At 34.4% G+C, this 116,588-nt stretch overlaps 9 protein-coding genes across 11 annotated transcripts; 5 read left to right on the top strand and 4 right to left on the bottom strand.

Moving 5' to 3' along the window:
* Positions 1-16,996: 16,996 nt before the first annotated feature.
* Positions 16,997-23,560, top strand: LOC128986818 (RNA-binding protein 7-like). Its single transcript, XM_054407356.1, has 2 exons — positions 16,997-17,227; positions 22,578-23,560. The coding sequence occupies exons 1-2, from the start codon at positions 17,126-17,128 to the stop codon at positions 23,412-23,414; spliced, it is 939 nt and encodes a 312-aa protein (XP_054263331.1). The 5' UTR covers positions 16,997-17,125; the 3' UTR covers positions 23,415-23,560.
* Positions 23,561-27,123: 3,563 nt separating this feature from the next.
* LOC128985223 (sodium channel protein Nach-like) lies at positions 27,124-35,550 on the bottom strand. The gene is made up of 10 exons (XM_054404611.1): positions 35,420-35,550; positions 34,921-35,127; positions 34,199-34,376; positions 32,916-33,067; positions 32,245-32,389; positions 31,192-31,468; positions 30,451-30,504; positions 29,702-29,849; positions 28,283-28,392; positions 27,124-27,359 (listed from the first exon to the last, which is right to left on the bottom strand). The coding sequence occupies exons 1-10, from the start codon at positions 35,548-35,550 to the stop codon at positions 27,124-27,126; spliced, it is 1,638 nt and encodes a 545-aa protein (XP_054260586.1).
* A 5,733-nt stretch (positions 35,551-41,283) lies between these two features.
* LOC128986237 (alpha-crystallin A chain-like) lies at positions 41,284-45,877 on the top strand. The gene is made up of 2 exons (XM_054406476.1): positions 41,284-41,418; positions 45,109-45,877. Exon 2 carries the CDS (start codon positions 45,109-45,111, stop codon positions 45,673-45,675), a length of 567 nt encoding a protein of 188 aa, XP_054262451.1. The 5' UTR covers positions 41,284-41,418; the 3' UTR covers positions 45,676-45,877.
* A 4,842-nt stretch (positions 45,878-50,719) lies between these two features.
* LOC128985222 (pickpocket protein 28-like) lies at positions 50,720-57,434 on the top strand. The gene is made up of 10 exons (XM_054404610.1): positions 50,720-50,839; positions 51,282-51,417; positions 53,155-53,319; positions 53,599-53,710; positions 54,217-54,270; positions 55,131-55,247; positions 55,333-55,539; positions 55,625-55,892; positions 56,356-56,468; positions 57,252-57,434. The coding sequence occupies exons 1-10, from the start codon at positions 50,766-50,768 to the stop codon at positions 57,389-57,391; spliced, it is 1,386 nt and encodes a 461-aa protein (XP_054260585.1). The 5' UTR covers positions 50,720-50,765; the 3' UTR covers positions 57,392-57,434.
* A 1,501-nt stretch (positions 57,435-58,935) lies between these two features.
* Positions 58,936-64,061, bottom strand: LOC128987215 (facilitated trehalose transporter Tret1-like). 2 transcript variants are annotated; one of them, XM_054407963.1, is made up of 3 exons: positions 63,793-64,061; positions 59,684-60,344; positions 58,990-59,132 (listed from the first exon to the last, which is right to left on the bottom strand). In XM_054407963.1, the coding sequence occupies exons 1-3, from the start codon at positions 63,830-63,832 to the stop codon at positions 59,087-59,089; spliced, it is 747 nt and encodes a 248-aa protein (XP_054263938.1). In that variant the 5' UTR covers positions 63,833-64,061; the 3' UTR covers positions 58,990-59,086. The 2 variants fall into 2 exon arrangements, with proteins under 2 accessions (XP_054263936.1, XP_054263938.1); XM_054407961.1 differs by having other exon boundaries at positions 58,936-60,344.
* A 3,620-nt stretch (positions 64,062-67,681) lies between these two features.
* LOC128986151 (splicing factor U2af 38 kDa subunit-like) lies at positions 67,682-85,786 on the bottom strand. The gene is made up of 9 exons (XM_054406321.1): positions 85,609-85,786; positions 81,728-81,815; positions 77,907-77,973; positions 74,284-74,366; positions 72,832-72,903; positions 71,384-71,517; positions 70,140-70,241; positions 68,725-68,837; positions 67,682-67,860 (listed from the first exon to the last, which is right to left on the bottom strand). The coding sequence occupies exons 1-8, from the start codon at positions 85,650-85,652 to the stop codon at positions 68,726-68,728; spliced, it is 702 nt and encodes a 233-aa protein (XP_054262296.1). The 5' UTR covers positions 85,653-85,786; the 3' UTR covers positions 67,682-67,860; position 68,725.
* On the top strand, positions 71,151-72,676 carry LOC128986152 (dynein light chain 1, cytoplasmic-like). Its single transcript, XM_054406322.1, has 2 exons — positions 71,151-71,215; positions 72,101-72,676. Exon 2 carries the CDS (start codon positions 72,149-72,151, stop codon positions 72,422-72,424), a length of 276 nt encoding a protein of 91 aa, XP_054262297.1. The 5' UTR covers positions 71,151-71,215; positions 72,101-72,148; the 3' UTR covers positions 72,425-72,676.
* Positions 85,787-86,457: 671 nt separating the features above from the next.
* Positions 86,458-98,520, top strand: LOC128987331 (transforming growth factor beta regulator 1-like). Of its 2 annotated transcripts, none has more exons than XM_054408121.1 (7): positions 86,458-86,952; positions 91,086-91,197; positions 92,690-92,791; positions 94,240-94,385; positions 95,884-96,029; positions 96,800-97,005; positions 97,858-98,520. In XM_054408121.1, the coding sequence occupies exons 1-7, from the start codon at positions 86,824-86,826 to the stop codon at positions 98,049-98,051; spliced, it is 1,035 nt and encodes a 344-aa protein (XP_054264096.1). In that variant the 5' UTR covers positions 86,458-86,823; the 3' UTR covers positions 98,052-98,520. The 2 variants fall into 2 exon arrangements, with proteins under 2 accessions (XP_054264096.1, XP_054264094.1); XM_054408119.1 differs by having other exon boundaries at positions 92,687-92,791.
* A 7,818-nt stretch (positions 98,521-106,338) lies between these two features.
* On the bottom strand, positions 106,339-116,062 carry LOC128986647 (etoposide-induced protein 2.4 homolog). Its single transcript, XM_054407118.1, has 7 exons — positions 115,678-116,062; positions 113,602-113,780; positions 111,845-112,100; positions 111,159-111,278; positions 109,047-109,270; positions 107,584-107,658; positions 106,339-106,607 (listed from the first exon to the last, which is right to left on the bottom strand). Exons 1-7 carry the CDS (start codon positions 115,705-115,707, stop codon positions 106,517-106,519), a joined length of 975 nt encoding a protein of 324 aa, XP_054263093.1. The 5' UTR covers positions 115,708-116,062; the 3' UTR covers positions 106,339-106,516.
* Positions 116,063-116,588: the final 526 nt, after the last annotated feature.

The raw sequence follows: 116,588 nt of genomic DNA, 5'->3' as shown, positions 1-116,588 counted from the left end.
CTTTGACAATTCATCTTTGAAGGTCAAAAGACTCGATTTCAAATATCGGAAATGTAATTTTGTTTAGCCTTTGACATTCAACACCTTTTACAGCAGTTTTCAATGTTGTATTCCGTTTGAACGAATTCCCCTTTGATTTTAAGGTCTGGAAACCACAATTAGCCAAACGTAACCTTTGTTAGACATTTTTTCATATAAGGGATTCGCTATTACCGTTGGTCTCATGGTAAGAGCTGGACCCGCACCGATTTACTTTTTCGTTTTTATGTCCCCAGAGGCCAAAAACACCATCCGTTCTAAAGTTTCCTAGTATATTTTCCGGTTAGCACGATAACTCAAACATAAACCATCAGATTTTGATTAAATTTAGTACACACTTGTAAACCTACATGTATTTGAACGAGTTCGTAAACCAGCATGATTGGACCATGGGAACGGTGTTTTATGGGAGGTTATTGGGTTTTCTCATTTTGACCCTCAAAACAAAAAAAATCCAATATCTCTCCAAACTACTTTGAAGAGCTTAAAAATAATTTAGTATATTGAAGTGTTTTTATGCAGTTATTGGTTTCGGAGAAAATCCAAGAAAACCAAAAATTGTAAATCCCCATAATATTCTGCTTTTGCTTGTTTATGGATATATGTTGATCAAACTTGTCTAATTTCTTTATTTTATACTAAGCTAATAATGTTTTACTAAAAAACATACTTTATTACTCTCCCTGTAGCAGCAAACCTAGATACTCTGTAAGCTTAATTTTATTTTATAAGATTTAAGTGAGAATCAAATTAGGCAAATGGAAACTCGCTTAATCAGCAAGTTTACGGCATTCGAGTTTTGACAACACCAAGAAAATGTTTTAATCAATATGAAGAGCTGTACATTTTGAAAGTCTTTATTTGCCATACATTGGTTGAAAGGGGGAGTTGAGTAAATTTATGACACAAAATAAAATAGTACAATCAATAGAAATACAAATTTGTTTTATTACATTACTAACACATACCAGGCCCAGTTCGGAATATAAATAAAAACGATCTTTTTCTCTTATATGATTATAGTAGTATTCTTATTACTTGAAAGGGCAGCAAAAACTAGTAGTAGATAAAGTTCAGGGTTTAGAAAGTCAATATACTATATGTTTCTCTAACCTTATCTAAGTAAACTGTTCGACTAATTACGGAAAACTTAAGTCGTTGCATACAAGACAAGAGCCAAATCATATTTTGTCTCCAATATGTTCATTATGTATTCGGGGAATAAGTTTAAGTGAACAGAATGGTTAATTTCTTCTTGTTTAACATATTCTATGTAAAATAGCTAGTGCTAAACACCACAACTGTATCTCAAAAGTAGTACTACACAATTGTGTTTTATTGTATTTTAAATTTAAATATAATAGTTTTATTGATAAAAGTAACCTTTAAACATGTTTTTATATACAAATTCATAGCTTAATCAAAACTTGTTTTACTTTTAATTTACCCATTGTATTTCAACCTTAAATTCTAGGCCCATTCATTAAATCTGTCTCAAAAGATATTTTCAACTATCTACAGTATCATTCACAAAGCATCGATGGTACTTGTAAGTTCCTGAGTCCAAAACTGAATTACAGTTCCAATAACTATGGTTCCATTGAAGATAAGAACGCTTTGTCAGCTTTCAAGCTGGAATGTGGTACTTAGTAGAGGATTATATCCAGGATTAGTGAATATATTGCTGAGCTTCGTCAAAGGAATTATCATCCATCAAACATTCTCCTGTACAGATCATGTTTTCCAAGGATATTTGATATAAAACGTGATTTGCTTGAAGTGCTACTTTTTGGTGTCTTTTTTTAGGATAATGCTAGAATCCTAACAAGGATAATGGCATCCTAGGTTGATAATGGTAGGATGTTCTTTTAGTGATCGCTAAAAGAGAAAAATAACATCTCGGATGAAAGTTTTTTTCTAAATAAATCAAAATAGGGTATAATGTAAATATATCTTGTTTTTAGTTTAAAAAGGACGATTATTCTAAAAATACAACGTCTATAAGGACAACATATAGGCCTATAGGTAATGACTATGAAAAGCTGATTGAAAAATTATTTAGGTTAACTACAATGCTACAATAGTACATAAGAAATAGCCTAGTTTGTGCGTAATATCTTTACCAGCGTGCTTAACTTGAGACAATCATTCAAAATTTAATATTAATATTTTGATAGTTTCGTATATTGGTGGGTTGACAGTTTCCACTTCTTGGCTTCGATAAAAGTATGATGAAACCTTGATAAAGATTTAATTTCCAAAAGTGGGTGAATATTTGGTGCAATGATAGTGAGCTCATTTTATTTAGACCGTTTTAAATTTTTATAGGTAATAAATAAACTTGAACTGCTATAGTGCAAACTAAACTCTGTCGTACATAAAAATGCAATTTCATTTCTCTCCTGGAGAGTGCCAGTGTTTTGAGAGCCAAATGGTGGTATTATTTAGTAAGATGTTCTTGATGCTTGAAATCATCAAGACAAGTTAATTGCGATTCATTCATTCTTTCATTCATTCGACATTCTTATTTGTTCAACACGTGCCTTGCATTAAGAGATCTTCAGGATCAGGAAGAGATCTTCAGGAGTGAAACAAAAAGAATGAATTGAATCAGTGTAAATTCACTGAAAAATACGAGTAACTTCGCCTCTTAGAATGACAACGCAGATTGTATTTTGTAAGAGACTGATTTCCTGCCAACTTCATGGTGTTCAGGGTATATAACACCATTGCCTAGTGGATACTAAAGATATTGGACATGAAGACTATTGCATCGATATTCAAAGATAACACCTTTGACTATTAATACAACAACTTCTGTATCCAATAGTCAATGATAACACACTGTTATGTTTTCCTAAAACGTGTGAAGGAGTGTGGATTTTTTTTTTTGTCCCAAAGATTACCTTGGCGTATTTTTTGGGTATTCGAGTGATTATAGTGCTCGCCTTTAAATCTGAAAGTCGCTAGTTTGATTCCAAACGAGATCGTTTTAACCCAGATGCTATTTATTATTGAGGTATAAATCAATGGTGATACTTACAAAGGTTGACGATGTATAGTAACAAGAACAGGGGTATGAACGTTCCCTTAAAATTTTTTTTTTTTTTTTATATCAAAGTCAATGTTATTTTTTATGAACTATAAGAAACTCTTTTCCTCCGTTTTCTCTTCACTATAACTCTGTTTCCTGTGGCCTTATAAATATAAAATACCGGTTCTGAATTGGATAGGAATTTAGTATACAGAATATTTTGAAAAGGTATACCATAAAATATAGATTCAATATTCATTAGGAATACTGTAATTTGTTTCTACAGTTAAGAATTAATTACTTTTGTTTATCGCCGAATACACAGCAAGTAGTTGGTTTCTGTTCTCTTTGTAGACATAAGTCGTTTTTTACAGCCATATCACCGAAACCAATTGCCTGATTCAGAGGAGAATATATTAGCAAGAAATTTAGTGGCTTAAAAATAATTTCAATTTGATATTAGGAGCTTCATATAGATGATTTATATTCTACTTTATATTTTCATTATGTTTTTGTATAGTAAGTAATATTGTTAGAATCTTTCACTTATGAGGAAATTTATTGGCGAGAAAGAATAATATAACTTGGACTACTTCCAATGATTTAGTTTTAACCAATAATTCGCGTTTACAAGGATGGCCTAAGTTCCTTGGACTATAGCCAAGAGGTTTAGCCAATCTTGTGGTAAAAAGTTGGAAACTTGATTAAAAGAGTAAACCCAAGGAAAAGTGTTTCCTGGATTTCTACATGTGTTAGTTGTTCTTACAATGCAGTTGCATGACAAATTACCAACAGGGTTATCAATGCATTATTTTTACCTAACAGTACTTTGATTGAAGGTACAGTCTACAAACTTATTTTTATGTTTCAGGTTACCAAATTATGGATAGGAATCGGGCTTCAAAAGAAGACTGTGTATTGACATTCACATATGTACATATAAGCTCCTGTGTGCTATACATTATTAATTCACTTATCTGTTTTTTTACAATACAACATTTTGCTTGTTTCAACCAATCAAGGTTAAGTTTATTTGTGTTCGTAGAACCAAATACTGTAGACCCATGACACATATCGGCGATTGTCAGGGAGAAGAAATCTAGTTGAACATTTGTGTTATATTATTTTATTCATTACAGTAAAGTCTATAAAGTTTTCTCAGTTAGATATTTCTATCATAAATTCACAACATGCTGCAGTATAATTTTAATTTCATCATATATCATTTAAACGCCATTTTTTTCTTATTATTGGACAATTTAACTATCACGTCAGCTCAGTTATTATACCAGAATGTATACCAAAATTATAATATGTACCAAAATTATCAAACTCTAATTCTGAATTAAAAACAAATCACGTCCATTGAACATTTAAATAAAATGCATGGCTATTCTCATAGGCAACTGGTTTCTTTTTAGGGACTAGTTGAGAATAATATCCGTCCATTGTTGTTTTTGTGTTATAAAGTATTTTAGCAAACGAATGATAACGTAGATGTTCACTCTGGAATATCCTGTCTCGTATGTCAAAAAACAGGACGCTTGCATGCGATTTTCATTTTTTGTTTTTTATTCGTTCTACAGATATGATGTTGAACAATATGGACATTTCTGCGACAAATATAAATAAAACTCTTTTCCCAGTTGAATATATATTAATGTATTTACAAAAGATGCAAACAGAGTGAGTGTTACACATTCTATATGGTTTGGTTTGAAATGCATAACATATTTAGACGATTTCAACTTTTTCAGTAAACAAACCAGAGGAAAGTTCCTGCAGATCATAATTAATCGGATTTATACCACCTTACCAATATTACCAACACCGTGCCAAAAATATTAAATTTAAATGCTCAAACAAATCATTTCACCAGTGAAAAATATTTTAATACTCAACAAAATTGAATACCGGGACCTTGATATATTTTTTAGATCAGGTTTAGTCTACTAATACAAGAGTATTATCATATTCCATATGTATATACACGAGCTTATAGAGCCTACTCGTGCCTATGGAAGCAAAACGAATATCACTAACTGTGCGAGTTTGTAATTAGGATCACCAAAATCCACACGAAGAGGAAAATGAGCCGAGTCAATTTCAATTTAGACAAATTCGTGGGTTGCATCGGCATTTAATTTCGAACGTTCGCGATCCTTAAGCTGTTTCTAGTCGATGTTCAATATGATTTCCCTCGAGTGTTAATCAATTGACGTTTTAACTCACCTTATTGTCTAGTGATACAAAAATGTCATTCGCCGGATATGATTTCCCCGAGGATTAATTTTAAAGTTATTGTAAACTTAAAATATTTATAACTAGCTGTAACCCGCGGGCTTTGCGCCGTTTAACTTCTTAATTTTCAAGATTATCTCGTTTTATGGCTCAATCACGTCCTGGTTGAAGTTTGTTCGCTAGCTCACTCACCTTTAGGTTGGAGCTCGTTCGCTGCGCTCACTTGCCTTCAGGTTAGCACGTTCGCTACGCTCACTCGCCTCCAAGTTGAAGTTCGTTCGCTACGCTCACTCACCTTTTGGTTGCAAATTAGCTGTTGTCATAAATGTAAAAGAAATAATAGTGCTGCACCCTGTTGGTAATCCTTGTAACTTTAATGCTATTGAACATCATAGAACAGAACCAACTTGTTTAATTGAAACAGCTGTTAAGATTCAATAATAATTCTATTTCTCATAAGGTTAACATGGGAAACTCCAGAGCCACTAGGGCGGAGCCCGAAAGGATTTTTGAAATAAGAATATGCCTATATGTTAATCGGGAATGTGAGCTATCATCATGCCAAATTTCAGCCCAATCCGACCAGTATTTTTCGCGTTCACTTGTCACAAACATCCAAACTTTCTCATTTATAATATTAGTAGGATAGATTAGGAGATTCACTTTTTAATTTAAAAAGCTGTTTTTTTTTGTTTTCTCTTGTTTTTCTTATGCATAAACTCCATTTCGTCTTACAAAGATTTTGTTTGATGTTTGGTTTTCATCTTCTAACGCAGCATTTTCTGTAGTAGGCTCCTAATTTTAGTTATATTTAATGAGTAATAATATTATTCAATAAAATAAATTACATTTAGAGAATTTTTTTTTAAATTGAGCATGTTAATACATTTGCCTACCTTGTGCCATAGCTGTATAGTGAAATTGTCTAGTTCATGTCAAAAACACTTGGCGTTGGATAGGCCCATTGAACTAAAATTAAAATATTAAGTGCGTCCATGATAGTTCATTTAAGCATTTGTTATGTATACACAAATAGTAGTTTACGCAACGACGAGTAGAAAATTTAAGGTACGAACCTTGGCGAGTGCCTTAAAAACTTCTACGAGTGTCGTTAACGCTATTTACGCGAGTTGCGTACACTACTTTACCTACGACGGTGTTTTAATTACTAAAAATCACTACTCAACTCAAAAATCACAACTTCTAAGAGAGAACTTCTAATTGCCACTGACAGTGATGCAACGAAACATTGTATCAAAATACTAATTGCACCAATCAACAATTAAATTGGCCTGAACAGCTGATTAGTTGAATTTCGAATCATAAAAATTTTGTTTCTCCTCTCTCAATCCTTGAACCTCATTGGTCCGTTACCCGTGTTGTTATGAGTAAAACTATGCTGTTATGAAAGTAAACAATGCTGTTATGAGATACTTTTCAATTCTAAGAACTGTACTGAAACGGCTACTTTAAAAAAGGGTCGTAGGTAAACATCTTATAGGTCTAGTAATACAATAAATATTTGGTTTTTATCTCATCAAATGTGAGTTCTAGCCTCAACAGCACGCAAAGCTTTATAAGGGACTTGTTACACAGTTCCTGAGGGCAACATGTTCTTGTCTGTGTTTAATGTATCCCTTAAGCATTGTAGTGTTGCTGTGGTAGGTTTTATTTACAGTGCAAAAAATTATTGGTTGTCTTTTTTTCCTTTTGAAAGTATCTTTGTTTAAAAGTAACTAAATTTTGAATAAGAAGTATATACTGAGCTAGAAGTTAAATGTTAATTATACCTAAACGGTTGTATTTTTTAAGCTGGTGAAAATTGAAACTTTTTTCTGCACAGGATCCATTTAAATGTAAATTGAATCAACTCAATCAGATTAAATTATAGTTTTAGGAAAACATTTGTATCGCCGTTGAGGTACGAGTGCATTCCAAACAACAGAGACAAACTTTGCCAACAATATGCCATTTCAAAGAACGAGATCCAGTCTGAAAGCAGTAAATGTAAATGAGACTTGTTGGAATAAATTACGCCTAAAGCCTACTCTTATTCTGGTCATCAGGGTTTTGCATATTTCCGCTTTATTTCCATTGCATTTACCTTTAAAGATTTGTTCAGACGTAAATTTTTTTGAAGACTCCGTATATGCATACGTTTTCTGTAACAGGCCTGATTCAAAATTGAACAAAAACATATCAACCGTCCAAAAATCCAAAAACTGTATACCATAACTGTATTGTGTGTCTGTGTCGTTGTGACTAAAATTGCATTTAAGTTGAGGAAACATTCCGTAAAACTGGTTGAGTAAAATGTTGTCTTTTATTCCTATGTAATATGTTACCTCTAGGGTTTAAAATACGAAACTAGAAACTATAACCATTTTTAATTAGCTTTTACAACTCATTAATATGAATTTTAAGTTTTTGTCTATCGCGTTGGATGAAATACTATTGATACAAAACTACGAAAGCTAAATATGTAGAAATTACGTAACTGTTTAACCTACTCTGCAAATGTATTTAGTCTTTCAAAAATATACGATTAGAGTATGCTGGTAAATTTCACAACCAATTTAGCACTATGAAACACTTAGCATATGCATTGCACAATTTTACCAAATATTAGTTTGTTATTTCGGTATGCTATGTATACAAAAGTTTCCCTTGATTAATTTTATTTTATGTTGTTTGGTAAAAAAATATAGAACAGTTTGATCACAACACGACATTGTCTTGATAAGTAGAAGAGTCCATAAGCGTATAGTAGTTTACGCAACGATTGCGTTAAGTTAGTCTTTACGACACGAGTAGAAAATTTAAGGCACGAGCCTTGGCGAGTGCCTTAAAAACTTCTACGAGTGTCGTAAAGACTAATAACGCGAGTTGCGTACACTACTTAACCTACGACCGTTTTTTAATTACTGGTTTTCAATTACTACCAATCACTACTCATAACTTCTTTAGAGAGGTTATGTTGTCGTTTATTGTCATTGCCACTGAAAGTGATGCAACGACTTATTGTATAATCATTCATAGATCATCATTCATATAGATTCAGCTAGCATCATTATTTCCATAAATACTGTATCAGGTACAATTAGATAAATATTGTATATTTTTTTTACAACTGAATAATATAGTGAAATAGTTAATTTACAGTTAGATCTCAGCATCGAATATAGGGTCCACAACGAGTTGGGTGAAAAAGCGGTTAAGAGGTTTTAAAAATAAACCAGAAGCACAATTATCAATTCAACCTTATTTTGTTTTGTCGATTTAATGAATCGCTTGTATGTTATTTCATAACTTTGTTTCGATTTTGGTGACAAAACATTAGCACAAACAGTTTGAGCTTTTATTTCCATCTCGTCAACTTCACTTTCACTAAATGACATTTTTAAATCAGTTTAATCTACCTTCCTTTAACTTACACTAACTTAAGTTAACAATACGCGAGTATCAACAGGAACAAGTCGGATCAACAATTAAAATTGTCAACTGATCAGCTGATCAGCTGATTAGTTGACATTCGAAGCATTGCAATTTTACTTCCTTTCTCTCAATCCTTGAACTTCATTGGTCCGTTGCCCGTGTTGTTATGAGAAAAACTATGCTGTTATGAAATGAAACTATGTTAAGTGAAACTTTTCAATTCTAAAAACTAAACTGAAATGACTACTTTAAAAAACGGTCGTAGGTAAAAGCAATTTTCATCTCAAACATTTTACTTTAAAGTTTTCAATTCTTCTTCATCATACAACGTATTAACCTCAACCATCATTATTTTTTTAAATACTGTCAAGTTTAATAATATGTACATATTTTATGCGTGTGTGTAAACTTAGCCTATGTTTGTTACCTCGGAGTTTTATGATTTGTCATTACGAACACTACATCCTAAATAATAATGGGTGCTTTAATAAATGATCTAGGGTTTAATATCGTCAAAAAGTTATTGCCGTTCACAACCTCTATTGTGCTGTAAAAAAAAGGTACTATTAAGAATAAATATATATCCTCATCATAAAAGTTCCCATATTGTTACTTTAAAAATTAACTTGTTGTATTTTAAAATGGCTTAATTATATAAATAGAATTCTATTTACCCATATTTAACTAAAGTCGATATTGTATCAATGTAGGCCTACGTCAAATCGTAACTAATTAGCTTTCTGTTAACCATTATAAGTGGAAGCTCCATAAAAATGTATTTTTGGTTATGTGTTTACATTTTTTCCATGTACAAGAGTTGTAAAGGACATATTTTAATAAACAAAATAATATTTTGATTATGTATTATTCCTGAAGAGTTTTGTCACACACACATTTCTTACTATGGATATTATTTTGTTTATTAAAATATGTCCTTTACAACACTTGTACATGGAAAAAATGTAAACACATAACCAAAAATACATTTTTAAGGAGCTTACACTTAAAATGGTTAATATGAAGCTAATTAGTTACGATTAGTATAGTCTTCTTGGAACCTATGTAATTCAAGAAACCAATTTTATTATCTCAATCTTGCTATCCAAAGTCACGTATTTTATTAAGAGATATCATCATTCAAACTACCCCGACCCTCATATAATTGTGTAGAGATAAAACCTATTACTTGTTTTAATAATAAAAATACCAAAATATGATCAAATGTTTGTACAGAGTCTGTAAACTGAACTCAAGTGTCCTTTATCATAACTGTATAATATGATTCACTACTTATGATTACTAAATAATTATTTAACGTATAACCGTTGAACCACTCGAGGCCCTACATGATTGTTTAAAACAGCTCAAGAGAGAGCTTAATGTTACAGCAAGGGCGGAGGGTAGAATGGACTCAAGGGTCTTCCGTCATTGTATCTGTCACAAGCAAGACCTCGGAGAAATTTAGTGTTAGTGTTATCCTATAAAATCTGGTGTCTGTGTGACCAACCAGCCACACACGGTTCAGCCACAAACCCCTAGTTTGATTTAGTTTACTTATTATTTTTTTCCATAATAGTTCATTGTTATCTTATTATTATGTTTGTGTTAACAATGTTAAAGAATTGGCCTTTACACGCGACAGTATTGTATCATTTTTTGTTGCTTTAACTTTCTGGACTACGTCATACCTTTAGTGATTTCATTGATTTATTTAATACTGGATCTGTGTTGTAGCATTGACTATATATACCTACAGTCAATGTTGGTAGGTAATTACATGTTTGAGCTTGTCGACGTTTACAATATTAACCAACCATAAAACCATACGCGTCAACCATAAAACGAATTTGGGGCCTGATATAAGTATATTACTTTTTTTCATTGATAGATCATTTCATTCCCTCAAGTATCGTCTTAAATACTATTTATGCGTATTTAGTTTTTGTTTTTAAATGTGCATGAAATTGGACGTCCTTCAAAAGAAGTGATGCTACCATCCTTGTGATGCCTGATGAAAGCTATGATGCGAACCGAAACTAGTTGCCACCTCAACCAATTAAGACTATTAACAATAAAGATATTAAAACCACTTACATAAAGATTAATGATTTATGCCCACGAATTTTTCTAGTATTCGTGTTTATGCCTAAAATCAAATCGTCTCAAACTGTACAGCATTTATCTAAACATAGTTAGAAAATAACTTAACCACTCTGCAATACCACGGTCGTAAAAAGATAACTCCCATTATCATACTGTATAACAAATAGTGCTACTGTATTCTGCTTTTCATTTTTAGGAAAAAATAAATAAAATCAGAAAGTCGTTGAATGGTGTTTTAGTAATTTAGAACGTAAAGTTAATTTAATTATCACAAACATGAATCATATATTTTAAAAAATATCTACCAAAAGCACTTTTAATCCTGAGCAGACTTTAGTTTCACTAGTTTGAGTTCGATTAGATTGTAAATCAATTTGAGTGCTGAATTGGAAAGCCTCCAACTGTAAAAGTCAATATTTGCAGTAAAGAAAATGTTTTCCCGTGAGGTTTCAGCAGTTCGGCGCTGTTGAAGCCCCGCGGGAGTTTAGAATAAGCTTCGCAATGTCGAGTATGAGACAAAGTCACCAACTTTGGTAATAATTGATAAGCAACTAAGCGCTACAGCGAGTTTTATTGGTTTTCTGAATTGGTAACGTTATGTAACATTAGGAATGTTTGTTGATTGATGGACAAGTTTTAGGAGTTCGACTTGTGTTTTAGCAATATTTTATGGGTGTTTATATGCATGAAGATTATAAACGTGCAATATAATTTTTTTTTTCTTACCGACAAATGTGATAATTGTTTTCTTTCCAGCGTCTTTATGCATGCTACATGATCTGAAGACAAACGATAGTCAAGGATTTTGCTGCTAAATACACAAGAATTGTTGTAACGTGATAATAAACTAGAACACTAAATGGAAAAAATAGCATAACTTCGAAATACTAATTACTCGTAAACACATTCTAAATAAAGCCTACCAGTGATGTTTTCGAGTAAAAATAAAAACTAAAATTGTGTCCAAAACAAGTATTAAGTGTATTATCCAAGTATTGTAATCAGCTTTTATTCCATATTTTAGATACAACACTAACAGGATGTAACTGAGCTAACTTAGTTCTTGGCCAGTTGGGTAGTTTGCAACAAAACCAAGCTGGTAAAGTTAGGCTAAACTAAGAAACACTCGAGCTGAAGCCACGCCAAGGAAGTGTGCACTGAAACGGAAATACCAAGTTTAACAGTAAATATTTATATATTTCTTCTTGTAATTAAATAAGAGGATAATTAATTACCTTCATTTCGTCTTGTGGCTCTTAACGTTGTTGAATTCCAGCATTTCAACAGACTAATTTGAGTCTGTTTTCGTATGTGATTCATCTATTATTTATTATTAAAAGATTTTATTTATTAAAAAAACTTAAAAATCTACAACTGTATAATTTGGTATAGATCAAAACTTAATTAAAAAATCGAGCGAACATCTATTCTCTCGTGATAATCGATGCGGATTTCATATTTAAATAATAATTTCTTATCGTTTATAAACACATTTACGGGGGTTATACTCATATTATTCGTAACGATTAATTTTCCATTGTTATTTTATGTATTACCATTCTATTACTTTAAAATCCTGACATAAGCGCTAAAACATGACTAGTATAAAATGTCATTCCTGTTGAAGACAACAACCCCTTTATTGCGTCTTCCCTCTGTTGGAAGTCTTCCATTTTCTCCTTAACGCGAGCTCATTGTCTCTTGATGACAACTACTAAGAAAATATATTTTATTATATTTATTCCATAATAAAATAGAGTTTGTAAAATATTTGATTTTTCATATAGTCCTCAAGCTTAATTAGTATTTGACCGTTAAAAGAATTGGTTTGTACAACAATCTATCTATATATTAATAGGCAAGCATGTTTCTTTAAAACCTTTTTTCTCAGCTCGCGTGCATCGCAGGGAAAATCTACGCATACTGTTGGAAAGATATTTTCCTGTAGATGTGCAGAATGCTTTTAAAAATTAAAATAGGCTAACAAATAAGAACAAAAAATGGATTTGAAAACTTCAAAAAATTAACATGGACCATATGGGTTGCCATGATGGTGACGAAATAACAACAAAATGTAAACAGAAAATCAAAACAAATGGAAGAAATTCCAATCACATGTTTTATTTACAGTGTGGGGAGAAAATAGAGAAGTCTGTACATTAAATATTTTTGGTCGAGTTTCGACCACAGGACGACCACTAGTCATTATAAATGCACAACAATAAAAGTATTTAATTAATTTGACAAATGATTAAAATATCAGAGTGTATTTTCATTGCTTTTATAATTATCATGTCAAACTTATGATCATTAGTAAGTAAGTTCAAATACAGAGCCTAGTAAATACTATAAATTACACTACAATTGTTATTTGATTATATGTTTATTCACCTCTTCATAGTCATCTATTTTAAACGTGATAGTTTATCCTGCAAACAAGATTTCACAACATTTTTGAGCTAGGCACTTTCTAGTGAGATATTTTATCTGTCCATTTGACGTGGTTGTGTTGAAATTACATTTAGCACACATTAAATTAACACAAAACACGGTCAAAAATAAATTAAACCTTTACCAATATTTCACATAGACTGCATAGACGCACATGCATGAGTTTGGCCGTCAATCCAAGCAACAATTAAGATTAAAGCCTGACATCGTTCTAGCTCAAAACCACACATGGTGATACTGAGTCCTTTTTAACTTAGATCCCATCGCAAATTTGTCTAAAACAGTACGTAGTTGTCTAAAAATGTTGTAGTCATAGTCATATTTGTTTTATTTAAAACTACTATGTGTCCATTCATTAAAGCATGGCCTCCTCTAACCGACCGCAAGGCCGTGACGAGACAAAAGTGGCAACATCGCAGACCCGGCCTACCGAAACAGCTGTAACACTAATTCGTATTACAAGGAGCGTATTGTGCGATTCTAATGTTTATAATTTTGTTATTACTGTTTTACCATGTCTATGGGTCAGGAAATGATAGGTTGGTGGCTGTACTTGCTACAATATCCGTTGCGGCATTATGTTAGAAAAAGCTATGCTGAAAAGCGTCATTTAATTAAATATTGTGTACTAAATGTATCAAAAACAATCAATTCACTTTTTCTATATAAATGAATATTGTCTGTATAAATAAACAAACACCAAAATCAACCATAACCAGAGAATACTGAAAACCTACTGCATTTCAATTTAATTAAACTTATTAGTGTATTTAATATTAATCATCAGTAGCAATTTTAACAGATTAGTGGTACAACATCTTTAAAAGCTGTTAATTTTAAAGATAGATGTTGTCTTTAAAATATGTTTATGGTATAATTATATTAATAGCAATCCTGTTTTGGCCTATTATATTACTAACAAAACGTTAAATATTCTTGAGTATGATAAATGTTTGACTATAGCTACGTCGCAAACATATTTTACGCTCAAGTGATAGTGAAGAAATATGAGTTAGGAAAGCACACTTGAGGCTTACTTTTAATAAAATCCTGTTCAGTGCAAGAGAGCAGAGAGTGTAGAGATATATGAATTTCATATCTTTATTTTGAAGGAGTTTTGGGTTTTTCTCGTGAATTTTGTTTAAAGTTTAAACAGAGTTTTTCTTGCATTCGAGGAAAAATAAATCACCTCATTGTGAACATGTTCGACGGTTTTCTAAATACATTGATATCCATTGATGGTATAATTGATTGAATTATAGCCGTGACATCTAGATCATAGGATATAGATCCTATCCTCTAATACGAGCTAAGTATATTTTTCTGTCACCCTGAAAATACAGTTTCCCTCATATCGCCTATGTAAAATGTGGTAAAACTTCATGACTACCACTAATTTTTCATGTTATCTTTTGCATTGTGAAAAAATCATTCACTTAATAACAGTTAGTAGGTATCTGATTATTCAATGGCTATGAAAAAAAATCTGCCAAAACAATCATCTAGTGTATTTAATAAACTTGCCCATTTTCATATAGTGTTTTTTGTTTCAACGTACATTGCCTTCAAAGATCGTCTATTTGCCTTAGCAGGACAAGGCTCAGCTGATAAGCCCTCCTGCCAATCTTGTTAAAGCCTATAACATAACATGGGTCAGCTTATCTTCCTGTCTCAGCTTTTTTGCTCTTATTTTCGTAAATTTTATAGATATGTATAAAGCCTTTATTAGAGGACAGTTTCACTGAGTTTTGTCCTGTTTCGGGTTTCGTGTAGGTGTATATCTTGCCTGGTAAGAAAAAGGTGAAGATTAGTTTTAGTGTAAATTAGAATATGTAGAATAGTTACTATTAAAATTTTCATTTGTCTAAATAAAGGTCGACAGTGGTCCAATCTATTAGCTCTGCCCATGGTTGTAAGAACTTTTTTTCTGAATCAGAAGCACATCTGATACGGCCGTTATGCATGACCCCAAAGAACCAGTCCATAAGGTATATGAGATTGAAATAAACCAAAGTAAGTCATTCTGAGGTATTCGCATCTGATACAGATTCCCTCAGCTTCCAAAAAAGATAGCTGACCCGTGAAATCTTTTTACAAAGGTTGTTTATGTGAGCATGCCAAGACAGCTTGGAATCAATATGAATACCTAATAGCTTTACTGATTGTAGGTTTAGATTTAAGGAGGTGCTATGAATAATATTTTGGGTTTTACTTTGGTTACAGTGAAGATTATTTGTGAAGAACCAGTTTAGGGGTCTAACTTTTTGTCAAGATAGTCTGACAAAAAGTGTACAGGGTTATATTAAAGATTCACTTCTGTACAATAAAAATAACTAACTTTGTAAATCTTAAAAACAAATTTGGGAACAAAAATCGTATGAAAATCTTGTTTGAGATGAACATGAAGTATATTGTCGTCTAAATACTTTTTGTTTTATAGGGGCAACTTCTTATCGATTGATCTTAATAAAACCCGAATGTTGTGTTTTCTCTTACTCGTCCTTTACCTATATTATTATAACTAATGCACGGATCACACTAGGCGGCTCGCGGGCTCGGCTGCTTGCCAGCCACTGGTAAGTATCGGCTAAAACACCATCACCCCCTAAAGCAGGATTCAAAATCCACCCTTAAATCACGTCAGATAAATATTAATTTGACACTAGCACAAATAAACGTAACCGAAAAAAAAACAAATTTCAAAACAGAAATCAGATATCATAAAACATAGAGGATACGCGTCCGGTAACCGGACGTGGATAAGGCGTACGGCAATGACGTCATGGGGTTGCGGGAGCCTGGAACGCCTTTACCACAACAATACAATGACCAGCCATCGGTGTTCGTGGTGTAGTGGATAAGGTGCTCGGCTGATATGCAAGAGGTCCAGGGTTCGAATCCCATTGTTGACTTTAACTTTTTGTCAGAGTTTGCATTGAATACGATTTATTCTTAACTGTACATCTTTTATTAGAATTTTTGGCATTTATAATTTTTTTTATAGAGAAAGAATTTAACCTTAATTCGATTTTTTCATTATCAGCAAGTTTGGTTGGTTAGGTTAGGTTATGACAGTAATTGCCGGACGTCTAATCCACGTCTGGTTACCGGACGTGTATCCTCTGCCTACCATTTTACTATGCACCTAGAACATACTCAATGGTAAAGTTTAGTTTATAGTCAACGTAGTTGGGTAGTTGCCTAGATTTAGATGGCACTGTTACGAGCCAACCTGGAGGTAGCACTGCCATGGCAGAAGTCTGTCAAAAGCGTGTCGCTGATTTTGTTAGGTTGGTATAGCAGTAAGTTTTCTTACCATAGCAATAACATGGCTTCTTATAACTAGGTTGGTATAGCAGTGAGTATTTTTGTCATAATTGAATACTTTTAATACTTTAATAATTTTCTTTGAAATGGCGACCATACAAAGTAGGTATTTTAAGCCAAGTATAATAATAGTTATAGCAATAATATGGCTTCTTATGACACCAGACTCACGCAAACATGGCGGCTGGCGACACGCATCTTTGACATTCAGTGCTACATCCAGTTAGAATTATAGCTCAGTGCAACCACCAAAAAAAGCTTGAAAAACATCAAAAAATGTAAACACTACCACACCACTACTACTACTACTACACTAAATCAAAAACGTCAAAAACACTTAAAAAAACACTACACACCTCCCCTCCTGTCCTGATGATGACATTTATCTAGATAGGTTAGAAATTTATTTGTAATAGTAATGTTTCTAACATTTTAAAACTTAAATAATTAGTAACATTATCTAGTTGCTATTTTATTAGCAAGTGTGAAATAGTCATGATGAGAATGGACAGAGATGAGTCCGACGAGCGTACCCTATGGTGTGGAAATATCTCTGACCAAGTATCTGATGAAGTCTTATATGAACTATTTCTTCAGGTTTGTTGATAAGCTAATGTAATAACATTTCATTTGTTCACACTTCAATGCATGTAAATGCCTGCTAACCCTTCACAGGGTAGGCCTATATTTAAATTTTACGGTTGAAAGTTTATGTGACTAAAAAGTTAGCCCAACTAACATAACTTAGATAGCCTAGGCCTAACAAAGTAACATTGGAGGATTGATAGCCTAGTGGTGGTAATCACCGAATGAAAATAACTGAATCAATCGGTTATTTATGCTAAACAGAACAATTCGGTTATTCTATCCTGGTTCGGTTAAATTACTCTCACCGAGTGATTCGGTGATTTTAACCCTTAGAGTGCCAGGCGAGAAATAAAAGTAACGCTCAAAAAATGCCGATGATTTTTCCCGAAGGTCGCGCTAAAAATGCCGAGCGCGATCTGGCGATTTTTAGGTTAAAATTTTGTAAAAATCGAATTTTCGATATTTCGACCAACGAAAATCTATGTATCGCATCTAGTAACTTTCGACTCAATGTTAATATATGGGTTAAAAGAATCCGAGTATCCATTCGGTTGTTATGACAACTGTTCAATCATTACGAAACGTCCGGTCAGCCGGACATTGGCACTTTTGGCTCGTTCTAAAAACGTCCGGTCGGCCGGACGTCGGCACTTTTGGCTCGTTTTAAAAACGTCCGGTTCCCCGGTTTTTTAAGTAACAAAAAGTTTTGTCAGTTAAATTTAGGCTAGGCCTATTTTACAATTTTTTATTTTGATGTCATATTATACTATATACCTATGTTATTACAAACTTATATTTTTAACCCTAAATTGTTAGACTAAAATATTACTTTTGTAAATAAAGAAGACAAGTCGAAAACAGTTTAAACTTAAAGATGTTGCTGGTGGGCCTACTGGGTAGGCATAAGTATTGACTAACTTAAATGTTAGCCTACTTAACTTATTCAGTCATTGTACAAATGTTAAGAATATTGGCAAATATAGGCTAGGACACTAGAGGAATCGCTAGGGGCTCAAAAGCGCATCCTAAAAATCCGCAACGATGACATCATAGTTTAGTTCAAAATTCCTCCGTTAACAGCGTTGTAGTAGAGCTGTCAGATCTCCTCTTGAGGGAACACCATTACCGCAACGATACGGTATTCAGTCATCGGCCTCGGTGGTGTAGTGGATAGCGTACCGAGCTGATAAACCGAAGATACTGGGTTCGAATCCCGCTGGCAGCACTAACTTTTTGTCATAAATTTTTTTTCATATCAGCAAGTTTGGTTGGTTGGTTAGGTTATAACAGTTTAATTTTATAATTAAAAAATTATAAAATTGAATTTTAGGCGTTTATAATTTTATTTTATGAACAAAACTATTTTTTGGATTAGTAAACCTTCATTCGATTTTTTCATTATCAGCACGTTTGGTTAGGTTATGACAGTTTAATTTAATAATTGAAACACTACCTACATTTTAAAATTACTTTTATAATCTTTCTTAATTTTATAATTAACTAGGCCTAACAGTGAAGTAAAAATTACGCGCTGTGCTCTCTACTACAACGCTGTTAACGGAGGAATTTTGAACTAAACTATGATGTCATCGTTGCGGATTTTTAGAATGCGCTTTTGAGCCCCTAGCGATTCCTAGGACACTACCGGTAGGGCTTAAATAATTTTTTTTTTTTTTTTTTTAGTTATTGAGCAATTCTACTGGTATAGGGCAAAATTCGTTAACTTCAGTTTAGGTAAAAAAAAACATTGGCTGTCATGTCTCCAGGTAAAATCAACATCACTTTGGCATAAGTTATCGCTTCAAAATCAATTTTTCAATGGGCAGATCTTTTGGGGATCAGTAGAATAGAAGTGTGGCTTAAAAATCTCTCTTTATTCTAAGGAATTAAGTTATCGTCAAAGTTCATTTTCCACGAGAAAAAAAAATTCTTTTGAGGCCCCCACCCTGGCTGAAGCCCCTGATTGCTTTACTTGAATACTTTCTTATGAAATGGTGTGTCATTGTAGTGTTTGGTGTGTGTGTGTATGGTGTATTGTGGGTTTGTTTTGAGGCCTGTTTTTATGGTGAGCAGTGTGCTCTTGGAAGAACTCATCTGATTTGAAATATGGTTTTTGGATTAGATATTCTTTGAGTGTTTTGAAAAAAGTTTTTTGTAGATTTTATTAGTTTTATATGTTCTGGGAGAGCAGTAAGAGTCCTTGGAGGCTAGCGGCCATCTTGGATGATTTCAAACCGCTGCTGAAGAGCTAATTATCATCCAAAAATAGTTTTTCAAACACCAAAATGATTAGAATGTAAATAAGTTATTGTGAGATTAGAAATGTTGTTCGTTGTTTGGAATGTATTTCCAAGGGAGTACATGGAAGCCAACGGCCATCTTGGATTTGTCCGCCATTTAAGAGCAATGTTAATTTTGTTATTTTCAAACAGCCACTCAAATACCAAAGTGATTGTAATACAAATATCTAGTATCCTGTGAGATTAGAAATTTGCTTTGTAGTTTTTAAATTGTTTTATGAGTTATGTCTAGGCTCCAAGGACTCTTAAAAACTTTTGATCCCATGATTTGTGGTGTTTTGCTGGTTTTTTACAATCTGCGTTGTTGGATATCGTAGTTTATTTTTTTGCTTCTTAAGTTATATTTGTGAAAGTTTTCCCTAAGCTTTGGGAGGTTTAAATAGCTTCGATCAAGGGTGTAAAGTTCGGTACGGTAAGGATTTTGTTTTTGATGAAGTAGCCTATGGTTTACAATGATCTTGTGGTTGTAGATTTTCGATGATTCTTAACGCCATTTTCATAAGTATTTAGTTTAGTCTATATGGATGTAGCAATCCGCTGCTGTCCCACAGATATTATTCCTAAGTGCAAGTGAGATTTGAAGAGTGTGTAGTACATATGCCTATAAATATCCATGTCAAAACCCCCTAGTAGCTGGATTAGAGGACGATTTAGAGCATTAGTTTACTAAATATCACATCTTATTTAGGTATGTGAGGAAGGCAGGTCGGGCTTTATGCGGATTTAAGGCTGTATTAAGTGTTTTGAAGATAGGTTAGATTTGGATGGTAAAGGGTAGGTTATAGTGAACCGAGTAGTTAATTTCAGGCTATGTTAATGATGATACTTAATGATATGATACTACTTATAAAGATTTATAGGCTAGCATGTAAGCCTATATCTTTGCTTGTGTCATTTATTTATTTTTGTTAAGGGAACAGTCCAAACCCTGGTATTATCTAATGTCGACCTTTTGTTAATGGTATCTTGGTTTGGATATTCTCGCTTGACTAACCAAGACAGATGATTTGTAACAATCGCCAATAATTTATATATCGGCAAAGCTTTCATAAAAGGTGTCCTGTAGGTTTTCTTATGAGAAGATCTTTAAACACATTTAGTGCAGTTAAAATGTCAGTAGGCCTAGGTACACCCGAGGGCCTGAAATTTTGTTTAGGCCTAATGCAAAATCTTATCTTTTGTTTTAAGAAATAAGGATCCAGTTCGCAAACTGTGTTTCCAGCCATTTAAAAAAAATGACGTACAAAATCGCCGGTCACTGGTGACTGGACGCACAAAAATACTTCATTTTTGATCTCACAAAAATACTTTATTTTTGATCTCACAAAAATACTTCATTTTTGATCTCACAAAAATACATTATTTTTGATCTCACAAAAATACTTCATTTTTGATCTCACAAAAATACTTATTTTTTTATCTCTCAAAAACTGTTTTTCACACTAAAAATGTTAAATAGCACTAGTACCGTACTAATATTTATATACAGTCCCCTTTTCCCTCCCAACCATTGTTTATTTCACTTACGGTGGAGTCATGGAACACTGACTTACACCTACTCATATTTGGGTTAAAATACGCACCTAGGTGGCGTCCCCATCTCAATAATTGATGATTGATCAGACTGACTTAAATCATGGTTGGTATCAGCAGGCTACTAAAAGTAGCCTTGTTAGTTTCGTTTGGGTACTGTGGTATTATATGAAGGTCACTCTTATACAGCACGCCTATATATAGAACCCCTAATATCCTGCCTCGGAATTCCTGGTCCTCCGTTTATCCCGTCACTTCCCGGAATCGATACCAAAATATTTCCCATGCTGTACATGTAGTCTCCATAATTTGAGCTATCTCACGGTTTCTCTGTTTCCTGTTCATACATTTTTAGCGGTTTCGGTTTCACTACCCAGTTAAGCTAGTAGATTCTCAAAAGAGACTTAAACACTACTTTTAACCAATCACAAGTTGTAATTAGATACAAATTGTCTTTTTAATAATAGGTTGGTTCATCTGGCCAAAATGTTATTCGGTCAGGAGCTCGGTCCCATGTAGGCCGGATATGAGGGGTTTTACTGTATACACCACCCAAACTTAAGTTTCACGACCAAGATGAAGCTGAGGTCGGAAAATGAGAGAGGGTTAAAAAAGACACTTGCCATTTAGTCAACTATATATTTTTCATCATTTTGCAAAACGAATTAACAAACTATATTAGAAAACAGAAACCAATACTTTTTATGTAAAGGTAACCTCTCAAAACAGCTTCTAACTTATTTTCAATTTTGCTAATGCAAACAAGCAGTATTTTAGTAAGTGATTTAATCATTGTATTATTGTGTACATTATACTATGGTTATGTCAAACTATTAACCAGAGAATGCAACAATAAGCTACAACTGATTAAATCAATCGATGATATGTAATTACGATACATGCAATTGCTTACATTTGAAGTTTACAACTTGAGTTTGACCAAGGGGCTAAAAATTATTAGGGGGTAAAGAACTACTTTACACCTGCAAAACATGTAGGCCCTAGGCTATTAAAAACTGTTGTTTTTGTTACATTACTACCTATATCCTTTTGATAGTTAAAACTGGAACCAGCTGTCTTGATCATTCGATTTTCAATAAATAGTGGTCCTGGCTCATGAAACAGCTGGTCTTAGGCAGTAACAAGGCTCTACGTAAATAAGGCATCTCATTCTAGTCTTCACTAATTATTTATCATTAATATTTGGGTTAGAATACGCACCTAAACAATAATAATACTTTAAAACAGTGCATAGTTGTCAGTTTTTTTTTTTTTTTTTTTTTTTTAGGCTAATACATGCTAAGGAAAAAAGTAGGGAAACATTAAACATGATGCCCAAACCATTTTCTTTACAATAATCTAAAATTTGGAAATTTCTAGAGATAGAATTTTTAGATTGGTGTTCCCCTTCAACCAATATGGCTTAGTCATGTACGAATTTATTATGATTGGGGGGTTACTTTTCACTTTTTTGGGGGTTTTTTTTACAGGGGTTTCTACCTATTTCTAGTTAAAATTTGTTGCAGGCTGGTCCTTTGGAAAGTGTTCGAAGACCAAGAGATCCAAATGGACGACCCAAATCGTTTGCATTTATTGTCTTTAAGCACGAATGCTCTGTGCCTTATGCTTTGGAACTGTTAAGAGGAGAGAAACTGTTTAACAGACCCTTAAACCTGTCTGGTCGTAGCAGACTGCATCACATTCCAGTGCTTGACACTCACATAACAGAGTTCACTGAGCAAGAAGTCCATCCTCCAAGAATAGAAGAAAGGAATCACAGAGATAAAAGACGTTCAGATAAGGAGAAAGATAGCAAGGAACCTTCGTCATGGGCTGAAGTGAACGCATTGCGAGGACAAAGTTCACTCAACGGTCATTCAATGAGGAATGATCTACAAGGACGCTCTAGCCAAAGTAGAGATTCAAGAAACTACTCAGAAACGCAGAATGTTCCAGGTTTTGCCAACTATGAACAGCTGCTCCAATTGGGAAATCAGATGTTACCAATGGGACTGGGAATGCCTTCTTTTGCAGGAGGTTCCATGGGTCCAATGGGCCCAATGAATCTTATGGGTATGATGAATCCTATGGGTATGAATCCTATGGGTATGATGAGCCCTGGTATGTACCCGAGTATGCAGGATATGAGTGGAGGTAGACGTAACTCCCCAGAGAAGGACAGAAGAAATGATCATTACGAAGAGAGAAGAAACAGAAGAGACCACCCCTACCATGATAAACGTCATGAGAGTCAGCTTGATAATAGATATCATGATGATCGCAGTCATAGGCGTCATGATAGAGGTTACTCATCCTCTAAATCATCACACGAACGTGAAAGGAGAGACAGAAGAAGCCGTTGATTTCAAATTTTAATGACTATTGGTAAAAATAGTGTGTAATGTTTTAACATGAAGGATTTAAAACGCATCATTTCCTCTGTTTGTGAATATATTGAAAATTTATGTATTTAGAGATATTAAATTTTTCAGGAATGTAAATAGTAAAACATTGTAAGGTAAATTTATAATTTATCTAATACACTCTATCTTAGGTTTTTTAAGCAAATTTATTTCTAAGAAGTATTTTTTAAATGTGTGTTAATTTTTCCCAAAGTGCTTACTTACCTAGCCTTGGGGAGGTCTTTGGCTTGATGATTAATTCAAAAACCAATTTCTAGTTGAAAACAGGGACTGACAAGAACTCCCAACTGTCACACTGTTTATCTAAATCAGTAGTCATCCTCCCTTTTGGAAATAAAATTTAAGGCTGTTTAGTTTTAGGAAACCCAGCTAAGGTGAGGTTTTGTGTTTTACCATTAGTCTTTTTAACGTCATTGAAGTTAAATATTATTGGACTTATTTTAGCTGCAGGTCATTTGCATTTTTGCTCCTGTCCCTTCATTTTGGTAGTTTTGTCATTATTTAAACAACCCCAAAATTGTCAGACCCCACTCTCGTCAACAAACTAGCCTGCGTACTCTTGACAAAAATAACATCTTTTTCTTAAAAATGTAGGTTCTTGTTGTGTTGTTGTTTGGTGGTAAATTTGCATGTCTGATTTTTTTGTTTTTGTTCAATTGTACTAAAAACTATAAATACTTTTATATAGGTAATTTTTTTTTATTTTGAATATTAACCCATTGGTGCCGACTTACGAGCGTTACTCGTACGGCCGCTGCAGGCCCGGCGGCCGACTTACAAGTGCCGCTCGTGTCACCGCTAGGCAGCGCCATTAGTTATTTAGTTATTATTATTTTTCGTCCTTTTTGTTTCTTCTTACTATTATAATGTTTATAAATATCTTGCTTCTTGATTTGCGTATTTACTCATTTATTTTAGCGAATAACAAACAATTTTGTGTTGCCATGGAAACCACATATCACACGAAAATCAGCTGCGGTAAGGTAAACAAACAATTTTCTTTAAATGTTATTACTTATAAAAGCACACAACTTTTGATTTTTCTACGTAGGGAATCGATTGAACTTTATAATAGTAGTGTTATTTGGTGTCTGGATTAATCTTGGAATTTGTATATCAAGTTTACTTTCAAAATATTGTTTTTAAAATTTTTATTTTTATAATCTTTATATATATATATATATATATATATATTTAGTTTAGAACTTTGACTATCCAATTACCACTTTTCTGTAGACAATTTTACTGTGAACAAAATGGTGAAAGAATTATTAATTTATTACCTAAGGTTTTCTTTCTACAGCAGTTAGAGTAAAAGTCTACAAATTCGGTAAAATTAATTGCCGCCAGTAGGTGCTGCAGGTAGCGCATCAATTCCTTCCCCAATGGGTTAAGCGAGATATAGAGCTTGAAAGTAGTAAATTTTTCATCTTTGGTACCAATTCACAGGGAGAATGGGTAATGCGATTCTCACCAAAATTGGCATTCAGGTGTGGAAAAATAAGATAATAATCACTAACTACTGTCTAAAAATAGCTGTTTGTTTTTGGGAAAAATGTACCTGTATGTTGAAATTTAAAAAAATGTGATATGTAAACTTGTTTGGGTTGTGAATTCGTACCTTTGATGCCTTGCGCTGTCGGAGCACTACTCGTTGAAAGTGTGTACACTAACACCGGGGCTGTAGAGTGCTTTAACATCCCGTAATTATAAACATCTTTTAACATTGAAAGAATACGTTCATCGTTGTATTCTAAAGCCCCGGTGTTACTGTACACACTCTCAACGAGTAGTGCTCCGACAGCACAAGGCATTAAAGGTACGAATTCACAGCCCAAACGAGTTAACATATCTCATTTTTTTAAATTCCAACATACCGGTACAGATAATTTTTTTCCAAAAACAAACAGCTATTTTTTAAATAAAAAAAATTTTAATTTAAATTTTTTATAAAAAACCAAATTTTCAAAAATGTTAAAATTTTATAATTTTAAATAGTTAGTGATTATTATCTTATTTTTACACACCTGAATGTCAATTTTGGTGAGAATCGCATTACCCATTCTCCCTGTGAACTTGTACCAAAGATGAAAAATTTACTACTTTCAAGCTTTATATCTCGCTTAATATTCAAAATAAATAATTTTGTCTTATATATTTGTATCTCTAATTTTTAGTACAACTGAACAATAACAAAAAATACATAACATTTTTTACCAAACACCCTTAAGCTACATTATACCTATTTTAAGTATAAAAACACCTTTTTAATAAATAAACATTGTGTCTTAATTTTTAATTTGTATGTGGATAGGGCATGAGTTCTATTTTTCTGTACGTGTTTCTTTTTGTTCAATGTTTTATATTATACTTACTTCTAATGGTCGCATGCCTTTTTACAGAAGAAATAAACACATTTGCCATCCCAAATTATTAATTTTATATATCCTCATATCTTATAACCATAGTTTTTATTATAATTTTCTTCTGGTCAAGTTGAGGATATGTGGTGGGTTAGGTTGATCCGGCTATATTTGAAAATTTCAAAATGTATAGAAGACTTCACACTTTCCATCAACAGGCGTAGACTTTTTGATTGGTTAACTATTTTAACCTTTTAATCTGTTAACTTATAAAAAAGATTTTTTCTGGTCACTTGTTTGTAAAGTATAAACTCACTGTAAAATAATCTATCTATAACTGTCTGTCCAACCTTGCAGGTCATATTATAGATTAGATTACATTTTTACAATACATCATCATGGTGTGTACCTATTTTAAGGTGAAGGATGAGTGTATGAATGAATTATATGGAAACATTGTTACTGACTAAGATCAGATGGTTCTTAAGTCAAGATCATTTATTAATTTACTTGTTCTCAGGGTTGAACCAGTAACTTTCCGATTACAAGTAGAGCACTATGTCCACTCAGCTATTTATAGCATCAACTGCAATGCAGATCTCACAGCTATTAATGCAAGTACTGTATTGTGAGTTTGGAAAATCCTGACTGAAGAATTAATAAATGAAAATAACATTTCAATCACAATTCACTAAAATTACAACCTGTTTGTAGATTCTAAGATTGGACCAATGGGTGCTTTAGCAAAGGCAAAGAGCTAGCTAGTTTTTAATTCAAATAATGTAGTAGAACTTTTGATTTTTTACATCAACAAAATGAAGCGATTCATTGAGGCTGTCGCTGGATCATCTTCAGCAATCACTAAATATAAATAATTTAAACACAAGAATTCAATATTTGGAACGGTAGTACAAACAATGTAGGTTCTGAATAGCCGAAAACATCCCTTGATGTTGGGAGAGGGAAGTAAAACTACAGTCATTTAAAGCTTTATTAATTTACTTTTCTGCATGGTTGTATTCATTCATATTTTTTATTCAAATGTTATTATCTACCGGAATTACTATGGGCAACACCCATAACCATCTGGTTTTCTTATTCAACATTCATTTTCTTAAAGAGAACCAACAGAACCCTAACAATGAGTAGGTGTTCGGCCCTAGACTGATGAATATTATTTAAAATGTCTCTTTTCTTAACAAAATCCTTGTAAAATTCACAGACCTTTTCATGGTGTTCTTGGTTTTCTGGACACCCTTGGTTAACAATAGTCTCACCACATCACACTACAAGATGAAGTCCGTTGTAGCAGGTACATTGTTTCCTGTTGTGGGTCTGTATGGTCTGACTAATGTAGGAGGTTTCACTATTTTCTGCGGACTCACAGTTTCCTCTAGGGCAGGATGCGGTAGAGTGCTAGAGCGTAGATATTGTAGGAACCTGATGGTGTAGAAATATATCATCTCAATAATACTGATGACGCTGCAACCTAACACCAGTCCGAATATTCCTCCTACCATTGCTGTAAAATGCATAAAAACAAAGTTCGTCAGTAGTTTTCTGTTACATTTATGTTTACTGCTCTGAACTATAATTTTTTTATTATTAGAATATCAGTATTAAGTAATAAATACCCCCGCCGCAGCAAACCTGCAGACTAATTTCCATGCCTGAATTGATATACATTTAAATTTATTTAAATAACATTAGGTTAAACGTGTACCTAGGTTTGCTGCTACAGGGAGGCTAATAAAGTATGTTTTTTATTCAAATATTAATAGCTTAGTATACAATGAATAAATTTGCCAAGTTTGATCAAAATATATCCATAAACAAGCAAACTACAATATTTTACAATATTCTCCATAAGAATAACATAGGAATTTTGAATTTACAATTTTTTAAATTTTCTTCGTTACCAATAACTGCACATAAACACTTCAATATACTAATTTTTTTGGCTCTTTAAAATGGTCTAGAGAGAAATTGGGAAATTTTGTGTTTTGAGGGTCAAAAATGAGAAAAATCTATTTTTTACCCCATAAACCCCCGTTCCCATCGCCCGATCATGCTGGTTCACGAACTCATTCAAGTTTATCCTGCCTTACACCTTAGTATCTAAACTTTCCACCAACATGGAGTAAATTAGGCTATACAGAATCTCATCTAATATGAAATATTTTTTTAATAATAGAAATGGATCAATAATTTTTTTTATTTTTTTTACTGAATATACAACACAAACAACATACTATAGTTCGGCCGCTTAGAAAACGACCTGCGCGCTTATGCTAAACCAATGCTGGAGGAGGTCGCTTTCTAAGCGGCCGAACTATAAAATGTTCTACTATTATTTTATACATAGGAAAGGAAATTAGTGATAGTTGTTATTGCTATAATGTGTAGAACAAGAATTACAAATCATTGAATTATAAAAACACTTACCCAACTGGTGCTGTTGAGCGTAAGATGTTTGCCGTTGATGTCGCGATGTGATGTGGTCGTCGTAGAAAAGATGGACAACCACTTCATTCTTTGAGGCATTTCTTGTGCCACTAAACATAAAAAATAATGTTTAAAAAGCAGTAGCAATGAGTTTAGATATTTTTTTTTTACGTTGACACGTCAAAGTGGTGAGCGATGAATGTTGAATGAATTAGATGACAGCTTTGTTACTGACTAAGATCAGCTGGTTAATTATCTAGGACCATTTATTTTTCAGCCCAAAGATTAATACGTTTGTGGCGGGAGGCGTTTCCGTGTACCTCATGGCCATCCTCCCTGAAAGTTTAACATCACATCTTCCTTATCACTCACATTCTTACTAATAACGTCAGTTTCATCGTCACTTGTCCAATCACCTTCCCCGTCACTAAATACAGAGTCCGGATCATCTGGGTTCGACATTTCGCAAGAGAAACTAACACCAAAACAGTTGCGCAAGTGCTCAACCTTGACACTGATTAGTGACTTAGTTACTGAGAGCACCACGCCTACCGTCGAAGAAGCACTATCCACGTCCTCATAAAATATACAGTATATACTATTGAGCAGTGGGAAGTTTCAGATTTCTAGCTCAAATCCAGGCTTAAAAATAAATCATTGTAGCTTAGGAGCGAGCGCACCCATCAGGATGACATTAGGGTTCAGTGTAGAAGCGGTTGACCCCATGCTGCCACGAATGTGTTAAGAAGAGTTAAACATAAACATTTTTGCTTGCCTTCAAATCTAAAGATTCGTGGTTCTATTCTAAGCAAGATTGTTTGTAGACCCAGATGCCATTTGTCCTTGAGCTATCAATTAATGATGCTATCTAACAAACGGGTGACATTAGATAGTAACGATAGGTACCAGGATTTTGACCGTTCCCTTACAAAAATACTAGAAGAAAATTCAATTGGCGCATAAGCACAATGAAACAGCTGGGACCAGTTTCATACCACCATAAAGCTTCTGTATCTTCTCAGGATCAAAATGGCAACCTTCTGAATACTATTACCATTACAGTACTAGGTGAGCACCAATTGAGGTGTGGGTCAATATGGGCAATGGGGGCAAAGACCCCCTCTATAAGACCCAACAAATTTTTTCACAAATTGAAAATATTATGCAAAAACATCTATAAATATACAGTAGGTACATAAAGGAAAATTTGTTTAACTGACCATTTTGTACATACATTTTTAAAATATTCCAACAGAGGACCCTGAACCCCCCTTTTTATCAAGGATTGTGCCTCAAGTACCCCCATCCCCCCAATGGAACAGTTAGATGGACGCCCATTAATTGAGGTGAGTTCCAATTAACTGCTTAGCTTTAACAGTATTAGTTTAAAGTGTTCAATGCTATGTTATCAAAACAAACCTGGTGATTCCGTTGAACTGAGGTGCCTCTAGATCTCCCGTTGTTGATGAGATATCGTAACTGAAGTAGGTACATTCCTCCAGGCAGTCTATGTGAGAGCCTTGTATCATCACTGTTATGGTACTATCCGACTTATTGTCCCAGTCATCTGATAAAAAGACGATTTGTTATTACTTTTCTTGGTCTCCATACAGTGGTAATCCTAAACTGTATACGGGTCCGCTCATTGGTATCCACAGGGAGCCGAGCAGTTACTTGCCGAATCACAGGGTCAATGGGTGTTTTACTTTGTTACTCAGCGAACGTCAATGCTTGTTGCTTCTTGCTCCATGTCGGTCTTTTGCACACACCAAAGCAACAACAGACTGCTCAGTTAGTGACAAATGTGTGGGCATCTCTGCTCGGAAATTAGCAACTACTATTTAAGTAGCGGCAGCGGTAGTAGACCACTTGTCAAATATTCTTGCTCTGCGAGTGCCTTATGTTAGGAACCTGTCTAATACACTTGGCTCAGTAAAATCATTGACACTAGTGTCAATATAAACACTAGTGTTTTAATAGTCAATAGAAGCATTTATATATCCTTAAAAATATCTACATTAACTCTTGTATATTTTTTACATCCCATTATATTTCTATTCCAATAGATAAAACCCTAACAAAGTGTTGGTGGGTTATGTTTTGTGATGTGACAAATTTACCAGAACATTTGTTCATGAATTTGACTACATACGTTATGTTATACTTACTCGTGAATTTCTTCAAGCAGATGTGGTCTCCAAGTGAACACGTTTTTACATTATCTGAAAGAAAGAATACAGAATTGTATGAAATGTTTGACATGTTTTGATATTACTTTATTTTAACTTCTGTAATCAAAATAATCATCACAGCTTGCCAAGATAGATACTGGAGAGGATCTAGTGCTTGATATTAATCAGAAAGTTGTTGGTTAAACGTAGCATTAGCATTGAGATAAATAGCATGTTTGTAAATACCTACCAAAAAGAGTTAATTAAGAGGGTTCCACCCTCCAGCTGGTTACCACGCAAACATGGTCCTACAAAAAAGAACCTCGTGGCATTATTTAAGTGTTTATCAAGTTGAAATAAACGGTAAAATATTCACAAAGATCCAAACCATGGCCTCGATGAACTGAAACTTCGTAATTGTTTCTTTAAGTGTTTACCAAATATTTTTGAAAATCCGTAAATTAGCCTTTTTCTCATGTGATTTTAGCTTCAAGGGTTAAGCATAAATTTATTCTAATCCGTTGCAAACTCTGATATGTTAAGAGCACAAAAAGCACACAATCATTGGAAACAAATTAGTTTTAGAGTTTTGAGTGCTTGTACCATATACAGTAGAGGCATGTTTAGCCGCCATACTGAAATTCCTGGGTAGAACCCTCTTAAAAAATTACAAAAAAATCTATTCATTGTTTGTTCATTTCAAATGAAGTGTTTAAAAGATTCAAACATTGGTTTTACTCAGTTTTGGATAGTTGAAAGGCAAACAGTTGCAAGTCTCAATAACGGAGTCCATGCGAGCTTCTATCAGACAGTTCTTGAAGCTGTAGTAGGCAAAGTACTTGAGTTTGATCTCGTCGTGGAAGAAGCATTTGCGTAATGTAGGCGACAGCTCTCGTAATTCCTCAAAGCCGAATCGAGATTTTGGTGTGATACTGACAAAAGTCTCTCGACCAACGTCCAGCGTACTACGAACCTCCAGTCCACTGGGGTAGTCTATGTAGTTGTGAACCAAGACCTTGCAACACCACAAAAATATACAGTATAACTAACAATTAATTGTGAAAAACTATACCCTACTAGAGAGCTAATTAATTTAAAATTTTATTTTACTTTTCTTTATTAAAATCTGAGTTTACTGACTTCATCATCACACTAATGTTGATTAAAATTAGTTAAAATTTGCATCTTAGTAATTTTACACGCTTAATTACTTAATTAAGTATATAACTTTTAACTGGAATTATCTCCAAATTTACACCATTACAGCTTTTAAATTAAATTTAAATTTTAAAAACGGAATATTCTCTCCTATATATTTTATGTTGAATCAAGGATGCTATTTTGTTGGTGGTTGAATAAACCGTGGTAAATTTATAAGTATATTACAACAGAAATAGGTGTTTAAAAAATGCTAAATTTACACATCATATTACAGGTTTTAAAAGGTCGAGTTAGATATTACTTGTCAGCTCAAACAATGATGTTTAAAAGGAAGCTTTGTGAAAGCCATCATCCTCTGTAATTTTTGCTCTACTATAAGTTAAGCTAGCACACAACTTAGAGTATCTAATTAATACTTTTCAGGTATGATTTCCAAAGTCAATAATATATAGTCCTTTTTAAAATCCCTAAAAAATAAAAATTTGGGAAAGGGGCTTGGACTCTTCCCCTAAAGTGTTTGAGTGTTTTTCCACACAAAACTGGCATTGGCACTCACGTCTAGACCATTTAAAAAAATTGTCTCATTTAAATGTTATAAACCAGACAATATAAAGTGAAGCATACCAGTACCTTGATCCCTGCGCTGTGGTCTGTGGATGCAAAGTAGTCATTAACAGCTGGTTGCATTGTAACACTAACTCCTCTCTCTGGACCAGCTGAGAACGCATCCAGCTGATTAAAAGCGTTTCGGCGAGCGCGACTGGCTCGCACATGTCTGTACAGTTATGATTATGACCAAGTTTATATAAATAAAAAAATTACATAATCTGCTAAAACAGTAGCAGTAGGGGTTGGGGGGTACGTTTAATCCATTGAACTGATGTCGCGAAACTCAAAAGTTCGCGGACGGAATTTTACCCCCTGGTTTGTGACGTCACGTTTGCCCAGGGGGTAAAATTCCAGAGGGATAAAAATCCGCAACCCCCACTTAACCTGTTGTTTTGTGTTAACATTCTATTTTTGTTCAACGCTTGGATTTAACCTAAAACATGTTGTTTTTGTTTGAAAGACTAATTTTATATATGCTTTCTTGTAACTGTAGGAAAAATATAATGTGTAATAGGAGCGCAAAGTGCACATTGTTACACAAATAACAAATAACTATTGTCTACTTTTAAACCCCTAGACTTTTTTAAACAATATTTTAATTTGTGTTGGATATAATTTAGTCAAACTGCTAACCAACTAAAACTCCAAGATTTTGTTGGTTAATTTTTCTATCAGTGTTTTAGTCTACTTACATGAAAGGGGAGTTGTCCTGTGACGACATCTGATAATTAAAGGAACAACAGAAGCCAAAATGACTCTTTGATGTTTCAAAGATCTGCAGGCAATCTGCAAACTGGCCTCTGATCGTGCAAGAAACCAGCATTTCAGAGCAAGGCTGACTCAACTGCAAGCAAACCATCAACTGATTTCTTCTTTCTGAAAGACTGTGTGCAATTTTCAAAGATAATTGTAAATTCTAAAAGTTTTTCGCAACACTAAACACAGTAAGTAGCCTGCTGTAGCTGATTTGTAGACGAGAAAGTTGTTACAGTACTCACAGAAAAGAATTAAACTAAGCTGGAGTTTAATAAATTTACCGATCACAATCATGAAATTATTACCAGCACATAAAAATTTTTAAAATGGTACCGGTATGGAGTTTCATCAGAGTAGGCTCTCAACAAATCTACACACAGCAAAAATATATAAAAATGTGTAAAAATGTCTGTTAAGTAGAAAAATGGTTGCAAATGTGGTGCCAATGTGTGTCCTCCACGGCAGAAGTCAGGGCAATAACCGCTGCAGGCATGCCTGTGGTGAGATTGAAACCCTTGCACAATGCAATGCACATGCCCTTGGCTTCTGTCTGTTTGGTGAACTTCTAAGAAACACAAGGCACCACAAAATAAGAAATAAGTATGCAAATGCCTTCCGAAAAAGGTATAATTCATGGAAAGTGCATGAATTACACCGTCTTTCTTCTAACGGAAGCACCAGAGAGTAGATATTTTATTGATCGAAAGAGAAACAAACAAAGGGATAATTCTCGATCCAACAATTCGATTTGAAATAAACCTAAATCAACCTAATGAAGTAAATGAGGAAAAGAAAAAAAATTATGAATCTACCTTTGAAAATTTCAAGCAAAATTTCAAAAATGGAGGCGATTGGATTGTTTATTGGTTCTAGAGGAACATATTATCAAAAAGTTTTGTGATCTTTTGGAAACAATATGATTTGGACAGATCCTTTTTGAAAATTATTATCCATGAAACATTAAAAGGTTGAGTGTACCTATATTTTTTTCTGTGTCATTCGCAACCTTATTTTTTAAGGCAGATGTGTTTATTTTTATAAATAAATCCTTTTCTCTGTTGCTGGTAGTGTGGTGGAAAGTTAGTATGCAACACACCAGGAACAGAACGAAACTCCCATGAAATCTCACGCTCGGAAATCCTCGTAGGGAACTGTCATTTACCCTAAACACCTACCGACCTTGTAGCGTAATACTATTTGTACCTTGCTGAACTCTCACCTGATACATAGCTTCCTCAAAAGACTTGTTGTGGATGTCTAGAAGATGTTGTAGACGGAAAAGTCTCTGAGTTGAGATATTCATGGGAGAATCCTTGTTGTAGCCCATCACATAGAGAAACATCTTGGTGTCTTGTACTAAGTCATCAAAGTTTACATCTTCAGGCACTCCACCCAGCCTTCAGAAAGGGTTTATTACAGCCTTAAATAGTTGATAGTCTATAACCTGTCATAGAACGAATAACTAATAAGGGATAAAATAGAAATTTGATCTTAGCACAGTTTTGTGAGTGGACTTTTTATAACAATAAATTGGTGACAGCTGGCTCGTACGATGTCTACTTCAATATCCAAAAGACAATAATGATAACATTCTTCTAGTGATCAGAATGGTTTTTCTTTCTTGAGAAAAGTCAGAATGTTTTCAATGGTTCAAAACTAGACGCAGCTGTTTTTGATGATGATCGGTCTTTTAATAAACAATACTGGCCTAGAAACCTGCTGATCTTAGTCAGTAACAAAGCTGTCGTCTCATTTATTCAACCATTATTCACTTATCTTCGCCATACCATGGCGTGTTTAAGCGACATACACATCTAATTTAATTCAGACCTAAGACTTTGGACGTTGAGTTATAGGATGTTTTTTGTTGACTTGTGATACCTACTTTACCTTTAAATCGACCAATGTGTTTCACAGGACTTTGTCACAGCCGCAACTTACATGGATTTTATGAAGTCCATGGCTTTGGAAAGGAAGATGAGGTTGGAGTTGCAGAATGTTATCGCAGGGAATGGCAGAAGCCACGTTGGGTACTGGTGAGGTAGAATGCTCTCCCTGGTGGGAGTGTTGATGATGTCACCAAAGAAACTGATCATCAAGAGTAAGGCAAACACAAGCACCAGCATGGTCGCTACTATCCAGTAGGTCCTGATAAACGCAATTAATTAGTTGTGTTATATTTAATTTATCACAAAAATATCTAAGGTTAAAATGATTTGATGATTCCATTGCATTTATTTTTAGAAATGCATCCCAAAGCTCGGAAATTTAAAAAAATGTCATGTGAGTTCCTGTAACTCATACCACAGTACAGAGTATGCTTACTAAACGTTTTGGTAGTTAAATCTTTATTTTCCAAAAACAAAAACTGCTAAAAGTGATTTTAGAGAATATATGTTTATTTCAAACTGCATTACTTTTATTTAAATAACAAACTTACCTTTCACCAAAGGTGCGGTTTGGCTCAGTGATGTACTTTAGACCGTGTATTGATGTTTTGTTACAAAACTCCCTAGTAACTCTCGACAAAGCAATGGACACTCTGCTCTTTGATTGTTCACTCACACTCATTTCATTATGCATTTTCTAATTTTAAATACCGTATTTGGTTTTCCTTTACCTAGAAGGGGCCTGTAGTGATGTTGGAGTTGGATAGAAAATTATTTCCATACTCCTTCTACTGTAATATTATTGATTCAGGAGGGAGGGTCCAGTTATTAGTCCTGACAGCTACTCAAACATTTTATAAGCTAACATTAAGGCAAAGCAAACATTTGATAAGCTAAAAGTTAGCTTCACATATACACACCTCATTCCAGAATGGTTAAAAACTTATTTTTCAGCAGGTAGAGAAGTTCTCGTTCTCTAATAGATTTTTACGTGGTGAAAATTTCATTTCTCGGAACAAGCAATAACTTTTAACCAACAAAAGGTTTATATTTACTCTGATACAACTCTCAGAATAATCATTTGAACTTATATCTTATCTCAATATGGACATAGGGCATCCTGTAATCCCTATGTATCAAGATCATTGCATTCATTTGATAAATTATTGACCAAAGGGAAAGCCAACAAATTGTAGAGGGGATGCAAGCCATCGGTCTGGGGGTCAAGGAATAAGAGGGAAGTCTCAGATACATCTTGGTCTCAGGAAAATGTTTGAAAGTATAAGTGTTAAAAAAGAAAATTTTGTATTTTTTACAAATTGTATTTTGCACACAAAATTAGTCAATAAGGCCTCTTATACATTTTTGTTATACTGCAGTAAAAACAGCCCTTTACATGTGTTACTGTCCATACAAGTTGAATTATTGTACAAAATTGAACTCAACAATATTTTTAAAACAGTATAAGGCCTTTATTATATAGTGTTCTGGGCCTACTTTGCATTATAATGAGGATGTTTTCTGTATATTAAAACCAAAGTTATAAATATAGTGGGCTACATATTTTGGATTTTGAAAATATCCAAGGTCAATTCGTAATTTTGCAGCATGTGAAGGTGCATTTGGTCTAACTTGCAATGATTTAAAGATAAAACAACAGAGTATATTTGGGTCATCAAATCAATTTTGTTTACCTACCATTCTTCCAAATATTGGAAGTGGTTAAACACTACACACCCAAGGTTTCCCTCCGTCTCAGTTGGACTTTTAGGGCTTGTATATCCACTACAATTAAGTAACTTAACTCAATTAAACGAATATGTAAAGTATTTACTTTGAAAAAAACTGTTTACTTAAGCTGTTTACTAAATATACGTATTTTTACAAACATAAAATGACTCAAGAATACTACAGGGGTGCACCAAAGGATAAAGGGATTTTATATTTTTTCTGCCCTTACGTAAGTAAAATTAAGATTATGAGTTACTTTTTGTCATAAATTATTTAGCTCATCAGCATGTAAAACAGTTATAAAATACTATAGCTGCATATATAACCGTGTCTTGCAACTGGCTCAAAATGCAGGCAGAATAGACTTTTTTGGTTCCTTGAAAATGTCGTATAATGGTTGTATTTCATCCTCCATTTAATTTAGAAATGAAATTCAACGTACAGTACCACTTAACTTGATAACAACGTGGATTCTTGAATTGTGAATATTTATAGTCATGCACTGTGGATGCGATACTCCCTGGTGTGGATTAACGTCCGCACGAGTGAGTACTACGACTATCCGCAGTACTATCCTGATGCAAAAATGTGGTTCGGATTCCACTATAAACTGTAGTAAATTCAATTTGTATGAATAAGTTAATGATTTGAAAATAATTTGAACTAATGTTAGGGATTTAACTACTGTTGTAAATTGTACACGTTATAAGTGGCTTACATGTTGATAGTCACTTTTCTTTATGTTTAAATCTCTGTCTGTTGATATAAAATGTTGGTTGAAGAAAAACTTTCTCTAAAGCAGGGCAAAAAATAACATGTTAACCCTCGAGGAGGCGCTTCACCAGTAAAACAGGAGCGGGGCATGCAGAGTTTTATTCCGCAACACTAAATAGCACAAATTTTACCCATTTTACTTGTTGTTATACCGAAATAACGAAATATTATATGTAAATGTTGAATAACCTAATCAGAAACCTAATTTCTTTGTTAATAACATTATTTTGTTTAACTTTTATATGAGTAATATTTAAAATATCATATTGAGCAATTTTCTATTATAAAGGTATGTTACGAGGGAGGGCGTGTGTGGAATTTTGTTCCGCAATAATACAATTATACATGTACATATTTGATAATAATTATAAATGAAATAATACATTTAAACATGTTTATAATTTTGTGTGTATAAAATATATACGCAGTTTGACAATAGCGCATAAGAAATAAACTCTGCGCAAAGGAATTACGCGATAGGGCGCATGTGGAGTAAACCTCCGCAAACTGACACCGCACCACTAAATTGCAACTGACAACAAAATGAGGAGGAATTTGGGGGTAAGAATAGCTTAGGGGCATTCCAAGGATGAAGTCCGTGTGAAGTGTAGAGCTGGACACGACTGCCGACACCCATTACGCATTATATTAACAATAGCTTATTCCCTATATGGGAAATTCGCAAAAAACTACAAGTGCGGAGGAAAACTCCACAAGCGCCCGCTCGAAGGTTAACTGAAAAAAAAAAACAGTGCTGAGATTTTCTATCATTTCAGCCTCTGGATTGCTTACATAATCAAATAAATAGTAAACTCTTACCTTAGCAATCCTTATTATGGTTGTCTGATATTAATTTCAAACCCGTAGGTTCATCTTAAACTTCCGACTGAAGATGAACCTACGGGTTCGAAATTAATATCGGACAACCATATTAAGGATTGCTAAGGTAAGAGTTTACTATTTATTTGCTGAGATTTTGTCGCCTAGTGGCTGTGGTGGTGATAATTGGTGGTGGTGCTGTGGATGGTAATTTTTAATGATTCTCAATCATTTTAATTTATCAGAATTTAAAAAGTATTTAAAAAATAACATTGTGTAAATATTAACCTGTCAAAATAAAAAGTGGAAATTTATATTGTCATTTTAGGTTTTACCATTGACTATATAACACTACGTGTAGTGTTATACAGTCAATGGTTTTACGTAGATATTTTAAACATGTTTGTGTACAAAAATTGTTTTATTGTTAACTAACACTTTTGAAATTGAGCTATGATTTTGGCCCAAGAGGTTGTGAAGGGAGCCTTGGCCAGTTACAAGGTTCTAGAATACGTAATTAAGTGAGATATTTATTATATGGACTATTAAAAAGCAAAGATTATTGGAAAGTTTATTAAAAGATATTTAAGACTCCCCTGTTTTACTGGGGGGTATACCCCAGACCCCCGGAAAGTCCGGCGCCACTAGCTGCCACCCAGTGAAAATCCCTTAAAATAATATGCTCTGCTCTAAAGTGTGCAGGTAGTCTCTAAAAATACAGTTGAGAGTCCAAGTGGTTGTAAAGAGAAACCAAAATTAATATTATACACCATAACATAATATCCCAGCAGTCAGCAGCGCCACCGTATGGTTCCAAACCAAAGCCATCAACCCGAAACATATGAGTGAAAATTTAAAAACGTACGTTTTCATTTCCCTGGCCTTTTACTTCGTAGATACTGGATTTATAGTTTATTATTATGTGTTTTAATATTTTTTGGGATGGGGGCAACATGTTACACACATTTATTTGGTTTTAAATAGGTTCTAGGTATTTTTTTCGTATTTTTAAAGTCTCAAAATTCACGACCATGACGTGTCCCTAGGGTACATTTTCCAACTTTCACGCTGTTTTTAGACTAATTATTCATGCCGAAATATATAAAGCCATATTTTTATGTCATCAATGGTTATTAAACTTACAAAAAAAGCATATTATAATTTTATTGTCATTGCAAACTGACTACCATGACAAAATAAGTCTGTCCCTCGATTTGGCGTCACGACCAATTGGGAAAAAATTTCAACTTTGGAGCACGACAGTGGCAAGCCTGGTGTCGATGGAGTCAGTTGGTTTGAGAGACTAGTTCGGGGTGTACGTCAGGATTGTAGTGCCGGTCGTTACGAGTTGAAAGGAGGAATTACAAGATTAATAAAGGAAAGATCGTGTTTTTTTGTAATTTTGGTGTGTCCATGACCGTACGTAGTCATTCGATGAAGTAGACATGGTGTTAATTTTTGTTTATAAGATATTTCAATTGCTAGATTAACCTAGAAGTCCACTTTGTATCCTCGAACATGAGGTGCAGGGCTACCGCCAGAACAGAGCCAAATAACACGTAATTTCACAACCAAAGTTTCACGACCATCGCGGGTTTTTTCACGACCAATCCAGCCTTATGGATTATAGTGTGTTTGGTCGTGACAATAACTTTAATATAATTGTAAATTGAACAGTTTAGTTAAATTGAAACACATGTTTTTATTATAACTAACAGTATAATTGAAGGATTGCTTAGAAAGATTTAAATTATTCCAGACAATTCACGACCGTACCGCTTGTCCCTGACCATCACGTTTATGATTTCTATCATAACAATTTCAAAAATTAAAATATCGTCATATTTCAATGTTTTATACACAAAAGAAGCACACCTCTATACAAACATAACGATTTTTCGGGTCTCAGGTAAGTTTTTTCGTAGTTATACAAACTTAAAAAGATTTTATTGGCTTTTTTTCAATTTTTTGAGTTTTTTTATTTTTTTCTAATAAAGACCAAATATACCAAAAGCTTAGTGACCTTTTTATTGTTTAATGGTCATAAAAGTAATTTAGTTTATAGCAAAACATAGTTATAAAAATAATATTAACCATTTTTAATATTCATTTAAACGTCCGTTATGGTCGTGACAGGATTTTGTGTTTTTCTACTAAAGATGCTCTTTTAAAAAATAACTACCAAAGATATTGCGTTACCATGGACATTTTATGAAACTTCAAATGTTAATGAAATAAAAAAATAATAAAAGTTTTGAAAAAAGGGGAAACAAACTTGCAAAGTGCTTTTCCTGAAAACGTACGTTTTTAAATTTTCTCTCATATACTGTAACTTAATTTGTTTGAGAATAGATTGGTGTAAAAATATATGAATTTGTTCAGTATAACGAAGATTGGAGGATCCCATGGTGGAAGTTCCACCATGGGAGGATCCAAAGAACAGAGATACAGTAGCTAAGGAAAATACATGAACACCCCATCTATAGTGGCGCCTAGAGTGGCACTGACCAAAAAGTATGTGTACATGTGGGCACTTCCCATAAATCTAAGGTAATAGAATTGATGATCTCTTTATGTATACAAACCGTTACATCAAGAGGATCCAAGAGGATTGTCGTTTTGTTAATTTCTGACTTAGCCTATTACTTTATAATGTTGAATGGCGAATGGCCCAATAAAATTTTGATTTTGATTTGATTTGTTTAATGTATAGCCTATACTCAATAATCCTGTTAATCGTTCTAAATTGGTTTACCGAGGAATATCGTCGAACAATACAGTGCTAGAGAGGAGGCTAATGGTGATAGTTTTCAATAAAGACAGTGAGTTCAATATTGTTGATTAAAAAATAAATAAACTTGTCATTATTACATGTATGACCCATGGTGGAAGGTAAGACCATTGACTATATATATTTGTTTGTGCTATGCGGCTATGCTGACATTCTGGCTTTCCCAATCCAGAGGCGTAAAATTACAAGATTCTTCTAGATTGTTCCTCTGTGTTCCTGTTTTTCATTGTGGAGCCTTCCAGAACACTCTTGAACGATCCAGAAGGCTACGCTTGAACACATAAATACGACGATCGGCTGCTAACCGCCATTGAGTTTGAAGTGTTTCACGCGTTGTCACGTCTTGACTGTCAGTGTTGTTACCGGTTTATATATTTTCGACTTGTACTTCAGCGTTCTGCAAGTTCTTCTGATAACTACAACACAGTTGACGAGGTAAGTTTAATAAATTATTCAATCATTCGTACCACTTATTGGCATTACCTACAATATAGGCCTACAGAATTCGGTATCAAACTTATTTCATGTTGAAAGTTGCCACTCTTTTAGACTTCATGCTCTGCCAAGTTAGCCTGTCCTCTTTTTACTATAATTTTTACCTAGCCCCGACCCAACTAACGTTTAATCTAGACTGTTGCATTATTTAATAGGCTTAATTACTTAACTTTAAAATAAAGATGTAAGAATGCGGGGCGTGTGTGGATTGGAGTGATATTTTAGGCTTACACCTGATTTTTGCAAATTACCTGATGCAACAAGTTAACCCATTGGGGAAGGAATTAATGCGCTGCCTGCAGCACCCTCCAACCAAACTTGGTGATGGTGAAAAAATCTCATGAAGATTTAAGTTAGGGCCTACTATTTGAATCGATAGTTTCAATCAATATTAAGTTAGCGTAGCCCTGTTAAGAAACTGTACCTAATTCTAACAACAGATGTAGCCTACAGTTAAGAAGTAGGGTAATGGCATTCAAAGCAAAATCTTTGACAAAAATGTAAAGTTTACGATGGGATTTGAAACTTGTGTGAACCTGGCAATAAGTAGTGCGCGCGCACGATAAAATCTATTGCTGGACGTATTGCGGAAAAATACGTCTGCGAGCAATATTAACGATGATGTCAACAGATAGAGGACACTTCAACGGACCCAACAGTATCAACATCATGTACCTGGGGGATTTTTTATGGGGGGTAAAACCAGCAATAAGTAGTGCGCGCGCCCGATAAAATCTATTGCCAGCCGTATTGCGGAAAAATACGTCCGCGAGCAATATTAACGATAATGCCAACAGATAGAGGACACTTGGCAACACTCCGCGGTCGTATTTTCCCGCAAAACGGCCGGCAATAGATTTTATCGGGCGCGCGCACTACTTATTGCTGGTTTTACCCCCCATAAAAATCCCCCAGGTACATGATGTTGATACTGTTGTGTCCGTTGAAGTGTCCTCTATCTGTTGACATCATCGTCAATATTGCTCGCAGACCTACGTTTCCGCAATACGGCCGGCAATAGATTTTATCGGGCGCGCGCACTACTTATTGCTGGTTTTACCCCCCATAAAAAATCCCCCAGGTACATGATGTTGATACTGTCTTGTCCGTTGAAGTGTCCTCTATCTGTTGGCATCATCGGTAATATTGCTCGCGGACGTATTTTTCCGCAATACGGCCGGCAATAGATTTTATCGGGCGCGCGCACTACTTATTGCTGGTTTTACCCCCCATAAAAATCCCCCAGGTACATGATGTTGATACTGTCGTGTCCGTTGAAGTGTCCTCTATCTGTTGGCATCATCGTTAATATTGCTCGCGGACGTATTTTCCGCAATACGGCTGGGTCATTCCACATCAAATCATCCAGGCCATGTCACCCACCTCAAATTTGATGAAACTTGGAGGTTATGATCTTCCTACTAAGATATGAAAATATTCCAAATTTCAACTCTTTATCTCAAACGGTTTTTGATTTATAGCATTTTAAACTTTTGGAAAAATGGACGTTTTCGCTCTCTCCGAGACTTAGAACGGCGAATATTGTAAAATTTCAAAAAGCTGTAACTTAGGCATTTATAGTTTAAATCTTATGAAAAAAATCAGTATTATCAAGTTAACTATGCTGAATATAGGGGAAAATATGACATTACTCTAGCTACATTCAATTAATAAATAAAATACCCCCGCCGCAGCAAACCTGCAGACTTAGCGAATTTCCATTTGCCTGATTGGATTTAAACTAAAATGTCTCCTTAAAAATATCACATTTAGCCTATTCCAAGTTTAAACAGAATTACTGTAGTTCAATGAGTACTTAGGTTTGCTGCAACAGGGAGGGTAAAATGTTTTTTTTTATGTAAAATGTTAAAAGGTACTGTGGTTTAGTAAGAAATTAATGTATTTTCCAAATTTGATCAAAATATGTTCATAAACAAGCAAACTACAACAGTTGACTTATTCTCCATAACAATAACATGAGAATTTTAAAATTACAATTTTTTTGAATTTTCTCCGTAACAATTAGGCGCATAATAACGCTTCAATATACTAAATTATTTGTTTTTTTAAGCTCTACAAAATGGTTTAAAAAGAAATTGTGAAATTTTGTGTTTTTAGGGTCAAAAATGGAAAAACCCTATTTTTACCCCATAAAACCCCCATAAACCCCCGTTCCCATAGTCCGATCATGCTGGTTCGCGAACTCATTCAAGTTTATCCTGCCTTACACCTTCAAACCAAATTTTATCAAAATCGGACAAAAATTACTCAAGTTATCGTGCGGATGGACACATATATATATATATATATCTCTATATATAGATATATAAAAATTTGAACGAATGGTGTTTTTGGCCTCTGGGGACATCAAAATGAAAAAGTAAATCGGTCCCGGGCTTAGGTCTTACCATGAGACCTACGGTAATAGCTACTTCCCTATAGGGAAATTCGCTAAAATAAAATGAATTTTTGCAATCATAATAATATATATATTTATTTATTAATAAACTTCATCAAATTATTAAATATTTTAACCAAGGTGACACCACGGTAGGTAGGCCTACTCTATGTACCTTTGAGGTATTTATTGCTTAAAACTTAAAACAAAAATTTGAAAGAAAGCATGCTCATTAAAACAAGTTTTGACATAAGAATTTTCACCTGAAAAAGATATTGGACATGTGCCAAAACACATTACAACAAAAACAAATTGACATGAATAATTAAAAAAAAAAACATGAATAATTTAACCTATTTACCATTTTTGATGATCAAATCAACCATTTATATAACCAGATTAAGTGTTCTGTATAGCTCCTTATTAGTTTATTACAATTACTTTGATAAAAATGAATAATTTGCCTCATTTTTGTCTTGCATTTTTTAACTCCTCTTCTTAAACATTTGTAAATTTTAGATTAACTTCCTGTACAACAGTCTCTGGAAAGTAGTAAACTCTTCCTGTGGCCTAAAGTGATAGCCAACCTTAAAATTATTGTTAATTGCTTTGTGCTTGATCATTGAATAATAAATTATTTAAGTTAACTAAATAAAATATAAAGAAATGTGTTTTTTGCTTGAGGTGATTTACACATTAGCAGTACAAAATTAATAAGACATGTTAGGTAGGCTTAAATCAGTCCTAAAAACACCTCATAAGGTTTTCAGCCCACTAGAACTTCTTAGAGACTGCACTGTATTAACTTAACAGTTCCCTTGGGTCACAACTAACTACTATATAGAAGAAAAACATGGTACAGGAACTGTGGTACGGTAATTAATATTCTCAACCCAAGAAAAAGTTAAATCTCATCTTTACACAATCACAATATTGTTGACTTGGGGCACACGGTAACCTGATAAAACGAGTGTCAATTTTAATCGACTAGTAGACCTATAACAAACATTGAGGGAGATTTGTTTGGTAAATAGGAATCTTATTTTACGTCTTAAATATATCTGTTATAATCTATTATTTATTACGTCTCTAACGATACGCTATCCTAACTATCAGTGAGGCAAGAATCATATAAGTTGCGGTTGCCATCCAAGTAATCAATAGTGTTTAAGTGTTGTGCCACTGAACAAAAAAGTTGTAAGTATTTTTAAAATAGAATGAAAATGTTTCAGATGTCGATCCTGCCATACTTGCTGAATGACCTGCTCCAGGAGGCACAGAGGCCCTCGCTCCACGACCAGCACTTCGGTCTCGGATTGCTGCCGAGTGACCTAATCCAGCCCGAGGTTTCTGTGTTGTCCATGCCACTACGATCCGGCTACATGCGGCCCTGGCGCACTGCTAGCGGAGCTCTCAACAGCGGCACATCCTGCATCGCCAGCGACAAGGACACGTTCAGGATCAACCTGGACGTGCAGCAGTTCCGTCCTGAAGAGCTGAGTGTGAAGATAGTCGATGATTTCATTGTCATCGAAGGTAAACATGAGGAACGTAGCGACGAACACGGTTTCGTATCACGCCAGTTCACCCGGCGATACAAGCTCCCAGCTGATGTCAACAGAGAGGCTCTCAAGTCACACTTGTCCTCTGACGGAGTGCTGCAACTCGAGGCTCCTAAGGTGCAGAAGGACACTGCCAAAGGAATCTCCATTCCTATCACCCAGACCAACAAGCCAGCTGTGAAACAGGCTCCCAAGACTCCAACTGCTGAACAGAATGGCGAAAAGATGGAGAGTTAAACTTGTAGCAATCTACTCAAGCAATGAATTCAATAATGTTTTGAACTTTAGTGCTCTCTAACTTTCACGTTTATGTTCCTCCTTTGTATTTTTAGTGTGTTAAGTCCTGATGTGCTATGTCACTTTTTCACTCGACGTTTGTAAGACTGAATGTAAGACTTAATTTTTGTATTTAGTTTAGAAAGTTTTTTTTAGCTTAATAAATTAGTGCTCAAATATCTGTGTGAATTTCAATTATTACCTGAGTTCTTAGTTGCAAAAAATTTTAGTTACAGTCATTTGATGCTTGTTGGGCAATATTCTTAAATTGTTATGGCAGATTTTAAAAATTTGTATTCTAAATGTTAGGGAGGCTGTTGTGAATGTTGCTGAAAGGTGACTGTGCACAAAAACCAAGTGACCAGTAGCCTAAAATTAGTCTTTTATGGTTGTGGTCTGATAAATTATTTGGTTAATATCTGGAAGTGAAAAGTACCATGGACAAAAAGTACTAACTAACTAGTGCTAACACTATCTTCTTTGGGAAAATTATCAAATATCTAGATAGTCCAAACTTATTTATCAAATCATTAGAGCCTCCTTACAAATTATTCATTTTTCAGGTGAAAAAATTCTCAGAGAACACTTCTCTTCATGGATTCAAATATGCTGTTAGCAAGAAAATAACTTCCAAGCAAAGGTGTTTTTCAGATATTCTCTTTTTTAATCACAAATTTTGATATCCCTCCAAAAGATAAGTTTTTATCCATAGAAGGTATTATCTCTGCTACTACTACCTAACCTACTGTTTTTTTTTTTTTTTTACTGTGCTGTTCAAAGTACAACCTTTATTAACATTGATCTACTGAATTTGACTTGGGCTAACCAAAACAAATCACACGAGTGGAATTAAATATGTAATGTATTGTTTTTTTTTATTAGTTGGGATTCAGGTTTTTTTATATGTAAGGTATGATATTCCTCTAGAAGAAAAACATGACACATTTTATTTAGATGTTAACAAAAGCAGTTATGGGAATTATCTGAGAGTAAACTAGCCATATCCATAATTGAATTTCACTCAGCAACAAACAATGGAATCCTTGTAATCATTTCTCCATTAAAAAAAAATATATATCAATTGTGAATGTCTACATCCTACATTTATAGTTAGACTTAGGCTAGGTTTAATAATAAATTGAAGTAGTTCTTGTGTATGATCTTTTATCAGATTCATATGGGTGGTTACAATGACTGTGGCAGTGGGTCTGACAGCCTACTGGCTATGGCAAGCTTTGGACTTCACCGTCAACAATAAAACCGTTGCCAACATTGACACAATGCAATTCCCTATAGGACAAGTACATTTCCCCGCGGTGACCGCTTGCAGTTTCAACTTGGTTAGCCGGAGAGCCGCACTTAGACTTCTTGGTAATTGGTAAGATCAAAAACCTTACCAAGTCAATAGTGAGGACACTATTCAACATTACTGTAATTTGTTTGGGGTACTGTATAATTTACTATCTAGTGTGCTTAAAAGTCTTAGAGTAAAGACTGTGTAAAGTCGCCGACAGAGACATCTTTTCTCAAACTTTTATTGACTATTGAGTGAGTAATTGTAGTAGTTAACGTTTACGAGCTCTGTTTCAAAGCCCGCTAGGAGCTTGTATTCTAGCCTTTATTGAAATTTTATATTCTTAACTTTAATTGTTTAACTAAAATGATTGTAGCATAGGTATTATTATTAAGTCTTAAATACGTGTCTATGTTTAAATTAATCTAATAGTCAATGTTTTAATCTAAAACTTTACTTAATTTAGACCAATAAAGAACCCTGTGATTTATTTTTGTATGTATGTAATGACTACTTTCCATTATGCAAACAATTTGTAAAGGCTCATAGACCAACTGCTTCAACCACAAAAATATACCTTCCTTATTCGGGGCATTATTAATCTCAAATCTATTCTCTGAGCTTAAAATCATGCCGAAATTTGATTTTTACATGAACTGGTGTTTAAATTTTAATTTAAATGTTTTTTTTATCATTACTAGGACATTTCCTCGAAACATAAGCAAGGACCAAGTCTTTGAAGAGATGCGTTTATTACCTATTGCCATGTTTCGAGGCAGAAGTGCATTTTTAGCACCAAACGCTTTGAAAACCACCCTCTTTCTGAATAAAGTGTCAATTGAAACCCTGATGAAGGAAGTAAGTACCGAATTTGTTTGCTTCCAGTACTTAAAACGGTCCCTAGTTTAGTCTTTTTATTGCAAGTATAGTGAAACAATACAGGGTGTCCCGGAACTCTCTACCAATATTTTAGGGCATTGCTCCTGGGTAAGAAACATACCTAAATATCATATTTAAATTGTCCGGAAGTCCTTAGTTACTCACACAGCCGCCATTTTGTTTTTTTTCAGTTATTGATTTTTTTTTTAAGAATGGTTAAACATACGAAATGGAAACTTTGCACAAACATTTATGACAACAAGACAAAGCTACCAAAAAATTATGAAGATTTTTCAAATTCATAAAACAAAATGGCGGCCGTTTAAAATTTTTGTAAAATCAATGGTTTTCAAGTTATTTAAGACACAAAATTTTGACCGGCTGCCATTTTGTTTTATGAATTTGAAAAATCTTCAAAATTTTTTGGTAGCTTTGTCTAGTTGTCATAAATGTTTGTGCAAAGTTTCCATTTCGTATATTTAACCATTCTTTAGAAAAAAATTAATAACTGAAAAAACAAAATGGTGGCTGTGTGAGTAACTAAGGACTTCCGGACAATTTAAATATGATATTTAGGTATGTTTCTTACCCGGGAGCAATGCCCTAAAATATTGGTAGAGAGTTCCGGGACACCCTGGATAATATGAGTAGTCGGTTTTGTATTCATAAACTAAGGATAAAATTCTGATATAGCAAAAAAGAGCTTTAAGAGGGTTCCCTACCCCCGCCGAAAAACGTCAGAAAACCGCTTCGCGCGGTATCATATAGCGATTCTAGTTTTAACATTTAAATTGTGAACCAAACACCATTTTGTACATAAAGAGTGGTTCTACTAAGTTTGCTTTTTAAAAAATGTCTATGCTTACGTAATCAAGGGCAACGACTTGTCAAAGTTAGTGAACTTTACAGTTGAATAATAATATCTTTTTATGAAATTATCGATTTTTAATAAAGCAATATTAGTGCGAAATTTAACTAAAAATATCAAGTCACTTTTAGTTTCAAGAAAAGATTATTTTTTGTATGTGCAAAATGAAACCGCGTAAAACCTTGCACGGCGAAAAGTGCTATGATTCTGACGGACTCTAGCCTGGACTCTAGCGGCCTTTATCGAAACTACTGTCTCGCGGAGGGACCACAATAATGTTAAATGGACCAGCAGACAGCAATCCTAGGGAATATTTTGTCGTCTTGTAGTTCCAACTAAACTCACCAGGGTCGCAGAAAATTGAAAACAGTTCGAGGTAGGGAACCCCCTTAAGAATAATGTTTAATTTAAAATCAAAAGATTCTGTAAAACATATTTTAAAAGATTTAAAAATATTCACAGTTTACAGTTTATACATTTATGAAACAATAAAATTTACATTACTTGGCAATAGGATTTCGATTGGCAATACAACACATTCTTATAATTCATTCTATTTCCATTTCGTTTTGTCATAAGAGCAAGAGACTCCCTGACTGCTAACCCGTTACCTATAATTAAACATACCCGGGCCCCATGATGTAGGCCGAAGCATACGCACCGACCTTTGGTACACCATGGGAGGATGACTTAAGGTCATCAAGCTCACCGGCTGCCGAAGCAACCTTTCGGAAAGAGGGTTGCCCCTCAATCCTAACCAGGGATACCGGCTACTTGTTTAAGCGTCACTTCACCTGGGTTCTAGAGCTCATCGTTTAGTAGAACAACATAATTTGGAATTTTTCAAAAAGAAAACAACATATGTAGGAAATAGATTTTTTGATGGCCTCCCGGGAAATATTAAATTGGAAAAAAAACCAAAATAAGTTTTTGAGACTATTGAAGGCATACTTGATTGAATCAACGTTTTACTCTCTCCAACATTTTTTCTCGTGGTCAAAATTAATATTAAGACATACCTGAAAATTAAAATTAGAAAAATCTTTGCTGGACGTGTTTATTCTAGGATATAGTAATTACTGTATGTATATAATCCTTATTTCAAGTATTGTTTTTATTAATTTTTAAGACTCAGTTGTAGTTATTTTATTTTATTTTTTTCCATAATTTCTTGGAGTGACGTGTGTAACGTATGTTGTATATTATATTATCCTAAGAGCTGAAAACTCAACTGTGGGATGTATTTTTAGATATTACTAATATGTATAATTTAGGTTAGGTGTGACTCTATTCTTTGTAAACAACTTACATGTTACAGAATTAATGAAGAAGTTTTGAATTGAATAAGATTAGTGATTTTAGCTCTTAAAATATGCAATTAGAAGGTTGGTAAAAGTTTTTTAATTGAGTGATGTTTCCCATGGGGAAGAAGCTTAAACTGTTGGTAACACATAATATTCTTTATTCATATTTGTTAGTTCAATCAGCCATTATAGTTTTTTTCATATGCAACCACTGCCTTGATTAAAACAGATTGTCATCTATTTCTCAAATATGTACTCCACTTATAAGCATTTCATACACCAAAACACTTTTCTGCATGTATCTGTCAACTAGCAATAGTAATCAACAGGGCTAGTCCTTTCTACAGGAACCTTATCATAAACGGAAACCTTCATGGCGGAAGCATCAATTTTCTCTTAAATGTTTTAGAATACTACAATGAGACATATTGTCCCCTATGGATGGGAGCCAGCTAAAAGAGTATGTGATGAAGTAAAGAATGTGGCTTTGGTCTCTCAGATTTTAACTAGCTCACTTTGCTGTGTCAGGAACTCGATGGAGACTAATTCACAGGTTGCCCTCATATTTTCTCAAGGGAAATAGGAGATACATCAGAATTTACGTAGACATCAGTAAGTAGATAACTGACCTTGTCAGCTTGCAGTACCTTGTGATGAGCTGATTGTAAGATGTGCTTGGCAAGATAAGACTCAAGATTGTCGCAAAATGTTCCGTATGGTCAAGACATTCGAGGGCTACTGTTGCGCCTTTAACTACATTGGAGACCACAACAGCTCATTGTAAGTTGGAACACTTGTTTGAAATCTCTTTTTAAACTTTAAATATATTTATAAAAGTGTTATATTCAACCGCAATACTTATATTTTATTACTCAAACTCTGTGAGTTGTCAATTTTCCAGTGTGGGAACAATCACTATGAGTCTGAAAAACATATATAATTTATGGAAAAGTAGATTGGGAACGACGTTAATTAGTATGAGACTAGTTACTCATCATACCTCTTAAACATGCATTGTGAATTATCATTAAATATTAATTTTCACCACTCATACTAAACCATAGCACACATGTGTCAAGTTTTCTTATAGTTTTGACTGATACTGCATGTATGCATATATTGAGATGCCCACTGCAATGATATGTAACAAGTAAGTTAGCACACAATAAGATTAATGAAGTTCTTGGTTTCAATTATGGAATTTCGTAACTGATATGAACAGTGAGGAGACAGAGAATGGTCCACATCCTTTGGAAAAAAGTGTCGCAACAACAGGCAGTGATGACGGACTTGTAATCCTCGTGAGAACTGACAAGAATGACTATCACGCCACGATGTTCTCCTCCTATGGTACCAAAGTAAGTTAAAAGTCAATGCTTGCTTCATAATGATGTTATTTGGTCCAGGATCGCTTCTTGAAAATTAATATGGTATAAGATTACCTGTTTTCCGTCTATGATCCTAAAATTTGTAGTAATGAGCTACCGGTTTCGAGGTTATAACCTCATCATCAGGCTCTTGTCACTCTTGCGAGGTCGTCAAGTTTTACAAACACACAAAACAATGACATTTAAATAATTAAAACACAAGACATTGACGGACGAATACGATTTAACATAAAATTCGGGAACTAGTTCCACACACGATGCGGCACAGGCAAACGTTTTGTCACAACGTCATGACAAAACGTTTGCCCAAGTCAGTAAATGTTTGTAGCACACGTTTCCTTAAACTGCAACTAAAAGATTAACACCCATTAAATTATCCAACTGATCATAATTTAAACAAATATGTTCTTATAAAAAAGCCAATGGGGAATAATAACCTCTTTAAGGGTTATTTTAATCCAAATAAAGATTTAAGATGGCTGAGATTCCTGTACAAGTCACCAAGACTGTTAAATTGGAATATAAAGGTTAACATACCTTGTCCGTCTTCAGTATTTTTGAGTACCTAGCCTAGTATCACTTAGTACTTAGTGGAGCGAGCTGATCTAGTGTTAGAGCGTGGGACTTTAATCCCGACTAAAATCCCTCATAACCGACTTATTTTTTCTAGTAATAATTGAGGCCTTTTCCGAAAAAAGGGCACATAGGCCTATGTGCCCTTTTTCCGGAAAGTAGCTCAAACGAACCGCCATATTGTACTGTGTAACCACAGTCAATTTTGTTTAGTTATCTCAACAGTTGGCTCCCTGGAATATTTTTTCCTAACAATGTGTACAGCATATAACACATTTTGTTTATCATATAAAAACATAAATTAACGACAAATTTTGAGTAATTAACATTTTGAATATCAAAAGCTGAATAGTAACACAATTAGATCTAATAATTAGATCTAAATTAAAATTATTTTAAGGTAATGTTAGGAAAAAATGTTGATTATGCAATTACAAGAGGAATACTTTACGTCTCAAATACTCAAAACTGCATTTTGGCCTATGTGCCCTTTTACCGGAATAGGCCTCAATTGTAATAATCTCTAAGTACAATTTATAATTAAATTTTTGCAGTAATGTAATTTTATATTACATTCTAGTGAAGTAATATAAAAAAAAACATCCTGAGCTAAAACCTAGTTAAAGAAAATAAATTCACTTTACACTTTTGCCCAGTCCAATAATCTGAAGCATAATGAATACACTGCTGTTATCATTATGCTTGTGACTGTCAATTATCAATTATCAATTATTTAAGATGGGGACGCCACTATGTGCGTATTTTAACCCAAATATGAGTGAAGGATGAGTGTAGGATGAGTGGCGCGATCTTGTAGTCTTGTTAGTGACTAAGGCCGACATATTCCTTAGACACAGCTGTTAATTAATAGCCCATACAGCTAATGGCAATTAAGGGACCTACAGTTTATAGTGGAATCCGAACCACATTTTTCCTTGTAATTTACGAATTGGTCTAATTATCAGGATAGTACTGCGGATAGTCGTAGTACTCACTAGTGCGGACATTAATCCACACCAGGGAGCACCGCATCCACAGTGCATCCCCATAAATATCCACAATTCGTGACCTCCTAGTAGCTGGATTACAGGACGACGCCACCCGTCCCAGTCTGTATCAGTTCTGTGTTGACAGTTACTGATCAGTCGCCCTCGCAGCTACATCTCAGAGACAGCTCGTCTAGTCGTGGTCGCTCCTTCTACTCTCATCATGGTGTCATACACTCCTGCGCTCACCACCACCAGTGCAGAGGTGAAGGCTCTCGACACCAGCTTGAGAGATTGTGTCATTGAAAACGAGGTGAGACACATTTTCTTCTAAAATTTACCTGTTAGCAAATTTCCCCACTAGAACTTCCATGTAAGAAGTTTCTAAAAGTACAACTGGATTCAAAATTTACTTGTTCATTAATTTCTTTAGTTTACTTGTATTGTTATTGGAACTTTCAGTAACCAATAGTATAAAATAGTAGGGGTACCATCGAGGTTGTTATTCGCCTATTGGATCTGATGATGATTGGAGTTTCCAATCAAAATCGATCGCCACATACCATCTCATATGATTCATCTTCAATTACAGGTGAGTTTGGCCTACTTCAAGTTGTACACCTATCACAATTGTCTGGAGGAATGCAAGATCAACATCACGGAGAGATACTGCGGATGTGTTCTTACTACATACTACACAACCAGTTAGTGTCGTTTGCATCATGTATTACAACAATTTAACATATTGCAGCAGTCTAAAGTCAATAGAGTAGAACACCAACTGGGAGTAGAAACGTCTGTCTCGTTTGGACATTGGTATAAGTATTTTAATTATCTTAAATTTATTTGAACAAAAAGGTCAAACAATAAATATTTATAGAGGTACAAACTCCCACTTCCCTTGCCAGATCGGGCTGATTCACCAACTATTTTAAATATAGATCTTTGTTGATACATTTTATCAAAATGTCGTCATAGAATTTTATAATGAATCGTACAGACATATAACAGTTAACATAAACACAAATAAAGGAATAGAGTAAAAAAAAAAACTGTATCATAATACTGCAATAACCATTCGGATGTAGGCCTGTCCTACTGAGAAAACACCTATTTTCATGAACAGGTTTGCTTAGAATAAGTGTCACATTATGTATTCATTAAACTTTTAAAATTTATCGTCTCATCTACAATGATTTTAATTTTCCAGATATGGATAGGGTGTGTGACTTAAATGACTTGCCGTGCTTAGCTTCTCATCAAGGTAATTAAAAAGTGAATTACTTATTTTATCTATCAATAAGTCATTACAAACATAATCAGTTCAATACTTTTTTTCAGTTATGTTTCCTTTACAATCCCTTAAAAAAAATTGTATATCAGTAGTAAAATTATATAAACAGTTGTCATCTTCCCCTGGTATTCCGAGTTATTGTAACTACCACAAAAATTTGAGATACATCTTGCTGTATTTAAAAGAGTCCCTGATCAAAAATGTTGGAATTCCACTTTTTAAAATAACAAATGATGAGATAAGGGTGTAGCATAGAGCACAAGGGCCTAGATTTTTTTAGGATTTTTTGAGAGGATAGCAGGCTTACCTGAATGGGAAAGAGTCCAAACTGGCACAGGAACACAAAACTTTACACTATATACACAAAACATTAGAATATTTCACTGTCACTGACAGCATTTTCAACTAAGGAAGAGAGTTTTGGGAGTTAAACTCTCTCTTCCGTAGTTGAAAATGCTGTCAGTGACAGTGAAATATTCTAATGTTTTGTGTATATAGTGTAAAGTTTTGTGTTCCTGTGCCAGTTTGGACTCTTTCCCATTCAGATAAGCCTGCTATCCTCTCAAAAAATCCTAAAAAATGATGAGGTATGTTTGACAGATATATATGTTCGTAATGAGTTAAAAAAAAACCGTTTGCAATGACAAAACTCGCCAAGCAAATAACAGATGAATGGCTTATGATATTTTGTTTGTCTTTCAATATTAAGTCTCCAAATGTAACTACTTCATTTTCTGTTCATTAAGAAATTTGAATACCAAATTGAAAAAAATAGTTTCAAACAAAACGTCAATCAGTACAGTCTACAGTAACTGCTGTTTGTTTGACAGCCCTGATCAACTCGTACATGCTGAGTGATGAGTTCACACATGTTGACGTTCAGCAGCTAAGGACCAAGTGGCCGACACCGTGTGGTTGCAAGCCGAGGTGCTACTACACTCAGTACAGTCTACAGTAACTGCTGTTTGTTTGGCAGCCCTGATCAACTCGTACATGCTGAGTGATGAGTTCACACATGTTGACGTTCAGCAGCTAAGGACCAAGTGGCCGACACCGAGTGGTTGCAAGCCGAGGTGCTACTACACTCAGTACAGTCTACAGTAACTGTTGTTTGTTTGACAGCCCTGATCAACTCGTACATGCTGAGTGATGAGTTCACACATGTTGACGTTCAGCAGCTAAGGACCAAGTGGCCGACACCGTGTGGTTGCAAGCCGAGGTGCTACTACACTCAGTACAGTCTACAGTAACTGTTGTTTGTTTGACAGCCCTGATCAACTCGTACATGCTGAGTGATGAGTTCACACATGTTGACGTTCAGCAGCTAAGGACCAAGTGGCCGACACCGTGTGGTTGCAAGCCGAGGTGCTACTACACTCAGTACAGTCTACAGTAACTGTTGTTTGTTTGACAGCCCTGATCAACTCGTACATGCTGAGTGATGAGTTCACACATGTTGACGTTCAGCAGCTAAGGACCAAGTGGCCGACACCGTGTGGTTGCAAGCCGAGGTGCTACTACACCCAGTACTCAGCTGACACTAGCCGCAGCCAACTCAACTTCACTCATTACGACACCTCCACTTACTTTTAGTAAGTCTAACACATTACTGCAGACATTTTCCATTAGGATTAGTGAAAAACCATTTTAAAAAGTTTCGGGATCTGGAACCCGATCCTGTTCTCAGGACACCCCTCCTCAAGTCCGAAGGCTGTTTTTTTTACTAATAGCAATGTAAAATGTCAGCAATAATCTACTAGATAACATAAACTCACCGTCACCAAAAATTAACTTCAAACCAAGAATACAATACTTAGAATACTTTTAGCCGAAAGTTGTACTTAATTATTTTAGTTATAGTACCTTTTACCTTTGATTTGTAATTGTAAAATATTAATGGTGATGATAATTGATAACATTGATAACAAGGTATCTGTACCTGGTTTAATATTTATACCTCAAGTTTTCAAACAAAATTAAAATACTGTAGTAACATTTTTGTGGGCTTAAAAACTTTTAACCCTGTTAAAATGTGAGGCACAATTTTGTTGACAGTCGAGGCCTCAACCTGTCCAATGGAGAGTACAGTTTGATGTACGTATTCCCTCGGAATCTGATCGCTACTCGTCTGAGAAGGGATGTGTACACATCCTTTACTTCACTGCTTGGTAAATTAGAATGTTATTATATAAGCCACTTACTATTATGAATCTTTTTTAAGTTATAAAAATGTGATTTATATCATTTACATATTAAGTCCACAGACACACTTTTTCACCCGGGCTTTTATCCCCCTCATTGTCCGTCGCCCTTCAACTACTTCTATAGTTTTGGCCGTAAAGATTGAAAATAAATAGTGTAGTATTAGTGTAATTTGCTTCTGATGATGTCACTAAAGTAGATACATATTCACCAGGCTAAAACAATAATTCATTCATCAAAAATTCATCAGACAAAACTTCAAGAACCTGGCAACCATAAGGTAAACCTATATCGTTATTTGAGGTTTAGGATTAAGAGGTTTGTAGTACAAGGTGCAATTACCTGGGAATACTACACAAATTTTAAAAAAATTTTAAAAATGTTGAGGTTATTGCAAAAAAGATTATGTTTTCTTCATTTGTCCTTACAGCATAGTGGATTTTATAAGACAATATAAACTCAAAAGCAATAATTAATTTTACAATTCTTCTTTGGCCATATAAATATTTTTAATATAATAGTTGTTAATCTATTCTCAAATTCTGGGTTGGTACTGTATCAAAGTTTCGACTCGTTATGGAATACTGCACCAATTGATAACTGATAGGCATGTTTTTCTACATTCCTATTTCATGTACTGGTACTATATAACTTAACAATTGAAATATGTAACAATTTTATTTCTCAAATGATAATTCAATCATGATTGTCATTGCACAATTTTTAAGCTATACATTTCTTTATTTCAGGGTCTTTTGGGTCCCTATTGTCGTTCTTTCTTGGCTTCAGTGTCGTGAGTCTACTTGAGCTCTTCTACTTTCTGCTGATCAAACCGTGCTTACACATATACCATGATCGCTACATCATTTACCAATATCTTTTCAAATAAATTTAATGCAATTGTTTGAAAAAAAGTGATCCAAAGGAAGCTGTCTCCCATCATAAAAAATCCTTATTTGTATTAATAAAATGAAAGTTTGAACAGTTTTCACATCACATCTTCATTTATTAACAAAATAATAGGGCTTCTTAGAGATGAAACCTGCATTAATCAAATTGTAGCAGAGTTATAAGGTTTTAGGCTAAATTTACATGCCTTATAGTGTTGCTTGACACTAAAATATGCTAATTGTGGTTAAATTTATTCAGATTAATAAAAGAATGACTATTTCCATGACTAGCACACTGACTAAGTCATACTATGTTATGACTACAAAGTTTTAATGAAAGTGACTTGATACATTTTTGTAGAGATTGTGACAAGATTTGAGAAAGGGAAGACATAACTTACAGTAAGTTGTCTCGTCCTATTAGTATAACTCGGTTAAAAAGTCTCCATATTCGACAGAAGGTAGTCATTTAAATCAGCGTAACCTGTCGATGGCTCACTAACTACGTATTTTTTATATTTTATATGACTGGGACAGTGGTATCGTCCTGTAATCCAGCTACTGAGGGAATTGTGGATATTTATAGGCATGCACTGTTTATGGGATACTCCCTGGTGTGGATTAATGTTCACACTAGTGAGTGACTATCCGCAGTACCATCCTGATAATTAGACCAATTCGTTAATTACAAAGCAAAAATGTGGTTCAGATTCCACTATAAGCTGTAGGTCCCTATGGTGGCCATTGGCTGTATGAGCTAGTAATTAACAGCTGTGTCTAAGGAATATGTCGCCTTAGTCACTAACAAGACTACAAGATTGCGCCACTCTTACTACAGTACTACACTCATCTCCATTCATAATTGGCTTACAATACCTACATTCATATTGTCGCCATTTCAAAGTAAAAGTATTAAGTTCCGGTATTTAAAACTGGTGACAACTTTAACACAGAGATGAGCCATCTAGTTCTATCAATTTACCTTGCTATTATGAAGAATAAGTAAACTGTAGTGGTTTTTTTTTTTTTTTTTTGCTACGGGTATATTTTGATCAAACTTGGAAAAGTAAATAATTTTGCACCAAGCTATTGATATTTTACTAAAAATCCCGACTTTATTACCACTGTAGCAGCAAACCTAGGTAACTTGTTAAATGTAATGTTATTTAAATAGATTTCATTGGAAATCCAATCGGTCAAATGGAAATTTGCTTAGTCTGCAGGTTTTTGCAGCGGGGGTATTTAAACTAACATTAGGTTGTTTATCAGGCTCTAGTAAGAACTACAAGAAGTACAAAAAAGTAAGAAACTATTTTATTGAATAATTTTAATTTACATCACTGTAAAAAAATCCAAGCCTGAAGGCATAGCCTCCTCTAATACAAGGCACAATGTTGGTCTTTAGCAACAGCAAAGGTTTGGTAATAGCAGTATACAATAACAAAAACACTGTGTATATGCTCTACTATATTGTGAATTAAAATTAGTGCAACTGTTGTTTTGGTTTGCTGGGACAGTGGTGTGTTACCACTTTTATCTCATCTTGGCCCTGTATTATAGGTATGGTTATGGGTTATACCTTACCATACCTCTAAGTTACTTGATTCAAACTCTTTAATTCCTCCATTTCTTGCAGTTCATCTTTTACTTTAACTCCCTGCAACTCTACCAACAGTTGGTTGAAAGTTTTGTTTTTAGTCTCTGGGGCGTAAATGTATAGCAATATTGATGCTATAAATCCTACAACAGCGTAAATAATATAATTGACGTACAGTCCAAAATAACTTTCTACCAAATAAAACATTTTAATACCAACGAATGATGTGATGGTGAGAAACACTTGCACCATACCGGATGCGACACTTTTCACACTGGACGGAAATAATTCCCCTTGAAAAGCTATGGTGACAGGGTTCAGTCCTACTGACACAAAAACACTATACAAACCTACTGTTACCAGTGGGATCCAAGTATAAACTATTTGATCTTTATAGTAAAAGTAACCAGCAGATAACAAACTTGAAAGACAACATCCAGTAGTAGATATTAATAGTAAAGGGCGTCTTCCGATTTTATCAATTAATAAACATACAGGAATAGAAATTACGAAAAACAAAGACGCGATTACGACTGAACATATGTCAGGATTTAAAAAGCCATTTGACGTGCCAGCAAAAATCTTTGTAGCATATGCGAATACAGCTGTTACACCAGTCAGATTCACTGCTAAACTTATTACTAGCACCACAAACAAGCACCTTCTATAGATAGGGTTCACCATGACATCGTACCACGACTTTTTGTTTTCTGCATCTCGCTTTAGATAATCTGAGATCTCTGTCAATTCTTTAGCCGCTTGATCTATTTGGATGTCACGAAACCAAGATAGTGATTTGGCCGCCTTTTTATCTTCCTTCTTCATCATTAGGTAATAAGGCGATTCTGGGAGAAAGGAAAACAAAACACAGTAAGCTAGAGGCGGAATGAGGTTGACTGCTGCACTGACGTTGTACGACAGATAAGTTCCAATACAAAACTGTGCGAGTGTCCCGGCAAACCAAGTGACAGTGATTGATAGCAACACTGATCCACGGATGCTGGCCTCTGCTATCTCTGCCAAGTAAACCGGAGTAACTGTCAACATCACGCCTCCCACCATGCCGTCCAGGATCCTCTTCAAATAAAGAATATTTACCGATCTTGTGGTGATTGTCAGAGTCCACGAAACAAGTGACAGCAAAACAGTAATCAACATTGGTCTTTTTCTTCCGAACTTGTCCATTAGATAGCTTGCGAGGAACGGAGTGGAAAAAAACCCGATCTCAACATCAGCAGCGATCCAGGAATATTGTTCTTTTGAAGCTCGTATTTCTCCATTTTCATCTGTGATTGTGTTTAGTACTGGCGAGACCCATCCGTAAGCCATACCAGTACTGAATATTGCAATTGACCCTGAAAAAATGTTATGGTTATTAAAATTATTATTGATAAAAAAGACTATTGGTAGGTAAAATGCTTGCTAGCTCGCTTAAATTGCGATTTAATACAGGGTGAAGAAGGAGGGTACTTTTAATCTGAATTTTATGTTTAGGTATATATTCAAGCCTACTGTTTTTACATTTTACAATTAAATATGAGGGGCATTTTTTAAGTAATCTGGACCATTTGTGTGGATAGCTCCATGGTTCGTATGTAACCAGGCGGCTCGCTGCTACTGGGATCATTTGTGAACAGAGTCAAGCTATTTTTAGTTATGTAGCTGATGTGTACGCTTAGCCATGTCTTAAATTTATTTAAATTATATCTCACACCGCAGTTGAGATATGGTTAAGGATGCTTTTTTGACTGAAAGAAACATATTGACTGCAGTCATTCATCGAGAGATGACTGACGTTTATGCCACTACAGCGGTTCCCAACCTTTTATTTTTGGCGGCCTACCTTCGGATATTTATCTATTCCCACGACCCATCCCCCACCAGTCGCTATTTACAAATGTTTTTATTACATATATTTTATGATTTATTTATTTATATTAATAAACGTGTGGTCAATCATATGAAATAAAAACGCAGCATAGAAAAAAGGAAAGGAGTTTGTTGATTATTCGATATTACAAATATTTCATCTCTAAGGCTAGTGTGACTTTTGGCATTGTTTTTACTGAACTAGTGATTCTATGTCTGGATTAAAGTTAGAAATTTAAAGGCGCAAACTCTCCATTACATTACCAGACATTTAGTCAATTCTACGTTTCACTGTAGTGTTGGACAGTAGTATTTGACTTATCTGTTGACCAGCTTTTTCGTCAAACAGAAGGTACAAAATTATTTTTGCCCCAGGCAAAATAAGGTTCTCATCTGCTGTGTGCGGAGCACCATTTTTAGCGGTTGGCAAAGACAACTGGTATGAGGCCGTGATAATTTGTTTATTACCTTTCCCCGATCAGGCGATCACACATTCTCCAAATTCGACCGAGTTGAAAATAGTTCTTATTTTTTCTTACTTTGAAAAAATGTCAAAGGTTTATTCAAGCATTCTGGATTTTTTGTTGAAATGTGCCCCTGAAGTTCTGAAGGCTTCATACTTTCATTAGCCAGGGTTTCAAAACAAATTACGCAATGGGGCATAGGTTCATCATCGGTACCTATAAACGTAAATAAACGTACCTCAACGTATTGGAGGTATTCAGGACAATATTTTCGAAATATTTTTTTCCCTTTCTTAACATTTAACGATACTCGAGGCTCTTTAACGTCATTGCTAGTAGAAGGACGACTAAGCTCACCTTCGTCAGTTGATTCCGGTTTCCTCTTAACAGACTCAGTTTTCAGCCAATTCTCTATCGTTGATAGTCATAACACTACTTCAATACTTTAAAAACAAAACAACTCAAGAAAAAGTATCAAGCCACTATCATCCGTTATTACTCCTACTGCAAGGAAATGCAGTTGCCAGACTGGACTGACAATGCCAATAAGAGCCGAGTCTGAAACTGTGTGCGAGTGAGAGAGCAAGACCTAGTGGGAGAAAACCGGTCGTGTGGGTGGGGGGGAGGCCGCATTGCCAAATCGTGTACGGCTACTGTAACGCACGGTGTCTGAGCTCGATGTTACGATTCAAGAGTCAACCCACGACCCACCAAAAATCCGTCTGCGACCCACTAGTGGGTTAGGTTTGGAAGCACTGGGTTAAAGGGAGTTTAAAAATGGCTGTGAAAAAGAAGACCACACAGGAAAATGGCTGGGGAGTGTTTTGAATGTTTTATGTGTTACGAGGAAGAAGGTTATGAAATATTGAGTCCAAATTGAATAAGAAATGGAGATCTCATATCACCCCCGAATCCAAAAACCATCCATGGAATCATGGCTCAACTTCCCCTGTCAATTTCAAATCCAAAGCCCTGTCAAGGCGGGTCCAAGCATTCATTATCATGGACTTTTTGAAAAATGCACAATTTACATTGCAGCCATTATGTAAAAAACTAAATGGTCCAGTATAATTTAATTCAAAACCCCTTATTACCTCCTCCTTGACCGAGACTAGCAGAGCCGGATAGGTTGCATCAATTTAGTATATTTACACTTTACAGTATATGTACACTAAAACTTTCCATAGATTGAAATTAGAAAACTTTAAATAAGTACTTAGGGGGTGAATGATTTTGCCGTAGGCTTACTCATTTTAATTTACTCATTAAGTTTCTCATTTAGATAATCATGTAGGCTGTAGTATGACTTGTCTCAACAAATTCTTCAAGACACAACGAAAGGCTGTTTCTTCTTGGTTTTGGTTGTAAACCTTCAGGGCAAGCATTGGGAATGAGTTTTTGGTTTTTGACAGCCTGCAGAAGGGCATGTTCAGGTCAGAGCAATGTCTTGTACTATGGCTGTGTACAGTATTTCTTGGAGGGAATTTGTGTAGATTATTTGCCTTCACATGGGCAGCTGACATAAAAATGTATTGACTGTAGATTGTTAAAATTCCGGTGCTGACAAACAGAGGTTTACAATGGTCAAATCTTTTACTAAAAGTTAAAATATGTACTGTTTTTTTTCTGTAATTTGAGAGTTTCTTGTCATGTTGGTGCATGGTCCCAGAGTAGGAGACCATAGCTTAAAATACTATGGAAACGAGGGTGATATACTACAAGCAAATAGGGTTTACTGACAATCCTAGTCAACTTCCGAAGGAGATGGACCACCCAGGACACTTTCACAAACTGATTGGATGCCAAGCAAGTTTTAGATCAATTGAAAAACCAAGAATATTTACGCTGGTTACATCTTGTACGCGATGATTGAGAGTACTAAAAAAGTCTCTGTGTCTTGTCTTCATTCAGTTTTAATTCATTAGCCTCAAACCAGTAAGAGTTTAATTTTTACTTATATATTTTCTATAGGCTTATTTCTTTCATTTAAGGTGAATTTTTACCTAAGCACTCGGTAAAATACAAATTTGTCAAGGGAAGTATTTCAGTGAAAATCCAATCTAACCAGTGGCGGAATGGAGAGGGGCTAGGGGGGTATAGGCCCCGCCTCGAGTATCCAATTTACACTAGATAAATGGGTAATCTTCACTGAGAAGGTAAGTTAATAGCTTTCAACGTTCACATTTTTATGGTCAAAGAATCTTGATGTTAATACAAAAACATTTTAATGTCTTCAAAATTCTTATATTTGTTTGTCAATATTTTTAAGTCAAACCATAGTTTTTGCCTCTAAACTGTGATTAATAGAGTTAAAAACGGCCTAAAAATGTGTCAGTTCACTTGTAAATTTTGAAAATTTGCCTGTGGGTACCCCTTTACACAAAAAATATTATTTAAAAAAACAAATTCAGTATCCATATTATTAAAATATTGTTTGCACAGATAAAAAATATTCTCATTGTACACCTACCTGCGAGCGCTGCTGCACATTGCCTTCCGTATCCTCCCATTCTAATGTAGGTTGAGGTCCTCAATAGATTTGTGATGACAGTTACTAATCTTATCTCTAATACACCTCTTGTATTGTTTAATTCTATATCATGTTTATTGATTAATCTCTCTATTGTTCCCTACACTCTATTAGTTATTTTGCTGTGACATTAAGGGGTTTCTCTTATGCTGCCGATGGTGAGTCTTAAGGTACATAAATTGTTTTTTGCATAGTTTTTATTGGTTACCAATAACCAGAAATCAGAAATCCTTTATTGTCCTTAACAGGTCACATTACTAAACGAAACCATAAATATTTATAATCGGCAGTTCAACAGTTTATATTAAAAACCCTTTAGTTAATGTAGTTTAATAGTATGTGTTTAAGTTTAGAACCTGCCGTTAAGCATATGGTGCTCACTCAAATTTTAAGATGTTCCATTTATTTTTCACTCACAAGCTGTGTTTAAATTAACTGAACTTGTCATGTCTAACACTGTCTTCAATGCCCCTCCTAAACAATTGAGCCATAACACTTGCAACTATCAAATCAAACAATCATATCTCATAAGTGTTGCAGTAGTGGACTACCTCACTTGGTTGTAGCAATGTACTCCTTCTAGGTGGAAAACTTAAATATTTAATTTCCAACCAACAGTGTTCATAAAAAGTAAAGACTTTAGTCAATAATGAGTAATGGATTGATCAGACTGTTTCTCTCTTTAGACAACACCTTTGGCGTAGTTTAAAACGCCAAAACATTTTACATTTGGCATTTAAATCACCCTAGTAATGTATTTTAAAAGCCTAAATATTTTTTTAAGTTAATTAGTGAATTCCCAAACTAAGGTTGTATTATTTAAGTAATATGCCAGTGATTAGTAAAGAAAACACTGTTCAAAAGTAGAAGTTAGTCCCAGTTATCAAACTTTTCAAAATTATACTTGGCTTAAAATACCTACTTTGTATGGTCGCCATTTCAATGAAAAGTATTAAAGTATAAATAAACTGTGTTCTCTTATAAATCACTAATAGTATCAAAGTTAATGTTACTGTTAGAATTGGTGTAGTTGTTGTGAAATTTACTTCCATTCTGTCAATAATTAAAACACCATTACTTCACCTGTAAACCTTTGAACATTTCATGTCACAAACTAATTTAGCCACAAAGAAAAAAAAAGAAAACAATGTTCATGTTTTGACAAATAACAATAGCCTTGACATAATTGACAAAATCTTTATCAGTCAATCCTAATATCAAATCAATCTTTATTCGTAATGTGTACATGAGTCATACAACGGAATAGTGTCATTTCCTTATAGCTAACAGGGCTTATAATACATATTTTTACAACTGGTTATACTCCTCAATTGAATAAATAGGATTTGATGTAATATAATTTTTTAACTTAATTTTAAATTTATTAACATTATTTTCTTTTTTTATTTCTTTAGGTAAAGTTCTAAAAAACTTTGCTCCTGCATATGATGGTTTTTTTTGTGTAGAGTTGCAATCTGTGATGAGTGGGTATGATTTCCGATTTATTTCTGGTATTGTATGGGTGAGTTGGATGGAGTTGTATTGGAGTTATTAATATTATATGATGATATCACTAGATTATGCCTACTTAATCTAATTCAAGATGCAATGAAGAAACCATGGACAGTATCAGTTGAAGAGTTAACTTGTAAATAATGACACCATTCTAGTATAATTTGTATACTTCTGACTGTTGACCGTTGCAAAATACATGCAACCAATCAAAAAACTAAGCCCACCACTTGAAAACACTGACGAAAGACATTGAACTAAGTAAAAGCTTTTGCCAGCAAACTGTATATATATATTTTTTTTTTTTCCTAAGACGCTAGGCACGAGCCTGGGATTGTTTTTCACATTACTTCAGGCTAGACCTAGGGGTTGCGGCATTATCACTTAGATAAAATCCATTGGTGACTTGGCGGGGATCGAACCCGGGACCTCAGGGACTGAAGTCCCGCGCTCTAACCACTACGCCAGCTCGCTCCCCCAATATATTGTATATTTAAAATACTACAAAAGAACATTGTCGCAGAAATAAATATAATGATTAATCTGCACATAACAGAAAATCTCAAGTGGGATGTACATATTAATTCAATAGCTTCAAGATTAAGATCTGTAATCAATTTAATTACTAGGCTCCAGAAATTGGTCCAGCCTGACATTTTGTTAAAAGTTTATTATGGATGTTTTCACAGTATAATATCTTATGGAATAGTGTTCTGGGGAGGTAGTACCATGGCCAATAGGATCTTTCTCCTCCAGAAACGAATTATTAGGAGAATGTGTGGTGCTCAACGTCTTGCTCACAGTAGGTCCAAGGACCTTGGAATTTTAACCCTCCCATCACTATTTATTTTAGAATCTGCCATATTGGTGAGAAATAATCCGGACATCTTTTTCACAAACAATCTGGTCCACCAGTACAACACGAGAAGAGCTAATCAAGTACATGTACCCCAATTTAACTCAACTTTGGCCTGCAAGAGCCCATATTTTAGTAGTGTCAAGATCTACAACTCACTACCAAGGAACATTATTCAAGAGCAGAATATCAATAAATTCAAGAAGATGTTAAAGGAATATTTATGTGAAGTGGCCTATTTTAAAGTAGAAGATCTGTTCAATTAGGCCTATTATTGTGTTTCTACCCATTTTGACGACCACGTCGCAGGAGTGATGCTAGTGGGACATCATCAAGTATCAAGTAAATAATCCAACATGAATTTGAAAGGAAATGTTAAATGTTTTTATTAGTCCATTTTTATCAGATCTCTGATAACTGCCAACAACCAATTACATTGTTGAGTCACCCAGATTTCTAAAAGACACAGCACATAGAAAACAGTTAATTACTTGAGCTAAAATCTGAATGTAGTAGTATTAATTAAATCCGCGGTACATATAATAATAAAATTAGGAAATAAAAATTATTTAATATTGTTTGCAGGTCTCAATAAGATTGTACATTTCAACTGTAGGCAATTTCATAGTAAAATAATATTATAAAATAAAAATATTTTTATCAATACTTGCTAACAAGTATGTTTTGGCTTGAATTTAGACTGAAAATTGTTTTAAAATAAAAAAATTTTTATATATTTCATAAAAGTTGCTGGGAAAAATCCAGAACTTAAAAATGTACTTATTTTATTGTACATGCCTAAATACATGGTATATATAGGTTTTATATATATTTAGGTTTACAGCCCTTAAAATAGTCTGTAGATAGGAAAGAACACATGGTGTATGATTATCTATGGTTGGGTACTGCGAAAATAAAATCATAAATAGTAAAAAGATCACCTGCAACAGCTGCTAAACCTTGTCGCTGAAATCCTCCCATTTTGCAAGTCAAAGAAGAGGCCTCAATCTTATATGTGTTATCACTAAAGTTTGTTTGCTCATCAAAGACCCAAAATATACATGGGTATTAAAAATGTTGATATAGGCCTGGCTCAACAAAGATAAAGACGGGACTAGAGGCCTCCTGATACTTGACACAGTTAAGAGTTTTAAAGATTAATGGAAAGGGTACTAAAAAGTTTCATTATTTTGAAGTTATTATCACACTAATGTAATTACAATTAAAAAAAAATATTTATAAACATATACAGTAATTGATAGGTATGTACATACATATTTTAAAAGTTTAAAATATTAATATTGTAAGATTTTTGTTTACATGTGAAAATTGAAAACCCATTAGATTCAATCGTAGGCTACATCTACTTGAAAACTTTTGAATATGAAAAGGATACAAGCTTATTTCAAAACTCTTACTGGGGAAAACAAATTGGGGAGAATATAGTTCACAACACAAATATGTATGAAATGAAAATGTATTTCAAATTCTAACCAGAAATTATTCACTGAATGTCAAGTGGCATAATACAGTTCTTTATGTTTGAGACACTACAAATACAAAAAAATTTAACACTCACAAAATCAAAAGTTCTGGTAAAATAATATGATCTCAAGGATTTCTCCCATGTCTTCTAGCTCCTGAAACAAAGTGTGTAAATATTTAAAAAAATTTCAAAACAGCACCTTTTGGCATTTAAACAACACAGCTGTCATAAAGTGATTTAACGAACTGTATACTGATTTGTCCGGATTTACAACACAACTTCATCGAATTTCTTTAGTCACAGCCAACCTTAAAAAATGGTTAGGTATTAATAAATTTAATTTTAAAATAAATAAAATTACCAAGGGGTATGGTATTGAAGGGGTATGGGGTATGGTTTGTTCATATAATAACTCAAACCGCTAGAAGGTTTATTATATCTTCAACATATTCTTAGAAGAAGTCCTTCCTCAGGACGAAATATCAGTGTTATGTTTTGTGTTCTTTTATTGTATATTATCCCCTGGACTCAATTTACTCAGATAAGTTAGCTGAACTCTATTCCTTTTTAAAAATTCCTATACCGACAGTAAGTCTGTGTACTTGTTTACATAGGTTAAGTTTTAGTAATAGTGTTGATATACAATAATTACAAAATAAACACTTTTTTATTCGATCAGAAAAGTTTGGTTAAGAAAAGGTTCCAGGCCAAAATTGTAAAGTTTAGAATAAATGGATATCAGATATCTCAACTTTGAGATAATCCAGGTATGCCTTAGTACACACAAGACACAGAAAATATGCAATATTTCGTCCCCTGGAGAACTTTGTATGACGTAAAAAGAGAGGAAGAGTAAATTCATCAAAATTTGATTTTTAAATATTAAGCTTGTTTATGAGGGTGCTGCTCTAAATTATAAGTTAAATATTCTTACATCACCATAATAAGCATTAATTTCTAAATGTTTACCACCCATTCACAATGTTGTAATGGCATTTTTGGCTATAGGTTGAATTACCTCAGTAGCGACCAGAACGACCCTCTCTGTCTCGACGACGGTCGCGATCCTTTCTCGGACGTGGAGAGCGGGACCTGCGAGATCCAACATGGTCCCTGCTGCGACTGCGAGACCTGGCATAACCAAACAATGATCATTACATAATAAACAATAAAAAAGACAAAAATAAAAAATAAAGATAATAACTAGACATGCACGTATTTGTATTAAACTGGTTCCTTTAGACCATGAGCTGTGGGTAATGTAAAATTAGTTAAACACCGAACAAAACCCTCTATCAGCTTTCAATGTGAAGTTCAAAAAACAAAACATATGATGCTATTGACATCACTTGTGATCATTGATGAAACCCTCGACTGAACTTCACATCAACACGTGTTTATGATGACACGATTGTTTTAAAACAGAACTCCAAACATCTCTAAATGTAAACCATCCATTATAGTTATAATATACAGGGTGTTCATTTGAAAACTTTCCATATCTGTTGTGTTCAAAGTTGCGGATTTTAACACTTTTTTGTTATCATTTCCCCCTAATTTGGACATGCCAAATCCAATAAAATTATTTTCAATTTTGAAAAATGCCCCAAAATGGCCCAATTTGGGGGGTAGGGGTGCTTTTTGAGAAATTGTCAAATGTAAACATGGGTTGTGTGATACATCAGTTTAAAGGTCTAATCACCCCGATCATTTTGGTACAAAAAAAATGTAATTATCTTTAACCTAATTATCTTTAGTATTTACAGGGTGGGTCAAAACGTTTTAAAAAAGGACTTTGAAGTTAACTACCGTACTACCTTAACTACTGAACGGATCAGCGCCAAATTTCTTTCCAAGCTTATTCTTAAGCTACTCTTTAAGATAACTTGTAGTAATGGCATTTTCCATGTTATTTTCTAATTTTAAAAAAAATCTCAAATTTTAAGAATAAAAGAAAGCTTAAAACTCAAAATTCTTAAATAGTAAGGTATAACATTTAAAAGCAAATCCTGGTCAGCCAACCACAAAGCATTTATTATAGACCTGCTGGTAAGTAATATATCTCATCTTGCTCACACAGTTAAGTAACAAAGGAGCACGGCATAAAAAATGTTCCACAACATTCATCTTACTTATGACTTATGATTTATAAAACTATTTTTAGATAAAATTTACTCACAGTAACATAAAATCTAGAAACCCGAAAAAATATTTTTTGTAGGTTAGAACTAAGATACCTAGTACCTATATACTGTAACATAATTAGTAGACTAATGATTTTGCTTTGCAAAATGCCCATCTGTGAATCTTACATCAAACCTTTGTTTGTAAATAGTGTAAACTAATTGCAGTCTTTCCAGTTTACAACACCCTCAATGTGTAATACTTACATAAAATTGAAACTTAAATGTAATTGATTCACAAAACGCTCACCTCCTGCCGCTCTTCTTCTTGCGACTGTACAAGTAACGCCTCAGTTCACGAGAGATCGGCTTCAAGTGCATGAAGTTGCAGAAACCACTTCTAGTGCATTCTCTGCAAACATTGAAAACAGTCAAACAAAACATATCTAGAGGCAGTAAGCCTATATAGAGATGGTTAGTGTAAGGAAACGGAATGAGAAAAAAAGGTATAAACACTAACGCTTGGTCCTAGCACTGGACCATCTTGTTTCCAATAATCTTATACAACATACATTTGAACTACATATAAGTAAACACATGTGTTAGAATCGTTTACACTACTTTTTTGTATAGTTTTTATTTTCTAAGAACAAAAAGGGAAACTTAAATTTGCGTACGAGGTTCTTCTCATAAAAAAATTGTTTTCACCTATCAAGTTGATCAAATTTCTACTTAAAAAATACACAATTTTGACAAAATTTTAGATCGATTTTCACAACTTCCAATTTCTACAACAAAAAAACACAATTTTGATGACGTTTTCAATAAATAACATCTAATTCTTTAAATCAAACTCAAAAACTCAACTCAAACTCAAAATTAATTCTTTAAATCTTTAAATCCTTATTATTTTCAGGGTGAGGAAATGTTGAGCCCAAAGTAGCCTAAAATCACCATAACATAACATAGCTAAAAAAACCAAAGGTGATTGGCTAGATTTGAACCCAGGCCAAGGCTATCAGTGCTGCATTCTAGACTGGCAATACTCTGGGTCTACGTTGTTAAGTCTGCATTAACATAATCATGTTTTTATCCTTGTTTGCTCAGCTAAAGTTTGCTGTCACTGTCCAATACACCATAAACACCAGGCCAGCAGCTTCTTTGAGATTGCATTCACTTTTGATGCTGACCAAAAGAATTCTAAATTTGCTAAGGGTATAATCAACAGCTTTTGCACGAAAAGAAGATTTCTGGATTGCTAAGAGAGCTTGTAAAATACTTAGATGACTTCCTAGTTAAAAATAATTCACGGTATTACCATGGTAACAATTTAAACACAATCAGCATCCCACTTAAAATTAGGACATTTTTATCAAACAAGATCAGGTAAGCGCATACATTTTTCAGTTATTTTAATGGAATAGTCTTAGGTGCACAGAGAATAAATTAAATGTAAGTAATGTAGGGAATGGTCAATGATTATAATGGTTGAAAAATTAAAATGTTACTAAATGAAGAATTCCAATCACTACAGTTAAAAAAGCTAACACTAACCCCATTTCATACTGTCGGCAACATGCTTCACGAAAGTCGGTGACTGGGCTCAACTCGGCATAAACTGGCCGTCCACCGAACCAACGGTTGTTGAGGTCATTGACAGCTTTCTCAGCATCCTCTTCTCTTCGAAACTGTGCATACATTGAATTGCAGTCCATTAATAATCATATCAATCAAAAATCCATTTTTTCATATTTTTATATTTACCTATGCCATTGACATTTTTGAGAGAAAGGTCCAAACCCTATTCTTGCTAATAATATATAACGCTGATCTTCTGTTAGAAAGCTTAATTAAGAACCTGAAAACCAAACGCATTGGGCTCAGTATTGGTCTATCTTAGTAACAAACCAAAGACTTTCAGAGCACAATAACCAATCAACTACTCAGACAGCTTCATCTTACATAAAACATTTTAGCAATAAATATAAAATCCTAAAATTGTTTAAGGTCAACAAATGTGTATTTTAATTATGATATAATACTTATCATTGAAATGGCGACAATACAAAGTAGGTAAATACATGCTCAATGGGATGGTAGCAGAAACTAGCCACAACAAAATTAAAAAACAAAATTAAATGTCTGATGGAACTAAAGTAAGATTAATGTTAAACTAAATTAACAAAAATAGTTAGTAACATAGGCTGTTACAATAAATAGAGGGAACATGAATCCCAGGTACCTAAACCTTTACTTGACAATTATTTCCAGGTCTAAATTTCAAGTTAAAATATCTGAACAAGTAGAAGAACTTGCACAATGTCAATTACTGATGAGAGAGTGACAATAAAGAGTGTGGATATGACAGACGATATGCAGCGTGACGCTGTAGACTTGGCCAGTCAGGCTATACAGAAATATACAGTGGAAAAAGACATAGCGTCCTATATAAAGAAGGAGTTTGACAGAAAGTACAGCCCGACTTGGCACTGTGTTGTGGGTAGAAGCTTCGGCAGTTACGTCACTCATGAGGTTCGGAACTTCATATACTTCTACTTCGGTCAGGTGGCTGTTTTGCTTTTCAAGAGTGGTTGAGCAAAGTTAGCCACAGCTCTACACTAGTATTTGAGAATACATTTTTACAAACTAAAGAAGGCTAATAATTGTGTTTTAATGTTTGGTTACACCATCCAAGTAGAAGAAGACTATGGGTGTTTATGTCATACATACAATAGGCAACAGAATAAGTTTTCCCATTGTAAGATTAGTAAAATGTAACTGAAAGTGAGAACTAAAGAAAAAGAAAAACCAAACAACAGGACACAACAATAAAATGTTCATGGTAATTTTATGAGACAAAAAATAATTAACTATACATATATTATAATAAATAATTATGTACTTGTATTTTCCTTTAAAAGCAAAGACTTTCAAGTCCCTCTCCTAAACTAAGTAAGCTTAACTACATATAATAAGAGTTGATCTTAGTAAACCATACAAACCTTGATATAAACATTTCCAACTAGATGATCTCCTAAGTTGTCACACACGTTCATTTCTTCTATCTCACCATACTGGAAAATAATCAAACAAGGATTTATTTAATTGATTAGAGTTAAGTTTAAAAAACAAAAACAACTAAAAACTATTTTTATTGTGAAGATTAGATAGCAAAACATTTCCCCTGGTTTGAAACAGACATAAAAATAAAATTAAATATTTAGGGTCTAGTGGGCCAGGCAAATATAAAATAAAGGTAAAAAATCCTCCATTATTTTTTTGCAATAATTAAAGCCATATTGGTAGGCTAGTTGTAATACAGCAGTAAAACAGTACTACTTACCTACTTCATATATAAGCCTAACGAGTCATAGGAATTACAGGGTGTTTCTAAATTGCACGGCAATCTCACAGTATATACTATTACTAAATGTTCATATAGGCTACAAACACATCTATGTTCAGTTAATAGTAAGTTGCAGGATGAAAAAAGAATATTGCCATGATTTATGATTCCTCGCCAAAGAGTAAAACAACAAGATGTAGGCCTACTAAAATTCATAGGAAATAAACTATTCAGGAAATCTTTGAATGGTTTCTTAAGGTGCGGTAACACCAGAGCAAACAGAAGGGAACCGAACGTTCACTGGTATTCGCTGTGGTTTGCTAGCATTTGCAAACACCTGAGAATGGGAGTAGTCACACAAGAGTGAACACACATGAATCGTCTAGATTGAAACGTCGTTCGCTTAGCTCCGGCCATCATAAGAACTCCACGGAGACCATAATCATAAATGAGTGCAGTGGGGATGGAAATAGATCAACTAAACAAACTACCTAAACAACTCTGTTGATAGCAGTAATGTAGAAACAGGTAAGTACCAGACTGGAATCACTCCGATGTGGTCACACTAAAGCAAGCACTGAACTCGAGTCAACCTAAATTTCCTTTGATCATTCGCTACGAAACCGACAATGGATGGAGCAGGCGCAAACATGCGACTACCGAGCACTACCAAACCTGGCCGATTGGTGTTTGTTGCCGCTCGAGGCGTCGGTCACACCAAAGTGAATTGCGCATTCGTTACTGTTTGTTCACTCTGGTGTATGGTATGCTCTTGTACCTGTATGGTTTTAAAAAATGAAAATTTTTAAAAAATGAGTGCCAGAATTCTTTTAAAATTGTGAAAACATAAGAAAGTTTATTTAAAAGATACACCTTTCAAGCTAGGTGTAAAATATTGTAGTAAAATTGTTAATGAACACCTAAAATATTTGAATTTATAACAATTTTACTGCATATATAGATTCTTAGAAACGCCATGCAGTTTAAAACTTTTTTGTATTGAAATAAAGGATACACAATCCCATTTTATTAATACATTTAAATACTGAGTCTGCCTATGATTGAGTTTTTATAACAAATTAAAAATTTTTATAAGGATATACCTTACCTTGTCCTCACATTCTACGAACACATCTTCAAAGAAGTTGTCATAATGCTCTTGCATTTCCTCGTCGGATACATTGCTGATCACTAAAACAAAGAGGCAACAAGTTATGTTTAAAAACTCTTGCGGAAGCCCATAATCAAATACTGGGTAAGTTTCTTCAAGCAAAAACGCTTATAAGCTCTCAAAGAACTGCACCTAAAGTACTGGGGTGCCGTTGAGGTATTGGCAACCAAGCATGAGTGTAAATATATTATTGAAATATACAGACTGTCCCAAAAGTCCCGGACCGGTTTAATATTTTCTAAACGACAACAGATAAATCAACAAGATTTGGTACATCAACATCACACCTAAAAATCTACTTTTTTATGGAAATATAAATTTTCTGTCACATCATGGGGACGTCCCGCAAGGAGTGAGAAGGAAATCTTAAATAGAAGCAAAGGTTGACATGTACATCAGATTAAAGGTCTTTACTAGCAGAATATAATGCTGCAAATTTAAACTCAAACGGACAACCAAGTCAAGAGTAACAGTGGTTCAAAGATTCATTTAATTTGCATTTGGGGGCAGAGCCCTAGGAGTCAGAACATTTTTGTTAGCGTAAGCATAGGTCGATATGCACATCAAATTAAAGGTCTTCACTAGTAGATTACAATGCCGTAAATTCAAGCTCAAAAGAACGCCTGAGTAAAAAATGGCAGTCGTTCAAAGATTCAAAATGGCAGGTTCTAGAAATCTTTGAACGGCCGCCATTTTGTAACGGGTGATCCTTTCGAGGCGCGGTTTCCGGCATTGAACTCTGCTAGCTAAGCCCTTTAAACTGATGTGCATATTGACCTATGCTCCTATTTAAGATTTCCTTCTGACTCCTCGTGGGACGTCCCCATGATATGACAGAAAACTGATAGTTCCTTAAAAAAGTAAATTTTTTAGTGTGGTGTTAATGTGCAAAATTTTATTGATTTATCTGTTGTCGTTTAGGAAATATTAAACCGGTCCGGGACTTTTGGGACAGTCTGTATATTTAAGTACATGAGTAACTTAGGCTAATGAGATTCATAAATTCAAATAAACTATAAGAGCATCAGCGCAAAAGCTATTTTAAAGAAATACAAATATTTGACAGTCAACAAATATCCTTAAAACATTAGAAATAATTAGTACGAGGTAATATTTCATTTCAATATATCTAACTCCCTCTAAGGCGGCAAAATAATTAAATCATTATCCTTGATCGTACGACATAACGATCATCACCTGCAGTTACAATAACATTGTGAATTCTTAACTCAATCTTCCCCAAAACTTTCTGCAAGACAGCCTGCGAAAAAATTTGTGTAATCCCGTGTTGTATGTTGCTTAATATAACAAATGAGATCACAATTATTACTTATCATACAATGTTTGTGTTCATTCATGATTTAAAATTTAGAAGGAAGATGTTAACATCAGCTACATATTTAAACACTTATTGAAATATTTATTTATCAATTTATTTAACATCGCCACATTACATAAATTCTTTTGACAGGTGATTTGTCACAAAGTCTAATACTACAATGATAAATCTAAATAATAAAATAGGTTAAAAAAGAAATAAAGCAATCAATAGGCTACTTATGGGAGAAGTAATATCTTTCAAATATACACATCTTCCAGATATTCTTCTAGTGAGTAAAATGCCATCTCCAAAAGAATTTTTTTTAAATATAATTTAAATTTAGAGAACGAGGCAACGTTTGTAATCTCAGCGGGTAATTTGCTGTAAATTTTTGGCCCCATATACTGAGGAAGTAAATGAAAGATTAGTCGAATAACGTTAACTTCTAAAACGTGTAAGGTTTTATCCCAATGGAAATCGGCCTGTGGGGCAGAGCCCTAAGAGAATTTGTTCATACCAATACTTTTCGGCAAATCTACACAATCTGAGCTTCATTTTGATGTGCCATATGCCTATAATTTTATTTGGTTAATGGCCTTAACCATTGGAGATAGTACTGTAAAGCTGTCGAATAACCATATAGTTAATTCATCGTTGTTTATTAATTAATGTTTTTATAATTGTTTTCTAAATAAATATCTACAGACTGATCCCAGTCCCAGAGCGGGTTTGTGTTTTATATGTAAGGAAACTTTAAGTGAAGGTGAAGTGCTGTTAAAGGAAAGATAGGTGTAAAAACCTGCATTGCACCGTTTCTCTTAAAAACCGAGAAAATGAGCATTTACTGAAGGGTGTAAGTGAGATATATGTGCACAGTGCTTATTAGATGAAATGCAACAATTTGAAGTTGATCCAAGCAGCTATTTGCAGTGGAGATTCAAATGTTGCAGCATCAAGGGTTACAAGATCAGTAACAGAGCAGTTACATTTAAGAGAATACTGTTTTCTCTGTGGAGACCAAATAACTGAAGAGTTCCTTGTGTCTCAAAGGAAGAAAAGGCCAGAAAAAAGAATCAATGTCATACTGTGCAAAAGACGTCTCTCAATACAACTTGGAAGCAGCTGAAAAACGTGGTGACGAATGGGCTCTTAAAATAAAAGAGCGTATATTTGAGAACACATGATTTGGTGGTGCTACATGCAAGAAATAATCGATTTTGCCAAACAAAGCTCTATCAAAAGCACTGCAGCAGGGCTTCCTGTGACTAGGTACCGGATGTTGCAGTAGAATTAGACCATTTCTCAGCGTTGATCTACCCTATGTCGACATGATGGAGGATGCCTTGTTTACACAAGACATCGATGATACTTCGCCCCTCCTGGATATGGATATACCATGAATATTTAACGATCCAGATACCGACGAACCTTAACCTCGCACTCCAAAGAGGGCTAAATTAATTTAATTTATTACTTTATTGAGCCCCTTGTACCTTGTAACCCTTGATGTACTTGCGTATTAAATATTTGTTAAGTTATTTCATAATTCATAGCTTATCATTAAGAATCTTTATTCACACTTCTTTTTCTTTTTTAGGCTAACAGCCTATCATAAAACATACGGAAAAGACTTCGATAAATATAACCGGAGATGGAAATAAGAAATGTAAAATATTTAGAGGTCGAGGGGGTGATCTTTGGGCCCCTCAAACCTCTTTAAAATCCCCTAGAATATTATAGAAGGGCGTTTCCCGAAGATGCAGGGTGAAAACTAATAAAATATTGCAAAAAATTGCAAAGTTTGAAAATACCGGTGTATCAATATTATTTGAAAGGCTGCATCACGGTAAATATTAAGTCTACAGATACGGTTTTTGTGTCAAAGTGTAGGGAATTTAGCCTACTTCAAACCCATTATTAATTTTAAAAAATTTGTCCTTCAGGGTTACAATTGCCAAAAACTAAAGTAGGAAGTTGGAAATTTCACTGATTTTTGACAAGGTTGCGTTCGGCGCCCTAGGTCTCAAACTTGAATTATTCATTGGGCCAACATCATGAATAAGTAAGCAAGAAATCAGAACTACCGGATTTGACGCAAGGTCTGATGTATTAGGTTACTGGACAAGACAATTGCTTAAATCGCAAACTAATAATGCAGTATGTAAACTATTGTAACTATGGTAGGGTAATTAATGTAAAAATATTGAAACAAGAATAACTAGAGTATCAACCAACTTACAATGAGATCCATCTGCAGATTTTGCTGAGTTTTGAGGGTTCACATACAAATTCTGAAGCAAAACTGTCTGTAAAAAGAAGCAAAGGACAATAATTTGTTATTAGCCTAAACTGTTACAGGGTTGCCACCAAAGTGAGATAAAAAAATTCATGCATAATTCAAGGTTTTCATTGGTAGTTTTGAAAAATTCATGGGGTATATGCTCGCACAATTTCACCATAAAAGAGTGTTGCCTAGTTCAGAATTGTACATTAATTTATCGACAATATATAGTTTTGTGTGCTACTATCAAATAAAACACATTTCATGCGTTTATTTTAGAGTTAAAAATAAGAATTTAATATAATTTATCCAGTCTAAAAAAAGTAAAATCACAGATGAAAAAGGATATTAATAAAAATCTTGTGTGTGATAATACGATGTAATTATTTAAAAAATTGAAACATCTGATTTAACAACATCATAGGCCTAATGATAAATTCAAACGTTAGAAGAAATAATAAATAAAAAATAAGTCGGATTGGTAGTTAGGTCTAGGCCTAACCTAAAAAACATTGCATCTAAACATAAAAGGTTTCTTAGTTAATCCAGCAATGGCCTACAACTTTACTGTCTAAACATCAAATTAAGATAATAGGCTACTATAAAAACAAATGTTATGAACATGATCAAGAAACGGTTATCTTAGTAATGGGCCATATCTAGGCCTACTAAAACGCACATGCAATTTATTACTTTATACAGTAACACAGTAGGCTAGCCTACAACATTGTAATCCAAAGCTGAATCTAGGCTAAGTTAGGCCTGAACCAACTTTTATTTATTGAGAAGATTAAAGGTTACCGACTGACTGATAATAACACTCTAAAAAGGTAAGATTATGTAAATAAATATTTAGTTAAAGCTAAGAACGAAACAAAAGTTATGGAATGTATGTAAGTTTAGACATAGGCTAACTTACATTAAGTAATAAAAAAATAATTAATTACATTACAGAAAAGGTTAAAATAAACTTAGTTAGGAGGATGTTTCTTCAGATTGGATCAGTTTATATATTATTATTTGCCTACACAGGTTTAAATCACAGTTAAAACAATTATTTAATTAAATTTACATCTCATTAGTTAGATTCGTATTGACTAAAAACACCTAGTTAATGCTTCAACAAAACATTTACATTTACCTTCCTCAGAACGAAATCACCATTTTTCAGCACAACATTGACTTCTTGCAACTTAGGCCTAAATAAATAAACTTAATCTCACGTTGTAACACATTTACTAAACACTGACAGTAGTTTGAAATGACGACATATTTGACCAAAACAAACACAGCAGACGATTAAGTTCCAGCCGGCGCAAGCCATTTTGACCTTTATGGCAAGGCAAGGTACTTCTTATTTTAACGTTGTAAAGTATCGGAAGTATAATATATCAGTAATAAAAAATATTTAATTTGAACACTTGTTCCACTGAGTGTTGGGTAATCAATTATAAGAAGCACAAAACGGAATCACGAGTGCAACAAGTGATCAACTGTCCAGTGTCCACCACTACTTCAAACGTTTGACTCGTTTCAGATCACTCAGATCAGTTTAAAACTTTTAGGTTATGGTTACTCTGAATTTCCTTCCACACGAACACTAGAGTAGAGAGTAGAGAATGAGAGCGAGCATCAATCCCGATTGTCGATGTTTTCGAAACATCGATGTCTTTTCTATCGATGTTCGAAGTTATTTGTTTACATCGATGGTAGATTACCGAACCGATGATTTGATTTGTTACATCGGTCTTTTAGGCCAACAAAAGTAATGAAATATTGATGTTTTCCGTAACTGAATTGTATTGGTTTTAGGTTAATTGGCTGTTACAGTGCAGAGAACAGACGAGAAACTCGGAACAAACATCGATGTGATCGATGTTTTAGCTCCGAAAGCATCGATTTTATCGGTAGATCGGTACTCGGTAGAGATGGGCGTTATAACATAACAGGATGAATAACAGTGTTGCGGCCACGGCAACGTTATCGCGGCAACACGTTGCGGAGAACTCCCTGTTATTATAATAACGTATCTATCTACACAATGTTGCAGGAAAGCCGCGCGGACAACGAAAACGAAAACATGCATTGCCATTAGTGCCGTTGCCGCAACGCTACCAGAGCAACGATAACTTCTGAAACGAACTAGAATAACGCATCCTGTCTGGACAACGCGGCAACGCCCGACTCCCGACTACAACTGAAAAGAAAACTGAACTGATCAACCGACAATGATAACTGAACGCCGCAACACCGACCGGCGGACAACGGTTTATAGCGGCAACGAGTTGAGTTGGCAATCGTTATTGAAATAACAGGTTGCCGCAACACGTTATTGGGCAGTGCGTTATCGTTATAACCGTTGCCGGAAAACAACGATAATTCCCATCTCTAGACTACTCGGCAGACGTCGGTTACGATCGGATTTGACCTTGAATAAACTACGCAATCGTTTCTGTTCGTGGCATGGCAACAAAACTTTTTATCTCGACACTCCCACTTTGACGTTTTATCTCGGTGTTCATTTCGAGAATGGTTTTAATACGGAGTATTTGATTCAGCACATTTAGGGGTTTTGGCTGAATTGTTAATAATGATTTTGAGAATTCATGGTCCAATGACGAAATTCACGCATAATTCACGCACTTTTTCATGGTCACCTAAATTCACGCATAATTCACGCTTTTCAAGGTTTTCATGGCTGGTGGCAACCCTGTGTTAATAATTGTTAATTAATTATTATCAGATATTTTGAGTAGCCTACACCATCAATCAAAGTTGTTTTAAACTAAGATGAGGAAGATAAATACTAAAATGAAAAATTCAAGCTTTAACAAATATTTGTTTCACATTCAGAGTTGTGCAATAGATATTTTTACGTTTTGCAAAGAGAAGAATCAACTATTTGGATCCTTCCTTCCGCAATGTTATAGCCTAAATTAAATTTGACAGTATCACTGCAATACAATTCAGAAATCGGAAAGCATCTAACTAATAGCATTGACTAGTCAACGCTAACAGTCAATAGCATATAGTCCTCGCCACCCTAAGTTGAGGCAGCCCAAGGCCGCACGGCGTATTAACTAGTGCGGCCTTTGGCTGCCTCAACTTAGGGTGGCGAGGACTATAGCAATATGACAAAAATACCCATTTAAAATAGCTATTGTATCCAAACTTCAATGATCTCTAATCTCATCCAAGAACAGGCTATTCTTTCCTTAACTTAGTCTTGAAATATATCATAAATATTTTATCATAAAGATCACCAAATATACTACCTAACTGAATCACATAAAAATGGCTCTATTCTGATTAGGATTGTTATGAGAACTTTTGAGTGTGTTAAATGAGGAAGGCAAATTATTCCCAAGTTGGTTTCATACACAAACCTAACTTATTTATTAGGATATATTTAAAAAATGTTAACCGAAAATAGCTTAACAAAAAAAAAACCCCTAACAAAAATAACAATGACGCTTAGAAATGTGACTGCAGAAGAATTATTAAATGTTGACAGTAGTAAAAGAATAGCTAATGAAAAGACGTGGTAGTAGACTAACTTAAGTAGATAGAGCATTTCTAAAAAGTAGCAATTATACTTCATAAAGATTAAGTTTTTCTTGTAAAAATTAATTGTATTTTTCTTGTAAAATGGTGCAACCGTTTAAAAATAAATAAAATAAAATAAAAGTTGAACACTGGGCACGTAACATTATCGTGGTTGCATCAAATTGAAGACTATTAGAGTAGCCCTAGGCCTACTAAAAATGCTTAATTCTAACCTGACTGAAGGTCGGCTTGTTGTGTATCCGAGAGCATCTGTCACCATGGCGACATGCTCCGATCTTGAAGTAAAATGAACAATTAACTCTGAAAATAAGAAAAAACACTTAGTAAAATTGAAGTCAGCATTGCATGCAAATATCTTAGTACTGTATTTTAAACATTCACAGGCCTGCCTACTACAGGAAAAAGAAATTGGATAGGCCTACAGCTCCGCAACCTGAGTAGAATATATTATCGTAAGGAATTTTTGCGAGAAAAGCGCAGACATTGTAGGTCTAGTACAGTTTAGCCTTTACCCGTGAGAAATTACCTCAAGTTCCTTTTTAAGCATCCCGGATCTGATGTGGATTTGATTAGAAGAGGGAGAGTAAACTGTTTGATAGCATTATGTAAGATGTCTTTCAAAGAAGGTGGTATAATGGGCTAGAATTCTCAGATTGAAGTTATAGCAAAGCAGATATGAGTGGGTGATATTAATAACTTATGGCAATGATTTGAATTCTAAATAAATACCGTACCTGAATGATTTTTTAAACTTTGTTATGGGTTGCGATTTGCAGTCCTAATTACTCGGATTGATTTAAATGTTCCTAAAATTCGGCAGAAATTCAATTGTATTAATCTAAGTTATAAAAACAGTTTTTTGGTAATACTGGACTTATAATGTACTACTTAATTGCATTTATTCTACAACATTATTAACAAAACCTGGGCTATTTTAAGCACTATTCCTCTGGCACTTTAGGGGGAAAACGCCTTTTTCACTCAGAAGAATCGGTTTAAATCGCTAGAAATCGGTAATTTTCGGCGCTTAAAAGAAATAGTTTAGGCCCTATGCGTTTTTCTCTTGAAAAAATTATCTAACTTAATAGCAGTTTCTCAGAAGACTGGCTAGGTGCAAGTTTAACTTGTGGCTTTGGGAGTGGGAATTTTTGACGGGGGACAGTTTACACCCCACATTTACTAATACAGCTCTGTTTGGTTAGGTTAGGTTAGTTTAGAACAGTTTCATTTTATAATCAGCTGGTAAGTAGTTAATGTATAATAGTAAATGTGGGGCGTAGGCCCTAAACTAAAGCGTACCCGTCAGGGATTTTCTCCCTAAGTAGCCTAATCCTTGAAACTTATTTCCCCTTGTATATAGCCTAGCTTTGAGGAGTTGGTATACGTTGCTATAATGTGTACTCTTGTCCAAGGAATATGTTATGTGTCCTGTATCCAAGGAGTTTCTAATTGAATTAATTAAGGAATCCCAAACCTTAGCCTGGTCATGCACATTTCCAAGTTCTGCTACCTATGCCATTATAGCCTAGTTTAGTTGTTTTAGGCCTATTTGCTTCACTTCCAGAACAGCTAAGCCTAATCATCAAGAATAGTGGTGATTAGTTTTTTAAAACGTTTGCTGCTGACCGCTAAATGCCGGGACGGTGCCAGGAGCTGAACTAACGCTTGCCGCTGCTTAACATTGCAGCTGATACACTGAATTACAGTAAAAACAACAGTAGTTATACTGGATGGCAATGTTCTGCAATAAAACTAGCTTTGGACAAAGCCCTGTTCTAAACGACCCTGGTGACGATTTTGGGAAACTATTTTTTTTTATTGTCAGAAAAGTACGTCCCCACGAGCTGCAAAGAAATATAGGACGCTCGTGACGAGCTGGCTGATCCATGGTAACGTTAAACAACAATGAATAGCGCCGTTCCGGAACGTTCCTAGCTCCTGGCGCCGTGGCCCGTTTGACGTTCCGGAACGTAGCAGCATAGACAAAAATAATTAAATATAGACTGTCAGCCGTGATGCGGTTACCATGGTAACCATAGGTTCTGGCGCAGACCACTGGAAGCGCCCGTGTGTAGTTGCATTAAATTAATAAATCTTTATTGGTCATTAAATAACAGATGTTACAATAGACCTCGTTACCAAAAAAAGGTACCAAAAAGGGCCATAGATTCTAGATAGTATAACATGGAATCTTCACTAAATATAACAAAGACAACAAGAAAATAAATAGTTAAAAATCATTTGAAAAACACAGAACTATACAGAAACAAAAAGTGAGGTACTTAAACAAAGTGTTTGAAAAAAAGTTGTTTGAAAGTGTTTACAAAAATAACACACTCTAATATATACCAATTTACAGTTGTCAGGATACCTGTCGCTTTAAAAAGAGGTTTACAATGGTCCCTTAACCCTGAATTGGTCAACAGTCTTACAGCCTTTTTTGAAGCTTTAAAATTATTAGAATGTGGGTGGAGACGTCTAATTAAAAATAAAACTCTTTACAATTTCTTACTTAAGTTATATAAATGGGTTGACCAGCTTAAGTCACTATCCAAATCTATGCCTAATAAATTTACACTTGACGAAAAATTCTTTTCTTCCTTAGTGTGTGCGACCTAATCTAAAAACAATAGTTTGAATCTTTTCAAGATTCATAAAAAACCCATTGACACTGAACCAGTTCCTAGCTTCATTGAGGGAAAGTTTGGACAGCACCATGAGTTCACTAGGCCTACCTTGACTATTTAAGAAAGTGGAATCATCCGCATAAATCACAGAGGTAGCCTACAGGACATACATTTTTCCAAATCATTAATCATTATAAGGAAAAGAACAGGGCCTAACACCGAGCCCTGGGGCACTCCGCAAAAAACCTCACTCTCATTTGACAATACACCCGCAACATCAACCTGCTGCCTGCGGTCTGATAAGTAGGCCTAAGACTTAAAAAGATTGAGTTCTGTGGCACGGATACCGTTGTACTCAGTTTATTCAAAAGTAAACCATGGGGAACACAATCAAACGCTTTACTTAGGTTAACTAGAGTTGCCTGAGTAAGAGAGGCGTTTTCATAAGAATTTAGCACATGCTGCACCAAGCGCCTTACCGCATCCGTGGCCATCTACCCGTTCGAAACCCAAATTGCCAATCTTCAGATATTAGGCCATGGTATTCCAAAAACTTCATTAATTGTGATTTTATTATGGTTTCGAACACTTTGCCAATCACAGGAACTAACGAAACATTGCCGAGCGCTTCGAGTGGTGTGCGCCAGAACCTATGGTAATTAGTGATGTGACGAGTTGAGTTGACTCGAGTCAAGACCCGAGTCGAGTCAACTCGAGTCATCTCATTCACAACTCGAGTTGGTACGAACTCGTACGGAGATTGCCGAAGCTACGCGAACTCGTAACGTAACGAGTCCGACTCGCAAAACTTAAACGCTATTGGCTCACAGCCTCAAAGCGAGTCAAGAAACCGAACTCATACGGAGAAAGCCAAACCTTTACGAACTCGGGACGTAACAAGTTGACTCGCTTACGGCCAAGAGCGTCACGGTTTTACAAGTCGACTCGCATAGATTCAACGCTATTGGCGGAACGTGAGTTGAGTTGACTCGTATAACTGAAACCCTATTGGCCGAGTGCGAGTCTGGCGGGATCTGTGTCAGTTCAAATTGTATAATAGAACCCGTACGGAGAATGCTGAACTTACACGAACTCGGAACGTCTATAGTCGAGGCGACTCGACTCATAAAGCTGATACGCAATTGGCCGCTACCGAGTCGGCCGACTCGCAAAAATATTACCCAATTGGTCGACTCTGAGTCGTTGCGGACTCCCATGATGCATTGGTTACGGGTCGAGTTTCAAGTTGAGTCTGACTCGACTCGTAACTCGAGTTCACGGCAGTTGGCGAGTCGAGTCACTCAACTCGTCACATCACTAATGGTAATCGCAGCACAGCTGACGGTCTATATTTAATTATTTTTGACTATGGTAGCAGCGAACGTGTTAAGAAGCCTAAAACAATAGGCCTAGGCCTAACGTTATCATAACCATGAAAATAAAGAAGGTTATATAAGGTAACTTACTTGTCTTTTTCTGTTCCGAAAATAGATGCCAAGTACTCAGCCATTTGGCAAATAAAGTCAAATCAATCAACAATGATGAATGTAGCCTGCAGGCATAAATAAATAAATTGAATTGGCCTGACCTGAGATACACTAATACACTTCACTTCGCTGTTATTCCCAAATAATGGCGACCGGCAAAAAGAAGAAGTATAAATTGGATTGGAAACACAAACACGAAGTCGATCCGAAGTGGAATAGTAGATTCATCGGATGTTTTTCTGTTTTTTTTTCTGACGTCACTCAGATTGCAAACAAAAGATCACCTGATTGTAACTGTCAAATTAGTATGTATTTGTTTTGATTTGATTGTTATTGTTTTTATTATTATAAAAACAATAACAACCATCAAAACAAATACATATACTTACTACATATACTACTATAATAGACTATGCTACTATATGTTATCAATATAGAGGGCCAACAAATAAAATCCACCGAGGGATCCTCAGGGCACTCCTGAGATTGACTAAAATCATCTAAAATTCAGAGGACTATGTGGCTGCAATTTTATAATAATTTTCAAAATATTTTATAGATATCCCGTATGAAAAAACACAAAGGCCTTAAAACACAAATAAAGTAAAACAAAAGCCAGTTCGGGAAATTATATATTTAATCACTTTTTATAGAACAATCATGTTTTGAGCACGGCCGCCTTTGAGGTGACATAGTGTAGCTACATGTTACTTAGCCAAGCCAGCTTTTCAAAGCAAACTACAAAATAAGGAGAAGATAATAGATAAGATAAACATTAAACATAAACATAGCTTAGCAGCGCATAACCTTAACTAACAATAGGAATAGGCCTACAGCAACTGAACAACTAACAACAACATAAATTTTAAATTTACATTTACATAATAATATACCAACTACCAACTTACTTGAGCTTAGACTATCGACTTTGACTACGGGACGGGGTCTGAGTGTTTCAATTACTTATTGATCAATTGATTGACCAATATTTCTTCAGTAAAACTAGGTTATGAATAGGTTCTGGTTAGAATATTACATTAAAAGTTCAGTTCTAGTTTAATTCCTTATTCGTTACTTGGAATCGGAACCAAAGAAAAAGTTATGATCTTAGAGCCTCTATCTTAGAGGATAGAGGTAATAATAGGGTATATTTCTTAAAGACTTTCTCACACCAGTGATTGAGACAGAGTGAAAATGTTTTCCTATGGTAATTCTTCAAGTTACTCTCACAAGTTTATCAAACAAGAAGATCCCATCTCAGAACAAGAAAAATACAAAAGGAAATATAAATTTATGAAAAGAGCCATTAAAGATGTTGTTTTTGTAAGTATCCCATGCAATTTTTTCTAGGTTTAGGGCAATAATAAGTTAACTTATTGCTAGCCTAGTGGTTAGTGTCTCGGACCTCCGTCTGGGGAGGGATGGGTTTGATTCCGATTGGCACATCTACAACACATTAAGTTTATGGGTTTGGATCGCTAACCTAGTATTTGACCATACTTAACCCTCCGAGTGTTTTTGTCGATGCTTCGACACATAACACACTTTGTGTAGGTAGTGTTTTGTGTCGATGCATCGACTCACAAACACTGTTTACGGCGAAGGCTCTATGACTGACAAAATCGGATTGAACTGGATCGAGTTAGGTATCGTTTTATTTGTCAGATTCAGAGCTTTCTCCGGAGGTCTGTCTCTAAGCGCTTTTCATTGTAGTTCCGAAATTATTGTAGCAGAAAGCTGATGTGCGTATTTGTAAACAGCTTGGTTAACCTCGCACCGATGACTGATGTGTTTTATTACGTTTATCATTGTTTTAGTGTTAAAAAGCAAAAGTAGTGATATACGTGGTGCATTATAAGAAGCTTTAAGTGATTTTGAAGGGCTGGTTGATGATCCTGAAGAAGTAGGTAGTGATATTGATGTAAATTATCAGCCTGATTCCTAGCTACGGTTAGGCTATGCATTCTTAGCTAAAGGCTATGTACTGAAATCTGTTTTTTGCCCATAACTTATTTATTTGCAAATCTACTTCTTATATTATTATATATATGTAATTCTTATAAAATTTAGGACAAAGTGGCTATTTTCAAATATTTTGTAGGCCTATAATTTATACAATTTCATTGAGCGCGAACTTATTTTTTTTTCCAAAATATTTTTTTTTTTACCTACAAAATTTTTTTGAAACAAATGTTCCTTATGTTTTATGTATAATATTGAAGCCCATGATTTTCCAAACAAAATGGTATATAGAACAGTATAATTAACATTGTTTTCAAGCTTCTCAGATCCGTTTTAATAAAACCTTGCAAATGAGCAAAAAATAGGCAGACATTAAGGCCAAAACAAGGGATACTCGGAGGGTTAAACCAACTTATTTTCATAGTAGGTGCAGGTTTGGTTGCACAAGGAATGCCAATACATAGCCTAATCTTTACTTAACCCTCCAAGTGTCTCTAGTTTTGGTCTTAATGATTTTGAATAATACTTTGATAAAGGTTTTTATGTTTTAGTATTTAACATTGGAGAATTTAAACGTTGTTAAGTGCACAGGTGTGCTGCGATTGGGGTTTAATACATTTGGACTTATTCAAAAGTAAAATAGTTTTCTGTGCTGCACTCTGTAGAAACACTGTGGCACTATTTCAAATCATGACTAATGCTAATATAGAATTTTGTAATTATTCAAACCTACAAAAAAGTTTGGTGAAAGTAAACATCTGCTTTTAAATTATATTTATTTGTAAACATTGTAGATCAAAAAGTCTGACATTGGCCCACATAAAACCCTCTGGGGCAGAGCCCTTTTGATAGATCTGCACCAAACTTCACTTGAACCATCCTTGAAAGATGCTTAATAATGCCTGAAAGTTTCATTACAATCTGTCGAGCGGTTTCGGAGTCCATAATGTATATACACATACACATAGACAATACATAAATAATGTGTGTGTATATATATATATATATATACACACACACACACACACACATAGTTCCTCTTTTATAGATACTAGATAACCTGTTGCTCGAAATCGAGCAAAACTGCAACTTGTAATACAAAAATAAACAACAAAAACATAAACAGCAAGACCTCAATGAAAGAGTAATTCTAAAGTCTATGACTGATTATAGAAATACGAAAAATATTATGTTGTAACAAATTATAAAACTAACCTACAATATTTAAATATAGATCTGCTCTCATACTGCTTTGGTCATCTCTTATGTATTGTAGGTGGGTCCCCACTATGAGAACGTAGATGTCAACCACACACTGTAAAGTGAGCTTTTCCGGCCTAATGTTGCAAGCCAAATCCCTCTCTTGACGTAAACCAGTACGACACGTAATATAGTACTGTTAAATTATTTCTACGACAGGTTCTGTTTTAGGCGTGTTTAAATTAGGGGCCCCACCAAAGTCTCCAGTTGGGAACATTAGAGGGCAAGCAAGTGGATCTAATGACGTATCTAGAACGGCTTCGCGTTTATCATTATTAGTTTTTGAAAAAAAAGAAAAAGATTTATTTGGTCTGGCGGTCCTCTGTTTTCAGCTTTAAAAATAGCGGCAACATTTATACAGGTCGCATCATTGTAGCGAGGAAAGCCAATTATTTTGTCTCTTATTATGTACATAAGAATTTCCCTTAACTCCTCGGTGCTCTCGTCCCTACACATTTCTGCCTCAGTTTTAAAAGATTGGGCAAATGGGTTGGCAATGTGACCCTATTTCCCACATATTTTTTCATTGAATCTTTCCTTTCAAGTGTTGTGGATCTTGAAATTGTAGATCCCTTGTATGATCCTCTCATCTAAATGAGCTTCAGAGCTGACCATGGCAAAGGCGGAATTGAATTGACAACTTTTATTCTAATAATTTCTAGATCCAAGCCTCACAGCCCTGATTTCAGATTCGGAGTTTCCAATAAGTTCCTGAAAGTATGGTGAATTCCTCTGATGATGTAAATGGTTCTCTCATTTATGGCAACAAAGAGTAACAATTAAACTGTATCGGCCAGACTCTTTTTTTTTTTTTGCTTAAAATGTAAGCCACCACAATGTAGCCTAAACATTTAACGTTCATTTGTCCAAGGTTAGATGTATCCCACACGATGGTTGCAACTCTGTAATCTTCAAATGATACATTAGGAGATTGATGCAAGCGGCTACGTTCGCGTTTCCTCCAGCCACTCACAGTCTTCGTCTTACTGGTGGCATATTATTTTAAATTTAGATAAATTACGAAAGTAAACCAAACAACAGAAAACACTACAACGGAATTGTTATACACATTGTAAATTACATGATATGGTGATGTAACTGTACTGGAAATAATCACTTTCAAACATTCATTTCAACACACCAAACTGTAACCAAAACAACACAATAATTCAGTAAAATACGATGTAAAGTAAATACATTCAACTGTTTACAAACTATTTGTTGTCAAGTCTTGCTAAGAAACTCTTTATTTAAGAAACAGATTTAGTTAACAGATGTTTTGATAAAAATATAAAATTCCGGCTTTGCTCTGGAATAAATAAGTCCTGCAGCCTATGGTCAAACTTAAAAACTAAAAAGAATTAAATATTTTTTCTTAAACACTCTGTTGTCTAGTATTGATAGGATGCTCTTCATTATGAACCAGACTTAGTTAACAGATTGAAACAAAATATAAATTCCAGCTTTGCAGTCCTGCAGTCTGTGGTTAACCTTAAAAACTATTTCAAACTACGTCCATATGTTATTTGTAAACAAAGGGAAATTTAAGTTTGATCAAATGTCAACAGATGGCGCCGCCTTCCAAACTTTAGCCCTTAGCTGTACCATAGATAAAACATTAATGGAACAGCTGAAGACAATTTTATTGTTAGTTCTGTACGGTTTATGTAGAGGTCGTGTTTTGTTTACAATTTGTTTCCCGTTAATACAGTAATTTAAAACCTCGTTTAACCAAATAATACGATCTAATCATAAACAATACATTGTCCCCTAGTTATTTAACCAAACAGTAAAGCACAAATCAAGAAATTAACCCTAAAATAATAGAAACAAAACTTCATCGACACTAGCGCCCAGTGTGGCGTACATGAACTAGACATGAAAAACGAGCTTCAAAATTTACAATGGGATGAGAAGTCTACTTGTGTTGGTTAGTCTATGGCTGTACTTAAGTGATGCCCTTTCTTAGTATTCTGAGACGTATTTGCACATCTAGGTGAAAATACCTTTAATTTGACACCTCGAACTTTAAAATCCATCAAGCCGTTATTGAGTTATGACTGTGAAAAGAAAACTGCTTGCGTATTAATATATAGAGGTGAAAATACCTTTAATTTGACACCTCGAACTTTAAAATCCATCAAGCCTTTATTGAGTTATGACTGTGAAAAGAAAACTGCTTGCGTATTAATATATAGATAGATAGTATTTTATAATTCTTGTTTATTTGCCAGGAAAATGCAGCATTGTGTGATCAAGTCACATTGATGGAAGAAAAAATACTCCTTGTTAAAGAAGAAAGAAACTATCTTCTCAAGAAATTGCAGATGTTCAATGGCATCACAGGTAGATTTTCTTCTATCAACAAGTACAGTGTTTGGGAGGTGTATATTTGTTTTATGTTGATTTTTGTTTAAAGTTACGGTGATACGGATGGTCTACCTATTGTTATTGTTTAAGATTCAAATTGGAATTTTCCAAAGATGTTTGGAAAAAGTTCATTCACTTTTTACCAAAAGTTAATGGTAGCCTATATATTACCATAGACAAATAGAATAAATAGAGACTATCAAAGGAAGGTTCCGGTGCCCACCCTAGGGTTTGCCGTGTAGTTACGGCGCACACCGCTGCAGGCGGGGAGCGCAGGAGCCGTATGCGACTAGCAGACGCTGCAGCGGTGTGCGCCGTAACTACACGGCAAACCTAGCGGTGGACACCAAAACTTCTGCTAACTGCAGCACAGCTGACGGTCTATATTATATTTTTGTCTATGATATTACCCTCTACAAGGCAGAGTCTAAGTAGCTGTAAACAGTGTGAGCATCATAGTTAAATTTCTTGTGGATACCAATTACACCTTTCCAGGTGAGTTGCATAAACAATACTTTTTACCACATTACTCACGACAAATATACATGATAAGTGAGACACCACCCATAGTTCACAATTTCTATAAGAAAGAATGTACTAGACATAGGGCCCTTAGACTAACATTACACCATCATTACCCTAACCTTTGAGCTTGTTCCATTTGATTTACTTTTGTAAATGTGAGTGTAGAATTTCACACATTTCTTCATTGTAATTTATCTCTTGTAATTAATTATTTTTTTTATTTTAACAATACATTACACAACAGCAGATGCAAAAAATTTGATTCAAGCTAAATAGTTTGCCTGACAGCATTTGTAAAGCATGGTAGCTTTGGTGAGGGTCTACTTATATTTAATAAGAAAGTATAAAGTATAAAAGTATGCATTTTTTAATACTTCTTTCATTGGAACACTTTGGTTCATTAAATCTCACCTGTGAGAGCAAGTGAGATGAGACTAACAGTTTATAGTCTTTACATTTATGAAACAATAATTTATGCAAAACAGATCCAACTATCATCCACCTCAACAGACAATTAATATAACACCAGATTACAAACTAACCTACCTCGGCATAATCTCGAATTTTACACTAATAAGACATCTTACATAGTTTTATAAGAACTCCCTGCTACTCAGTAACAGACTTCTTCAGTATTAGTAAAAAACAGTTAACTTAATTTGAATTCCAAATACTGTAATTCATTCAATCATGGTTTTGTTAAAAGTAAAAATAAAGTACTTAGTACTCTTTTTATGTATCCTATTTATTTAGCTGTTAGCAATTTTGAATTTAGTTAATGACTAATCAAGTTCATGTAATGTGACACTATAACGAATAAAGAATGTTTTGACTTGACTGTAAATATTACAATGTGAATTTGAACTAATGTTAGTTATATTTCTTCTTATTTAAGTTAGTTTGGGTGCTGGGTCAGTTGATTAATCAAAAAATGTTTTAGAAGGTGAGCAAAACAACTTTAGTCGAAGCAGTCCAAATGTTGACCATTCCATTGGCTCTGGCACTAAGAAACCACTTAACAAGAAACGTTCTTCGGAATCTACAGGTATTGCCTACTATCATTTCTATAAAAATTCAAAATTTAGACTTGTTAGACTTGGAATTCTGGGAAAAACTGGAAGCTATCGTACAAATTGTGTAAATTTGTTGTGGGTGAATTTTAAAATTTCACCATGAAGACCTGATTTTAGTGCCATTTATGTTGTAAGACTTAAGAAAAACTTAGAAGGGTGCATTTTGTAGTAACATATTTGCTTGTGTAAACATTCATGAAACTCCGTTAGTGCACGAAAACCCTGACTGTTAAAACATTGTTATCATTGTCTCCGGTCACAGCAAAATTGTGAACATCTTCTACCGTAACGGTAAAATTGAGCTGTCATCCATGATCACGACAAAATCATGAACATTTTCCTAGGTTATGGCAAAATCTTGAATACGTTCCATTGTCGTGGCATATTGACAACAAAATCTCGAAAATGTTCCTTGGTCACAGCATCATAATCATCATCTCCCATGATCAAACAAAACCATGAACCTTACCCATGATCGCGACAAAATCTTCAATATTCTATCTCACACTCCACAAATACTTTCCACACTCGATCCGAGCTTGGCCCTTAAATCGTTTTATAACCTAACTGACCCCTCTGGCCCCACAGACCCAGGTAAAAACCTACATTTGGTGACCAGCAGAAATAGGTTTTGCTACAGGGAAAATGCATGAATTTTTCCCCCAGGAGTTCTGTGGCCACCGCAAACACTAGATTAATGCTAGTGTAGCTCCTTATTTTGGTGTTTTAAATCATATGAGATCTTAAGTTTTTGGTTAAATCCAAACGTAAGAATCACTTGAGAGAAGCGGGTATATGTTAAGAACCTAAACATTATAACTTTATTAAACCTCCTTCAACATTAAAGCTAAGCTCATACATTATTTAGAAAAGATTTATCATAAATATTTGTCTTCAGCCTTTTTTCAATATCTAACACTATTTCAAATCTGTTTTTTGTTTTACACTAAACATCATCATAAAACGGTACTTTAGAACAGGTAAAGCCAACTTTATCCATAGCTATAATTCCACTTATGTGAAAACTTAAAAGGTCTTAAGTCATTCCTAGTGATAAGACAGTTTAATCAGAGTATCAGGAGGACTGAGCGTTGCTCGGCGTCACCTTTTTACTATTACACGCTTGGTTGTAAGGATAGTATCTCACTGTTCTCCAGCCATAAATTAAAATTAAAAACCTCTTTGTTTTAAGGTTTGTTTATAATCAGCTGTTATATTTATTTCTATTATTGTTTATTATTCTCCATGAAACACGTTTTTAGGTCAGAAATCAATCTTATTTACAACATTATTTGAAGGAAATTGTCAAAGCCGTTTTCGAGATCTTTGTGCAAGCGCATACAAGCAAACATTGCCCATATAAGAGTATAGGATTGGCTGTACTAATCAGGTGGTCATTGATTGTTTCTTTGATAATCAGACAGCATGAAGAGTGCAAGCAAAGCAGCTAAAAAGTCACCAGCTACGAAAAGAAAAAAAGTTCTACACACAATTCCATTAGATATCACCGGGCGGCCCAAGTTCCCTATCAAGTTAGGAGACTTGACTGTTCACAGTTTAGGAGAGGTTGGTAGTAGTAATATTGTCATAAATTTATCCTACTAGTTCTTTATGTTTAGAAATTGTAATCAAAGAATTTAATTTTGTACCGTATGTAGTTTTTTTTTGTTAATGTCTTAAGCGTTGCTTAGTTGATCGGGCTGTCTATCAGTGTATTTAGGTCTAATAGTGATTCTAATTGTGGCTACCATGGAACATTTTTGTGTGTATCCCATGGACTCATTCCTAACAGCTGAATCTCTTTTAAAAATTCCTCGTCAACCACTTCACGTTCCTTTAAATACAAATCTTTTAGCGAACGGAGTGCCACGGTGTAGAAAAAAATTGTGTCCGAAAACAATTAAGTTAACAGCTGTTGTTGGTTACTTTTGATAATCTTGCAGGGTTGCCACCAGCCATGAAAACCTTGAAAAGCTTGAATTATGCATGAATTCTTGAGACCATGAAAAAAGGCATGGATTATGCATGGATTTCTCAATTGGACCATGAATTTTCAAAATCAGGAACAATTATTCGACCAGTACCCAGTACCATTAAATTTTCCAAATAAAAAATATTTTATATTTAAAAACAGTTCATAGAAACGAACACCATGAAAATACTGTGTGGAGATGATTATTTAACATGTTCCACGGTCAGAAACAATTACTTATTTCATTCCAAGTCATTCAAAGATGCTGATGTCAGCTGAGACTTCCCGAGGACTGTATATGGTTCGAAAAATCATTAGTAGGCGAACCCCTGCGTATGAAAAAGGGGTATGGGGACTTAAATTACAAAAACAGAAGTTTTAGACCATGCACGGAATTGAAACGGGGTGCTCAATAAAACCAAATTTCCGACACTGACGGCTGATTTTTTTAGCTTTTTGGATAAAACCATCATATCTTAGTACGTCGTGGAATAAGATAAACCAGAATGCACATTTTATGGCAATTATGTAGGGGGATAAAACTGGATGAAACAGGACTTTTTTGGCTGGGTGAGTTGGGATTTTTGTTTTATTACAGTGGAAAGACTGAATAAGACCTAGACTTAATATATTTTTCAATTCTTCTCCAATATCTCATATAGAATATGAGCTGGACCAGTTTTGTTTTGAACTTTGTTTTGAATGTTTATAAATCACTCTAAAACAGTTGTATATTAAGTATGAAAGGTTAGTCAAAAGTAACACACAAAGAAACTGCCTCTTTAACGTCAGTTTATGAAATCGAAATCAGCAAAACTCAATTGTGTTGAAATTGTATAAGTGCATCGACCATGATTTTTTTGTAAACTACCAATGAAAACCATGAATTCTGCATGAATTATATCATCCCACTGTGGTGGCAACCCTGTCTTGGCAACACTTATTTAGTTAAAAAGTCAAAAGACACATGTACAATCTGAAGTCTAGGTTTCAAATAAAGAAACTAAATAGTTATGCTTAATATGTACAGTTCCACTGTGTCTGCTCAAATTGCAATCCATGTTCAACTCTGCTTATGATTTGTCATGATAGGTGTTGACAGACAGACCGGAGTATCACACAGATGACTTGATATTTCCGGTTGGTTATTGCTCCACCCGCACCTACGGCAGTCTCAAAGACCCAGAGAAACAGTGTGTGTACACATGTACCATACTGGACGGTGGTACTAGCCCCAGGTAGGATTACAATAATAATTATCCTTGTTCTTCACTCTGGAGTGCTAAGAGCTCAGTAAAAGACGAGCGTAGATTGTGTTTCTCCTTATTTGGAACCTTGAAGAATCAATTTTTGGAATAAGCTTGTAACAAAGTTCTGCAAGCTTGAATAAAGTCAGGGATATTAATTGCATATATTTACTTCCTCGACTGTGTTTGAAGATAGTTAAAGTAAATATTAAAAACAGTGATGTAATGCAGAACCAACCATTGGGGCGACCATCTAATCTTTTTGAAAGGATTGTTGCATTTTTTTATAGCACAGTAGACCTATTTCATACTCATAATCTCAATACTACCTGCCTAGTGTTTAAATTTTGTTAGACAGCCAATTTTATTGATATAGACATGTTTAATTGATAGCCCAATGACAATTGACATCTGGGCCCAGGAATTTCTTAACTTTGATTTTAATGGGTAGGAAGAGAATTGTTAATATTCTGCCTCATTAACCAAGAGTTAAGTACTTGTAGAAGTACAGGACAAGCGAGACTACATAATTAATTTAAGACTGTGTCATTATACGTTTCTGTGTAGAAAATAATACGGTGCCTATTACCTAATTTCCTTAACACGATGCCCATCACCCGTCACACTGCTCTGTATTGGTAGTCTTGAGTAAACTGGTGGTGATTGTGTTAATCAGGAAATTTCCAATGATGCTACTGGAAAATATTTTTCGAGTTCAATGTGTGGATTTTTCTTGAATGTATATAATAAAATGTTTTCAGGTTTGAGATAGTGGCTGACTCAGACCTGAAGGTTATCGGTGGTTACTCACTGGACGAGTGTCACGCTCAGCTGTTACAAGAGATCAACAGAGTGGTCGGGACTGAGGTAGTCAACACTAGAGGTAGGGGTGCAGACTTCTTCGGGCTCTCACATCCGACCATCCACCACCTCATTCAGAGCTCTCCGGGCGTGCGCAAATGCCATGGTGAGTGGATAGAGTAGGGTATTTTCCTCACACACACAGTGCATACTTAATGGTGCATATGCGACACTGCATCACAGACAAATCCATGTGGCATAGGTTAATAATACTGTCAAACGCTAAGCATTCCAGCTTGGGAAAACAAGTGGGTTTCAACACGCAATAGTTATACTGTGTTTTTAATATGTACTTTGAAATGGCGAACATACGAATGTAGCTATTGGTGATTGGTCATATTTTTTTTTGAACCCCCGAGACCTTGGACTCTGAAGCCACAAGCTCTACCAGCTTACTCGCAATATTACAGATTATACTACTAAGGAATTGTTTTAGTATGAAATTTTTCAGGCTACCCTAACCGTGAAACTAAGGAGCCTAACCTAAGTAACCTACCTAAACAGAATTTGTAAATATTATAACATTTCAACTTTACAAACATAGTGGGACAGAAAAAATCTTAGAACAGTTAGAACTTGACATTTCATCCAAAGTTCCAGATTATCCTACGACTCAAAACAACTGCATTAGAACATGGTGTAGCACACTTTTATTTTCCAAAGATGGAATGCATAGCATTAGATAAAGTATATTATACAGGGCAGGTGAATGGGATTTGTCAAGGGTGTGCAAAAATATGTGAACATGTTTTGTATACAAGTTTTCTGACAAAACAATTTGTTCAAAATATTTTGCGCCACCTTGCATAGAGTGCACCTAGTCCAGGTTCTAGTAACATCAGCCCTGAGAGTAACCACTCAGAGTATTTCACAGTAGTCACCACAAAGATGCTAAATTAGTCACAAAAAAATCTAGGAATCACAATGTAAAAGGTAATTAATGTTTTGTGCCCATAAGGCTACGTCTGGACCAAGTTTGACCTGAGCCGAGCGTCGGAAGGTTTGGTGATTCCAGAGCAAGACGCCGCACTCAGCTACGAGGCTCTTCTGAGAACAATCAACTTCACTCGAACACACCTCATCAAGCAAGAGCCTGAGGACAGTTACGGGGAAAATAACGTGACCACTTTCCAGAATCTACTGCTCAATTAGCTTTGGGAATTTCAATTGTATTATGAATTTGAAAGGAAAAGCCTAAGTGGCTGGTAAAGAGTTTTCCTAAAGGGATGAAGATGCTTACCTGAGAAAAATAAGATTCCAGGGGCTGATAGATTTACAAATAAAATATCACGTAACGTAACACTTATATTACGTCCTAATGAGTGATAAATAATTACTCACAATTATTTAAATTCATTAAAATAAATACACTCTGGTCCTATATTATGACAATATATCAGTGTTATGTTTTTGTTGATTTTTATTTGTGTACCTTATCTAAGTTCTAGACTATTTACTCAGGTAAGTTAGCTAAACTCTGTCCCTTTACAAAAACACTTGTAATATAAGTGTATCAAATGGCACATTCAACCAACATCATGCAATCACTTATTTTAGGTTGTGTTGGAAAATCAATGTAATCAAATTGTAGGACAGTAAAAATTAGTCCATTTGCACTCGAGATTACAGTTTGTTTTCTGTTTTCCCATGCAGTACACTAGGATCATAAAGGTGAAAAAATAATATTATGTACATTTATTTGATACTGTATATTGCAAAAATAGTTGCAAGAGGCACAAATTACAGTTAACAATAAATTATCTCCAGTTGTAAAAAATTTTAATCAGAAGTATAAGGTGCTCTAATGGGATTGTGCCAGTAAAATTGTTACTTTTATATCTAAAGCACATTTAACTATTAATAAAATTCGTCATTGGCACAAAAAACTGAACAAAGGTAACGAGACTCTATAGTTTGTTTATACATTTTGAAGGTGAAACCCTGAATTTCATTCTGAATTAAGAATAAAGATATTGCACAACAAATAGAATAAATGCTTTGCGACCAAAACAGCAGGAAGGATTTATTGAGCATCGACATACTAAAGAATAAAGAACAAAGGATCAAGATTCTTAGAACTTCTAGGGGTATCTTGTGACCAACAACATGTGGCATTTGACTAGTCTTGGAAACAAAAATGATCTGAGATTGTGGTTGTAATATTGCTGCAGTAAAAATGTGTATATAACAAAGTGTTTACAACGTTAAATGGTCTCTATTATTAACCAGTTCTCAGAGAAGTAAGGTACAGAGGACATGTTCAATGGTACATTCAAGTGGTGTCTAGCACTAGTCGCTGGTGTCTAGGGCAAAGACCAACACCACATCCTTCGCCATGATGTACTATAATGCTCTCATTGGAGGAAGACCCTGTGCGATAGGAATTTCCGCCCAGTGCTCAGTAGCTCAGGCTCTTAGTTGCCCTTCACAAGGCAGTATATTTCCGGTGCAAGATTCTAGAGATGAAATTGCACTGTCTTATAATTAAGTTAACTCTGAGCCTTAATTCTCTGTGGCCAGTTGTAAAGAATAGCAACATTAGAACTGCAATATGTTACAGGGAGATTGGCGCATCTAAATGATCAACCCTAAATGAATAGTTTCTCAGTCAAGCTACACTACTACATTGAGCTATATATTGTGCATGTTCATTCTAAATTTAAATATCATACAAACAGTAAAACAGATTTTAATGTATTTTAAAAACATAATACACAGGAACTTTTATCTGACTCCAGCTCATTCTGTTTTCCTAAACGCTGTTTCAGTCCCCTGTGCATGTATTAAAACAGTTGGTTTCACTGCAATGTAACAAAAACATTTTTTCCTACAGTCACCCGAAAAAGTTGGCTTCCTTGTACTGTTTATAGTACAGAAAGCTGCTAATTGCTGCATATTTATACTCTGTCGTACAGTTTATACTTCGGCGCACATCAGGATTCCAACGAAACGACACAAAACAGCGTGGTTCTTTTATGCACGTAATCCGTGTACGCTTGGAAATAGGTTGGCAACACAAGATAATAATACTATGAGCAGCTGATTGACAATTATAACAACGATTTAACCTGTCATTTTGTGTTTATAGTTTCGGTATTTCTGAACTTTCTGGACTTTTCTTTTAAACGTTTTTAAAACATTACTACGTTCTTAATAAACAAGAAAATACCTTAAAAGCATTTTTTTAGGCGCGGAAACCACTTCAAATTACAAAAACATACGGAACTATTTTCTCAAGTCGCGGAGCACATTGCTTGCCGAGGAAAAAATAGCGGAGTGATACGGACCGGTGACTACTCTCTCTAGGGCACCTATTTGTGTTGCCAGCTGAACCTAAAAACGTGTTGTATAGTGTTTGATAGACTAATTATTTATATGCTTTATAGTGACTGTAGGAAAAATATAATGTGTAATCGAGATCATTGCTCTCGTGTGCAGCAAAGTGCCACTTTGCTCACTAGTTACACAAATAACTATTGTATTAAAAACAGTTGTTTTCACTGCAATGGAAGCAAAACATTTTTTGCCTGCTGCTGGCCTTTAGATTGTTTATATTGGCTAGTTTCAACTTTTAGGCCCATTTCAAATTCATCCGATAAAATCAATTAGTAATGCGAGCAAGAACAGGTCGGCATTATAGTAACAAGACCAGGGTTTGGACCATTACCTTTCAAAACCAAACATTAAAAAATGCCACTTACATGGAGGTACACAAAAACTGTAATTATGTAACTGTAACATTTTTTTAATTTAAATAAAAAAGACAGCAGTCAGTACAGCTGACTAATTAAGACCACCAAAAATAGTCTCTTACCAAAAACTAAGGGTTAGCCGCCTAAAGGTACGTTTTGCCTGAAGCGACAGGTGCGACGGTCGCGCAGCGACTGTCGCCGAGCGGCAGTCGCGGGATGGTAGACTGTTTTGCTTGGAGCGACAACTTCTATGGCGTCACGAGACGTGGTACCGTCAGTGCACCTAACCTCAAAAGTGCTCACTAAGTATAAAGTCACTAAATAAAATCGATAAATTCACTTAGTAAAACAGGTAAAACTTAACAAATAAAGTATTCCTTATAGGCCTAGTTATTTGTTATAAGAAACATTCCAAAACTGCCATGTCACAAGCCAAAATGTAATAAAATTACTCAATTTCTCCGTAAATTGCAGTACACAAGCATAACTTGAATTGGAAATCAGTGTTATAAACAACCTCCTCACAGAGTGAAAATTATATTTTATTGATTGTATTGTAAATGAAAAAAAATACCAATTACATTATATACTCCATTAATATTTGAATAACCACATTACTTTAATAATTGGCATTTTATATATTTAAATATAACACGCCTGACTTTTAAGCCAATTTGATCAATAGCCATTTATACAGAGCAATATTTTTTTGAATCACCTAAACGAAAATTTAATTAGAAGTCTTTTAAGTCGACAATCTAAATAACCTAACTTACTAATATATTAAAATAACTTGTAAAATAATAAGACCAAAGAAAAAAGGACAACGTCAGGTTTAAACTAACCTGACGTTGTCCTTAATTCTTTGGTCTTTGTAGGAGATATGTTTCAAATCATAAAGCGCGGGGTATTTTGCCACTTCTTCTAATAAACTGTCGTCTTCTTCACCACTAAAATTTAACTTAATCACAGACGTTGGCCAACGCCATATAGCGAAAATAAAAGGTTACCGAACTTGTCAGAATGGTGTACACTATAAAAACAATCAGAAATGTAACTGTCGCTAAGCGACTGTCGCTCCTGACTGGTCTTGGAGCAGTACCCAGCGACTGCAGCTCGCGGCTCAAGCGACAGTAGCTCCAAGCAAAACAGGACTATGCAAAACCCCTAAGATCAGTGTCCCGCGACAGCCGCTTAGCGACAGTCGCTGCGCGACCGTCGCACCTGTCGCTCCAAGCAAAACGTACCTTAAGTAATCAGTTAGCTTTGCTTAGCAATAATTACAAGTTTCAACAGACTTTATTTTACAGACACTATTTTTTCATAAATACAAACACATGTACATGCCATTTACCTATTAGCTTTATCAGTCTGCAAGTCAATCAAAAATGTGCCAAAAAATACTTTGTAGTCGCATGAAAACAACTCACAAGTAGAAAATCTATGTTTTCAGTTTTGTTAAGTCATATTGTATAGTATACTGGAAGCAAGATGCATAATTTAAATTTCTTTAAGTTTGGTCCATGAGTGAATTAGATTTACTGTAGGCCTAACTTAACATGTATTTCAAAATTGAGTGACAAAAGCGTAGTAACAAAAAAAGTAAAAAAGCAACAATCAATTATTGTAAACATTATTTACATTATTTGACACAGTAATGTACAAATAAATTAAAAATCTCTTATTAAACTACAAATCTTAATCTATCACCACAGTTCACTTATTTTAAATAAAAGGAACATGCATTTCAAATATCCTAAATATATATTTTCAATTTAAAATCAACATACACAAAAAAACAAATCCATAAAGCAAGCACAGTAAAGAATGTACAAATCATAAATGTTGATGGAAAGTGTAAGCTTACAGCGTCAACCAAACAACCAAGATTCTTCTTTTTGAATTCAGATAGTATCATTTAAAATGGGCCACTGCTAAAAATTAAAGCAAAATTAAATTTCTAAATTGTTTTGAAATCAATGCTATAGTATTTTCAAATTTTAAACAATAAAGAAAACACACATATTTAATACCTAGACAATATCTTGAAATAAATCTCTATGACTTGTCAGATTTTAAAGCTTTTTTAATCAGTTTATAGTAAAAATTAATAAACCAATCCAAAATTATAAATCACACACAAGAAAAAAAAACTATAACCAAATATAGTTACAGTAGTTTTCAGTACATAGTAATGACGTAAGTAATACAAAGTATGTATTATATTTGTAGACAGATACTTCATAAAATAATTAGAAAACTGTTTTTATTAAGCAACACCACTGATTCAATAACTTGAATATAAAAATAGTTAATGGACTAAAATAGCATATTATAGGTGTTTACAAAAGGCATTAGCATACGGCGTGAAAATTAAATCAAGAACCTCTTTTTTAAATTTAAATCAACAATAAAAAAAACCAAAGTTCACACGTGTTAACTGGTGATATTAACACACACATATGCTTAATTACCGACCGGACAACCCCTTTGGGGGATGGTCCACAAGGAGTCAGACAAAATTCTTAAATAGCAGCATAGGTCGAGGTTGGTATCAAATTAAAGGTCTCTGTTGGTAAAATAATACATTGCCTCAAATCCGAACTCAAACGGACAATGGCACCTGCTAGAAGTCGGATGAAAATCATAAACGTAGGCATAGGTCGATATGCACATCACATTACAGGTAATTAATAGAATACAATGCCGCAAATTTGAGCTCAAAACATCAGCTGGGTAAAAAATGACAGCCGTTCAAAGATTCAAAATGGCAGATTAAAAAAATATTTGAACGGCTGCCACTTTTGACTTGGTTGTCCGTTTGAGTACGGATTTGTGGCGTTGTATTTTCCAAACGTAGACCTTTAATTTGATACCAAACTCGACCTATGCTGCCACTAAGAATTTTGTCTGACTCCTTGTGGACCGTCCCCCAAAGGGGTTATCCGGTCGGTAATTGGGCAGATGTGTGCGTTACTATCCCCAGTAAGCACGAGTGAACTTTGGTATTTCTTTCTATTGGGGTTTAAAAATTAAAAGAGGTTCCAGACTTAATTGTCACCCTGTATATTTGTTTATTATTGTAAAATACTTATTTTATGTGTTAAAACTTGTAATAAAATATAGAGTTTGCGTAAAATGTTAAGAAAATTTACGTATGAGGAAATTTATTTTTACCATAATACAAAATACACAGTCTTGTATTATTATACTGTATTAACATGATTGATTTGACAACAAGAACAAAAAAATACCTTCTCCGCAGAGAACCTACATGCTGATAAATTAAATTTCCATCTGCCTTGACTAGATTTTCTCTAAAATATCTCCTTAAAAATTTAAGATTTATTCCCCATTTAAATAGCATTAGTTTAATGAGTAGATAGCTTTGCTGCTACAGGGAAGAAAATACAGTGTTATTTTAGTGAAATAGTAATAGTAGGAAATATTAAATTTTCCAAATTTGATCAAAATATTTTCATGAACAAGCAAACTACAACAGTTTAATCATCCATAAGAATAACATGGTATTTTAAATTTTTAGTTTTTTAAGCTGTACAAAATAATTTGGAAAGAAATTGCAAAATTTTATGTTTTTAGGGTTAAACATTTTTTTTAAACCTATTTTTACCACATAAACACCAATTCCCATAGTCTGATCATGCTGGTTCATGACCTTGTTCAAATAAATGTAGGTTTTCACGTTCATACAAAATTTCATCAAAATCGGATAAAAAGAAAAAGTTAAACAGTCCCTGGTCCTGGTCTTGCCAGACCTACAGTGATAAAAATGCCCTATATGAGAAATTCGCTAAAATGAAAGGACAGGTAACCTAACCAGTATATTTATGTATCTAAATCTACAGAAATCGGGCTGTAATTCTATGTTTGACTGACAACTCTTTTTTACTGTAAATTTTTTAGTAAAATGGTGTTTATCACTGAGCTTATTTTGGATCATTTGTTAGCCTACTTTCACAAATAAGGCTAAGACTGAATCGTTGTTGGATTAAAAGTAATCTATCATGTATCGATTTTGGATAATGTACAAGTCATGCCCTCGATGACAACCAAAGAATTGTTCAAGTACTTATGCAACCACCTGAGCTATTCTACTAATCATGAATGAGGTTTACAATAGCAGTTTTAAGTAAAATCAAATGTCATACATATTAAAAATAATTACATACTTATTACTGTAAAATATATTTTGGTCATACACATTTCTTTCATCTGGAAAATCAATTCACATTTTTTTAAATTCAAATTTTTAAAGTTGGCAAAATATGTAAAATTATATGGTAACCATATCGATCCATAGTGTGACACAAATACCAGAATAGCAAATTAAATTCTACTTTAAGGGACCGAATGTGCAAATTTAATAAGCACTAAACGCCAACGTACTAGGAAAAATTTCTCAGTACGGTATATGTGGTAGATCTAACAGCTAAATCTAGTAATAATGACTATTAAGTCTAAATGAAACTCTTAATGGTAAATATAACAACCACTTTTCATACAACCACATCTGATTATTGCATTTGCTGAAATTAATTTTTTACGATTTTATTATTACTATAACAAAATTTAGAATTAAATCAATACAAGTCTTATTTGTAGGTTGAGGGTGGTATCAGAGTAAATTAGGTGTAGGGATGTGTCAAATCCGAATTTTGAATCCACCGAATCCTGAGGAAAGATTCGGATTCAAGATTCAAAGATTCGAAAATAAACATTTTTTTAGAATAGAATAATAAGGCATGTACTGCGACATTGCATAACCATAAAGGTTATTGACGTCGTAATACTCGTAGTATACAGTACTGTGACATTGACTAACCATAGAGGTTATTGACGTCGTAATACTCGTAATATACAGTACTGTGACATAGACTAACCTTGGAGGTTATTGACGTCGTAATACTCGTAATATATAGTACTGTGACATAGACTAACCTTGGAGGTTATTGTCGTAGTAATATATAGTACTATGACATTGACTAACCATAGAGGTTATTGACGTCGTAATACTCGTAATATACAGTACTGTGACATAGACTAACCTTGGAGGTTATTGTCGTAGTAATATATAGTACTATGACATTGACTAACCATAGAGGTTATTGACGTCGTAAAATATAGTACTATGACATTGACTACCCATAGAGGTTATTGATGGCGTAATATACATAAAGTATTGTGTGTGACATTGCCATTTTATGAACAGAGTATACTATCAATCAACAAATTTAAAATTAACATGTGTACCTACAACAACCATAAATAACCAATAATGAATATTTGCCGTCCAAATAAAGTATACCGACCGATTGTTCGATTTAGGTTAATAGATTAAAAAATGTAACCGATTAGTTGTCTGTTATTTTTAACGTGTGTCAAAAGTAATAACGTAACTTTTCATTGCAATGAGTAGTCATTTATGGTTAGTGTTATATTTATTTTTAAATGGTTCCTATTCCATTCTTGCTTTTTTAATCATCATAAGACCATTTTTAATCACTTTTGGTATTTGAGATTCGAAGATTCGAGATTTGATTTTTTTAGTTTTCGGATTGGTATTCAAGATTCAAAATTCCTGGATTTAACCATCACTAATTAGGTGTAATACTTGTTTTTGTCACAACATGTCACGGTAATTCAGTTTTGAAGTACGCCAAAGAGAGATATTGAGTATGTTATGTTTAGAAAATGTTGGCCTACTCTACAATATAAAAAAATTATCCCAAACTATACCAACTTTATAATTACAAAACAAAATCAATAAAACTAAGTTGCTTTTGCGCATTTATCATTCTGTAAAGTGTAAATAGATGAAATCAGATGTGGTAGTAAACTTTGATACTTCACTTGCATTATGATTCTTGATGAAAGACACAAGCGTAGTTAAGTACAATGACAGAATCATCTGATAACAGCTCTAGTTCCAATGGTGCGATTGAACAAAGCGTTGGAGATTGTGATCACAGGTGAAAATAGCTTCAGTCTTGTGTCGCTGCAAACATTTAAAGTGTCTGTGATAAACAGTATAATAATAGATGCAAAATACAAAATAATAGCTGATATACAGTGGTTCCTTGATAGTCTGATAGATAAAAGGGCCGGCAGTACAAAAGTACCTAATAACAAAACATAATTGTATACAAGAGGTTAAGTTACCTTGATTCTGTCCAAGTAATCCTTAAGTCGTCATTAGTGCATTTTATCGTTTTTTGTTTGTGTACGTGTTATGTATTACATGTTTTTCAAGACTCATGACGACCTCCTAGGAGCGATTTTTACGTCCAGCTTGACAATGATGCCATAGACATCGAAACCGGTCGCACTACAAGTAATCCGGAAGGCAATACACAAGATGAAAACATAATTGGTTGAAACTAGGCTACTAAAAGGACAGGACATAAGATTGGGGAGAAAACTAGATTTGTGTCCAACATAGGCTTATTGTTTCTGCTGATGAGACTGCCGAAGGCACGTAACACTTCCACGTACGCCGGATAAAAAGTGTCAGATTATCAAGGGGTGACTGCAATCTTCAACAAATTAAGATTATTTTCATACAAGTAAAACTTATCATCAACTATGCTAAAGTGTAAGTTTTCCAAAAGAGATTTGATGCCTTGCAAACAGCATGAGAGGTGATCAAATATTTAATAGTTATTAGCTACTTACTCGTTTATATTTACTACTGACTACATGGACAAGCAGATTGTTGAAAGTTAACACTTCACAAAATTTATTAATGATGCATTGAGTGTAGTTCACCAACATTTTATTTGAGTTATTTAAGAAATTAAGACAGATGACTGTCTTTATTATGCATTGAGGCTTATTAATGGAGAATATAGGTAAAAACTACTTAGATTAATTTGGAATCTATATCAAATGTAACCGTTTCCTTCCTAATCTTTTGCATTAACTTTTACATTTTTTAATTTTAGACTGGTATCATATTTATTTATTGTACATACCAAACATTCGTGACAGGATCTGCTTCATTGCCGCTAATGATAAAAAGTGGAAACAGAATGGAGAATATGCAGCCGCTGGAACAAATAAATCACTGTTTAGAAAACTCTGACTGTAAACATGTGAAAGTGCAGCTTAATGCTTCAGCAATTCTCACGTTATTCAATTCAATTCAATTCAACATTCTTTATTTCATTATTGTACATGAAATTAGTACATAGAATTGCATCAAGTATATTGTCATAATCATAAGACTAAATTAAAAACTAAACATACTAAAATTCTTCTAAAGAATACAGTGGTCTTGAAATTAAATAATTCTTTAGCAATTTTTTAAACTTAATAATACTAACTTATTTTTTAATGTTATCTGGTAAATTATTATAAAATTTTCCTCCAGAATATGTAGTTTTCTTTTTGTAAAATTCTAGTTTGTGAATAGGCATTGATATGTTTAGCCTATTTCTAGTATTGTAAGAATGACTTTCCCCTAGTAAACCCAATTCATCAAAGTGAAGCTTACAATACATGATCACTTCTTAAATGTACAAACTATAAACAGTCATGATGCCAAAATTTTTAAATAATTGTAAATGAATTTTTAAATCTATGGTTTATTATAGTAAAATTCTTAGTGAAATATATTTCATCTCTCTTTACAGTTTGAGTAGGCCAATCAAACAATCTTTTATCTTCTCTTTGTTTACTCTAGTTTGCCTATTAAAACTTTACAACTCTTAGCATATGTTCTCATTTATTGTGATTACTGACACTGCCCTACATGGCTTTTGACCTTGTTATCTTCTAGATTCATTTACACCTAGAGTACAAAACTTTAGGTTGAAAAATTTTTGTTTCAGTCTAGAGTGATAGAAATCCCTAACCGTAAACTTCAAACCGAGAACATCTCATGTAATTTAGTTGCCATCAAGAATTGAGAAATATAAGAAAGAATGTCACAATTTATACTTTTACAATTATTTATACTTACACAATTATTTATACAATATATAGGAAAAAAAAAAAAAAATACTGGCCAATGGGTTCCAGTAAGTCAAAGTCAAATTTCTTTATTTATCTTGTATATACATACATAAATAAAATAATAAGAATCTTATGGTAAACTAGCAGAGTACCCGTCCTTCGTACGGGGTTGGCATATAAGTATCAAATGCTTATTGCAGTTATGGGTGAGGACATGGTTTAAAGCCCCGTTCACACGGGGCGAGTTTACAAGCTACAAGCCGGATTTTTTACACGCAGCTAGTATAAAGCTCAGAGCTTCCTTCTGAAATATCAGGATTTTACCTAAGTTGCTTTTTGATATTTTGACATTTTGTTTCAAGCATCTGATAGTATTGGTACAATATTCCACCAAGAGAGCGAGCGATTACAAACACAGCGTACATACATACTTTAGAAAACCAATACTATCAAAACCTTAGTACGACTACAGCTAATTTACCTGATGATGTAGCTAGGATGGTATCCAGTGAGTACAGCCAATGGCAGACCAAACCCAATGAAGTACGGCCAGTTGTTCTCAATGTAGGTGAGTCTACGATGCAGCTCCCAGCCCATGTTGAACCACTTGTACTCAAACGAGTACAGAGAGTAAAGTAGACACATGTGTACAAGACTGAGAGCTTCAGCAAGCACTGGGATAGGCAGCAAACCTACCAGCATAGTCTGGCAACACAATAATGTTACTTACACAAATCACTTAAATATTTTACAAGTAAATATGAGTAGGATAGAGTCCCGCTAATCCGAACTAATCGACACCGGACCATGTTTGGATTAATAAATTTGTCGGAATAGCCAGAAATTAAGTATATTTGCATAACCAGTCACAATATACTTATTAGCCAAAATGACTAATTAGCCATCAACTACTCCCACAATCACAAAAACACTGTGATAATGGCAACATCATGATCGTCTCCCACGATCTTTTTTCTTACTACGAAACCTTATAAGATAAACAATGGAACACAAAATGAATGGACGATGAGACATAGCAAGATTATTTCGAATTTGTCAGTCCCATACAAAATTGACGTACAATAGACAGACTTTCCCCGGTTTTCCGGTACAATTCCGTATTTCCCTGTTGGCTTGACACCCAAGTAAGCTGGTTAGTACTTCAGGACACATTTCTCAGTTCACAAATTTAAAACAGTGCCATGCATGTTTATACCTAAAACAAGCGGTATGTTTGAAAGAGATTCTACTATAAGGGCAAAAAATACATTGCCAATAATCCAATAGCGATTAACAGTATCTGGTACTCCAGCAAAGTTTAAAGCTATTTCCACTACTGGTATCAAAATGCCTTGTTTAAAATGTGATTGATAAAATGAAGCAAAAGCCCATTCGAAACAGTTATTTCTAGCATGTGTTTTTTACACATATCAAAACATACTTTTCAACTTTCACAATTCTAAAAGTCAACACTTACAAACAATACATAGTTTGTATTTTTAGCAAAAATATTCTATACTACAATATTTGGGTGCCACTTTTTAAAAAGTAAGTTATAACATTGATATTAGCTATCTTTAAAAAAGTGATAATAATATTCTATTTGGGAACTAGCATTTCTAACATATTATGTGTTTTAGACTTTAACTGTTGTCATTATTTTTTTCTTGACCACATTATGATAAAAATTGCTGATGTTTTAAGACCAGTATCAGTGTTTCAGTTCAGTATAATTTTAAAAATTTCTTATTTACTTTTCAAATAAATTTAGAACCAATAGATAAAAACTATTACCATAAAAGTTTCTCAAATTAATATGGAAAAAGGAAATTGCTGACAAACATGATAGTTAACCAATAATGGCTTCAGTAGGCTATCAGCAATTAATTACTATTTCTGTTTTCCTAAATCCACTTCAGTTTCTTTGTGAATCTTAGATAACCTATCCTAACGGTCAAAACCATTTTGATTATCTGCTTATTAAATTAGTTATCTTTCACGAGGGTAAGAACAAAATTGTATAATAGTCACATGGGTTAGTGAAAATAGATAATAATGAGTCTGACATATATTTAAAGAAACATTTGAGTAAAAATGGAATCAGACAAATGGAAATTTGCTTAGTCTGCAGGTTTGCTGCGGCAGGGGTATTTGATTTTTTTAATTAAATATCCATTTTGGGGTCTCCCTGAACCCCCCAAAGAGCTACAGACTACACCAGCGGGCCCGATTTTGATGAAATTTGGTATGTGGGTACTAATCCATGGTATCTCCAGGCATTTTTGAAATTTTTATTTCTAATGGTGATTATCTCGTTGAATAAGGTGACAGAAAACTCAGATTTTACTTACAATTTTCTGTGTTATCGCCCTTTAAAGTTTGAACAAAATTACATAACCCAAACTCTGTAAAAATTACACTTAACAGTTTTTGCAATATTTAACATTTTAAAATAAAACTAACATCCACCCCCACCTTTCACCTAGTATACGTATTTACTCATAAATAAAAGTAGTAGGATGTTTAATTTCAGCTACATGCCAATGGAAGAAACTATGTGTCAGTTTACCGTTTATTTTGTAACGGAACTAACCTGTGCCAGGAAGAGGAACTGTACGAGGACACTGAAGAGTGTATCAGCAACCAGCTTACTAATACTAGAGAACTGCTGAGGTGTTCCACGAGTGTGCCTGTACGCTGAGTCAGCTATGTCCTGCATCCACACAACATCCTCAATAATAGAGAATAGAAAAGAAAAAAGCTATTTTGCTAATAACTATTAGTAGTGGTGTGGCCGTTAAACATAACTTATTTGTATGTGCGACTTACATGTTTACTTAATGTTAGTAGGCCTAATAGTTGCACAATTTAATAGATTTCGGTCTAAATATATTAGTAGCCCATAAATTATAAATTTTACTTTGAATCAGCAACGTTCACTGTCACAATTTATCCCAAAAAGGCAAGGGAACAATACTATTTAGTAACATACCTACTGTCTATCAGTATCAGTGTAGGGGAAAACTGCTTGCATTTTGCCTAACCACTTTAAATTTCACAGCTACAACCAAGAGGTTATTGAAATCCTTTGTGACAAAAATTGCTTCAATGAATTCTTGAGGGTTCAGAAACTAAAACTTAAATTATTTCAACTAAAATTTTCTTACAAACCTTGAATTAAGTGTACCATGGACCTAGTTTGTTTATTACATTTTGACATGACATTGTACCAATTGGATTAATCCAATGGTTAGACAAAATTAAGAGGACATAGGCTACCTGAAACCACAGTGCGTTGACCACTTTGCTGAGCAGAAAGATCGGAAGTACCCAAAAAGTGCTAAATGTCAAATGAAGGAACGGTTCCATCCATGACCAAACGGCTCTACCCGTGGCTGAACTGGGGCCGAACACCATGTACAATACTTGGCGCAGCGTCGGCAACAACACGTATTCAAACAGCACCAGAGAAAACCAGAATACACCACCATTGAGTAGACAGCACTGCAATGTACGTTGCAGGATCTTAGGTTCTCTATGACAGGGAGAAAGAAAACTCTATAGGATGATATTATTTTATGTTACAGTAAAGTCTCTGTTATTCCAAGGTCAAGTAAGCAAATAAAGGTTGGATTGCACAAAAAATGTAACAGACGTATACTCGTTAATATAATAACATTTTCTTTATTGTCAACCTATTACCTATTTATTATTTTTTTTATTTATTTATTTATTTTTTTTTTTGTCCTAGGACGCTAGGCACGAGCCTGGGATTGTTTTTCACATTACTTCAGGCTAGACCTAGGGGTTGCGACATTATCACTTAGATAAAATCCATTGGTGACGTGGCGGGGATCGAACCCGGGACCTCAAGGACTGAAGTCCCGCGCTCTAACCACTACGCCAGCTCGCTCCCCAAACACTAATACAACATTAAATAATACTCAATAACACAAACTGACTGTGTTATCCCAATAATTGTCAACCTATTGGAAGCCTTAAGTTCGTCTTCCATTAAAACTACTAACTTTTTCCATTTTGAACCCATAATCCATTTAATTGGTGAGTTTAATCTCAGACATGAGGGTATGTAGATATGGGGTTGACATATTGTATGGTATGCAATACGCTAAAACAAGAAAGAGTAGGTCCTTTAATCCATGTGTATTTTCAGAGGACAGTTAGAACAAAGCTGCTAAAGGGTTGTCCTGACGAACCCGGTAGGGTTCACAGCCAGTCATACCACATTTGTACGCTGATGTTGAATGTTATGATTTTTTTAGGATAGATTTTAGCTAGCATACCTGAGAAAATTTAAGCCAATGTCTAATACAAAAAAAAACAAAATACTAGGTTATAATGAGCATACCCTCAGAACCATGGTCAGATAGTTTTGTGACCTTTTATTGTGTATCCACTAATTTCTAAGGTAAGCTAGCTCTCTAACCCTTAAATTACAAATCAGCCACTCATCTTATGTCTACGATAAAGCCTGTTAAGTATACGTTTAAATAGTTCTATAGCTGGGCTATTTGGTAGTACAGTACCGGTACTAAATACTAAATTAATATTACAGATTCCCAGGTTCATTCCAAAATAACTCTTCGAAACCAGTTAAAATTATTATAATAACTTAATAGGCTATGCTTACTTTTTGGCAATTTATAACCTTTATAATATTATCAGAAGAGTCAAATAAAGGCATGAATTTGTAATATTAACAACCCACTTTGACAAGCCAAAAGTTTTGACAAACGCTGATCAATTCAAAAATAATTGTTAAGAGGTAATCTACCTTTTATAATCTTTTAGGAGCAAGTATTTTACTTCGGCTGACTGATTCTATATAGCAGTTAAAAAACTCCTTTGGCATGAGCTTATTTTGAGAATGATCCAAGTTGGCACTCTACCTTCTCACAATTTATAGCGTTTCAACCTCATTCCATTTAAATAACATCTGAACCATCAAAAGCATATTTGTAGATTTTACGAATTGCAAGTTGCCTTCACACATGAATAGGATAAAGAATACTTACTCCTGCTTCTTCATTGTCTGTAAATTTGATGATCTTCTTTTGGGTGTTCCATCATTTTTCACATCCTTGAAAGGTGACCGTTGATTTGCTTGCTGTTTGATTTTTTTGTCAAGGTAAAATATAACGATTGTTCCTTTTAAACTGTCTACCAAACCAAAAAAGATTGCTTTCAGGATACCCTAAAATGGAGAAATAATCACATTAAATTAAACAACTTAAGCTATTAACTTAAATTGTCAAAAATATTAGATAACTGTTTAAACTGGAGTTTAAAACTGTGCCAAACTAGGGTATTTAAGCTCTACAGAAGGTTAGAGAGAATAGTGAAATGTTTTGAGGGTCAAAAATTTGAAAAATACCCTATGTAACCCCATAAAATCAAAGTCCTCTATAAAACCTCGTTCCCATAATCCAATCAAACTGGTTCACGAACTTGTTTGAATAAATACACTTAACAACAAGTATTTTGTTCACACGTTTGAATCAAAATTTTATCAAAATCAGTTGATAACTGTTAATTTGCTAACGGACATAACATATATGAATTTAAACTGATGGTGTTTATGGCCTTTGCGGACATCAAAACAATAAAGTAGGTCTAAATCTGTTTCGGGTCGAAGTCTTTGCATGAGACCTTCAGTAACAGCTTATTTCCTATAGGCTACCTACAGGAAATTTGTTATATAAAATGACTTGTTTAAAGCCAAAACCCAGGTAATCCAAAGCCTGACATATCCCAGCCTTAACAGAATGTTTGGCGTGTTAATATATCAAACAGCTTTACTGTCAAATCAAAATTAATAATAAAGTGTGAGACCAAACCTATAAGTTAGCATACGGTACCTATTGCAATTGACTTTAAATAAACCTTCAAATGGTGTGAATATTATTTTCTTTTGGTATTTTAAACTTGATAAGTACTGTACATGACAAACGGAGAGCAATAAAGTAAGATATCAAAATTTAAAATTCGCTAGAAGGCACCTAAATGAAATTAAGAACTGTCGTATTATACGGGGACCACTTTTTTTAATTTTTTTCACAGGAGACCGAAAATAACAACATAGCCTAATTGAAAAAAAGAACATACCTACTTTAATTGACTTACTAGTTACTGACCAATTTTATTTGACATGATTACGATTAGCGGCCTTTGAGTTCTACCTCCCAAAAGGCAGCGATGTCGGCGAGGATTGAGTTGAGTGCGTTGCCGCCGCTAGCTGCGATTACAGGCGATGCGCGTGCTCCAGTCAATGACCTCACCTTGGCCCACTTGGAGGGGATTTGGCGGGCGAAAGTATGACTCCTCTGGTATCGTTCGATTCATAAAAAAACGAGGAAAGTCCTAAACATTTATTTATGCTAACCCAACCTAACATAACCACCGCAGAGCGCTGTATAATACAAAAGTACCGAAATATATAGGCCTACCAGTTTAAGTAGGCTAACTTTCCCAGTATCTCAAGTCTCACATGAGGTAGGGCCTATATATTTTACAATGTAGACCTTTTAGATAAATAAACAACAGGAATAAAGTTACTTAGCCTATTTGGTGAAAAAAAAACAAGAACCCTTCACTCAGAGGTCCAGAAACAAAGAAGAGAATGGCAATGGAAAATTGCGAGCTCGACATCTGCAATGCCAGGTCCACGTAGGACACCAAAACCTACAACCTAAGTTATTCCCATATTAAGTTATTGTGGATTTTATCTTGTACATAGCTTAACTCGGTAAGAAGGTATGGAGGTATGTCGATACCTAAGTTATCACTAAGTAAAACTTTATCTAAACTTAGAAAATTCAATATCGAGAACCGATATCGACAAAATTCTTCCGATATCACGATATTATCAAAACCCCAATATTGATACAATATCGGAAATATCGAAACGAAAATATCGATATGCATTGATATCGATAATATTGCAATAATCCCTACAAAGGGGGGCAAACTGTTCTAAAACGAATAAGAGAGATTTAAATTTCTAGAACTATTATAAGTTAGGCCTAAGATAAGAGGTCAAGTTCTAAAAAGACTAATTTAAGTTATAGCTGGGTTAGATTGCTAATACTCACAATAAACATATCCATTTTGTCATTAATCATTCACGCCTAAACCACTGCTGAATAAAATTTACATAAATCAAAGTTCAAGAAGTAGGCTAGCTTTGTGGAGAGACTAGGCCTTATATGGAGTGTTCAAAATTACATTTTTTTCATTTTCCAACAATTACCTAACTGTAAAATTAAACTTTAACAATGCATTTAGGACCAAAATAAAAACATTAAAATACCATAGACATAACAACTGCAATCTAAATTTATATTTGCTCAAGAATTTTGACACAGTTAGGTCTAGTCCCGATCAAAATAAATCGCGGAACTTGTTCACTTCCACTTGCAATTCCCAAAACAGAACATTCAGAACTTAGCAGAACCACCAAATCTGTGACTGCTGTGACTGTGAGTGAAAACGAAAACAAAACATACAGACGTTGATATGGATGGACAGAACAAAGAACAAAACAATAAACAAAACAAGTGAATCAGCTGTTTTATTGTTTTCCTTTCAGTTTCTCTTTCTATTGCGTTGCAGACAACTGAACAACAACAACATTGTCCTTGTCCTAACCACTGTAGATTATAACTTGAGTCACTACTCTCTGGTTAAACGTTAACGTTAGAGAAAAACGTGAAACTGTTTTTGCTGTTCGGTGTTTCGTGTTGTTAGGTTGGCCATGTAATCGGTTGGTGGGATGCTGTCACATTCCAATTCATTCTGAATTAATGAATGAATGAATTATTTCTTTATTCCAACAAATTATTTACAGAATATGTACACAAATATTTAAAGGAAGAAAAAAACATAAGTGAATTTAAAAGAATAAAATAAAATTAACCTTTACATTACATCTATGTTTAAAAAAAGCGTACATGTTAATAGGGAATAAGCCGACATGGGCAGCGAGCCTGTGCGTCGACTGTGT

The sequence above is a fragment of the Macrosteles quadrilineatus genome, unplaced genomic scaffold (assembly GCF_028750875.1).
Source record: "Macrosteles quadrilineatus isolate MER2022 unplaced genomic scaffold, UCM_ALF_1.0 Scaffold_2__2_contigs__length_208266976, whole genome shotgun sequence".
In the NCBI taxonomy this organism is placed as follows: domain Eukaryota; kingdom Metazoa; phylum Arthropoda; class Insecta; order Hemiptera; family Cicadellidae; genus Macrosteles; species Macrosteles quadrilineatus.
Note: the sequence above shows the minus strand (reverse complement) of the source record. Positions and strands in the feature narration are given on the sequence as shown.

Coding starts and splice junctions, on each gene's coding strand:
- LOC128986818 (XM_054407356.1), top strand. CDS start 17,126: ATGATGAGAATGGACAGAGATGAGTCCGACGAGCGTACCCTATGGTGT. Junction 17,228..22,577: donor TATATGAACTATTTCTTCAG/GTTTGTTGATAA, acceptor AATTTGTTGCAG/GCTGGTCCTTTGGAAAGTGT.
- LOC128987331 (XM_054408119.1), top strand. CDS start 86,824: ATGTTTTCCTATGGTAATTCTTCAAGTTACTCTCACAAGTTTATCAAA. Junction 92,792..94,239: donor ACGTTCTTCGGAATCTACAG/GTATTGCCTACT, acceptor TTTGATAATCAG/ACAGCATGAAGAGTGCAAGC. Junction 97,006..97,857: donor GGGCGTGCGCAAATGCCATG/GTGAGTGGATAG, acceptor TGTGCCCATAAG/GCTACGTCTGGACCAAGTTT.
- LOC128986152 (XM_054406322.1), top strand. CDS start 72,149: ATGTCAATTACTGATGAGAGAGTGACAATAAAGAGTGTGGATATGACA.
- LOC128986647 (XM_054407118.1), bottom strand. CDS start 115,707: ATGATTAATGACAAAATGGATATGTTTATT. Junction 111,279..111,844: donor TCAACGCACTGTGGTTTCAG/GTAGCCTATGTC, acceptor GTGTGGATGCAG/GACATAGCTGACTCAGCGTA. Junction 107,659..109,046: donor CATCCTAGCTACATCATCAG/GTAAATTAGCTG, acceptor TATTTGTTCCAG/CGGCTGCATATTCTCCATTC.
- LOC128985223 (XM_054404611.1), bottom strand. CDS start 35,550: ATGAGTGTGAGTGAACAATCAAAGAGCAGAGTGTCCATTGCTTTGTCG. Junction 32,390..32,915: donor CAGGACAACTCCCCTTTCAT/GTAAGTAGACTA, acceptor ATAACTGTACAG/ACATGTGCGAGCCAGTCGCG. Junction 30,505..31,191: donor TTTCAACTATCCAAAACTGA/GTAAAACCAATG, acceptor TCTTTCTTTCAG/ATAATGTAAAAACGTGTTCA.
- LOC128986237 (XM_054406476.1), top strand. CDS start 45,109: ATGTCGATCCTGCCATACTTGCTGAATGACCTGCTCCAGGAGGCACAG.
- LOC128986151 (XM_054406321.1), bottom strand. CDS start 85,652: ATGGCTGAGTACTTGGCATCTATTTTCGGAACAGAAAAAGACAA. Junction 72,904..74,283: donor TCGTAGAATGTGAGGACAAG/GTAAGGTATATC, acceptor ATTATTTTCCAG/TATGGTGAGATAGAAGAAAT. Junction 68,838..70,139: donor AAGAAGAAGAGCGGCAGGAG/GTGAGCGTTTTG, acceptor TGGTTATGCCAG/GTCTCGCAGTCGCAGCAGGG.
- LOC128987215 (XM_054407961.1), bottom strand. CDS start 63,832: ATGGGAGGATACGGAAGGCAATGTGCAGCAGCGCTCGCAG. Junction 60,345..63,792: donor ATGTGCAGCAGCGCTCGCAG/GTAGGTGTACAA, acceptor ACATTTTTTCAG/GGTCAATTGCAATATTCAGT.
- LOC128985222 (XM_054404610.1), top strand. CDS start 50,766: ATGTTCCGTATGGTCAAGACATTCGAGGGCTACTGTTGCGCCTTTAAC. Junction 53,320..53,598: donor ATTGTGTCATTGAAAACGAG/GTGAGACACATT, acceptor CTTCAATTACAG/GTGAGTTTGGCCTACTTCAA. Junction 55,248..55,332: donor GTGCTACTACACTCAGTACA/GTCTACAGTAAC, acceptor GACGTTCAGCAG/CTAAGGACCAAGTGGCCGAC.